Genomic DNA, 144,179 nt, shown 5'->3' with positions numbered 1-144,179 from the left:
TTTAAATTTTATTCTTAGCACATTTCAATTATGCAATATAGTGTTATCAACTATAGTTATCATGTTGTACATTAGATCCTCAGAGAAAGACAAATACCTCATGGTATCACTGAAAAGTGGAATCTTAAAAAAATTTTTTCGTAACTCATGGAAACAGGAGAAAAGCAGTTACCAGGGACTAGGATGGGGATAATAGAGATGGGACTAGATCTGATAGACAGAGTGCCTGATGAACTATGGATGGAGGTTCATGACATTGTACAGGAGACAGGAATCAAGACCATCCTCAAGGAAAAAAAGTGCAAAAAAGACAGGAGTCAAGACCATCAGCAAGAAAACAAAAATGCAAAAATTTGTGAGGAGGCCTTGCAAATAGCTGTAAAAAGAAGAGAAGCAAAAAGCAAAGGAGAAAAGGAAAGATATCCCCATTTGAATGCAGAGTTCCAAAGAATAGCAAGGAGAGATAAGGCCTTCCTCAGTGATCAATGCAAAGAAATAGAGGAAAACAATAGAATGGGAAAGACTAGAGATCTCTTCAAGAAAATTAGAGACACCAACAGAACATATCATGCAAAGATGGGCTCAATAAAGGACAGAAATTGTATGGACCTAACAGAAGCAGAAGATGTTAAGAAGAGGTGGCAAGAATACACAGCAGAAGCATGCAAAAAAGATCTTCACAACCCAGATAATCACGATGGTGTGATCACTCACCTAGAGCCAGACATCCTGGAATGTGAAGTCAAGTGGGCCTTAGAAAGCATCACTACGAACAAAGCTAGTGGAGGTGATGGAATTCCAGTTGAGCTATTTCAAATCCTGAAAGATGATGCTGTGAAGGTGCTACACTCAATATGCTGACAAATTTGGAAAACTCAGCAGTGGCCACAGGACTGGAAAAGGTCAGTTTTCATTCCAATTCCTAAGAAAGGCAATGCCAAAGAATGCTCAAACTACCACACAATTGCACTCATCTCACATGCTAGTAAAGTAATGCTTAAAATTCTCCAAGCCAGGCTTCAACAATATATGAACCATGAACTTCCAGGTTTTCAAGCTGGTTTTAGAAAAGGCAGAGGAACCAGAGATCAAATTGCCAATATCATCTGGATCATCAAAAAAGCAAGAGAGTTCCAGAAAAACATCTATTTCTGCTTTATTGACTATGCCAAAGCCTTTGACTGTGTGGATCACAATAAACTGTGGAAAATTCTGAAAGAGATGGGAATACCAGACCACCTGACCTGCCTCTTGAGATATCTGTATGCAGGTGAGGAAGCAACAGATAGAACTGGATATGGAACAACAGACTGGTTCCAAATCAGGAAAGGAGTACGTCAAGGCTGTATATTATCACCCTGCTTATTTAACTTATATTCAGAGTACATCATGAGAAATGTTGGGCTGGGTGGAGCACAAGCTGGAATCATGATTGCTGGGAGAAATATGCAGATGACACCACCCTTATGGCAGAAAGTGAAGAAGAACTAAGGAGCCTCTTGATGAAAGTGAAAGAGGAGAAAGAAAAAGTTGGCTTAAAGCTCAACATTCAGAAAACTAAGATCATGGCATCCGGTCCAATCACTTCATGGCAAATAGATGGGGGGATAAGAGAGACAGTGTCAGACTTTATTTTGGGGGGCTCCAAAATCACTGCAGATGGTGATTGTAGCCATGAAATTAAAAGACGCTTACTCCTTGGAAGAAAAGTTGTGAGCAACCTAGACAGCACATTAAAAAGCAGAGACATTACTTTGTCAACAAAGGTCCATCTAATCAAGACTGTGGTTTTTCCAGTAGTCATGTAAGGATGTGAGAGTTGGACTATAAAGAAAGCTTGAGTGCAGAAGAATCGAAGCTTTTGACCTTTGATGTTGGAGAAGACTCTTGAGAGTCCCTTGGACTGCAGGGAGATCCAACAAGTCCATCATAAAGGAGATCATTGGGTGTTCATTGGAAGGACTGATGTTGAAGTTGAAACTCCAGTACTTTCGCCACCTATGCGAAGAACTGACTCATTGGAAAAGACCCTGAAGCTGGGAAAGATTAAGTGCAGGAGGAGAAGGGAATGACAGAGGATGAGATGGTTGGTTGGCATCACTGACTCAATGGACATGGGTTTGGGTGGACTCCAGGAGTTGGTGATGGACAGGGAGGCCTGGCGTGCTGCAGTTCATGGGGTCGCAAAGAGTTGGATACGACTGAGCGACTGAACTGAACTGTATAGACATGGGAACAAACCTTTAATTTTTAAAAATAATATTTATAAAAACACTTATTAGTTCCAAACATGGGCACCAATCTAAGGAATTTAGAGGAAATATTCCATCACCACTCCCACCCAGTAAATAAATCTACTAGAAAATTAACAGTGAAATGTTTTTTAAAATATATTTAATTGTTTTCTTAACTGATGCTAAACTGCATCAATTACATAAAGTATAACTTGACTTTAGATTTTTTAAATTCCCCAAATTAAAATACAGTAGAGTCAGTGAAGAGCAGATTCACTACATCAAGAAAATAAATTAGTGAAATTAGTAGTCAAGCACTCCAAAATTTTTGTACTTTAGGGGAGAAGTATGAGATAATTATGATGGAGACATATAAAAAACAAGGAGGAAATGCCTAGGAGTAAACCTATAGAAATTATATTATTCACAATTGTTGTGAAAAAAAATGCAAAAATTACTAAATCTTTGAAAACAAGTTGAAGAGTTGATTTTTGGTTATGACAGAGGAAAATATTAATGGAGGTAATTGGACATAAACATATTTGAGTGAAATATTTTAATTTCTGATAATGTAAAAATTCTTTAAGCATCCAGTAAGAAACAAAAGTTGCTAAACAAAAGGAAGAAAAATCCAGTTGGCATCAGACATTTCAGTAACAATAAATAGTAGATAGCAGGATTCATGTTTGCAGTTTTCCGTGAAAATATTCTTAACCTAGAATTCTATAGCCATTGAAACTATCATTCATTTATGAAAGCAACAGAAGCTCATTCTTAGTCATGAAAGTTTTACAGAGTAATTCATTTCATCTAAGTGATTACAAGTCAGATGCTCCAAAATAGCTAGCTTTCTTATATACTAGCAATAAGCAGTTTAAAGCTATAATAGAAAAAAGGTATTTTTATTAAGCAACAAAAGTATAATATAAAATGTCTGGCAGTACATTTAATGAGAGGCATGCAAAATATGGTAATATGATCCACTTAGCTAGTATTTGTTTAATATATACTGAGTTTCCAGTACTGAGAACATAGTGAGGGATACATAAGAAAAGTTGAATATGAACACCAGTCTCCTAAATTAAACAGGAAAAATCAACAATGAAAATATGTAAGTCATCCTCTAAATGTGTCTATCATCTATCTTTGTCTCTATCTACTAATTGAACTATTCTCCTGATTATTTTGGAATTGAGGAAGAGATTTAGAGAGATAATTATTGTAGATATACAAATGAGCATATGATAGGAAAGTTTTTTTTTTTTAATAAGATAGTTTTGGAGGGAGAGGCACAGAATGTAAAAAAAAAGAACTTTTTTTTCCCATTTATTTTTATTAGTTGGAGGCTAATTACTTTACAATATTGTAGTGAGTTTTGTCATACATTGACATGAATCAGCCATGGATTTACACGTATTCCCCATCCCGATCCCCCCTCCCACCTCCCTCTCCACCCGATTCCTCTGGGTCTTCCCAGTGCACCAGGCCCGAGCACTTGTCTCATGCATCCAACCTGGGCTGGTGATCTGTTTCACCCTAGATAGTATACATGTTTCGATGCTGTTCTCTCGAAACATCCCACCCTCGCCTTCTCCCACGAAGTCCAAATTTCTGTTCTGTACATCTGTGTCTCTTTTTCTGTTTTACCTATAGGGTTATTGTTACCATCTTTCTAACTTCCATATATATGCGTTAGTATACTGTATTGGTCTTTATCTTTCTGGCTTACTTCACTCTGTATAATGGGCTCCAGTTTCATCCTTCTCATTAGAACTGATTCAAATGAATTCTTTTTAATGGCTGAGTAATATTCCATTGTGTATATGTACCACAGCTTCCTTATCCATTCGTCTGCTGATGGGCATCTAGGTTGCTTCCATGTCCTGGCTATTATAAACAGTGCTGCGATGAACATTGGGGTGCACGTGTCTCTTTCAGATCTGGTTTCCTCGGTGTGTATGCCTAGAAGTGGTATTGCTGGGTCATATGGCAGTTCTATTTCCAGTTTTTTAAGAAATCTCCACACTGTTCTCCATAGCGACTGTACTAGTTTGCATTCCCACCCACAGTGTAAGAGGGTTCCCTTTTCTCCACACCCTCTCCAGCATTTATTGCTTGTAGACTTTTGGATAGAACTTTTTTTTTTACAGAGTTTTGTAGTTATAGTAGTGCTGGTATGAGCCCAAGACAAAAGAGAGTAGAATACAATCAAGTGCAAAGAGCACCAAATGTATGTGTTTATTAGTATTATATTAATATTTGATTAAAATGCCCTTTCAAATTAGTGGGGAGAATGGATGTTATTACGGTTGAGCTACCTGGTTTAAAAAGATGTTAAATGTTAGAAAAATATTGGTGAATGTTTCTCTAATTTTTTTAAGCAAGAGCTATTTTTTTAAGCAAGCCTCCAGTTAAAAACTATAAAGGAAAAGACTAACATGACAGTGACATAAAACTCTCTCCTAGTCTCAGCCTTCTATTTACATAGTAGAGAGAGATTTCTGGGAAGCAGCTGTCCAACCACCTGCATTTTCCACCATGTTTACTGAGGTGAGACCACATGAGTATTTTTCACCAATGCAGTATGTGTGTGTTCGGGGTTATTTCTGGACCAAGGTAACTGTGGGGCTCCACATTCTCTACATCTGCTTACCAGTTCAATGCATAGGGCTTCCCTGATAGCTCTGTTGGTAAAGAATCCACCTGCAACGCAGGAGACCTGGGTTCGATCCCTGGGTCGGGAAGATCCCCTGGAGAAGGGGAAGGCTACCCACTCCAGCATTCTAGCCTGGAGAATTTTCATGGACTGTGTAGTTTATGGGGTCACAAAAAGTCAGACACAGCTAGCATTTTGTGTCACCACACAATGAAAGGACCTGGGTTTAAAATAATTGCATGAAAAAAGCTGCCCATTGACCAGGATATTGTGGTATGTTGATATGGTAAAGTATAATGCAGCAATAAAATGAAATAAATATTTTCTGTGTTGTTATTTGTATTAGTAGATCACTACCGATGTGTATCAATGGTGAATGAAAAATAAATTATATATTCATTAGCTAAGTAATCATGAACCTTTTATGTAAGAAACTCCTAGGCTCGAAGTAGAGATTAAGACAGAACCAAAAACACTGCCACATCTCTTTACTTCAAATCATTTCTTTCCAAAATATGATCTTACTCTCTTATAGGTCAGTTGATTAGATCATAGAAAGGAAGGATTTCCCTGGTGACTCAGTGGTAAAGAATTCACTTGTCATTGCAGGAGACATGAGTTCGATTGCTGGGTCGGAAAGAGCCCCTGGAGAAGGAAATAGCAACACACTCTAGTATTTTTGCCTGGGAAATCCCATGAACAAGGAGCCTGGCTAGCTACAATTTATGGAATCTCAAAACAGTCAGACACAACTGAGCAATTAAACAACTCTTACTTAAGTACTTGGGTCACCTGGAGATGCTGCTTCCCCTTAGCCTCTGAGTCTTTTAATATGTTATTCCCTCTGCCTGGAACACAGTTTTTGAAGGCCAATGAAATGCCAGTGGTTGGTATTTGAAACATTGTGATGATTAATTTTATGTGTCATCTTGATTGGGCTAAGGGGTGCCCAGGTAACCTGTGAAACATTTCTGGATATGTCTGCAAGGATGTTTCTGAAAGAGACAGGCACTGAATTTGTAGATTGTGTAAAGAAAAACATGTTCCCCGGTGTCGGAGGACATCAGCCAGTTGGTTGAAGACATGAATAGAACAAAAGACTGAGGAAGGGTGAAGCTGCTGTCTATGTTGGTACAGCCATCTTCTTCTTCCTTCAGACATAGGTATTCCTGGCTCTCAGACTTTTAGATTCAGACTGAATTATCCTTTCTTCCCCTAGCTTCCCTTGTTCTCTAGCTTGCAGATAGCAGACCATGGAACTTTTCAGCCTCCATAATTATAATAAATCTCCTCATACATATTTTATTCATTCTGTTTCTCTAGAGAACCCTGACTAATACAGATGTCAATACAGATATGTCTTAGGTTCCTTTACTTATATATAATACAAAAAAAAAAAAAAATCCCTCATATACACACATCCAAATCCAACTCATAAGCTTCCTTTATTGTCAGCTCCCTCACCCAGAAAGATTAAAATTCCCTGGTGCCTGCAGGCTTGGCCCAAAGAAGAGGTACCACGCTTCCTTTTCGTGCAGCCCTTTGGGTGTAGCTATGTTTCCGTTGGTCCCTGCTCTATGCGTGCCCAACTGGTTTACCTTTCTGATTCAGCCTCATCTGTTATTTCACACATTGAAACCGACACTTAACAATAATGATCATAACAATCCCTTAGGTTTTTCAGTCCTAGAAATGTCTACTAATTTAGCCAATTGTCTTCTAATCATCTAAAAGGAGCCTCAGCTCATAATTAATAAAAATTGAAAAAGCCTGGTCCTAAAGGAATTTCTCAGGATTTCTACTGATTCAGCATTCTTCACTCCCCCATTGCAGACCTGATCACATTTCACTTTCCTGGAAGATTTCCCTGACCCCCTCACTCTTGGTCTTGCTGGGTTCCCCCATCAAGGATTCCTAAATACCTTTTACTTCCCTGTGACCTTCTCTGTGCTAGACTATCTCTTGTCTGTGCTCTGAGCTTCCTCAAGGCAGAGTGTGTATTTGTCAAGGCTCTTGCTTTATCCATAGGACCTGGCATATGGTAGCTACATGATAAATAGAGCTGAACAAATAAATAAAACAAACTGTGGCGAGAATAGAGCTTGCATTAAAAGTTTATCTCCACTTTCCCCCTTTATCCCCAGGAGACCCCATCCTCCAGAATTTAAAGAAGAAAGTTGAACCCTTCTCACTTTAAGCCTATCTTAAAAGCTGCTTTTAGAAACTCCAGTGCACACTCACACACCATTATATGTTATTTTAGGCTGGTGTAATAATAAAACTGTCAATCCTATGAATAAGAACTGTTTCTTTACTTGGATTCTTGCTCATGTTCGTGTATATTTATGTATTACTAGAAAAGCAGCATTCTTAAGATTTCTTAGATTGTTTTGATAAGATGTGACTCTACTTTTCCCAGCCTTTCTTATTATAAGAATCTTTAACAAGCGCTTTAAACAGTTTTGCACATGCTACCTTACATTTTCATGTGATGTAAAGTGTAGCGAAATCCTTTTTTTTCACAGAATTTTTCTTAATAATATTTAAATAATGGAACTGTTTCTGCTTTTGTAATGCTCTCTGTGCAAATAGAATAGTTACCAATGTTCATCCATGTTAAGCATACCAATTCTTTGGTTTCTGGTGAGGGATAATTACAATGATTATTATTTATAGGGCAAAAATTTTATACTATATATCTTTAATTTAAAATGCTTCTTTATTTAGGGGTGTTAGCAGCAAGAGATTTTGCTGTTAGCAAAAAAAAAAAAAAGGTTCTGATGTTAGCTAATCTAGCAATTTGTTTAATGCCTAAATTCATGTGACCTTTACAAGAAAACAGTTTAAGTCATTCACTGAAGATGTGTGGCTCTACAGAGGGCAAAAGTCATGTGTGTAAGATCACAGAGAGCAGCCAACTCCTGGATGCCCATCCCCGTGACCATCACTGCCTTATTGATCTTAGGTAGAAAAGTGGGCCAAAGGTAGCAACTTCTCTTGACCGTTGCAGGCTGCCTCTGAACAGTGTGATTCAGGGAGGAAATAGAAAGAGAATTCTCTATCTCCACTGAAAAATGAAAAATGATAGAGAAAATAGATGGAGACACAGAAAAAAGAATGTGTGGAATTTCAGACAACAGGCTTAGACTTGGTCCACCCTTCCTCACCTTCCTCCTCTGTCCACGGTTGACTGTGGACTTCTGTTTTTTAAGTCAATCCAAGGGACCGATGGAAAATGATAGTGAGTTCCTTACAGCATTTGGATCCCTCGTGAATACAGACCCTCCCCCTCACCCCCCAGTGGACCCACTATATCTGGGAGTTTGATGAGGCTTATTGTATGGACAAAGTGAGTGTGTTATGTTTATGACTAAGGGGAGACATCGACATCCCTAGGAGTCCATGTTTTCTGTTCAAATCAGAAAGAAGGCAGTTGTGTTCTAAGACACAACCAACCAAGAAATCCTGGCATATTGTTTCTTTATTCCTGATATTCTCCTATACTGGCCAACCACTTACACTGAAAATGATGACGCTGAAGGAGATGGAAAAACACGGCAGACTATTGATCTTTTCCTTTCTGTTTTTCTTTACTCATCGATAAAACAAAGATATAAAGTGTTGGTAAAGTGTGCACATGTCAAGAAAAAAAAATAGTTATTTTCATTCGGTATTTCTACAGTGCTGATAAGAATGAAACACATATGCACATACAAGGTACAGAATATGAATTGTCTAACTTTGGTGATTTAAATTAGGAGTGAAAGGCTCTTATATTTACATCTAAAAGTCTCATTGCACACTGGTTCATGATAATATTTAAATATTTAAAATAAATGTTTATTTAAATATTTGAAATATTTAAAATACAATTAGAATATTAAATATTTAAATTAAATTAAAATAGAACATTTAAATTAAACATTTGATTAAATCATTAATATAAATTAAATATTGAATATTAATTAAATGAATAATTTTTATTTTAATTAAATATTTAAATTAAATTAAAATATTTACTTTATATATTTAATTTTAAATTAAACTATAATGAATATTTAATTTTTAAAATATTTAATTAAATATTTAATATTTAATTTTGTGTTTGTTTCATTAATGTCTATTTCTTCCACAAAAGTAGGAACCAGACTTGTTTATGTCTTAGTCAGCTATTAATTAAAATATTTAATTTTTTTCTTTACAGTAACAACATTAAGGGACCTCTTTGTTGGTCCAGTGGTTAAGAATCCACACTTCCATTGCAGTGGGCCCTGTTTTGATTCCTCATTGGGAAATTAAGATCCCACATGTCACTCAGTGTAACAAACCAAAATGAAACAAACAAAGAAATAAAACTTTCTTTAAAAAAAAGCCACAAAAGGCAAAAGTGTTAAATAGCAAATGAAAATAACCTAAGTTGAGAGAGCTACCATGAACAAAAGGAAAAGGCTTTGTATTTTAGTAGTTTAATGGAACTTTCCCTTGTTTGTTGAACAATTCAAAAAATTCTTATTTTTCGCTGAGCCCCACAAATCATGACCCTGCTTGAGAGAGAAGACAAAGAAAAGTCAGAGCTTCACTGTAGCCCAGAGGTGGGCTGTAACCCAGTGTTACACCTGTGTTCACTTCAGAGTTCTTTAAGCATCACTGTCCTACAGCTTTCACTTGTAGCCTTGGTTTCTCAGCAGCCCTTGAACTTGTCTCTTGGCTTAAAGAGGCCATGCGTCCTTTGTTATAGGAGCACTTCCCCCTGTTCTGGATTCCAGTTGTAATTTAGTAACTTCCAAAGTGACCTAGATACATCTGGACACTTTTATTCATTCATTCATTCATTAGGTAAATATTGAGACCTTATAATACGGCAAACACTGCCCTTTGTGAACTGCTATGGACTGAAGTATGCCTCTTAAGTTCATGTGTTGAATTCTGGTTTTTTTTTTCCCACCTGTTGAAGTCTTAATCCCCTATGTAATGGTATTTGAAGGTGAGGTATTTGAAGTCTTTGGGAGGTAATTAGGTTTAGATGAGGTTGTGAGGGTGGAATCCTCTTGATAGGATTAGTGCCCTTACAAGAAGAAACCAAAGAGCTTTCTTTCTTTCCCCTTCCCCCTCTCTCTCCCTTCATCATATGAGGACACAGCAAGACAACTCTCACCAGAACCCAACCATGATAATACCTTGATCTCAGATTTCCCAGTCTCCAGAACTGTGGAAAGTAAATGTCTCTTGTTTCAGCCACTCAGTCTATGGCATTTTGTTGTAATACTTGACAAAGACGTAAACAAGTCTGGTTCCTACTTTTGTGGGAGAAATAGACATTAATGAAATAAACACAAAATCAAATACAAACTAAAATGTAGAAAGTACTATAAAGAAAAATGGCAGGGCACCAGGGAAAAATGAATGGGTGACCTGATTTAGGTTGGGGTATCTTAACAAGAGATGATTTAGGGAACAGCACTCCAGGCAGAGGCAACAGCACGTGTGAAAGTGGGAAGTTTCATATGGAGAAAACTGACAAGAGGGTCTGTGTGCCTGTAAGTGTAAACACCAGGGGAAAGTTCTGGTGGGCTCCTGTTGGGCATTTCCCCCTTAAGTCCTGTTTTATTTTATACTTTTTATATTATTTTAACTGTATGTGATAAAGTAAGTCTTAGTAAATGAAATTCAGAGTAACAGTACTTTCTGAACTTGAAGCCAATGGACAAAATCAATGAAATGCACATGTGTATAATGTCTTTGGTACTTTGTGTGTGATTTGGGGCAAGTCACTTTTCTCTTTGTACATCAGATATTTCATCTTAATTTATGTATAGCAACAGCCACCTTTAAAATGAGAGACAGTGCAAATAAAGCCCCCAACATGGACCTCATAAAAAAAAAGCACTCAGTCAGTGAAAGTTAATATTATGAGGAGACCAGGACAGAATATTTGAGGTCTAAAATGTCTCCTGATAGCTTGGGATCCATAGGTATGTGCTTTGTAGTTGTAACATATAGCATGGTCTATATCATATATCTTTTATTACTGACTACCAGGTACTCCTGGCTTCCCAGGTGGCACAAGTGGTAAATACCCTATCTGCCAGTGCAGGAGACATAAAAGACGTGGATTCAATTCCTGGGTCAGAAAGCTTCTCTGGAGGAGGGCATGGCAACCCACTCCAGTATTCTTACCTAAAGAATCCCATGGACAGAGAAACCTGGTGGTCTACAGTCTATAGGGTTGCCCGGAGTCATACACAACTGAAGCTACTTAGCATGCATGCATGCACTAGGTACTGCATATTAGTATTGTGATAAGCTAAATATTCTCTCTTTTCCTTTTTTTAAGATTTTTTGATGTACACCATTTTTAAGGTCTTTATTGAATTTGTTACAATATTGCTTAAAACATGTTTTGGTTTTTTGGCCCTGAGGCATGTGGGAACTTAGCTCCCCAACCAGGGATCAAATCTGCATCCCTTGTGTTGGAAGGTGAAGTTTTAACCACTGGACACCAGGGAAGTCCCCAAATATTCTCTTAAAAAAGAAGCTGAGAAAGCATTGATATAGTCAGTTTGATTTTAAACATAAACACTAAGCAACTGAATTGACCCTGTGACTCTAAAACTTGGAAAATAACTACTCTGGGATGCACTGAAGACTGACACCATTCAGCAAGTTTTATCTCATAGGTCGAAACACTTAAGTTATTGAAAGGGGAAGAGTGCAAGGAGATGCTCATGTTTAACTCTTACTTGTAACTGATCATCTGTCCTACTAAGTCAAATGGTTACAGAGGTATCACTTCACAAAGCAGCCTGGTGAGCTCAGTGATCCACGTTAGAGACTATGACAACTGCCCACATATTTCTCAGAGGCATCATGTGTCAAAAACAAGACAAAACCCTCCAGTCCTCTTAACTGAACCTTGAATGATCCATTCATCTAGTTAGTCAACAAATATTGATTGAATGTGTACCATGGGCTAGGTACTGTTCTATGTCTTGGCATAGAACATATCATTGTCATTCCCAGAGCAGTTTCTGACCTCTGAAACTGTGCTATGCACTCAGTCTTGGAAACTACAACACCAGTTTCCATTAAGAACAAGGGTTATACATGAAGGCCAAGAGTTGAACCCATTTTTTTTGCACTAAGATATTGCTTTACAGAAATGTCTGTACATGTGAACCATTTTTCTCCCACTTGCCAGCTTGGCAAACTGGTAGAAAAAAACATCTCTTATCTAATCACACCAAATTATCCGGTCCTCCTTTATAGAACTTACCACATTATATTTTGTAGAATAGAAGTCACCTGTAAGCTATGTACTCACATAGACTATATTCTTTAAATATTTGATGAATTCAGATTTAATAGAAAAGTAACAGTTAAAGAATGAATTTTCTCAGTGTTGAGATGAGTGTACCTTATGCTCTTAAGTAAATTTAAAGATGCTCAAATATATATAATCAAGCAAGTTGTCTCTGAGCCTACTGTACTTCTATTCAACCAGCTATACCCCAAATTTCAGTGTGAAAAATCATTGGAGTCTAAAGAGGTCATATGGAGATTTGCAAAAATAGTCATGAATTTATGAAAGTTAGGTCTACTGAAATAAGAAAATTTTCAAAAGGAACCAGCATGTTTTTTTTTTTTTTTAATAAACAAAGCTTCAAAATGTCTAGTACTAAAATTTTAGATAAGCAATATATTTAATCATTTAGGCAAGGTGTGAAAATTAAAGCCTGTGATCAAATCCAGCCTGCAAAAGTTTTATTTTTCACATTAAAAAAAAAGTTGCATTTGAATCTCCTTAGGTGGGGCCTGCATTCCTTTGTTTAGCCACTAACTCTGCCTTTCCCTTATTGCCCTTAAACCAGCAGCCCCCAAACCCTGGACCACAGACTGGTACTGGTCCATGACCTTTTAGGAGGTGACTTAGGAGGTGAGTAGTGAGGGAGCAAAGCATCATCTGTATTTACAGCCTATCCCCGTTGCTCACGTTACTTCCTGATCTGCCTCCTGTCAGATTAAGGGCAGCATTGCTTCCCTGGTGGCTCAGAGGATAAAGCATCTGCCTGCAGTGCGGGAGACCTGGGTTCGATCCCTGGGTAGGGAAGATCTCCTGGAGAAGGAAATGGCAACCCACTCCAGTATTCTTGCCTGGAGAATCCCATGGATGGAGGAGCCTGGTAGGTTCACGAGGTCGCAAAGAGTCGGACACAACTGAGTGACTTCACTCACTCACTCAGATTCTCATAGGAACTTGAATAGTGCTGTGCTTGAATCATCCTGAAGCCTTCTACCCACCAAGTCCATGGAAAAATTGTCTTCCACAAAACCAGTCCCTGATGCCAAAAAAGTTGGGGACCACTGTCTTAAACCCTGCCCTTTATATAGGTGTATGGTCCCAAAATTCATTTGTGTTTGGATCTGGTTCCCCTTAACCTTAGGGCAAAAATCTGTGTCATTTTACAGAGAACTCAGCATTAACCTAAAACTGTTAAGATAAAACTATAGCTGAATAGAGGGAGAAAAGTTCTCTGGTTTGGTTTAGATCAGGATTTGGAAAGAGGGTATGGACACAAATCCTTTCCCTATAATAAAACATAAAGTAGAAAAAAAAATCTATTCTAAGCTACAATTCTTTGAGCCCTTAAAATGTTAATCAAACCATGATGCTTTTTCATATTGTATCTATAGGGCTCTCTGGCTGAAATGAAGTCATCTCTTAAATCAGAACCTTTTGATGGGATCCTGGTTTGCTAGTTAAAGAAGTGTAAACTAGGGGGAGTGAGAGGCCACATTCACCAACAGTGGATGGTGGGGCTTGTTCGGGGTTGGGTGCTACCTGTGCGTAGCACCGAATGACCAGCAGTAGCGCACCCGCCAGGGCAGTGAGTGGGTGTTCAGAATGGAGCCCCATGCGGAGCTGACGTTCCATTGGTGTTGCATGCTCCCCACCCCTTGCTCTTACCCACCCAGAGGGAGACCCTGCTGCCAGCTTGCCCTCCTGTGGGATAACAATGCCAAGGAACCTGCAAGCACTGAGCCACTCATGCTCAACAACCTTGAACCCTAGGTCCCTTCCCTCTCTCTCTTCTCCTCCTCTCATTTCAGACTTTCACACAGCTGACTCCTGACCTTGGCATATACTTCGTTTTCAGCCTAGTTCGTCTCAACCGGACACCTAGCTAACTGTCTCATGTTATCACTTTTATTCCTCTTTACTTCTGGTTTATCTTATAACTTTTGTTTTTATGCTTTGGAAAATAGGGTAGAACTAGTTACTCTATTCCTAGCTGTACTAAATCTTCATGCTGGAAGAGCTTCTTCTCTAGAAACCTGCATTAGAGCATTTGAGAAATGATGCTAGTCATTTACAAACCTCACAGGGTACCACTGGGATTATAAAACATTCAAAGAACAGAAACAGCACTATTTATACAACAGAGAACCTTCTTTTTTTTTTTCTTTAGAGGATTCTTTTATACATTTATTCAGGTATTAACTATTTGACACATAGAACCTGAAAGGCAGTGAGTTTGGGCTCCAAAATCACTGCAGTTGGTGACTGCAGTCATGAAATAAAAAGACACTTACTCCTGGGAAGAAAAGTTATGACCAACCTAGACAGCATGTTAAAAAGTAGAGACATTAATTTGCCAACAAAGGTCCATCTAGTCAAGGCTATGGTTTTTCCAGTAGTTATGTATGGATGTGAGAGTTGGACTATAAAGAAAGCTGAGTGCCAAAGAATTGATGCTTTTGAACTGTGGTGTTGGAGAAGACTCTTGAGAGTCCCTTGGACTGCAAGGAAATCCAACCAGTCCATCCTAAAGGAGATCAATTCTGGGTGTTCATTGGAAGGACTGATGTTGAAGCTGAAACTCTAATACTTTGGCCACCTGATGCGAAGAACTGACTCATTGGAAAAGACCCTGATGCTGGGTAAGATTGAGGGCAGGAGGAGAAGGGGACAACAGAGGATGAGATGGTTGGATGGCATCACCGACTCAATGGACATGAGTTTGAGTAAGCTCTGGGAGTTGGTGATGGACAGGGAGGCCTGGCTTGATGCAGTCCGCGGGGTTGCAAAGAGTCAGACATGACTGAGCAACTGAACTGAACTGAACCTGAAAGGCAGGGGCTATAACTATGCGTAGCTCAGTACACGTGTAGCATTCAGCTTTTATACATGTAGACATTCATAGAAATGAACTTTATGGATTTTAATAAAGACTTTATCACTGATTGGGATCAACTAGTAAGTCTTCTATTCCCTGACACAGTACAAAGGGCAATCAGTGCTTTTATGCAGGGGCAAGAGAAATTCAGATGGGGCAATGAGTGAAAAACAATAAAGTGATCACGAGTACCATATAATTGTATTTCCTTGGGCATGACCCTGGGTATTGTGCTTAAATGAACTGAGAAGAGCAACTTAGGAGAGCCTAAATTCAACATCATGTAAGAAAAGTTGGGCTTAATAATAATAGTAGCGCTTGTTTTTTTTTTTCTTTTTGTTTGTTTGTTTTTAATGAAGCACCCACTAAGGGTTAGGAGCTATAATTGACATATTTTCATATATTACATTTTTTGGATTTCACAAAAGCGCTATCATATTATAGAAAAGGAAGCTTCTACTAAATAGCTGAGCAGAGATTCACACCCAGGTCTCCCTGGCATCAGAGTCCATATGCCTTCTGCTTTGCCAGGCTGCCCCAATTACACTCATGATTTGAAAACTATGGCACTGGAAGTCAGGAAAGGAAACCGTCCATCTGATTGTGATCCAAATACCAGGAAGGCAGGAAAGATAAAAATAAAGGAGGAAGGTAGAATAGAGGGTAAGAAAGGCATCTGGGAACAGATTTCACAAAAATAGAAGAGCAATTAAATTGATGTCTTCCAAAATGGTCTGGACTCACACACCTACAGCCCTGGCTGCTCTGTTTTATCTCATTAAATGCCTGGTTATGGATGGGCAGGTTTGCCATCTGTTTAAATAATAGTTTTCTGTTCTTCATGAACTGAGCTGCAGTGTTGAGGACAATTAAAGCATCACTTCCACTACCATCTCTCTCGGCGGGAACTCTGGTATTGCTGGACCAACGTGCCACTGCCGCCCTGGCATCCGCTCCCAGCTACAATTTCACTGCTTTCCCACCTAACCTTCCCAGCAGAGGTAGGCCTTCCTGGCCAAGATGCAGGCTGTACAGGCATGAATGCCCACTCAGAAAAGAACAGAAGACAGATTAGGAAAAGTTCCAGCACCCTCCTTCTTGGCAATCCCAGACTGACGGATGTGACTTCCTGTGAAATCTAACGATAAGCTATTTTCAAAAATTCAGTTTAAAATGAGTGGGCAATGATGGGGTTTAATTTGAAAGTGACATGCTTAAAGCTAGAACTGGAAGAGAAGCCAAGTGGCTGCACTTGTGACAAAGGAAAGAGATCCAGGCTCTGCAACCATTAGGGACACTTTAAAAGAGAGACCCAGAGTAGTGGTAGCACATGGAGGGGAGGCGTAGAGGGTACATCCTCAAGACATGGCTTTGGAATGGAAGATGGGCTCCTGTGCTCCCGGATTTAAATCAGGAAAGCATCGCATAGTGATGATAAAAACAACTGTGCTAGTATTTATTGGACAATAGCTGTGAGCTAAACACAGTGCTAGGTTCTTTATTAATCAACGCATGCAATCACCATATCAACACTAGGCTGTAAAGACTGTCATTAATATTATGAGTATTTCTATTTTACAGATGAGGAAACTGAGGTTTAGAGTTTAATTGGCCTATTTGATGTGTAGATGAGGTGAAAGTTTAGACAAATCTGTGATACAAATCTAACAGTTTGTCTTCAGAGTTGGTATCTATTGGGTGACCAAAAGTTTATTGTCCAGACTGGGACACTTTAGAAGTAGAATGGGGTCCTGTTGATAATAATGTCAGGGGAACAAGCATAATAGACTGAGACTGCCCTGAGCCAACTTCCCGGAAAGCCCAGTCACCCTATTCACACTGCTTCCCTAGTAAGTTGAATCTAAGGTAAATATGTGACAGGATCTCAGAACAGTTCATATTTACTCTTTCTGGTGCATTGCAATCATCTTTATTATTTTTTAGTAAATAATTTTTCTAAAGAATCTGGATCCCTAATACTACTTGTCTCAACCCAGGATCCTTCTGGAAAAAAAAAATCAACCTCTATTCAATTCTAGAACAAGAAAATGATTTTTGACACTGAGAAAGAAAAGAATAGACCATAACCCCATATGCATGTTTTCTGAGAACTGGCACTCAAAATCCCATAGATGTATGTGTGTGTATAAAATATATGTGTATATAATATGTGTATGCATTTTTTTACTTATATATATATATATATACACAAATTCATACGTATACATATTTTTGAAGCATCCTTTTTACAGTTTATCATGTTGTTATTTCTAATTTCCACTGCATTTCAAACTGGTTTGGGTTGTTCAGAAATCTTTCAACAAATTGTCAAATAGTGATTCCTTTCACTTCTTTAGTGTTAAAGTTGAGTTTGGATTTAATGCGTATTTCTTTCCTTCTGTTATGACTGTGTACCTAATACATTCTACTAAAGAGCTCTGTGAGCTCTATGAGAAATCCCAATGTCTCCAAGTGAGCATCTGCTAATATTTATACCATAAGAAACTCATTGTGGTTGAGACCCAGTGGATAAAAAGAAATCAAAGAAGAGATGTGACAATATCGTAAGTACAAACATTGCTATAATTTGTATCAATTAGATGCTTTAAGTTTCTTTTTCACTGAAATTCATCTTTACAAATCTGAATTCACTTATATTCTGGGAACTCTGTCTTTGACCATGAGTCCTGATGTCCATGCAGTCTACTTTGAAACTCTGCTGTCTTGATGCAACTACTGGCTTGATTTTTTTTCTTTCTTTCTTTTCAAAATGCTATCACATAATTAGTGATTTCTGTTTATCATTAGAGCCATTGGCAGTAAAATGTAGCTGATGCAAAAGCCACACACAAAAAATGAAGAATTAGAAGTGAACTAGTAGTAATATTTGTTCTCTCATAAGAAAGTAACAAGCTGCTCTATGAATAGGATGGTCTCTCTTTCATTGGGTGGAGATGCCAGGAAGCATAGGAACTCAAGAGCAAGGATAGTCATGATACCCTGTCTGTGGCACTTCAGTATATCCTCACCACAGAGCCTCTCAAGTAAACAGTAGAGTCCTCACAAGTTTAAAAGTTCATTGGGAAAGCATCAAACTGCAACGGTTGTTTGAAGATGCTTGCAAAGATTATACCTATTACAGGCTAAAGTGTGTCCTCTTGAGAGATATGTTGAATCATAACTTTCAGTACCTTTGAATGTGACCTTTTTAGGAGATAAGGTCATTACAAATGCAGTTAGTTGAGAAGAGGTCATTATGGTGGATGCCAATCTAATATGGTGTCCATAAAAGAAGGGGAAATTCAAACACAGATATTCAGGGGGAGAAGGCAATGGCACCCCACTCCAGTACTCTTGCCTGGAAAATCCCATGGACTGAGGAGCCTGGTAGGCTACAGTCCATGGGGTCATGAAGAGTCGGAGATGACTGAGCGACTTCACTTTCACTTTTCACTTTCATGCATTGGAGAAGGAAATGGCAACCCACTCCAGTGTTCTTGCCTAGAGAATCCCAGGGATGGGGTCACACAGAGTCCGACACGACTAAACTGACTTAGCAGCAGCAGCAACAACCACAGCCATGGAATGCCTGGGGCTACCAGAAACTGGAGGAGGCAAGGAAGTATCCCCCATAGAAGGTTCATAGTGATCATGCCCTGCCCACACTTTGATTTCAGACTTCTAGACTCCAGAATTGTGAGATAATACATTTTTGATGTTTTAAGCCACTCAGTTTGTTATGGTAGTTCTAGGAAACTAATGTAAAAACCAACTAATATTTCAGTTTATAATTTTTTTTTGTACTATATGCTATTTTATCTTTTTGCCTTTTCATGCTGTTCATGGGGCTCCCCAGGCAAGAATACTGGAGCGAGTTGCCATTTGTGTCCCTTGGACTGCAAGGAGATCAAATCAGTCAATCCTAAAGGAAATCAGCCCTGAATATTCATTGGAAGGACTTGATACTGAAGCTGAAGCTCCAATACTTTGGCCACCTGGTGTGAAGAGCCAACTCATTGGAAAAGACCTGAGGCTGGGCGAGATTGAAGGCAAAAGGAGAAGTAGGCAGCAGAGGATGAGATGGTTAGATAGCTTGTCTGACTCAGTGGACATGAATTTGAGCAAATTCAGGGAGATAGTGGAAGACAGACGAGCTTGGCATGGTGTAACCTGTGGGGTCACCAAGAATCAGATGCAACTTAGCAACTGAATGAGAACAATGCTGTTTTATAATGGACAAGTTCAACTTCATGGCCAATTCTTCTGATCTCTACTGAATCATTAGTTACCATCTTGTCTCAAGTACTTTTACCTCAAGTAACCTGGGTGTGAATAACTGCCCATTGATTCTGTTATATATGAGGCCACTGTGTTCCATGTCAGCTCCTCCAAGACATTCTAGGAGATGGCATAAGATACTAGTCATGACAGTTCTGGATGGGGAGGGAAACTTTTAAGAAAAGTATCTGTTTTGCTTGTCTGATAAGTTATGTCAGAAAGTAGGTTCTAAAAATGCAAAATCTGAGGAGAAAAATACATTTTTCCACTTTTTAGCAACACTTAGGAGAAATTTTTTAAGAAACAAACAAGATGTGGGCCTTCATGAGCTATCTCATTATGGTATTAAAAAGCACGATTTACTCTGAGCCCTGAATGCAAAATTACTAAAAAGGAAAAAAAAAAAAAAAAAAAAAAGATTTTTTTTTTTTGCTTCTTTCCCATCTCAGTACACGTGTTCTTATCTACCATATTTTGTTGCACTGAAAATGTTTTAAATATTTTAAACAATCTTGCGCATGGCAGAATATTTAAGAAAAATGATTTCTCTCTTTATTATTGTCTTGCATGGTGAGTCCAAGCTCAACTGTGAAATTATGTGATCCTAACCCAGCAGATCACAAGCCATGTCAGCTTGAGTCAGCAAACCCTGGGAACCCTGGGTCACCTTGGCTGAGACTAGATAAAGGTTTGCCTTCAGGTAGTTTGTTCTGGAGAAAGTGAGGGACAGGGAAGATTAAAATAAGTGAGAAAGTAAAAGCAATGGACTGTTCTGAGATTGGTAACCACTGAGGTCAACAAGGGTTTGGCCCTGCCAGGACTTTCTGAGATGACTATTGACCTATGGCTTAGACCTGTCTGTCCAAGGAGAGGAAAGGGTGAGCATTTATCCACAGCCTTCTCTTCTCCACTTACTAAGGCTCGCCCCACATTGCATTAGCTCTCTCACAGTTCCGGTCTGTGTGTGGGTGAGTGCCAAAGAACTCCCTGAGCCGTCATGTCTCACGGCATCTGAATGGCTCCTGGTGGAAAGTTAGAAGTACGGGGTGCAGCTGAGGTGGGCTGCAGTCAGGTTATGTCTGCAGAGTTAGCGCAGTTGTGATGGTGAGTGTGAGAGATGGGCTTAAGGACCGGGGGACCTGGAACATAGGAGAGGCCTGGACTGGCCACACTTTGCACTGCTCAGGCCCACTTGTGCTCTCCATGAAACTGACACCATTATCGAATCTCCCAGGTGGCAGCCAGTCACATTCTATAAAATACATGGTGGCAAGAAACTTCATCCAAGCTGCTCCACCCAACCCTGAAACTTGGATCATCACTGTCTCTCTACATTGCAGCCCATACTAGGTTTCCTTTATTCTTGCACAAATCTGACCAAGAGTACTGTGATTGCCCACTTACAGTTCTTATTAGGCCTAGAAGAAGCTAGGGGCTTCATGCCTTCACTTTGTCATAACAGTTCTTACTTTTCATGGTAATAGGTATCAATTGTCCCTTCTAGTATGTTAGCCCCTTTCTTGCTGCTCTGTTGGCATGTTCATGTGTGTAATATCACTTCAGTCATGTCCAACTCTTTGCAACTCCATGGACTGGGGCCCACCACGCTCCTCTGTACATGGAATTCTCCAGGGAAGAATACTGTGGCTTTTTCAGTTTTGGTTTCTTCAGGGTATATGCCTAGAAGTGGTATTGCTGGGGTCATATGGTGCCATGGGAATTTGCTGTTTGCCTCAGGGAACTGAAATTGGGGCTCTGTAATAACCTAGAGGGGTGGGAAGGAATTCAAGAAGGAGAGAACATATGTACACCTGTGCTTAATTCTTGTTGATGTATGACATAAATGAAACCAATATTATAAAGCACTTATCAATCAATTAAAAATAAATATTAAAAAAAAAAAGAATATTGGAGTGGGTAGCTAATCCCTTATCCAGGGAGTCTTCCCAACCCAGGGTTTGAATCCAGGTCACCTGCTTTGCAGGCAGATTCTTTACCATCTGAGCTACCAGGGAAGCCCCTCTGTTAGTATGTTGGGCCAACATGCCAACAGAAATGCCCAGGTATCAGGTAAGTTCACAGCTGTAAGTAAGTGAACCTTGTCGGTGAGTATACCCAGGTGGAAGTATTCCTGCCTGACCCCAGAGAGCCTACAGTAGGAGATGGGAGCCCACGTTGCACATGTGGAACATAGAGAGGTCACATGGTCATGTGAAAGGGTCTGGTCCTACTTCTACCCCTTAAGTCCCAAGTTATTTATTCTAGGGACGCACATCCTTTGGGAAAGACTGGGGCTATAGTTATTGTATATACTTTTGATGTCATGGCAGGTCCTTTCTCAAGGGGACTCACTTTCCCTTAAGCTTAGGGCTTGCTTCTGTGAACTGCTTTAGTCTGGAAACTGGGCAGGGGGTTTCCATTTCCATTGTGGTGGATGAGATGCCCTGTGCCCTCAAACTCACAGAGGGTACAAAAGAATATGAATGTTCAATTTGTTCAGGCTCACTACCACACAATTGCACTCATCTCACATGCTAGCAAAGTAATGCTCAAAATTCTCCAAGCCAGGCTTCAGCAATATGTGAACCGAGAACTTCCAGATGTTCAAGCTAGTTTTAGAAAAGGCCAAGGAACCAGAGATCAAATTGCCAACACCCGCTGGATCATCAAAAAAGCAAGAATTCCAGAAAAACATCTATTTCTGCCTTATTGACTGTGCCAAAGCCTTTGACTGTGTGGATCATAATAAACTGTGGAAAATTCTGAAAGAGATGGGAATACCAGGCCACCTGACCTGCCTCTTGAGAAATCTGTATGCAGGTCAGGAAGCAACAGTTAGAACTGGACATGGAACAACAGATTGGTTCCAAATAGGAAAAGGAGTACATCAAGGCTGTATATTGTCACCCTGCTTATTTAACTTTTTTTTTCTAATTTAGCTTATATGTAGAGTACATCATGAGAAACGCTAGGCTGGAAGAAGCACAGGCTGGAATCAAGATTGTCAGGAGAAATATCAATAACCTCAGATATGCAGATGACACCACCCTTATGGCAGAAATCGAAGAACTAAAGAGCCTCTTGATGAAAGTGAAAGAGGAGAATGAAAAAGTTGGCTTAAAGCTCTACATTCAGAAAACTAAGATCATGGCATCTGATCCCATCATTTCATGGCAAAAAGATGGGGAAACAGTGGAAACAGTGTCAGACTTTATTTTTGGGGGCTCCACTGCAGATGGTGATTGCAGCCATGAAATTAAAAGACACTTACTCCTTGGAAGGAAAATTATGACCAACCTAGACAGCATATTAAAAAGCAGAAATATTACTTTGTCAACAAAGGTTCATCTAGTCAAGGATATGGTTTTTCCAGTGGTCATGTATGGATGTGAGATTTGTACTATAAAGAAAGCTGAGCACTGAAGAATTGATGCTTTTGAACTGTGGTGTTGGAGAAGACTCTTGAGAGTCCCTTGGATTACAAGGAGATCCAGCCAGTCCATCCTAATAGAGATCAGTCCTGGGTGTTCACTGGGAGAACTGGTATTGAAGCTGAAACTGTTACTTTGGCCACCGATGCCAAGAGCTGACTCATTGGAAAAGACGCTGATGCTGGGAAAGATTGAAGGCAGAAGGAGAAGGGGATGACAGAGGATGAGATGGTTGGATGGCATCACTGACTCAATGGACATGAATTTGGGTAAACTCAGGGAGTTGGAGATGGACAGGGATGCCTGGTGTGCTGCAGTTCATGGGGTCGCAAAGAGTCAGACACGACTGAGCGACTGAATTGAACTGAACTGAACTGAACATCCACCCTATTTTCCCCATCCTAGCTCTTAGGATTCCATTCTTTTTCTTCTGATCGTAGAATTCCAGTCTTTTCCTCCTTTTGCCTAGGTGGCCTATTGAGAAAGTATATGCAGTTTCTTTTTTGCTCTACTACCATTATAATTAAATCCTAAGTCTGATTATCATGAGTCTGCCTTGTAGATTAAAAATTAAGATCTCTTAAAATACTTCCATGGAACCTTCTTGATATGACCACATGTTTAGAGTTGGTTGTTGGCTATCTTGAGTCATGCTATTTATCTAGTTTAAGGTTTTAAAAGCAACTAATCAAAGCCAACCAGTCCTTTGATGATCTCTGCTCTAGTACCGTTCAAGAGCCATAGCCTATGGCTTCATCTATTAACTGTACCTTCTTCCCTTCAGCCACCCTGAGAATCTTAGGAAGTGTGGGGCTACTGCAGGCCCAGAGTATCCCCAGAAGGCTGTCTCAGCCATGCAGCTCTTATCACAATCTAGCCAGGAAGAGATCCTGAACCACACCTCATCCTGAATTTCTGTTTTCTAGGGACACTTGCAAAGTTGACTACCTTAGTCTGGGGTCCTCCAGAGAGCAGAGCTGAAGCCAAGGATTGTGTACAGGTAGTTTGTTTCAGGAAGTGATTCCAAGGAACAGGAATGGGGGCTGGAGAGAGCGAACCAGGGAAAGGTTTCAAGCCAGTGCAAAAAAAAAAAAAAAAAAGAAAAAGTACTCTCCTATTGGTCCTCCTGAGGGCAACTGGGACTCCCTTCCTCAAGAGTCTTAGGAAAGCTTTGGGGAATTTGCTTCAGAACTGCCCACCTGAGCAACAGATGAGAACAGCATTTATTCATAGGCGTTACATTTGTCAGGAGTGTTGACTCTCTCGTGTGCGCAGGCTGCTGACGTATGATTTCCATACATCAGGCATGTTTCCATAATGCCTGTGCTATGACTAAAGGAAAAAAAAAATGTCCCAGGGAAAAAAGTGAAAGATTTGAGGTGCTATGGGGCCAGATACACCTGTTAGACACCTGTTAGCAGCTGTTTTCCATAGCAAGGTTTGGAGAAAAGGTGGGCCAAATGGATATGAAACTGGACACAACAGATGTCTCATATAAATCGTGAACCTGCTTGTAAAAGCTATATAGGAATCTCTGGGCTGGGGGAAAAAGAAAGAAAAAAATGATGAAATTTCAACATATATTTCATAGAGTAGTTTTGGTTTTATATATACATCTATGACCCATGACTAAAACTAAATTCTGCTGTTTTTGCTAAAATAAAACTCACATATTATTCCTCAGTAAATGCTTTGCATAGACACGACTGAACCAGGATTTCAAAGTAATGAAATACCACTAATCCTCTGCAAACTGACTTCATCTATAATCAACTTAAAAGCAGCTCTACTTCTTGATAGCTCCAAGTTAGAAAAGAAGATGATAAAAATGCCAAGTTTACTTTGTTTGAAATGTTTTGAGTCAGGGAAATAGTATCAGCCTTTTTATTATATGAAATAATACTGATTTTTCTCTCCCTAGTCAGGGTCCATTTTCTCCTGTCTAGGCCTGAGGGTAGCCATCTGCTTCTTCCATGCTTCTGTCTAGCATTTCACACAATCTAGCATAAATTCTCTGGATTCCAGAACCGTGAAGGTGATAACTGTGCATAATGCCAAGGGGAATTACCTATTTGTAAACACAGAAAGAATTTTGTACTGTGAACTTTCGGGAGATTATGACATCATGTTATTAAATGAATTAATGCATGTAAAGCATTTAGAACAGTGTTGAGGACAAAACAAGAAATAATTAGCTTTAACATAACTATGATGGTCATCATCATCATTACCTAGAAGTATCCAAATGTAACAGAATAATCACTAGTCTAAGGGTTAGAAGACCTAGTTTGTAGTCCTGGTTGGATCATTTATCAGTCTTGTGACTTGGTAAACCATTTCACCTTTCCGAGACTCAGTGTACTTATCTCTAGAAGGATAATAAATTCCATTTCATAGCTTTGTTAGAAGGATGAAATAGCATCAGTTATTTGTGACTTGTGGATTTAAAAGTGCTGTGACAGGATAGATATTTCCAACTCATTTTTGGTTTTGATCAACTCTCATCTCTGGTGATGCTGGCAGCCGAGAGCAAGGCTTGGATTCTGCAGAACCCCAAATAACCCTATTGTTTGTAATGCCATTTATTCTCCTCACCACTCTGACTCTTGATTCCATGTGTAATAAATATTTCTTTGAATATCAGCTTCTTATTTGATTCTGCTACCTCAGATTTATCTATCTATCTACCTATCTATCTATCTATATATGTCTTTATTTATAAAATTCCACTTTTCCCAATGAAGCAATCTGAGATTTAATTTTAATTAATTCAACAAATCGAAAGAATTACAAATTCTTTATTTTCCTGCATTATTCTTTTTTGCACTTTCCATATTTTCCAGAATGAGAATGTACTTGTTTATGATCAGAAAAAATATTAAATGAAAAACCAAAGGCCTACATGTATTTCATCCACATATATAAATTTCTAACCAGAAATTTAAAGATTAATCTATAAATCTCTGCAGATGAGACAAACTGAGTATAGTTTTTGAATAACACAAGACTACAGAATGCCCAGCAGGAATGTATTTTAGGCAGATTTTTATTTCTGTAAAGAAAATAAATGTCTTTTAGAGTGAAATTACAAAGTGTATTTGTTTTATTTTTTCTATGCTATGTGTAGCTGTGACTAAATCAAGCAGCTTACTACCCTAGTAGTAGTCTTTCTCTCCCAAGTTTAGCTCAGGTTTTTACATTGAATTATTCAGGAATAACCCTTTTTATAAACTGCTGTGATGAATGAACAGTAAATATAAACTTGTAAAGGCCAACCCTTTAGGGTTTCAACTGTCAACACAGGAAGTATAACAAATGATATAGAAGATGAGAAGGCAACAGTAGACCCCAGTCTGAAATGCACTTCTTACTGGCTTTTGTATGATCTTCCTAAAAGACAGCAAAGCACTGCCCAATCAATTGAAATCATATTAAGCAGAAATCCAGGCTCAAAATGAGGGCCAGCAAAGACAAGATGAGATCCTGGAAAATCTGACAAAGACCAATGATTTAATTGAGCCTACAGCAATTATTAATAAAAAGTATTCAGTACAGAGGCTGGAAGGATTATTTCAATTCAAATCCTATGGAGTGAGCATTGAGACAAAACTTTTAAAGTGATGTTGTTTTCCATGTATTCTTTGCTGGATGTATATGGAATTTATTTAATTATTGTTTTGCTTCTTTTACAAGCTTTTAAAATGAGAACAGCAGATGCCTTCAGTTTCCAGTGACTATACAAAAATCTTTTGGAAAATGTAAATAATAAATTGTTTTTCAAAGATTTCATGGAAGCACCTTGAAAAAGTAATCTTAGTGATATAAGTGATTGTGGACTCTGGAGGTGACAGATCTCAGACAAGTAAACTATTATTTTAAATCTCAGTTTTCTTCTCTATAAAATAAGGATAATAAAAATATAGACATTTTACCACTTTAGTAGTGTTAAATGAAGGCAAGAGATTACAATCCTTAGTTACTGTTATTTTTCTTTACTTGGTATATTTTGACCACTCTTTACAGACCAGGAGCCATGATTGACACTGGGAACAAAAAGTCAAAGACACAATCTCTGTCTTTAAAATGCTTGCTGCCTAATATATCAGTGTGCTCAGTTGCTAAATTGTGTCCTATTCTGTGCAATCCCATGGACTGTAGCCCACCAGTCCATGGGATTTCCTAGGCAAGAATACTGGAGTGAGTTGCCATTTCCTTCAGTGGATCTTTCTGACCCAGGAATGGAAACCATGTCTCCTGCATTGGCAGGCATATTCTTTACCTCTGAGCCACCTGGAAAGCCCAAGATGAATTCATACAGGGAGTCCAAAGAGGGAGAAAAGTCTCTTGTATCAACAGTAGGGTTATTTTGTGGACATATTTGCTGTAGTTCTGAGTTACTGCCCTCTGTGCTTAAGTATATGTATTCACATCTTTATTTGGACATTTTTGTGATTATGTTGAAACAGCATAACTGGAACTCCCTAGGTAAATTCAGGTTAGCTCAGTTCAGTTGCTCAGTTGTGTCCAACTTTTTGCGACCCCATGGACTGCAGCACACCCGGCTTCCCTGTCCATCACCAGCTCTCAGACCTTACTCCAACTCATGTCCATTGAGTCAGTGATGCCATCCAATCATCTCATCCTCCGCTGTCCCCCTTCTCCTCCCGCCTTCAGTCATTTCCAGCATCAGGGTCTTTTCAAATGTGTCAATTCTCCTCAGCAGATGGCCAGAGTATTGGAGTTTCAGCTTCAGCATTGGTCCTTCCAATGAATATTCAGGACTAATTTTCTTTAGGATGGACTGGTTAGATTTCCTTGCTGTTCAAGGGACTCTCAAGAGTCTTCTCCAACACCACAGTTCAAAAGCATCTATTCTTCAGTGCTCAGCTTTCTTTATACTACTATTCTCACATCCATACATGGCTACTGGAAAAACCAAAGCTTTGACTAGATGGACCTTTGTTGGCAAGGTAATGCCTCTGCTCTATAATATACTGTCTAGGTTGGTCATAACTTTCCTTCCAAGGAGCAAGGGTCTTAATTTCATGGCTGCAGCCACCATCTGCTGTGATTTTGGAGGCCCCCCCCCCCCAATTAAGTCTTTCCAAATATCTTTTGTCACCTGCTAACGGAAAGTTAGGGTTTTCCAGTGGAGAAGCACTTCCACATCTCAGAACTTCTTTGCTGCATGGTCAGACATTATATATTTTCTGCTAGTCTTTTTTTTTTCCCCACCAAATCACCTTGTACCCTTTAAACAGTGATCCCTTCTAGATAATCCTTTCACACAGAATGAAATTTGAGGAATTCATCATACCTCAACAAAGTGAAGAATTATTTAACTGTCTAAGGATAAAGTGTTTGTTAAATACCTCCTGCTGCATTGAAGTGGGCTTGAACTTAAGCAACCTGGAAATTTGCTAGAAGAAAATAAGTACATTTGAAGGACCTAGACAGCATATTAAAAAACAGAGACATTACTTTGCCAACAAAGGTCCATCTAGTCAAGGCTTTAGTTTTTCCAGTAGTCATGTATGGAGGTGAGAGTTGGATTATAAAGAAAGCTGAGCACCAAAGAACTGATGCTTTTGAACTGTGGTGTTGGAAAAGACTCTTGAGAGTCCCTTGAACTGCAAGGAGATCCAACCAGTCCATCCTAAAGGAGATCAGTCCTGAATATTCATTGGAAGGACCAATGCTGAAGCTGAAACTCCAGTACTTTGGCCACTGATGCGAAGAGCTGACTCATTTGAGAAGACCCTGATGCCGGGAATGACTGAAGGTGGGAGGAGAAGGGGAAGACAGAGGATGAGATGGTTGGATGATATCACTGACTCAATGGACATGAGTTGGAGTAAACTCTGGGAGTTGGTGATGGACAGGGAGGCCTGGCATGCTGCAGTCCATGGGGTCGCAAAGAATTGGACACGACTGAGTGACTGAACTGAACTGAACAGAACTGAAGGATCTGTGAAAAGCAGTTACTGTGAATACTAATCAAGGTGCTACTATACTGATTCTAGTAGCTTGTGTCAAATAACTAAGATCATATGCAAGGGTATAGGTGGGTGGAGGGCGGGTGTGAAGAATTAATTGGGAATTTAGCAAATGGCAGTTACAGAGGAAGAAAGATACTATGCTTGAGTTAATTTGAACCCTTCAGGTATTTTTTCTCCTGAGGATAATTTGAAAGAAGAACCAAATCAAGAGCCTCTTTAAAGAATCAACCACACTGAGTTAATACCTGTAAGAAGAATTGCTACCATGTAGGTGAAATGCAAGGAGAAAGAAATATACCTGTATCTATTTTTAGAGCCTGTGATTCCACTTAATTCATTAACCATTGTTCACATATAATCTTGCAGGGAAAAACATGGCCTCTCAGTAGGAAGCAGAGCTCAGTTGGAAAGGTGTCTCTTGTGACTGTAATTAAAGAATCAGATACACACTTGTCTCATCATTGAATAAAATGGATGAATTATTGCCTTGAAATCAAAGGGCAAAATATCTAGCTACACAAGGCAACTAAAGCCACTATAAGAATTCTTCCATGTAAATGCAGAAGTATACAGCTTATTTCAATGCCATGTTCTATTCTTAGAGTTAAAGCTGTTACAGAGTTGGAAATTAAGGGAAGGATAGAAGAGGTGCTCAGAAACAGTTTCAAGTATCTCTTTAAAGAATGTCAATCAATTTAGCAGATATATGATTAAATTGTAATGTGGGACTTATAAGGGTCAAATCCAAGAAAAGAAGGTTTCTTACTGATTTCTTTGAATATCTCCCTCCTTTTACAGAAAAGAAGATTTTGAGGAAGAAAGATTAAATAACTCACTAGAAGTCACACAGCAAGTGAAGAGGTTCCGTGAGCCCTTTGGCTTGTTTACACAGCATGGAATGTCAGATACCCACATCAGATCCTGCATGGTATGATTCTTGGTGACTGACTCCTAAAATTGGATAGCTCTTGCTCCCAAGGTCTTGGTGTCCATGGCTCCCAAATAACTCGGAGTGTTCAATATGAAATATGTCAGGATTATCAATCATGTCATCTTTACTAGTGAATTTTACTCTCTTTATTACTTAATTCCCTTTTTCAAAGGCAACATAATTATATGCGAGCTCCTTTAAGGGAAATGAGATACCAGTTTTCAAATCTTTATTAGTAATACTCAACCAGAGCCTCCAAATCCTTTATAGAAAGAAGCAAGGCATAAATACTCATTGGAATATTTAATTAATAGTATCTGAGGAGCTTCATCCACTGATGCTTGCACTTCAGCCCACTCCAGCCAGACTCTGCATTAAGTCAAACATGCAGAGAGATCACGAACCCCCATCTCCAGGTTTAATGAGGTTAAACCATAAGGGAGTCCAGAGGAGGAGTAGGCTTCCTGGGATGGCAATACCATAACCAAGATGGAAAGGCGATGATGGTGTCTTTGCTCTGTGTCCCAGGTCAGCTCTGATGGGTGATGACAGCCTCGTGCTGTGCAGAGAGTGATTCCAAGAGTGGGAAAGAATTCTTGGTCAATCAGAGGTGGAGGAATGACTACATATACGTCAAGTGTGGCCTATGGGGGCAGGCAAAGACAGGTCCTTGAGGCCAGAGACAGAAGAGATGTCCCGAGAGTCAGAGTTTTATGGTTCAAAGAAATGCACTCCCTTTTTTCCAGGAGACCAGAGTGTTTAGATAAGAAAGCTAGAGAGTGGATGACCTTAAATAAAAAATAAGCGAAAGTTCTGCCCTGAGTAATTCCCCACACAACCCTTCCCTTTTCTTCTTCCCTTTCTCCCTTCCCCTCTCTCCCTCCTCGCCCTGCTTCCTTTTTTCTCTTTATTTATCCTGAAAATGTATTTCTAAAACCATCTTGCTCTCGAGGCTATGAGGTAACTTACAAGGATCTCATAAAAAGAAAAAAAAGAAGAAACTGAGAAAATCAGGCAGGAGGGATAAGGAAGAGGAGGTGAGGAGGGTGGAGGTAAAGAACCAATAAAAAAATAATAGAAATGAAGATAATAATGCGGTTACCCTCTGCAAAATGTTCACTAAGTCAAATGACATGAAGTAATTTGCATGTATCAACTCATTCAGTCTTCACAACAACCTTGTGAGGGAGATGCTTTTATTACTCCATTTTATAGATGGAGAAACTGAGACACAGGGGTATCTCACAGCTAATAAATGTCAAAACTAAGATTCAAGCCAACCGCAACCCTGGAGCTCCTTCCTACCAACCAGCCTTTGCTGTTCCTTTTAAAATAGGTGTGATTTGTAGCCATAATACATTATCAAGAGTTCCATACACAGTTGTACAGAGTTCTACTCTCATCAGTCAGGGCAAAGAGAAGCCAGAGCCTTGAAGGATTAGTCAGAAAGATTCCATCATTGTGTTTGCACAAGAGGTGGGGCTTCCTGGACCCTGGGCTGGATGCAGAAGACTAAGCAGGCACTTAAATGTTCTTCCCATTGGGGGCAAGGCCTTGCATTTCCACCCCGCTGGCTTATGCCAGCTGCTGCTGGGAGCAGCATGTGAGTCAGCACTTCTCAGATGCCCTTTACTCCATCCCACTGAAGGATCTGCATGGATCAACACCAAGTGTAGGCTGTTTGAAAAAGTTTTGTATGATTCAAGTGTATGACAAAGAATGTAAATGACATAATCTGTCCTTTCATCGCTAGGTTGACTTTTATGTCAAAATTCAAACTATATGCTAACATCATTTATTTCTCATTATTTTAAAAACTATAAGGAGTAGTGAGACAAGAACATTTATAAACTATTTGGCTCCATGTGAATTTAGAATGACGTGGATTTTTTTCAAAGGCACATTTGGATTCTAAGGAGGTTATGATCTAAAAGAGAAAGATGAGAAAACTACACATTATAAAGCAAACAAAATAATAAGAAACAGAGACCTTGGACAGAAGTGGTTTGGTTTAGTTGCTAAGTCGTTGCTAAGGGTTGCAACCCTTGCAACCCCATGGACTGTAGCCCGCCAGGCTCCTCTGTCCACGGGGTTTTCCAGGCAAGAGTACTGGAGTGGGTTGCCATTTCCATCTCCAGGGGATCTTCCCAACCCAGGAATCAAACCAGAGTCTCTTGCACTGCAGGCAGAGCTTCGAGGGAAGCGGTAGATACTGCAAATTTGAGCACTTTCATTTCTAAGAGGGCCAATAAGGCTCTCTTAAAATGCACTAATAAGGTGCAAGGGCTGCACAGATGTGTAGCTTGAATTTGGAGTTTAAGGACAGTTGTGAGTTGGGAGCTCAGAAAAAAACATTCTTTCTGGCCCCCATCAGACCTAAACCCTAAAATCCTAGAGCTTCTTTCCAAGTTCTCTGGGGAGTTCCTGTGAACCTGTTCAACATTTAGCACCTCTAAAACTCATCTATATACTGGGAGGCTTTTAACAAGCTTGATTTTTTAAAAAAGTTTCCCAAGTAGAAGAAAAATTATGTTGTATTGAATATGAGTAATACAGTTGGTTCAGTTCAGTTCAGTTCAGTCGCTCAGTCATGTCCGCCTCTTTGTGACCCCATGAACTGCAGCACGCCAGGCCTCCCTGTCCGTCACTAATTCCTGGAGTCCACCCAAATCCATATCCATTGAGTCAGTGATGCCATCCAACCATTTCATCCTCTGTTGTCTCCTTCTCCTCCTGCCCTTAATCTTTCCCAGTATCAGGGTCTTTTCCAATGAGTCAGCTCTTCCCATCAGGTGGCCAAAATATTGGAGTTTCAGCTTCAACAGCAGTCCTACCGGTGAACACCCAGGACTGATCTCCTTTAGGATGGACTGGTTGGATCTCCTTGAAGTTCCAGGGACTCTCAAGAGTCTTCTCCAACACCACAGTTCAAAAGCATCAATTCTTTGGCACTCAACTTTCTTTATAGTCCAACTCTCACATCCATACATGACTACTAGAAAAACCATAGCCTTGACTAGATGGACGTTTGTTGACCAAGTAATGTCTCTGCTTTTTAGTATGCTGTCTAGGTTGGTTTGTTTATTTAGGAGTCTGCAAACTTTCGGTAAAGAGTCAGATAGCAAATATTGTAGGCTTTGCATGCTATATATGGTCTCTGCTGAATATATTTCTGTGTGTGTGTTTCAGTTCAGTTCAGTCACTCAGTCATGTCTGACTCTGCGACCCCATGGACTGCAGCATGCCAAGGTTTCCTGTCCATCAGCTCCCGGAGCTTACTGAAACTCATGTCCATCGAGTAGGTGATGCCATCCAACCATCTCATCCTCTTTTGTCCCCTTTTCCCGCCTTCAATTTTTGCAGCATCAGGGTCTTTTCCAATGAATCAGCTGTTCACATCAAATGGCCAAAGTATTGGAGATTTAGCATCAGTATTTCTGATGAGTATTCAGAGTTGATTTCCTTTAGGATTGACTGGTTTGATCTCCTTGCTGTCCAAGGGACCCTCAAGAGTCTACTCCAGTGTTTAATGATCCTTAAAATAAATGTAAAGTGATAGTTAGCTCAAGGGCCATATAAGAACAGGTCATAATCAAAAGTCAGCAAACTTACTTATCTTGTATTTAAGCAATATTACATTTATATTGATTACATTACTGATTAATTTCCTGCAAACACTTTTTTTCTCAACACCACATGGAACATTTACAAAAATTGATGAAGGAATGGCAGAGGATGATATGGTTGGATAGCATCATTGACTCAATAGACATGAGTTTGAGCAAACTCTGGGAGATGACGAAGGACAGGGAAGCCTGGCATGCTGCAGTACATGGGGTCACAAAGAGTCAGACACAGCTGAGGGACTGTACAAAAACAAACAGCCAGAGAAGAAATATGATAGATTTTCTAGATCAAGTCCTAAAATTCCTGCAGTTCCCTAAGAATATTGGGGCCATACTCAAGGCCAAACCTATTTTCATTATAATAGATGATGTATTTTCTTAATTTGTGTTCAGCCACTCATGTGGATACAGTGAAGTTTTCTAAAAACTGCCTGACACATTACATCTCAACAGATTGAATGCAGGAGCAGACACGAGAATCTAGTTGTCTTCTACTGAGACAAAATTTAAAGAGATTTGTGAAATGTAAAACAGTGTTACTTTCTTCATTTTTGTTTGGAAAAAGAGTCATTTTCCATCAAAATGTGTTGTATGTGTTGAGATATAATTAGTATATTATTGCTATTGTTAAAATAATTTATTTGTAGATATTTAAAATTTCTCAGTTTCTAACTTGGTAAATATTGACAGATATAAACCACATAAACCAAAGCTTCCTGGGGGTCTTTTATAAATTTTAAGAGTGTTAAGAGGCTCTGAGACCAAAACATTTGAGAATTGCAGTTCCAGAGAATAATTGTATATAGAACAAATATATTTTTCATTTTTAATACAATTCCCTGGTGGCCCTGATGGTAAAGAATCTGCCTGCAGTGTGGGAGACTTGGGTTTGAAATCCCTGGGTCGGGAAGATCCTCTGGAGGAGGGAAGAGCTAGCCACTCCAGTATTCTTGCCTAAAGAATTCCATGGACAGAAGAGCCTGGTGGGCTACATTCCAGGGGTTCTGAAGAGTCAAACGTGACCGAGCGACTAACATTCACTTTTCACGATGCATTGTAGATATTGATTAGGAATATTTAGTCTTTGGTAAAGGACTAGTCTGAGGGGAGCATGGCAACCACTCCAGTATTCTTGCCTGGAGAATCCGCACGGACAGAGGAGCCTGGCAGGCTGTGGTCCCTGGGGTCGCAAAGAGTCTGACCCAACCGAGCAACTCAGCATGGCTCAGCACGGTGGACTAGTCCAGATCTGAAATTTCGTAAAAACTGTCTGTCCCTTCTCACCACTAGACCATCTGCCATGCACCTAAGAAAGAAATACAAATATACACAGAGCAAAGGTTATCACCTTCCAGCATCCTTTTTCAAGGATTTCAGACAAACTCATTGGAGTTTGGATGGACAGGATCAAAGCTTCAACTAAAGGAAAAAAAAAAAAAATTTCTAATACGCTGCAGAAACAGAATTGGGAGAATAGTGAATGGCTAACAAGGAATAAACCATGGCAATTATATTAATTCAAGATGGGAAAGTGAAACCAAATGAGAAGCTTTCATTTTTAATTGGATTAAGTGATTCTTTAAGAACTGTGGGCTTCCCTGGTGGGTCAGATGGTAAAGAATCTGCCTGCAATCCAGGAGACCTGGGTTTGATCCCCTGGAGAAGGGAATGACAATCTACTCCAGTATTCTTGCCCGGAGAATTCCATAGACAGAGGAACCTGGCGGGCTATAGTCCATGGGGTCACAGAGTCGGAGTCACACACTGAGCGACTAAACACACACACACAAGAACTGTGCAAATGATGTTCATTTTCAAATTTCAAAGAATATATTTGCTTTAAGACCGAAAGTAGTTGTAAAATAACACATAGAAGAAAAAAGAAAACCACAAGTCTATTTATGTCCAAGCAGTTTAATGACTTGGGAAAGTGTTAAGAAATGTATACCTATGGCTAATTCATGTTGAGGTTTGACAGAAAAGAACAAAATTCTGTAAAGCAATTATCCTTCAATTAAAAAATAAAATTTAAAAATTGCATTTTTTATGGATTTAATTTTTTATATTTTAAGTGAACATTTATCAAAGTACAAAATATATTCAGTAACATATATAGCTCATTTGTGTGCAGCTTGAGTTGTGTTCAACTCATTTGTATTTTCACAAAGGATGATCATAGAGTAAGCACCACCCAGAGGAAAAACTATACATCATCATCCTTGAAACACCCCAGTCACTGTATTCTCTTTTGCCTCAAATAATTTATATAAAAATAATCATCTTTACTTCTAATGTCATAGATCAGTGCTTCCTCTTTTAGACATTTATATAAATGGAATCATTCATCATGCAGCCTTTTGTATCCGACATTTCTGTTCAACAGTATGTTTGGGAAATTCATGCACATTGTTAGGTGTAGTGGGTGAGTTACTGGTTTTCATTATTGTCAAGAATTAGATTATATAAATTCCACAGTTTATTTATCCATTCTATTTTTTTCATGGACAGTACATTTTTTTTCTAGCTTTTGGTTGTTATAAATAATTCTGTCAAGAACATTCTTCTCCATTAACTTTTTGTGTATGTTTAAGACATTTCTGTTTGGTACATATCTATGGATAGAATTGCTGGGTCATGTGCATATTTAAGATTAGTAGGAACTTTGAATTTTCCAAGTGGTTGCAACAGTTTACACTCCACACAGCCAACATTTTGGATTTTTAAGTTTTACATTTTTAGCTGTTCTAGTGGAGATATAATGACATCATTGTTTTATTTTCCATTTCCTTTATGTTTGAGATTGAACACTTTTTCCTATATTTATTGGCAAAGTAGATATCCTTTTCTATGAAGAGACTATTCCTGTTCCTCCTTAAGTGGGTAAAAAAAACAAACAAACAACAACAATAGTGTTGGTCATTACTCAGTGCAGCTTTAATCCTGGGTTATCCATACTTTCTTATTGATATATATACTGATTCTTCAGTATATACTAGAAATGGCTGTTATTTTATATACACATTACAGATATTCTGTAGCCATATGTCATTTGCCTATTCATTGTGTCTTTTGATAAATAGTAGTTCTTATTAATAGTTTTTATAGTTCAACTTATTAATATTTTATGTGTTGATGTTTATGTTGTATTTAAAACACCTTGGTTTTCTTGAGGTTATAAAATAACCTTCTTCATTATTTTCTAGAAACTGTGTTGTTTCACCTTTCATATTTTGATAAGTGATCTAATTGCAATTGAATTTTTGTTTATGGTATGAGGTAGTGATCAAAAATATCTTTTTATTTGAAAATGTAATTGACCAAGTGTCATTTATTGAAGAGATTGTTCTTTTACTCTCTGATGCTCTTTGTCATAAATCAGGTATCTACATATGAGTAGGTGTCCTAGATTCTGTCTCATGTCCATCGGTCTATTTGTCTGTGTTAGTGTACACCATTGACTTTATTCTTCTTCTAGAATACCTGGTCTAGTATTTACCATTGTGCTTAATTTCCACATAGATATTGTAATTAATTTATCTATTTTAATTGAAATTAAAATCCCCTGAGATTTTGATTAGAATTGCATTGAATGTATAGATTAATTTGAGGCAGTTTGGTATTGGAAAACAGCTCTTCTGATTCATGTGGAGTACATTTATTTCATTTATTTAGATACTCTTTTTCTATCTCTCCATATTGTTTTACAATTTGCTCTATGGAGGTTTTTCACATCTTTTGTTACATTTATTCCTAATATTTGATGTTAGAGGTGCTAGGTAAGTATTAATATTCTCTTTAAATTGTATTTTCTAATGGTTTACTTAGGAATAGTTTATTTTAAAATATTATTAAATTTTGAATCTTGTGTCTGGCAAAGTTGCAGTATTTGCTTACTAAATAAAGCAGTTTATCTAGATTGTCTATATTTAAATTGTCTACAAATAATAATTTTACTTCTTTCCAATTGTTATACCTTTTATTTCTTTTTCTTGCTTTTTTGCACTAACTGGGATATTTAGAAAAGTGTTGAATAGAAGTGGTTGGGAGTATCCTTTTTCCATTCTTGAACCCCTGGATGGACATGGTGGGGAACTTTAAAGAGTTTACCATTAAGTTTAATATTTGTAGATTTTTTAAAAAATCAATTACATAAGTTCCCTTCTGTTTCTAATTTGCTGAAGATTTTTTTCAACTAAATCATGAATGTTTATTAAATTTGATACATTGGCTGAGATGATATGCTTCTTCTTTTTATTCTGAATGTGGTAAGTATTAACACATCAATTGAATATATGCTACATAAGCTTATATTTCTGGAATAAAACTTCTGAGTCATGATCTAGTTCTGTTTTTATGTATAGCAAGATTCACTTTACTACTATTTTCAGTGGTATTTGGCAACTGTATTCCTGATAGACATTGGCCTGCATTTTCTTTTCTCATAAATGTCCTTTCAGGTTTTTGCATCAAGGTTATGCTGGCCTTATAAAATGAATTGGAAGTGTTCTTTCTTTTCCTATTTCCTGTTTTTGTAAAATTTGGATAAATTCACTGGTGATGCCATCTGGACCTTCAGTTTCTTTGTAGGAAAGTTTTAAATTACAAATTCAATTTCTTTAATAGATATAGAATTATACAGATTTTCCATTTCTTTTTTGTGACAGTTTCACAGTTGTGTTTTTCTAGGAATTTGTCCATTTTTTTAACTTTTCAAATTTATTGGCAAAAAATAATATCTTCTTTTATCTTTGTAATGTCAGTAGGATCTAGTAATGTTCCTCGTTTTTTATCTCTGACATGGGTAATTTTTATTTTCTCTTTTATTCTCAATATTGCTAAAGCTTTATAAATTTTGTTAATTTACTAGCTTTTTGGTATTCTTCATTATTGAATGTTTATTTTCCAGTTTATTACTTTCTGCTTCTTTTGTTTTCCTTCCTATCTTCTTATTTCTTTATTTAGTTTTTTTAATTGACTAATATTAATACATGACAATAAATAAAATATATATTTCCTTCTATGTACAGTTTACCTGTATTTCACAAATTATATCATGGCTATATTATGAATCACTTCATTTCAAAACATTACTTAGCTCTTACTTGAATTGCTTTTTTGAATCAATTATTTATAGTTCTATTGTTTATTTTCTAAATATATTGGCTTCTCATTTAACTTTACTGTGTTCAGAGTACATTTCTTTGATGAGTTCAGTACTTTGAAGTATTTTGATCACTGCTGTGACCCTGAATTTGGTCAATTTTAGTGAATGTACCAAGTATTATTGAAAAGAATAAGTATAATGCAACCATTGGGGGCTTTTTTCTGTATCAACTTGTTCAAATTAATTTTGTTCTTCAAATTTTCCATATCTTTACTGATGTTTTTTGTAGTTTTTCATCAGTTACTGAGATATATAGATTGTTAATTTCTCTATAAGTCCTAAAAATTCTTTAAATCTTACTTTACTTGTTTGAGTTTATATTATTATATGCTTATACATTTGGAATTTTTGTAATCTTCTTGGTGACTCCTTTCATTATTATAAAATTTATCTTTATCTCTAATAATGCTGCTTGTTTTAAAGGCTAGTTTGTCTGATATTAGTATGACAATATTAACTTTCTTTTGATTAGTGTTTGTATAATATTTTCTTTATCCTTTTATCTAAAAAACTCTGTATTCTTATATTTTATGTAACTCCACTGACTGTAGTTCTGCTCTTAATGCAGTTGTTTCAGGTAATTTAACTCTACAAGTAATTGAAATTTTTCCCTAGTCTGAAAAATCTGTGTTTCAAATGGGAATGTTTAGCCAGTTTCATTAGTGTAACTACTGATATCTGGGGTTTAATCTCCTATCTTCCTACTTACTATTTATCCATTTGCTCAATATTTCTTTTAATCTCTTCTCTTTAGAAATATATTTTGCATTTTTAATATTTACTTTGCCCTCTTTGTTAGCTTGTTATATATTCTCATTTTCTTTTAGTGCTTGAAGTGGATTGCTAAGTGTTTCCCCAAAATTCATGTCCGTGCTTCAGAATTTGACCTTTATTTGAAAACAGCATCTTTGCTGTGGTAATTAGTTAACATGGGATCATGCTGAATTCATGGTGGGCCCTACATCCAATGGTTTTTGTCCTCATAAGAAGAGGCGAAGACGGATAGAGAGGCACAAGAAAAGAATACCATGTGACAATGGAGGCAGAGATTAGAGTAATGCTGCTGCAACCCTAGAGACATCAGGCATTGCTAGGAGCCACCAGAAGCTGGAGGAGATGAGGAAGGATTCTTCCCTGGAGACTTCAAAGGGAACGTGGCTCAGCCAGTACCTTATTTTGGTCCCCTAGCTCCCAGGACTCTGAGAGAATAAATTTCTGTTGTTTTAAGACACCCGGTTTGTGATAATTTGCTATGGCAATCCTTGGAAACTAATACAGTGTTTACCCTAGATGTTATGTAATGTATCTTTGACATAGTCCAATAATTGGTGTTGTTACGGTGATGGACAGGGAGGCCTGGCATGCTGCGATTCATGGGGTCGCAAAGAGTCGGACACGACTGAGTGACTGAACTGAACTGAACTGAATTGAACCAAATACATGAAAGAATCTTGGAACATTCTAACTCCACTGACTCCCAGTTTTGTCTTAGAATACTGTTGTTGCATATGTTTATTGCTACATATATTGTTTTCTCAGTCAATGATAGTTTAGGTTTATCCAAATATTGACCTTTTCTATTATACTTCTTTCCTTGAATTTGCATGCTTCCAACCTGGATCATTTTCCTTCTGTCTCAGAGGACAGATTTATTGATTTATTCGCTGATTTATTTAGTGAAGTCTGTTGGTAAATTCTCTCAGATATGTGTGTTTGTGTGTGTGTGAAAATGACTTTATTATGCCTTTACTTTTCCCAACATTTTATTATAATTGTTTTCAAATATCCAGCAAAGTTAAAAGAATTTTATAACGCAAACTTGTATGCAGGTACATACCATGTAGATTCTAGCATGAACATTTTACTACACTTGCTTTATTAAGATCACATATCTATCGATTTACATCCTCATCTAGTCCATGGGATTTTTTTGGATACATTTAAAAGCAAATTACACATCTTATATAATTTTCCCTAAATATTCAGATTTTTGTCATTAAATAAATTTGTGTTTTATTTACTTTTTCTTTTGACATAAGATTTACACAATGAAATGCTAAATATTAAGTGTAAATTCACTGAGTTTTGACAAACACATACACCTGTGTTATCCACAGAATGTTCCCTCAAGTGTCTTCTCAGTCAACCCCTGTCTCTACCCTCCTGGAGTCAACCACTGTTTTTGATTTTTCTGCCACTGATTTGTTTTGTCTGTTCTAGAATTTTATACCTTTTTCAGGTAAGGTTTCTTTCATTCAGTATACTGTTTTTTGAGGCACATCCATAGTTTTTTGTATATTATTTTCTTTTTTATTGCTTAGTAATGTTTCATTGTATGCTTATATTACAGTCTGTTTATGGACACTTGAGTTTTTATAGTTCTTGGTTATAATAAATATAACTGCTGTTAACACTTCATTGTTCTTGAGCAAAAAAACTAGAAGTGGAATTATGTGTATTTACTTTTATGGGAACCAGCTCCATAGAAAACCAGGTGTCACTAGTGGTAAAAATCCCGACTGCCAATGTTGGAAACATAAGAGACATTCAGCCTCTCAGTCTGGAAGATCCCCTGGGGGAGGGCATGGCAACCCACTCCAGTATTCTTGCCTGGAGAATCCCGTGGACAGAGAGGAGTCTGGTGGGCTACAGTCCAAAGTGTCACAAAGAGTCAGGCATGACTTAAGTGACTTAGCACACATACTTTTATAAAAATATGTCAGAATTTTTCAAAAATTGTTCACCACTGTACATTTCCACTAATAATGTTTAAAAAGCCACACTACAGACTCACCAATGTTTAGTGTTGTCATCTTTTATTATTATTATTAATGATATTTTTAGCCATTCTTGTGGCTATAATTTGCTTTTCCTTGATTAAAAGTATTATTAAACATTTCTTTTATTGACTGTGTTCTGTTTTTAAGATGTGTGTTTGAATCATTGTCCTTATTTTTGATTGGGATATTTGTCTTTTTATTATTGGGTTATCAGAATTCCTAAGACTAATCCTAGATGCCCAACCATTGTCTAGTATTTAAACTGCACATATTTTCTCTAGTCCATGGCTTGCATATTCATTTTTAATGGTATCTTTTGATAGCAGACTATTTTAATTTTGATGAAATCTGTTTTATCATATTTTTGTAGGTATTAATTTCTCTGACCCATCTAAGAAATATCTGCCCTTTATCTAGAGAAAACTATAATTCAAAAGGTTATGTGAACCCCAATATTTATTACAGCTCTATTTATAAAAGACAAGACATGTTGTGTGAACATCTTTTTTATCCATTCATTTGTTGGTAAATATTTAGGTTGCTTCCATGTCTTGTCTTTTATAAATAATATATATAATATATAATATGTGTATATATTTATATATACACACACATATTAATACAATAGAATATTACTTAGCCATAAAAAAGAATGAAAATGCCACTTGGAGCAACATGAATGGACTTAGAGATTATCATACTAAGTGAAGTAAACCTAAAGAGAAAGACAAATATCATATGATATTTCTTATATGTGGAATCTAAAGAGAAAAGATACAAATGAACTTATTTACAAAACAAAAATATATCTATAGACCTAGAAAACAAACTTATGATTACCAAAGGGGAAAGAGGTGGAGGGATAAACTAGGAGTTTGGGATTAATATGTACACACTACTGTATATAAAATAGATAACCAGCAATGACCTACTGTATAACACAAGGAACCATATCAAGATTTGATAATAACCTATAAGGGAAAAGAGTCTGCGCTGTACCTGAAAATAACACAATGTCATAAATTGACTATACTTCAATAAAAAAAGAAATATCTGCCTATCTCTAAGTGATCAAAATATTTGCTTATATTTTCTCTTAAAAGCATTCAGTTTTAGAATTTGTGTTTAGGTCTGTGATCCATCTTACATTATTTGTGTGTTTGGTATGAAGTAGGAATGCGTATCCCCTTATTCTCACACCATTTGGAGAAGAAACTTTTCTTAAGCCCATCACATTGCCTTGCTGGCATTGTCAAAAGTCAAGTGACTATTTAAGTAGGTATTTTTCCAGGCTATCTAGTCTGCTGCTAATGAATATGTCAAGCATTATTTCAGTGTAACTGAGTCTTGATTAGTTATAGTTTATAATAGATCTTGAAACCAAATCATATAAATCCTCCGCATTTGTTCTTTTCAAGATTGTTTTGTATATTCTGGTTCTATTTTCTCTTTCTTATCTTTATTGCTATCATTTCCTCTATTTCTTTTGACTTTCCTTTGATCTTTTTTTTCTAGCTTTTTAAAAGTGAAATTTTAGGTCACTGATTTTAGACTTTGCTTTTCTAGTATAAGCATGTAAAGCAATTAAAAGAAATAAAAAAGCAAAAAAAAAAACCCTCAGCACTGTTTTTTATATGCATTCCACATATATGCATAGGCATTCTACAAATGTTGATATGCTATATTTTCATTATCATTCAGTTAAAAATATTTCATAATTTATATTATTATTCTCATGGATTATTTAGAATTATTGTTTTATTTCCAGTATTTGAGTTTTCTTTAGTTATTTTGGGATTCCCTGGTGGCTCAGATGGTAAAGAGTCTGCCTGCAATGTGGGCAATCCGGGTTTGATCCCTGGGTCGGGATGATCCACTGGAGAAGGAAATGGCCACCCACCCCAGTATTCTTGCCTGGAGAATCACATGGATGAAGGAGCCTGGCATCAATGGGGGTGCAGAGTCGGACATGACTGAGCAGCTTCTCTTTAATAATTTTATTGTTATAGATTTTTAATTGTGGACAGAGTACAAACTCTGTATGATATCAGTTCTTTGAAATTCATTGAGCCTTGTTTTATGGTCTAGAATATGGTCTCCTTTGGTGAATGCACTGTGTATACTTTTCTTTAAGTTACTCCTTAACTACTGTGGTGTCCAAAACAAAAGCTTGGGAAAATCACCAGAAACTCTTCAGTGAGCCCTGAACTCTAGTTTTGACTTCCCATTGTAATCAGTCTGCAAATACTCCCACTGTACTTTTCTGTCTCCTAGCCTGTCACTGGTGAATCAGCAAATGCCTCCAGAGGGAAGCAACCTTGACTCTTGGCTCAACTTCCCAGGTGTCCCTTGCTTCTTCAAGTTATCTTGCCTTGAGAGCTCTGTGATTCTTTTCATATATTTTTCAACATTATATCCAATTATTCTAGTTGTTCTCAGCAGGAGGACTGGTGTCTAATGCAAACCAATCCACCATTGACAGGAATGGAATACTGAACTCTTCATTTTAAAAGATGAAAAATATCAGACTCTAGATATTTAAGTCCTGAGCTTTAAGTTGTAAGGCTTTTCTATAGAGTTAGGCAAGAAAAAATCTTGCTTATTCATTTACCTTTTGAGGGTTACTCTTAATAATTTGTGACAAAGCATTTCATTTTTTAAAGGAAATTATTATAAAGCATTAGACTCTAGTACCACATAACAAATAGTTATATTTTAATAGATTTCCCCTTAAAAAACAGAAAATTGTTTTGATTTTGCAGCACTTTAAATAGTGCCTGGTACATGGGAGTTTAATGTGTGTGCTCAGTCATGCCCGACCCTTTGCAAGCCCATGGACTGTAGCCTGTCAGGCTCTTCTGTCCATGGGATTTTCCATTCAAGAATACTGATGTGGGTAGCCATTTCCTTCTCCAGAGGTTCTCCCCAATCCGGGTATCAAAACCATGTCTCTTGTGTCTTCTGCATTGGCAGGCAGATTCTTTACTGCTGTACCACCCGGGAAACCTGAAATCAGAAAATTATTAAAGATTCTTTGAATGGCATATAAGATTGTGCAAAGAAAACTTTTACATTATTATTCTATATGTGGACTTCCCTGCTGGCTCAGCCAGTAAAGAAACTGCCTGCAATGCTGGACAGCATTTTCTCTATCAATATAGCCACAATCTGGACTTGATCATCAAAATTGCTAATTTTGGGGAAATAGTTTTTTTGAACATTCTCCATCCACTGTTTCTATTACAGTTTCCGCTTCTGGTCTTATTCTAGGTTTTCCCAAATGAGAAGGAAATAAAAATGATCAGTTCTTGGTTGTAACCATTTGATCAGTGTCAAAATCCTAGTAAATTGAAAGCTGAAGAACAAATATATGACTTCTATTTGGCTCAATTGACCTATTTTTGAATAACTTTGCTTTTTCAGTGATAGATAAAACAATCTATAAATTAACACTTTGCACAAATAATTTTCATAAACTGAGTGCTACCTAAAATATTAATCCCCTCAAAGTGGCATTTGTGAGAAAAGAAATCATAAGAGATGAAATGTAGTTATTTCACAATCTTCAAAGTCCCTTTCTAAAACTAATTCTGATACAAATCCACTTTAATTAAAGTTGGAATATGGATTTACATGAAAAACTGTAGAAATTAGAGAATTTTTATTTTTAAAGCAATATTTATTTATTTTGTTTTAAAATGAGATATAGTTGATCTACAATATTAGTTTCAAGTGTATTAATATTCAATATTTTTAATAAATTGTACTCCATTTAAAGTTACCAAAAATAGTGAGCACCTTTGTCTTGTTCCTGATTTTAGAGGAAAAGCTTTCAGCTTTTCACCATTGAGTATTATGTGTGATGTATTTTAAAATACCTTCTTTTGTAATGTATAACCCCCAAACCAGCTACATACAAAGCATTTTTGCTCATCTGTGGACAAACCTGTTTGTAATAGGATTTTAAATGAAAATATTCATGTAATGTAAACAATATCTTCAGTTATTACCCTTCATTTGTCCCTCTTCAATTTTTCCCTCTTCACTCACTCTCTGGTTCTTGAGTGAATATATTTTATTGAATTTCTAGTTCAAGTGTCAATAGACTTCTTGTTATGCATATTGCAATTTACATTTTCTTTAGATCTCTTCTCAAAAAGAACTCTAAGACGCAAACATTCACCAACAAAGCCAGGTTTTATTGGACTGTAACCTGTAGGTCATGTAGAAGTTTTCTCTTGTCATTAACTGACTGTTAACATTTTAGAATTATAGACAACAATGAAGTATTTGTTACTGGGCTGACTTAATTCTACAATATCAGGAAATCAGTAACTAATGAGCCATTTGTTCTTACAACTTGCTGATTACAGGAGAGATAGGACCTAAGTTTCTTGCAACTTGGCAAAGTCCATTGCTTTAGTTTAAATTATCTGTTCATTGGCATTGACCTGTAGACCACAGAAACCTTACATGAGGTTGACCCTCAAAAGTGTTCATGTGGAAAACTCTTAGTATCTTTAAATTTTCCAGGAAGGAGGAAGAGAGCTAAAGAAATCAATAGAGATGGGAGAAGTGGGAGGGTACAACGACCAAAACCTTCTGAACTCATTGCTTCTTTCTTCTGATATGAGTTCTACATGTGGACCTTAAGTGCTTTACTATGAAAAAAAAAAGAGATGAGAAGAACACAGTAAATAAAAATGGACCCTCAATATATCATGATGACATTGTGCACTTAAAATAGTGCAATGAGTGCACAGCATGGCAACTATAATTAATAGCATAGTATTACATATTTGATAGTTGCTTCCAGTGGTCATGTATGGATGTGAGAGTTGGACTGTGAGGAAAGCTGAGCACCCAAAAATTGATGCTTTTCAACTATGGTGTTGAGGAAGACTCTTGAGGGTCCTTGGACGGCAAGGAGATCCAACCAGTCCATCCTAAAGGAGATCAGTCCTGGGTGTTCATTGGAAGGACTGATGCTGAAGCTGAAACTCCAATACTTTGGCCACCTCATGCGAAGAGTTGACTCATTGGAAAAGACCCTGATGCTGGAAGGGATTGGAGGCAGGAGGAGAAGGGGATGATAGAGGATGAGATGGCTGGATGGTATCACCGACTCGATGGGCATGATTTTGAGTAAACTCCGGGAGTTGGTGATGGACAGGGAGGCCTGGCGTGCTGCGATTCATGGGGTTGCAAAGAGTCGGACACAACTGAGTGACTGAACTGAACTGAACTGAAGAGAGTAAATCTTAAAAATTCTCATCACAAGAAAAAAAATTCTGATTATATACAGTGATGGACTTAACTGGATTTATTGTGATCATCTGGAGAAGGAAATGGCAACCCACTCCAGTACTCTTGCCTGGAAAATCCCATGGACGGAGGAGCCTGGTAGGCTACAGTCCAGGGGGTCACGGAGAGTCGGCAGGACTGAGCAAATTCACTTTCACTTTTCACTTTCATGCTTTGGAGAAGGAAATGGCAACCCACTCCAGTATTCTTGCCTGGAGAATCCCAGGGACGGAGGAGCCTGGTGGGCTGCCGTCTATGGGGTCACACAGAGTCGGACACGACTGAAGTGACTTAGTAGCAGCAGCAGCAGTGTTGTGATGATCATATCTCAACATATATAAAAACTGAATTCTTGTGGTGTACACCTGAAACTAATGTGTTATATGCGATTTGTGTCTCAATAAAAAAATGATAAAATGAAATGAAATTAATTTAAAAGTTGAAATAGTGCCATAGGAAATCCCAATCAGAAGCCAGTGAAAATATAAATCCAGGAGAAAAGTAAACATTAAAGCCTGTAAGCTATACATTGTACTAATGAATTAACTCTTCTCCTGTGATGGAGAACAACATTAGTATGTACCATTCTTGACAGAATCGAGGTAATTGTCACTACATTCAGTTTCTGTATTCTGTGATTCAGAAGAGAAACCCTCATTGAGAAAGTGATCTAAGCTATTAAGCATTTTTCAAGCTTTTCAAAATTCAAAACGTATTAAAGGAAATTGAAAAGTTCAAAATGGTTGCTTTGTTTCATTAAATACTAAATAGCAAGTTCTCTATAAACTGTTTTTTTCATGCTTTAAAGAAAATAAAATCAATTAAAGACATATTAGATTTTCAAAGACTTCTTACTTTTTTCCCCATTATAATTCATTATATTGGTGCCTGACTGTTTTAAATTATTTTGAAAGAAAGACTTACAGTGTTTCAGAAAGTTCTAGACCAGTGCACTCTGAAAAAAACTGTCCTTTTGAAGCTAGTGAAGAAAAGTGGATTCCTAAGAATTCTGGAAAAAGTTAAAAGAGTCTCAGATCTGACTTTAAGTCCCTCTTTTGGAAAGACAAGTTATTTTATATTTAGTGTTGTTTTTTTTTTTTTCATTTGAAACCTAGCCATTTTCCCTGGAAAGTAAAATGCAATCTTGATTTTTTTTCCCCCTTTGAAGGTTCTTTCATTTTACCAGAACTTTAAGATATCTGGTAAAATTTAATCTTCTTGGATTGAGAAATTCAGGTTTACATTTCTCTCCTTACTGAACTCTATAAGGCTGGTGGCGATAGTTCTTTAGAAAAATTCTGGCCTCTTCTTGTCCAACCACCAGTCTCCCCTATTTTAGGCCAAAAAGATGTCTGTGAACATCTTTCAGAACTACCTGCTACTGCTATGGTTCACCTTCAAATGTGTTCATACACTTTAATTTGCTTGGAAAGGTTAAGATGAAGATGAAATACGAAAAAGATATTTAATCCTCTTAATGTCTTATAAATGCTAGTCTAGTAATGTCTTATAAATGCTCTGAAAATAATGGAACCTCAAATTTATTCTTTTGGAGCCCCAGCCAAATTGTGAAACACTTGGATGGGTGATGCATAATTTCCCATTAGTTACCTTCAGTAGCCTGTTGCTGAAATGTAGGAAATTTAGTGCAAACCACGGAAGACCACTTGGGTGGTCTTCTATTGCACTGATGAGTAGACAATTCTAATTTGGATTAGTGACCCCTCAGAAACCCATAGAAAGTGACTCTAATGTTAATTATAACACCCCTCCCCCACAAAGAACTGAATTCAATTTATGAAGTAGTCCCACAAACACAGACATATATACAAAAACTTGGAATTCTTAGGAAAATAAGCAACACAATTTCATTTAGCTGGACGGTCAGTAAGTTAGTGATTTTGCGGTTTGACCTGCATATGGTACATCAATCATGGCAAGTTTCTCTCTCTCCTCATTCCAAGTAAAACCACCACTTCCCACGCACCATGTCATTACCATCACAATAGGATCTGCGCAGTAATAGAGTTTGGATTGGATCCTTAGCTTTAAAGCCCTATTTGAAATCGCAGCTTCCTTCCTGTTGCAACTTAGCTTTAAAACAGACTTCTAGTGATCTTGGAAAATCACTCTCTCTTTCCCTTCAGTTTTTGATTCTATAAGCTTGAAAGCCAGTTTGGATTTTCTGTTTTCCCGCAAGAGATCAGATTTTCCTAAGTATACCATCATTTTTTTTCTTTCTTTCTTTCTTAAGATGAGGAAACACATACAGGAAGAATGGAAATAAAGTGTCCATGGTTCTATGGGACATGAATTTAAGTGCTTTACTTAGCAGAAGCATAATTTTTACTTACCCAGTTTGATGACAACCCAGTCCCCCGGTTAAAGTACTAAATCATACAAGTAAGCAATCAGCTATCAGACATACTTTACAATAACTTACTATCACATTGAAAATATAAATTTTAGTATTACAGCATAATAAAATATTTTCTATGTAACCTAATTTTTCAGACACCCAATTTTAAATTTGAAGTTAAATGAACTTGAATAATAACAATAACACAGCACAGCTACTTTTAAGGGTGCCAAGTATTTTCATACACATGTACAAACTTTCCCTCAAAATGTTGGCAGTTGGGCAAGGAGCAGGTACATTGCTCCAATTTTGCGCAAAGGGAAATTTAGTAACCACAGTGGTATACTTCCTGGCAGGATCTCAGTGGCTAAAAATACCTTCTCCTCTAACTTCTTCTTTTCACTTCAGTTAATTTTATTCCTAAAATTTCATTAAATAGATATTCTGGTTAAAAAATTTTTAAAAATCCAATCCATGCCTTGCAGCCTTTGGAGCTGGCTATTTAGAAATTCGCACATTTAGATAATTTCATTCAATCACATTTTTTCTTAATATAAAATTTGATAACAACAGTAACGACATTAAGTTTTGCACCCTACAATTTCCACCTTGCAACTCATTTTTACATTGTTTTTTTTCAATTAAGTTTTCACCCTAATCTGTGATGTTAAAATTATTCACTACTTTCTTTTTTAATGTGTAAGCAGAATCAGAGAACTTGAAATGGCACCCAAGTTCTAAATTTCATGTAACCAATAGATGAACATGTATTTTCTCATTTCAAATCACATTTGCTCTCAGCTGTCACAGTGCCTGAATGGGCCTCAGCTCTCTCTCTTGCTGGGGAGAAGGGAATGGAAAGGTACAGAGACAGGAGATATCTTAACATGTTGGAACAGGTAAGAAAAGCAGATCTTGGTGGGGACCACACAGTCTTGTGAGTGTTTGAGATAGTCCTATGGGCTATCCTGGTGGGTCAGATGAAGAAGCATCTGCTTGCAATGTGGGAGACCTGGGTTTGATCCCTGGGTCAGGAAGATCCCCTGGAGAAAGGAATGGCTACCCACTCCAGTATTCTTGCTGGAGAATTCCATGGACTGAGGATCCTGGCGGGCTACAGTCCATGGGGTCACAAAGAGTCACCATGATGAGAAACCAGCACTTTCACACTTTTCTGGGCTATAGCGAGTGGCCCTGGAAACTGAGATGGTCCACACTTTCCTATTTAAAAAAATTGCACCCAGGGAAGTAAAAAAAATTCTTCAATTTTTCCCTCTTTTTCTTCCTCTTCCTCATCTTCCCCAGAATCTCTTGCCTCTATGAACCTAACTTCAGTCTCACAGTAAGGATATCAGCAGTTATTAAAGGAGCTTTTTGTTGACTAGCCTGAAAATCTAACCACCATTATACCTTAAATGTTTTTTCCCTTGGGAAAGTGAGTCTTAAGTTCTAAATAACTGACTTAGAATTTATTTTCTTTTCCAGCACAGAATTTAATTTCCTATATACTGGTTACTTCCCCTTTTCACTTATAAATATCTCAGCAAGGATTAGGAAAAACCAAAATTTCAGAGTAACTTATCACTAAAATATTTGCTCTTTTCTCTTTTTATTTTTCTACTTGCTGGCTGACCTAGACTGTTTCCATGGCACCTGCTCCCATCTGCTCCATGCTGAAGTCTCAAATGTAGGTATAAATTACTTTTTCAACACATTCCTGCTACTCATTCTATTAAGTGCCCCAACCAAATATGAGTTTCTATTGGCCTAAAAATAGATCTCCTGCCATCTGGAGCCCCAAGTTTCTGCATTTTCTCTTTCACCTCGGAGCAACTCCAGCAGTCATAAAAGAACTTCACCTGATGTAATTGTATCTGCTTCCAACTGCTCCTAACGCATTCTGGAGCTTTCGTTCTGAGTGAATAATTCTCCTGTGTTATCATCAGGCTTCCTGAAGGGATCAGATGCTCATTCATTTGGACATTTTCAAATCATCAAGAAAAACTTAACAAATCCTGGAGTTTGATTTTAGCTTTAGTCTTAGCATTTTTAAAAGTATCTTATGCTGTCCATCTGTAAACTAGGTCTAAAACCTCTCAAATCATTCAAAATCCTTGTGTTCCCCACAAATTTTGAAAACCAAAATAGGTAAAAGAGATCGAGTCATTTTCTAAAGTTTTATTTTTCCATTCAAATACTTAAAACCAAAATATATACTTAAATTCATAGCTGATTTTGTCTGAGGTTTTCTTTTTTCTTCCATTTGATTTTATAACAGTGAATTCATAGATAACCTTGTAGTGTCTGAAATAATTCTCTGCACTGAGATTCAGAAAACAGATCACACATTTTACATTACTCTTTAGCTCTGTCACTCAGTCAACTAGACCTTTTCCTTCACTCAATGGAGGTACTGTTCACCTGATTTCTGAAATAAAAAACTAAGATGCTATTCTTAATGTCCAACTTTCTTCATGTCTCAAATCTCTGAAAGTGTTAGTCGCTCAGTTGCACCCAACTCTTTGCAATCCCATGAACTGTAGCCCACCAGGCTCCTCTATCCATGGAATTTTCCATGCAAGAATACTGGAGAAGGTTGCCATTTCCTTCTCCACGGGATCTTCCCAACCGAGGGATTAAATCTGGGTCTCCCGTATTGCAGGCAAATTCTTTACCATCTCAGCCACCAGGGGAAATTCTTTGCGAGGCCATGGACTGTAACCTGCCAGGCTCCTCTCTCCTTGGGATTCCCTAGGCAAGAATACTGAAGTATGTAGCCGTTCCCTTCTCCAGGGTGTCTTCCAGACCCAGGGATCAAACCTAGGTCTCCCAGGTTGCAGGCAGATTTTTTACCATCTGAGCCACCAGGAGCCCGTTTATCTCTAGAACTCCTTGAATTCATTCATCACTTCTCTACTTCCACAAGTGTACTCTAAGTCAGATATCTCCCTGTATCCAGTTGAAACTCCAAGATCCATTTTCCTCTCAAAGGGCCAAAAAAATCTTTGTAAACAAATGTTTTAAGATGCCATCCTCTGTTTAAAAACTATTAGTATCTTCTTACATCTTGACATAGCTTAACAAGCCTCCTAACCTGTGTGTGTGTGTGTGTGTGTGTGTGTGTGTGTGTGTGTGTGTATGTTCTCAGTCACTCAGTTGTGTCCAACTCTTTGTGACCCTTTGGATTATAGTGCAGCAGGCTCCTCTGTCCATGGGATTTTTCAGGCAAGAATAGTGGCGTGGGTTGCCATTTCCTTCTCCAGGGGATCTTCCTGACCCAAGGATTGAGCCCACATCTCCTGCATTTCAGGCAGATTCTTCACTGCTGAGCCATCAGGGAAGACTCAATCTCTAACTTCAGTTAAAAATTCTGTGTTTTTGAATAGAACACATTGTAGCAAGTCCACAAACACTCAGAATAGCATGTTTACATTCAGTGGGGTGATAGGCAAAATGTATACCAATGCCAGATTTCAGGAAAGTTCCCCAAATTTTATGGATAGCAAGCACGGGAAATTTTGTTTTGTTTCAAAATATTAAGTGCATCTTTTATCAACATTTGGAAAGTTTCAGGCTCTGCAACCTACCTTGGATTCTTCCCCATGCTTTATAGGTAGTCTTTAGATTTCTTTTCTTAACCTCCTCTCTTTCTTGTCACAGTATTTCCCTTGGAAATCTCACCCACTCTCCTGACTTTCTTTATTTCTGATCTGCATATCCATCAAAACTCCTTCTACCTCTTCTGAATCCTAGACACAAATTTCCAGATAACTCTTTAGCCCCTGTCCTTGAGTATACTATAGCACTTTAAAATCAGTCCTATCACATGCCAAGTCCCTTCCCCTTATCCTATACCCACACCTAGTCCAGAAATGCAACTGCTCCTAGGGCTCCTATATCAGCAAATGACCAACCTCAGGTAATCAATGTGAAGTGAAATGAAAGTCGCTCAGTCGTGTCCAATTCTTTGTGACCCCATCGACTATACAGTCCATGGAAGTCTCCAGGCCAGAATACTGGAGTGGGTAGCTCTTCCCTTCTCCAGGGGATCTTCCCAACCCAGGAATCGAACTGGTGTCTCTTGCATTGCAGGTGGATATGCAGGTAATTAATGCTGCCTCACAGAATCTACTGACTTCTATTTTTCCCAAGTCAAGAAGTTCCAAGGCCCTGCTAACTGTGTATTTTTGATGGTTGTCCCATCCAATCCCCTTTTATCAACTAGGCCATTTATTTCAATGGCCTACAGGCTTTTCTAACTCCAATCTATTGTAAAATAGTTTTACTCCTGCTTTTCCCAGTTAGCTAAAACAAACTAAAAATGCCTTAGCATGTATATTAAGTATCTTTATATTTTCGCTACAACCTTTAAAAAAAAATGGTCTTCTAAAATTCTCTGAACAGTATCAACTTTTATCAAATATAGTGGTTGTCCTGCCAAAACAGTCACCTCTGAATCACCAGGAAACTTGTTAGAAATGCAAATTCTCAACCGCCCCCCGCCCCGCCGCCACCTACTGCATCAGCTATCTGCGGCTCAACAAGCCTGTACACTGAAGTTTGAAAACTACTGCTCTAGACATAGCAATTTGTCATTTTTACAAACATATTGCATCCTTTATACCCTCTACTTTAGTTCTAGAAATTTCTTATATCTTGAGAGCTCTTCTCTACTTAACTGTTTCCAAAATGCTTATTCTTCCTTCAGAAAGCACTTTAAAAGGAATCACTTCTTGAGACTTTTCAATTTCTCCAGGGAGAACTACCACTTTTTCTTCCCTCCAAAGAACTGTATTATATACCTTTTCTCTGGTACCTTTGACTTATAGTTAGTTAAAAATAGATTTTTTTCTCTTGATAAATTAGCAACTCCATGAGTGCTCCAAAGTTGATTTTCTTTAGTAGATGCTAGTGAGTAAAGAGCTGTATCTTACTCAATAAGCATAAGTACTCAATAAAAAGAATTAAACTGAAAAGAATTATTGATACATTTACATTATTATTCTTATAATAAGCAATAAAACATTTACTAATTCAATTTCTTTTATATACAATTTTAATTTCAAAAATTCTCCTTTTAGGTTAGGTTATTTTAGTGGAAAAAATTGAAAATGTTACAAGCAAAGATTGTAACACTATGTATAAGCAAATGATTCATAGAAAGGTCAAAATAATAACTTATAAAACTTCTGAAGTAAAATTCATGGCCCATTAAATTTAAACTGCAAAGAAATTATAAAAGTATATCAATGACTCTCAGTATAACCATGTCATAAAATAATTACAATTTGCTAAACATAAGTATATTATTTCCAGAGTTTCAATTCTAACAGATTTAGATTTTCTTAAACTTGTGGAAAACTGATTTTTCCTAACAAAAGATAAAATTTCTTTTATAATCACTTATTAAAAATAGTAAATGTTAATGATTCACATGTGGGATTATTTCTACTATGATTTGTAGGGCACAACTTTCCAGATTAATACTCAATTAATATCCTATGAAAACATAAGTTGGCAAGTTCATTGTTGAATAATTCCGTGATTTAACTTTGCAACTCCTTGGCTTTGTGGCCTCAAAATTGAGACATTTGAAAAAACCATGCTATCGTTTTGAAACCATGATAATGTGAAAAAAATCTCTTACGAAGGCAAGCATAGCAATGCCATGTTTGCTCTGTATCCATAAAGCAACTGTGCTGCTCACAAAGCACTTTCACAAGGCTTAACTCATTTAATTAAACAATAACCTTTTTAGTATCAGAAAGTATGATTTTTTCACTTAAGTGAACACTGGTCTGAATTCAAAAGCCTGGGCAAAAGTCTCATACTAGTAAGTTCACTTGTTTGTTGATTTATTCATTCACTTCAAAATATATGTGGGATGTCTGCTATGAATGAGACATTGTTCTGAGTATGGGACATAGGCTTCATCAACCAGCTTAACTCCTAGTGAGGGATCAGATCATGAAGACACAATGATGAGTGCTTTCATGGGATGATGCAAGGTTTCCTAGGAACAACAATAGAAGAGGCAGGTAAACCAGAGGTGTGTTACTGAATAAAGCATCTTAGAAATAGGAGTTATGGAGAGGAAGGGAGGGTCGCAGGAAGAAGAGATTCCAGGGGCAGTAAGTAGCATGTGCAGACCTTGGGCTGCCTGTTAAAGTAAATTAGGACTGTTGGAGCACACTGTGGCATGGGGAACATGGGATCAAGAGATTCAGGCCAGAAATATAAATTTGGAAACCATCAGCATGAAAATGGTATTTGGAATTAAAGAGAGGTTAAATTACCCAGCCAAAGTGTGTTGAGTGGGAAAAGACACTACTCAGTAATGAAATCCAGGAAGGCACTTCACTGCCACTTCACTTTCCAGCAGCTGCCAGTTGCTGGAAAGGAAAGCTACATTTTGGGATGTACAGGAGCATCAGGGGTGGTAGGTATCATAACTAGAGAATGTTTACAGAAAAGAATCATCTCTGCCAGTGCTGTGAACCAGTCACCATGACACGGAGAAGAATGTCTGTCCTTCCACAAGGGTGCCCAGATGGAAAGGGAAGGAGGCTTATGGAGTTTCCAGTTGCAAGCTTCTGCTTTTTAGTCAAGTAGAAACCAAGACCATCATAGGGTAGGGAAAGGAGCAGTGGAACATGACCACTGTGAGCAATGGTCATGTGAGCTCACCACCCATCCTCAGAAGTGAGACAGTGCTGAGCACCCCATGTAAGGTGAAAGTGAAGTCCTCAGGCATGTCCGACTCTTTGCAACCCCACGGTCTATACAGTCCATGGAATTCTCCAGGCCAGATAACTGGAGTGGGTAGCCATTCCCTTCTCCAGGGGATTTCCCAACCCAGGGATCAAACCCAGGTCTCCTGCATTGCAGGTGGATTCTTTATCAGCTGAGTTACAAGGGAAGCCCAAGAATACTGACGTGTATAGCCTATCCCTTCACCAGATGATCTTTCCAACCCAGGAATCGAACTGGGGTCTCCTGCATGCAGACGGATTCTTGACCAACTGAGCTATCAGGGAAGCCCTACCCAATTTAGGGTAGAAATCTTGAATTTTTAGTGAATTCAATGCGTGCAGTTGAGTATTTTGTCTCCAGTAGGAGACAAAGAAGCAGAGAAGGCAGGCAGTTGGGTTGATTTTGAATAAGAGTTTTGCCTGGAAGTGAAACAGAAGGATAGTAGACTGAGAGTCCAGATGAAGTAGTATCATAGCTGGGACTAGTGAGATAAGTCAACTGTTTGTGACCCCATGGACTGCAGTATGCCAGGCTCCTCTGTCCTCCATTATCTCCTGGAGTTCAATCAAATTCATGTCCATTAAGTCAGTGATGCTATCAAACCATCTCATCTTCTGCCACCCCCTTCTCTTTTTGCCTTCAGTCTTTCACAGCATCAGGATCTTTTCCAGTGAGTCATCTCTTTGCATCAGGTAGCCAAAATATTGGAGCTTCAGTTTAAGCATCAGTCCTTCCAATGAATATTCAGGGTTGATTTCCTTTAGGATTGACTTGTTTGACCTCTTTGTTGTCCAACGGACTCTCAAGTCTTCTCCAGCACCACAGTTCAAAAGCATCAGTTCTTTGATGATCAGTCTTCTTCATGGTCCAGTTCTCATCTCCATTCACGACTACTAGAAAAACCATAGCTTTGACTATATGGACCTTTGTCAGCAAAGTGGTGTCTCTGCTTTTTAACATGCTGTCTAGGTTAGTTATAACTTTTCTTTCAAGGAGCAAGAGTTTTTCTAATTTCATGGCTGCAGTCACTATCTGCAGTGATTTCGGAGCCCAAGAAAATAAATCTGTCACTGCTTCCACTTTTCCCCCTTCTATTTGCCATGAAGTGAGGGGACCAATGATTATAGTTAGACAAAGAGATTTCCTGTGATGATGGGAGCTCTAGTCTTGCCAGAGATTAAAGGAGAAAATGTTTGAGGTTAAGAATATGAACTTGTGTGTGCTGATCTTTCAGTTCAGTTTAGTCACTCAGTTGTATACGACTCTTTGTGACCCCATGGACTGCAACACGCCAGGCCTCCCTGTCCATCACCAACTCCCAGAGCTTGCTCAAACTCATGTCCATTGAGTTGGTGATGCCATCCAGCCATCTCATCCTCTGTCGTCCCCTTCTCCTCCTGCTCTCAATCTTTCCCAGCATCAGGGTCTTTTCCAGTGAATCATTTCTTTGCATCAGGTAGGCAAAGTATTTGAGCTTCAGCTTTAGCATCAGTCCTTTCAGTGAATATGCAAGACTGATTTCCTTTAGGATTGATTGGTTTGATTTCCTTGCAGTCCAAGAGACTCTCGGGAGTCTTCTCCAACACCATAGTTCAAAAATATCAATTCTTTGGTGCTCAGCTTTGTTTATGGTCCAATTCTCAAATCCATATATGACGACTGGAAAAACCATAGCTTTGACTATACATAACTTTGTCAGTAAATAATGTCTCTGTGTTTTAATATGCTGCTGGTTTTGTCATAGCTTTTCTTCCAAGGAGCAAGTGTCTTTTAATTTCATGGCTGCAGTCACCATCTGCAGTGATTCTGGAGCCCAAGAAAATAAAAGTCTGTCACTGTTTCCTTTGTGTCCACATCTACTTTCCACGAAGTGATGGAACCGGAAGCCATATTAGTTTTTTGAATGTTGAGTATTAAGCCAGATTTTTCAATCTCCTCTTTCACTTTCATCAAGAGGCTCTTTAGTTCCTCTTCACTTTCTGCCATAAGTGTGGTGTCATCTGCATATCTGAGATTATTGATATTTCTCCCTGAAACCTTGATTCCAGCTTGTGCTCCATCTAGTCTGGCATTTTGCATGATGTACTCTGCATATAAGCTAAATAAGCAAGGTGACAATATACAACCTTGATGTACCCCTTTCCTAATTTTGAATCAATCCATTGTTCCATATCCAGTTCTAACTTTGCTTCTTGACCTGCATACAGATTTCTCAGGAGGTAGGTAAGGTGGTCTGGTATACCCATCTCTTAAGAATTTTCCACAGTTTGTTGTGATACACACAGTCAAAGGCATTAGCATGGTCAATGAAGCAGATGTTTTTCTGGAATTCTCTTGCTTTTTCTATGATCCAGCAGATGTTGGAAATTTAATCTCTGGTTCCTCTGCCTTTTCTAAATCAAGCTTTAACATCTGCAAGTTCTCAGTTCATGTACTGTTAAAGACTAGCTTGGAGAATTTTGAACATTACTGTGATATCATGTGAGATGAGTGAAATTTTTTGGTAGTTTAGACATTCTTTGGCATTCCCTTTTTTGGGGATTGGAATGAAATCTGGCCTTTTCCAGTCCTATGTCTATTGCCAAGTTTTCCAAATTTGCTGGCATATTGAGTGCAGCACTTTAACAGCATCATCTTTTAGGATTTGAAATAGATCAGCTGAAATTCCATCACCTCCACTAGTTTTATTCGTAGTGATGCTTCCTAAAGCCCACTTGATTTTGGACTCCAGAATGTCTAGCTCTAGGTGAGTGATCACACCAGCATCATGGTTATCTGGGTCATTGAGGTCTTTTTTGTACAGTTCTTCTGTGTATTCTTGCTACCTCTTCTTAATATCTCCTGCTTCTGTTAAGTTCATACCATTCTGTCCTTTATTTTGCCCATCTTTGCCTGAAATGTTCCCTTGGTATCTCTAATTTTCTTGAAGCGATCTCTAGTCTTTCCCATTCTTTTGTTTTCCTATTTCTTTGCACTGATCACTTAGGAAGGCTTTCTTATCTCTCCTTGCTATTCTTTGGAACTCTGCATTCAGATGGATATAGCTTTCCTTTTCTCCTCTGCCTTTCACTTCTCTTGTTTTATCAGGTATTTGTAAGGCCTACTCAGACAACCATTTTGCCTTTTTGTATCTCTTCTTCTTGGGGATGGTTTTGATCATTACCTCCTGTATGATGTTACGAACCTACCTCCATAGTTCTGCAGGCACTCCATCTATCAGATCTAATCCCTTGAATTTATTTGTCAACAAAAACAAGACCAGGAGCTGACTGTGGCTCAGGTCATGAATTCATTGCAATATTCAGACTTAAATTGAAGAAAGTAAGGAAACCCTCTAGACAATTGAGATATGACCTAAATCAAGTCTTTTACGATTATATAGTGCAAGTGACAAATAGATTCAAGGGGTTAGGTCTGATAGATAGAGTGCCTGCAGAACTATGGATGGAGGTTCATAACATTGTGCTGATTTTATAAAATCTAAAGTTAACTGAGTTTTAATGTTGGCCATGGGGAGGAGGAAGGCTATGAATCTCCAAGTCTGCAATGGATGCTGACCAGCCCTAAAAAGTGTGTCCTTGGAAGGTTAAGAGGTTTCTACTGGAAAACAGTCTCAAGAAAACAGGGACTTAGCCTGATGGGGGTGGTGGGTTGCAGCATACAAGAGGAATGGGGGTCTTTTCAATCCCATCCCTTAATTGAGAGAGATGTGGTTTTGGAAGATTTAGCTGTTATGAGGGATACAGTATCGCCAAGGGAAAGTCAACTCACTTAAATAAGGGAAGTAGATGGAGCAGAGATTAGCAGGTGAAAGAGAACTCTAGACAATGAAACTGTGGTTTCCAAAATGGTGGGGTAGATGGGGAACAGTGGGAAGATGGATTCGGGATGATGGAAGGCAGAGTGGTTACTATGAGACGATGGAAGAGGATTCATGACCAGAGAAACCCATACTATTTTAGTGACTAAAGTTAGCAAGCGAATAATTCAAGGTGGAAACACATGTTATAGTGGTGGGTGCATTTGTTATACCAAGGCTCAGATAAAGCCAGAAAAGGCACAATGATTGCTTCAAAATGATTTAAAAAAAAAAAAAAAAAGGCTATGTTAATAGGAGACTCTTGCTATTTAATGGATGTCCTATCCTCAAAAAATTCCAGCTTGAATGGTTACCTAGCCAAAACTGTAGAACCCACGGATCTCACTGAATGGAACCTGACCTAGGACTAGAGGATCAGCACTTACCTGTAGTTTGGCAAATAGGGCCCCTCCCTTCTTGAGAGACTGACACAGAGCAGGGAGAAAGTAGTCAAAAGCCAAACCCACGTGGCAGAAGACTCTCAGGACTGTGAGCTGCAGAGAGGGACCTGCTTCCCTGTCTTAAGTTAGCTAGGATGTTTATCTCTGCTCCTCTCACATTGAGTGCACTGCTGAGCTTGCCTAGTCTTTAGGAAAGAACCTTTCAGGTGAAATGGAGCCACATATTTTCTCTCACTTTACTCAGGAATGAAAATAAAATGGGTCTCTTTTTTCAGCTTTAACTCTTATCTCTCTTATGTGCCTGCCTAACCCCCTCACCCCACCCTGGTCATCAGTTAATTTAAAAAAAAAAAAGCAAGACATTTAGATTCCAACCCAAAGTCATCCAAAGCAATTAAATTAATCCATTGCAATTCCTTTAAACCATCTATTTAATAGAGATAAATGCACAGTTCTTTAAGTAAAATGCACAGTCTTTAAAATTTCCTGTCCTTACACCTGGGCTTACATCTAGCATCTGGGTTCACAGTGTGCTTCGTAATGACCCATAATGATAAGGATAAAATCTTCAGATCGACATTGGATATCCGTGGGCCCCTCTGGGTATCTGCATATGCCTGCTTCCAAAGGGAATTATTTGATTAATAATCAAGCTCTTTGGAAGAACTGATGGCCCCTGACTTTGAGCAAAAGTGTCCTGGCATCAACTCTTCAGATGCTGGCCCTGGCCATTTGCCTCTTTCTGGAGGACTACACCCAGTGTCTTCATCTTCACCCAAATTCCAATCTCTGTATACCCACTGGCACTTTCCACAAAAGTGTCCTCTCAATAGAACACGGAAAACCTCTGCATTCTTTGTATCCGTTGAAGACCTTGAAAGCCTACAGAACTACCTTGGCTCACCTATGTGCTTACTCTCTACAGATAGAGAAGGCTGAATGACTGCATTCAGGAATTCAGAGTTAAAACTGGCTAAGCCTTAGAAAATATGCCCCTCTGCCAGAAGTTCTACTCTTCTGAGGCTCAATTACTTCAAATAGCCAAGATTAATTTTGCCTGTTTTTATATTTTATATAAATAAAATATACATGTATGTGAACATTTGGCCTGACTTATTTTATTCAACATTATTTGTGAGATTTATCTGCCTTACTCTATCTGATTGTAGGTGGCTAATTCTCACTGCTATAAGCATTCAATTGTGTGGAATTTAGAGTCTTAAATCTGCGATTCAGGTATTGATCAATACATTTGAAAGTACACACCATCAACCAGGAACTATTTTTCTTTTTTTGCCACACCAGACTAGATGACAATTATTTTGGTCAAAGAGTTGGGAGAATATCAAAAAAGAGTTTGACTTCTAGCTTGGGTTTCTGAGAAGGGAGCTGAGTCCTAAGCTATGATATTGGAGGACTGGGTGGAAATATTAGAACTGCAGATAGATTTGGTAACAAATAGACCTGTGACCTTTGGTAACAAATAGACCTTTGCTTTGCATAGCACCAATCTCCACCACCTCAGAGGTTCTTCAGTACTTGGAGTTACAGTCTCTCATAAAGTGGAATATCTAACTGCAGAGCTTTTATTTCCACTCTGTATTCCTGTCTTTCACTGTAGCTCAATTATCTCTGCCTCTTTTTAGTCATTTGAAAATACTGGTTGTGAACCATTTTTATTCAGATGCTTAACTCTTTCATGAAAATCTTCCAAGCATCTTCTCTATCAACGACAAACCTAATTTCTGACAGAATCCTTATACTCATCCTTTCCTATATAAATCATCAACTCCTCTTACTCCTCTCCTGTGTCTTCTCTAAAACATCACTAAAGCTCCTTACAGTCACCTTCCTCATCTAGGTGGGACCCCACAGCTCTGAGAAGCCTGTCTCCCCAACTTCAGGTGGAGGACTTCTGATCTGTTGAAAGAAAGAGCATGGGCCCCCTTTTTGAAAACATTCTGTGCCCTGGACTCATAGTCTCTGAGCCTCTGCTGGAAATGGTAGCCCCTCAGATCTCTAAATTATCTTTCCAGAAGATATTAGAAGAACTATTCTTCTACTGTCTTGGAGAATCACTCCTAGTATCTGTCTATTGGCATGGCTCATCCATACTTATCATCTTATGAAATAGTAGCTTGGCCACACCTTTAGTGTTTTCTTCCTGACAGTTTCTCATTTTTTACAGTATGGATAGGTCAATAACTTTTCAAATCTTTCAGTGTCGCTTCCTTTTTTTTCTGAGTAATTTCATTTGTAAATCATATCTTCCTTCTCTCATTTTATTGTAAGCATCAGGAGTAATCAGGTCACTCTATCAAAATCTTGCTTAGACTTTATCATTCTCTCTTTAACACTTGTCATTATTCTACATGTAGTGGTTCAGACAGTTAAGAATCTGCTTGCAATGCAGGAGACCTGGGTTCAAGCTCCAGGTTGGGAAGATCCCCTGGAGGAAGGCATGGCAACCCACTCAGGTATTCTTGCCTGGAGAATCTCCATGGACAGACGAACCTGCAGGCTACAGTCCATGTGGTTGCAAAGAGTTGGACATGACTGAGTGATTAAGCACAGCACAGTTCATTCATTCCCTTACCTCTTTTGGTTGCATTATGGATAATCTATTCAAATTGATCTTACAGTTTTCTATTTCTAATATGAAAAGTCTTTTCAGCTATGTCTAATATGCTATTTAATTTATCAATTGACTTTTTAATGCAATTTATGTTTCAAATATAACATTTCTTTTTAAATTATTTTTTTAATTGAAGGATAATTGCTTTACAGAATTGTGTTGATAAATATAACATTTCTATATGGTTCTTTTTCCAAACCGATTTGGATTTTATTTTTTTTAATAGTCACTTGTTTCAGGTTCGCCCCTTACTCATTCATTATAATCAATGAATCAATCAATAATTATTCATCATGTCTTCATAATAATTTTATAAATTTTTGTTTTATAATTTTAACAATTGTCATGATTTCATATTTTGTTTTAGAATATTTTTGGAGACATAGATCCATTGCTTGTGATTTCTGCTGGCCCCAATCACAATTTCTTTTCCATTGTGTGTGTTGAATATAATTTAATCTGGGGGACTCTTGAGGCCTGATTATAGATATGATTTGTATTTGTTTCTGCCAGAAAGCAGACAATGCTATCATCCTGGAACAAGCTAAATCCTGTTCTTGGACTTTCTGAAAGGTCTCTGCCCAATGGGAAATGTTCAAGTATAGCTTTTCCATCTTGTGGCCAGAAGGTTTAATCTTGGAATCACAGTTCTGATAAAGAAATGTGCCTTCAGCAGTCTTCCCCTTCCTTGTTCCATATTGCTCACCATTCCCGACTTACAGCTCTCTGCTCTGGTTTCAGGTTTCTGTTCTTTTCGTTTGTGTTTTTGGCTATAGGAGATTTGTTTTATTTTCCAGGGAACACAGAAATACAGTTAAGTTTCCATTATATTACTTATTCATTAATTTTAAAAAAACAGGACATAGCATGTTTTAACTAGCTCAAAATTCTATATATTTTCTTTCCTCTTTATTCATCCAAAAATCAAAACACTGCAGTAATTTATGCAGAACATTTTGAGGGGAGTAGTCTTAGAATTAACTGAGGGTGCACCAGGAATCTGTGCTGGTTCCCAGTGTTCAATGTCTTCTTTACCTTTTACACATAAACCATGATTCTGGGTATAAAAACAAGCATGCAAGTTTGTTGTTTATGCATTCTTATATCATTTTCTTTTTTCATACAGAGGACCCTAAGAAAATAGTATGTTTTATGCACTGGAAAAATGACATAATTCGCATAGAAGCAGTATACCATACACTGATTAATTTACTTTTACAAGTTTGGCTTATTATCATAGTTCTTTTATTCACTAACCAAATATTATTGGATTTCACTTAAGTAATAGGCAGTGTGAAATATCTTTTGATCTCAGGCTGTGGTAACTTAATTAATTTTTAGGTATTCAACCAAAACCTTAATAAGTAAACAAAATACAATGTCAGAACATCTTTAAATTAGGCAACTGATGAAAAGTTTCTTCCTATCCACTCTCTAAATTTAAGTAAGCTTAAAAGATGATATAATTTGATTTGAAGAATCAGAAATCTTCTGGATTTTTGGATGAATAAAAGGAAAGAAAATATCCAGAAGTTTGAGCTAGTTAAAAAGAAATCTTGTTTTGTGTTTTGCAAATTAATGAATAAATATAAATTAAATTTAGTATTTATTAAAGAAGCCCACCACTCATGCCACAACCCATGCCCCCTCAAAGTAATCCCAGATTTAATACAATGAGAAGCAATAAAAATATTTTCCAATACAATGCTTGCTTAAGTTCTTAGGGCCTTGCCTAGTTCTCTTGCAGCTTAGAGAATTATGTACCTACTAATTGTCTTCAATAGATCCAATTATGTTTGTGACCCAGGTTGTTTAAGCAGCATGGACAAAGAAAGTGGCTAAATAGTTAAGGAGAATATAATCAAATGTTGGATTATTACTCGAGGGCACCAGGGTCCTGAGATACTTAATGTGTGAGCAGAAATCCAAAATAAAATTCTACTTTTGTTCTTAGAACTATGGACCAGTATTTTGGAAACAATGAGATTTAGTGCTCCAGGTAGAAAGTGGAGTAGGAGTATGACTAATTAAAGAGCTTGTAATTCTTTCTTAAGCAAACCTGTTCATTTGTAGTATAGAAAACTCAAGACTCACTTTATAATGCTCTGTTACAAAGGGTTACAGACATCAATACAGGAGATACACAGCTGTTATTTTTCTTGAGAATGTATTACCACATGAGCAGGACTGAATGGGCTTCACTGGAGCCAACCCAAATAAGATGATCTACACTTCGTTGTCATCCTATTGTGTGCAAAGTTTATATTGTGTAAGGTTTGTGGGGGCCCCAAAAAGAGAAGGCTGCGGTTTTCCTCTGCCCACAAGGGTATCTCTATATTATTTTACTAACCACTTATTTTTCCATATCTCAGCTTTCTTACCTGGTCTTGGAGATAATAAGGATATGTATAACCCTATACAAGAATACAAAGCTAAGCCATTCCTTACCCTGTTTTCTCACTAAATTTTATAGTAGAGCTGCTAAAGCTATTTAATCAAAGTCCTCTGCGATTTTTTGCAAGCACGGTCCTGGGACCATCTGCGTCAGAATCCACCTGGGGGTGTTTATTTAAACTACAGACTCTTTACCCTTTTCTCAGGACCACAATGTCAGGTCTCTACAGGTATTGGGGGATGGAAAGGAAACAGAAAATGGGTGAATCTACATTGATGAAAAGATCTTAGGTGACTTTTAAAAAACTGCAATTCAAGAATGATTGTTCTATAGTCTCTACATTTAATTGCTCATCTTTCGATCAACTCATAAATAATGAGTATGCAATAAGGGAAAGAAGGAATGAGCTATCTGCAGAATGAATAATTAGCCCTTCTATATATTTTATAATTAGCTTATATACATTTTTCTGGAAAGTCTTTTTGAAGTTAATGGTTCAATTCTTTACAAATGAATATAAATCATAGAATATGACTCCTAGGAAAATTCTAGCATCCTATGCGAGCATGTAATATGTGAGACAGGTTTGTAATAATTAGGGCTGTTTGATAAATAATCTCAATGTCCAAATAATGCAGTGAAACTTTCCAATACCTTCAGCAAAGCTTGACTCGTACTTTTTGTTTCCCCATTACATAGTCTATTCAATGCACTCCATTGGCATCGCCACATCTCCGTTTATTTAGACTTCTAGTGAGTTTATCTTTCTGGGTTCCCAGGAATCTCAAGACACAGTGAGATGAGCCTACCATACAGAGCATCAGTGTTTATTTGCTACCTGTTTGTGGGATTGCCTCATGTTATACTGTGGGGTGCAAAATATGGCCTCCCTGTAGTGACCCATGTAAACATCAATGGGCTCCCATGGACCAGATTGGCAGCAACTCAAGCTCATCCTCTCTTATTCTTTTCTTTCCACCCAGATTATTAGGAAATAATTGCCCTTGGTATTGAAAAAATACTGAGAAACCAGTCTGTTTCTTCTTGCCACTCATTTGAATGTGGAAGCCATTTACACTTGCTTCCATGTGAAGGAAAATTCCTCAGTCCTTATTTGTTACAACCATGTAAAGAACTGACCTCTTAGAAAAGATGCTGAGAAAGATTGAAGGCAGGAGGAGAAGGGGATGACAGAAGATGTGATGGTTGGATGGCATCACCGACTCGATGGACATGAGTCTGAGCAAGCTCCAGGAGTTGGTGATGGACAGGGAAGCCTGGCGTGCTGAAGTCCATGGGGTCACAAAGAATTGGACACAACTGAGCAACTGAATTGAACTGAACTGAATTGTCAGTGAACATCTCTGAGTCCACGCATTTGGAGCTGAGATTTAGGTGCCTGTTGCTGCCACAGTCAGAGCTGTCTCCCTGTTAAGGCCACAGTGGCACTTATGGGTATGAGAGTAGAGAAGCCCTCCTCCTTGCTCTACAGCAAATTGACCTGGGTCTCCTTGGGACCACTCTTTAGGTTCTTTCTCAAGAAGGCCCTTCCTGGAGGCCAACCCGACCTCCAGGAGCACAGCATCATGATTCGTTTCCAAATCCACTCTCTGAAAACCTGAAATTACTCTGCCTCAACCACAAGACTAAACCAGAGGCCAAGTGGTATCTAGATCTCTATCCTTTGTTATTTCATTGTAGGATCTTTACTTTTCCTTCCTAACAGGGAGGCTCAGGTGCAGGTGTCCTCTGCCTTATGCTACTTCACTTTTACAGAAGGACCTATATTACTACCTGTTTTTACCACGAGAAAGAAATTCGGAAAGAATTTTTACTTTTTTGAAAAAGAGGTGAAAATTGAAAATAATATCAGTGTCTGTCTTGTAGCAAGTGCATTAATGGAGATAGGCCACTCCAGTATTCTTGGACTTCCCTGGTGCCTCCGAAGGGAAAGAATCTGCCTGCAGTGAGGGAGACCTGGGTTCCATCTCTGGTTTGAGAAGATCCCCTGGAGGAGGGCATGGCAACCCACTCCAGTATTCTTGCCTAGAGAATCCCCGTGGACAGAGGAGCTTGGTGGGCTACAGTCCATGGGGTAGCAGAGTGGGACACGACTGAGCAACTAAGCACAGTACCCAGCACACAGGCTGAGCAGGGAGAGTGGCACCGCCAAGCTCCTGCCCCAGAAACTACACTCAGCATCAATTCGCCGCAGCTTTAAACTGCGTCTGTGAGCGTCTGTGCTTTATCTCCCTTTACTCTATGCATCTGTTAGCAAGATGTGGCTTAAGGTAATTGTTTCTTTGCTTTCTTTCACCCCAGCTTACGAAAGGCTTCATAAGAATGCTCTGCTTTCAGATCTCTGGGGAAACCTGTACTTAGAATCAGCAGGGTAGGGTTAGGAATTGTGTTCATTCTCAAACCAGAAAGCCCAGGGGTTTGTTTCTCTGGCCCCAAATTCCCAGCAGCCTTTATATTCTTCATATCAATAATAATTACTTCATATTACTCCCTCCACCACCAAGAAAAAATTAAAATAAAATCCAACCTAATCTGGTACCTTAAAACATACATAAATTAAAAAAAAATACATAAAATATATGAGCAAAGCTATAACAGTATAAAATAAAATATTTTAGCCACGTCAAACAAATAGAACAATTATAAATATTCCCACAATATATACTCTCTCAGAACAAGAAATACATTAAGGGAATTCTCTGCAGGTCTCTAAGACCTAAAAAGTAATAATAAGAGTCAACTTGCCTAAGAACTATTCAATTATCTTTATAGTATATTGTACCATGCCTAGCACACCTAGAATTTTATTAGGGGAAGCTATGTGCAATTTTTTAAGAGGCTCACCAATGTGAAGCTTAAATTTTAATTATTATATGCATTAAAATGTACAAGGAATATTTTGCTAATTGGTATGTGTTTAACTATATAATCTTCCTTTAGACAGACTTTTAAAATAAATTTTTGTTATGTAATAAAAGTGGCAAATCAGATTTTCTAAGAAATGGTGAAATAAATAATTGGACTGATAGCAAGAAGAGAAGAAGATAAACATAGGGGTAAGAAAATACAAAGTGGAATTTCAGGATAGCTCTCAGAGTAAAGTGCTAGAAAAATTATCAGCAGTCCTGCCACTGAGAACATAAAGAGATGACCTAGTCTTTAAGTCTTCTGGCTCAGGTCCCTTGAAATTCTTTTTCATTCATAAATCCTAGATGCTTGGCTTTTTCCTCATGGATGAGATTCCAGTATGAGAAAACTCTCTTTATGACAAGGGTTTACTTACTCTCTTTCTTGTCATCAAAAAACTCAAACAAGAGACCTTTCTGTGATCATCTCTTTTTAGAAGATGACTTTTGGACAATGATGAGGATTTTTCTGTGAAATTTATTTTGAAATAGCAACCCACATGTTGAGATGTTTGTAGTTAGCCTTTGAAAAGCATGTCTATGCTTAAAGAAATTTACAAGACTTGTATGGATGTGTCATGAATGTGTCACTTCCTCTTTGACTCAGAGGATTTGGTGGAGGACAGTCAGTCCCTAAATAGGCTGATAGCCCAGTAACTGCAACAACCTAACAGAAGGACCCTCTTAACATTGCAGGTTTCACTTCAGTAGGAATAACATCTTAAGTCTTTTAGGATGAGATCCTTTGATTCCTTATGACATTTGTGGGTTTTACTTAAACCTTGGGTTGTGGGAGGAACTGTTGAACTTGCTATTTTTTGGGGATTATAGAATATGTCCCAATGTTTTGCTTACATTACCAAAAACACCCCTCCAATTTCATGTGCCAACCTCATCAAGATTTTAATACATACAGATCTACCCTTTTCTCCTTTTTCTTCCTCCCTTCTTTCCTTTTCCACTTCCTTTCTCTTTCTTTTCTTTCCTCCTTTCCTTTTTTCTTTCCTTCATTTTACCTTTTTTCTTTTCTTTCCTGCTTCCTGTTTCAAAAAAGTGCTTACTGAAAACACGTGCAGTTTCGACTTTCTGCTGAAAGATAATTCCCTTAGATGAATTATTGCTATATTTTACAGTGAGATCACTGCTCACAAACCATAGGATTAATATGTGTTGCTTGGCCAAATTTGAGCTGGTTTTCATCTCTGGCATTTCCTCATTTCAGGGAAAGGGTTTTAAAGTTCTCTACCAAAGCAACATCAGAGTTTTCTTTGGTGGGTCCTAATAGGAACCCTCAAGATACCAGTGAAAATGTTTTTTTTTAATGGTATACAAGGTCAGGGTTTAAGTTCACCTCTGGCGTTAGCCACAGTCCAATCCTTCTGACTTATTCCTCCGGACACTTTAGTAGGTTATTTCAGAACTTCAGAATGACTTATGGGGTGTCAAAAACTAAACTGCTATGTTAGTCTAAAAGTTTGTACTCGACAGTAATGCACCAAGGCTGCTACTGCCATTCCCTTTCAGCAGGAGTACGTAGATATGATCCACAACCTTTGTGCTCGTGCCCAGCCCATCAGCTTGGTCCACAGGAGTCTTGATGAGCTGTCTCCATACACTCGTGATCATGTCTCACCTTTCACTCCTCTTGACCCTCTCCGGCTAGTTTCCAGCCATAATAATGTTTTGCATTTCATTCCTAATTCCTCCAGTGGCCCCGATCACCCCATCCCCAAGCCTTCACATATGATTGCTCCACTGTCCGGAATGCCCCTCCTGGCCTCTTACTCCTGGGGTCCGGTGTTCGTCCTTGAGACTCAGCATCTGCTACCCCGTCTGACTTTTCAGTGACAGGTGATTGTCCTGTGCACGAGTCGCCTTCCATCAATGAATACACATACCATATGAATTTTTGCACTGTATCTAACTGCCTAGATATTTTCTCACTCTTTCCTATAGCCATAATTTAGATATGTTCTTTAAGATCTTGTAACTCCACATTATTCTTAAGCTTTGAAGCTCCTTCAATGCTTTTCTCTAAGTGCCTTTATCTTTCTAGTACCCCCGTTCCTTCATAGTTTTTTTCTTGTTTTTCATGGGAACAATACCTAATAATAATAGTGGTAACAGTAATTAATATGAATCTAACCCTTTACTAGAGAGACATCCTCCAAGCACTTTATTTCATGATTTCTCTTATCTTCAAAAGGTAGGAACCATTACTGTTCTTCTCACTTTGCAGGTGATACTAAAATGAAAAAAAAAGGAAAAATACTGTACAAAGTCACATGGCTAGGGTTTCTCTCCAGTTCCAGAATGTTTCAGGAGACAAAGCCTAAACATAAAACAAAATCTGTGTACAGTGGTAGGAAGATCCTAAAATTGGCAGATTAAAGGGAAAACATATTTGGCAAGGGGACAGGGCTTTGGACAAAGCTTGGAAACGAGGAGGAGCTGCTAATTTTACCCTGTGTGTACAACACCGTGTCCTTTGTAATTTGCAGGTTGCTGCCATAGCAAGGGCAAGAGGCATCTGGAGACGATGTCATGGCTCGCAGTGCATCAGACCTGGCAATGACCCCATCTTCAAGCCCTTCATGGACCAGCTCCTGGGGATATCACCCCCCCTCCTCCTTTTCACTAGGTCCCTATAGGTTGCATGAAAGTTGAAGTCAGACAGATTTTAGTTTTAATCCTGATTCTTCCATTTATTCATTGTGTGATCTTGGCTAATTGAATCAACATACTTAATTTAAGTATGTTAAATTAAGTATGCAATTTCTCTTTAAGGCAATTTCCTTATCAGCAAGATAGGTATGATGATGTTCTTATTGTTATCAAGATTAAAGAGGTTTATTATAAGCAGCATTGTGTGAAGCTTGAAGTAAATACTCAAAATATGTTAATTCCTTTCCCCTTCTTCTCTCACTTTCCCCCATATCTCCGTCCCTGAACAAGCCAAGAATCATTTCATGATCCATTCTTCATATTAGAAGGCAAAAAAAGATGGTAGATAAGTGAGTCAGTTTGAAAGACCCATTTCTAACACACTATTTATCCCAGTGGGAAGCAGACTAAACTAAGAGTAGACCAAGGTGTGATCCTGGCTACAGATTAGACAAATCTGTAAGGCAGCAGAGAAAATCCAGCCAGGCCTGAGGACATATACTCGCTGAAAATATTATCATGGTGGGAGGTGTCCAAAGAAGCCAGGAAAATTTTTCATAGTGAATGATGCTATAGCAATTGGCTAGTTATTTGAGAACTAGTAAAGTTATAGCAGAAATGGCAGCCCACTCCAATGTTCTTGCCTGGAGAATCCCAGGGACGGGGGAGCCTGGTGGGCTGCCGTCTATGGGGTCGCACAGAGTCAGACACGACTGAAGTGACTTACCAGCAGCAGCAGCAGCAAAGTTATGGCAGTATGATAAAAATAAATTATAGAGTTAAATACTAAAAATAATAGAACCATAAAAATAACTAGAAATAAATCTAAGTATGTTATCTTGGGAGTCATTAATGGCTTGTCTCAGCAAAAAAAAAAAAAAAAAAATTGAAATTAGGAAACAATAATGAAGAAAGATTGTTGGATTTAACCACATAACATTTTTGCATAACAAAAATCTCATCAAATTAAAAGGAAAGTAGAATATTTATAGCATCATAGTGAAGCTCTTCTAATCACTGAGAAGAGACCAACATAATAGAAAAAAATATGCATGATAGAAAAAATACATATTTCACTATATATATTTATATTGGACTGATCAAACTAATGATCTCCTTAGTGATCAAGTAAATGTAAATTAAAACACTAAGTGGCAATTTTAAAAGTGATAACAAAGTTTGGGTAGAAATGTGAGGAAATGTGCATGTTTGTTCACCTGTGGTATAAATATTAACATATGTTAGTATAACCAATCTGGATTGGTTATACTATTGAATAGTATATGACCTTTTCTATTGGATGGTATGACCAATTTTATTGCCTTTGAACAATGATAATCATCTGATATTACCTTGTTGTTTGTGTGTGTTTTTCTGATGATCTGTGTCACTTCACTAAAGAATGAATTCCCACCAGAGGAGGACCTGGGTTATTTTCTTCTCATCTACTCTGTTAATGCTGTATTTATTCATCAGTACTACAACCTGAAACATTATTGATATCATCAGTTGAGATTTACTGAACAGTCTGTTCAGTTCAGTTCACTTCAGTCGCTCAGTGACCGACCGAGTCCGCTCAGTCCGACTCTTTGTGACCCCATGAACCGCAGCACGCCAGGCCTCCCTGTCCATCACCAACTCCCTGAGTTTACCCAAACTCATGTCCATTGAGTCAGTGGTGCCACCTAACCATCTCATCCTCTGTCATCCCCTTCTCCTGCCCTCACCCTCCTTTTCCTATTTGAAACCAGTCTGTTGTTCCATGTCCAGTTCTAACTGTTGCTTCCTGACCTGCATACAGATTTCTCAAGAGGCAGGTCAGGTGGTCTGGTATTCCCATCTCTTTCAGAATTTTCCACAGTTTATTGTGACCCACACAGTCAAAGGCTTTGGCATAGCCAATAAAGCAGAAATAAATGTTTTTCTGGAACTCTCTTGCTTTTTCAATGATCCAGCGGATATTGGCAATTTGATCTCTGGTTCCTCTGCCTTTTCTAAAACCAGCTTGAACATCTGGAAGTTCTCGGTTCACATATTGCTGAAGCCTGGCTTGGAGAATTTTGAACATTACTTTACTAGCGCGTGAGATGAGTGCAATTGTGCGGTAGTTTGAACAGTCTGTACTTAGGAAGAAAATTCTCAAAATGAGTTCCTACTGAATCCTGACCAGAATTAAACACCTGAAAATTGGTTTCAAGGAAATTGGTCAAATACATGTCAAGATTTCAACACAGTATAATTGGAAAATTTGAAAAAAAAAAAAAATCTAACTATTTAGCCATAAGCTTTTGGTTAAATAAGGGCTTCCCAAGTGGCGCAGTGGTGAAGAATCTGCCTGCCAACGCAAGAGATGCAAGAGACATTGGTTTGATCCCTGGCTAGGGAAGATTCCCTGCAGTAGGAAATGGCAACCAAATCTAGTATTCTTGCCTGGAGAATTACATGGACAGAAGAGCCTGGTGGGCTATAGTCCTTGGGGTCACAAAGAGTTGAACGTGACTGAGCGACTGAGTACACAGCATATTAATTAAATAAATGACAGGTGAAATTCCATAAAATCATTAATATAGATACATATTGAATTGCATGGAAGAAATAATCATATTAAATCCTTAAGTGATAAAGTAGTTACTGGAGAGTTTTGTGTATAGTGATTGCAATTCTGTAAAATAAATACAACAAAAAGCTACATTCTATAATGCATGCTGTGTATTAGCTATATTGTGAGAAAAATTATATATATTACTTAAAAAGAGATAACTCTCATGAGAGCCTCATCCATGCTCCACTCTTCCACTCTCTTTCTGTCTTTTATTAACACATCCTTTACATACTTGTGATACTGACTGCTGTGGTCTGATGTTGGAAAAAGTCATGACCATTTTCCCTTCCCATTTTCCATTTCCACTCCCAACACCTCCTTCCTGACTTTTCCAAATGACTGTTGTGCACCCTACCCTTTTTATTTCTGATAACTGTCCCAGCCAAGCTTCCAAATGGAGTCCATGTGATGAGCAGGTAACAGCCGCCAAAAGAGAGATTCTTCTGGAGAAACCAGTGTAAAGGAGTCAGGCTGATCAGGCAGTAGCTAAAAGCATTCCTGCATAGCAATCTGTCTCAAGAGAGTTTTCTACCAGATACTTAAAATGGACATTTCAAAATGTATTGTATCAAATCAACTTTATTCTGAAAATATGTCATTCTCTTTGCAGTTTCTCTAAGTGGTTCCTTTGCTATGAAGGTTATTATTTCCAACAATCCATACAAAAATCTTTCTCCAAATAAATTGGAATGTCTCAACTTACATATGTAACTTTTTCCTATTGCTAATATGGAAGCTAGATACTTGCCTTAAAGTAATTTCCATTATCCCTTTCATGCATTTAATATTTACATATTTCAACAAAGATTACCATGAAACACTATCTAGGGAAGCATGTGGCTGCATATGAATTTATCCTATAGAAGCAGCTCCAGACATGCTAAATTACTTAGTGATTGGGTAGCATTTGAAGATGGAATAGCCCAATCCAAGAAGTGGGGAATAACACTTTGTTTGGCATGTCTGTCAGGAATGTATAAAATAGATAACTAATAAGGACCTACTTGTGACTTGATGTGCTCTAACCCTATTTCAGATCCCTCAACTCAGCCCCTCTGGAACTTGACTTTTTGACCAGGAAGCTCTCCCCCCAGATAGCACCCTTGCTGCCTATTCTCTGCCTCTGAATTTGTGCTCAGAAAACACTAAGGTCTACCTAGTTACCTTACCTAAAGTAGCCCCTGCTTTTTCATTTCTCAACAATCTACCAACAAGTACACCCACTCCATCTCATTACCATTTATTCTGTCTTTAGGACAGTGATCACCGTGTTTGTTGACATATTTCCTTCTTGATTGTTTATATCATTTTACTCAGTTGTCACATTCAGAACAGGGACCTAGGGTACTTTCTTACCATGCTACCTCCACTACCTGCAACAGTATTTGGAACATTGTAGATACCTAAATAAATCAACAAACTGTCTCAGACCTAGAACTACTTCTGCATGAAATGGCAATGAGTTAATTATACCAACAATTAATTATATCCGTAAGTAACTTTTGAAAATCCTATATTATCATCTTAGGAACAGTTTGTTGCTATAGACTTTATCATCTTCTGTCATTAATGTGTATTTCCTAACAATTTCTCTTTTTACCTTTTTCTTAAGCTCCCTTTTCTCCTTTCAACAAATATTTATGGATTGTTAGTATCATGTTAGGCCTGAAGATGCAGAGATAAACAGGAATTAATTCCCACTTTCTGGTGTTAGGGCTTCCTGGTGGCTCAGACAGTAAAGAATCCTCCTACAATGCAGGAGACGGGTTCAGTCCCTGGGTAGAGAAGATCCCATGGAGGAGCGCATGGCAACTCATTCCAGTATTCTTGCCTGGGAAATCCCATGGACAGGGAGCCTTATGGGTTACAGTCCATGGGGTTGCAGAGAGTCAGACATGACTAAGCAACTGACACTTTCTGGTGTTAATAGTTCAGTGGTGAACTGATTTTAAAATTAAGTAGATACTTTTTTTTTTTTTTTAGTAAAATAAAACCATAGTGATGGAACATGGAAGCTTAGGTTGCACTGAAGCACACACACATACACACACACACACACCTGTAGCTCAGAACAGAAATTGCTACTCTAGGCTGCAACCACCTCTCCCTTCTCTTTTCCAGGTTAACATGGTATAAAGTTAGCAACCTGACAGGTAGTGGAATTCAAGTAGTTGTTTTTCCCTTCTGTACTAAATGAAGGGCTTCCTCTAGACACAAAGACAGCTTCATCCCAGGTGAGTCACATAACCTCTATGCTAGTTGCATTTTCAAAAGTGATGTCCAGAGAGTGGGAGAGAAAGGCTGCTAAGGCTAGTGGGACCTTAAGAGTAGATGTGATCTAAACAGTTGGTGGAAGACATGTTAAAGTAATGCTTTTACCATTTGGGGTCATTATGTAGAATTAAGAGATTACCTTGGCCAGCTCTGCCCTTTTGTCATCTTTCAGTCATTGCTATTTACCTGAAATTCTAATTGGAAGTAGTCAAAGAAGAGAGCAAAATTGAGTCACTAAACACCCTACATTTCTACAGTAATCCCCCATTCTGCTGAACAGATGCTTCCAGAAAGCACTATGGAGGTTTGTTTTTTTTTTTTTTAAAAAAAGGAAATATTTTGCATGGATTCCTTCCACAAAATGTCCAATTATCTTCCTCAACTCCTTTGTGGAGTAAGGTAGAATACAAAAATATAAAAGTGCATGACAGGTAATCTCAGCAGTAATCTTGGCAGGAGATAAGTAAAGACACAAGTGACGTAATTGCAAAGCCACGGGGATTTCTCTACAAGGTGGCAGACTTTGCCTTGTGTTCAGTTTCTCCATCTGTGAAGGAAGGATAACAAATACCTACCTCAAGGGCTATGCAAGAATTAAATGAAAGAGTGGTTATAAAAAGGACCATTTTTTGTTTAGAGAAGATGGAATATAATTTGAGATGTGGTCACAAGGGAACTCTGTCTCCTTCTCTCACATTTTTCTTTAAATGCTTCAACCATAGGGGATATTGTCTGTTCTCTGTGAGTGATGTTTATGGCTTGGAAAAAAAAAAAATTACCTTTGTGAAGACTGGATTTACCAAGAAAATATTTTCTTTTCCTTTTCTACAAAATTATTGGCATGCGGGCTGTACAATTTTTTCTTTTACTTGACCCACATTTGAGACAAATCATTTATAAAATGTACATTTTAAATGGTTTTTGAGAGTGTAAAAGTCATTTGTAGACAGAGACACTAACAGTCAATTGCACTTGCTTCCTCAAAATGACTGAAAATCGCCTCAAACTCCTCACTGGGGAATACAAGTGACTCAGTTTGGGGAAATGGATCTTACTGGGTGTTGATGCACCCTGGGGGTGGGATTCATAACTCTAGGATGTGTTAAATATAGACTGTGGTCCTGTTTTTGGTAGCTTGGAATTTTTGACAGACGTATAAGAAAATCAACTAACCCGTCTCCCTTCCAAATCCTTGTTTTTACAACTAGTTACCTGAATTCTTCTCCAGAGACACAGATGTGTTTTGTATTCATTTCAGTGTCTCACACCCAGCCATGTTAACAATGTGTGTGTGTTTGTTTTGCTTAAGGATGTGACTTACTCATTCTAGACACAGTGCACTTTTATTATGTTTTTCTATAACACACTCCTAGACAATGAAAACTTTGTTACATCCCAGCACACACATACACACTAATATTTATGCATCTCCGTTACTTTATCCTTGTTAATGTGACTCACAGGAGCCTGCTGAAGCAAAGATAAGGATAAAGCAGGTAAATCCTGATAATCCCAGAACAATGATGGGAAGGGAAATTGTTTTCTCAAGAAACTGTTAAACCCTTCGCCTTCAAATTTGCATATAGTGGAGACTCTATAAGCTTCCTGAACTTTTTCCTGCTGTACTTTTCACTCCATTTCTATTCTTGCTAGTCAAAAAAAAAAAAGCCTAAAGGTGAAACCCCATGTGGGTTTTTGAAGACACAGGCAAGTATTGGGAGGAATGACTAGTGAATCTGTCTTGTAGGAAATAAGATAAATTTTTACAAAATCCCATTTTCTTATGGAAGTAGTTGGTGACTTGCTTTCTAGAAAAGTCAAGGGTACTGGAAAGAATCTAGGAAAGAATGGATATATGTATAAATGTAACCGATTCACTTTGTTGTACAGTGGAAACTGCCACCACATTGTAAGTCAGCTATACTTCAATAAAATTTAATTAAAAAAATGTTGTATTCTAATGGAAGCACTTGGCGACGTGCTTTCTGGAAAATTCATGGGTACTGGAAAATAAAAGATAAGAACTCTGTGAGAAAACAAGATGGGCACCTTGGGAGCGCAGATTCCTGAGGAATAAAGTCAACATGGCCAACAGACGAGTTCTTTGAAGCTGAGTCGGCTTTTGGTCTTGTCCCTTTACACAGTCCAGAAATGGACTCGAACCAACCACTTGGAACACTGCAGTGGTCTAAGAAGATAAATGATACTTACTTCCTGTGTTTATCTTTTGTGTTAAGTGTTTAGGTACTAAAGCACATGTCTCTACATGCCAGCATCAGCATTAATGGTATAGTGTTTAGAACAGAGACAAGCAGTGATGAAGAACTACCTATTCACCATTGTGATGATTCACAAGCAGATTGAATGTTGAAATGGCACCTTTCATCTATATCTTTATGAATGTTGTGGTCTGAATGTTTGTGTCCCCCCAAAATTCTAATGTTGAACCCTAATTCCATTATAATGGTATTTGAAGGTGAGGCTTTGCGGAAGCGTGGCTTTCGGGAGGTACTTAGGTCTTGAGAGTGGGGTCTCATGAATGAAATTAGTGTTCTTATGAAAGAGATCCCATACAACCCCCTCGTCCATTCCACCACGTGAGGACAAGGTAAGAGGTGCCTGCTACCGAGGAAGAAGGGGGACTTCACCCAAACACAGCCATGTTGGCACCTTGATCCTGGCCTTTGCATCCCCTTGAGCTGTGAGAAATAAATTACTACTGTTTATAAATAATAACCTAGTCTGTGGTGTCTTGTTGTAGCAGTCCAAATGGACTAAGATACTGAGGGACTGTTAGTTTGCAGAAACTACATTCCTGGATCTGTGGTCTTCTGGGAATTCTGAGTCACCTCTTATTCTTTGGGAGCAATTTTCACAGATTAGGGATGTGTGGGGTGAAATAGTGAGAAAAAGCATTTCTGTAAGATGAGAGAGGAAGATAATTAGGACTATTCCCTATGTATGATTGTTGACAGTAATATATGTTGTGAAATACCTTTGGGGCCACTTCCAAAAACCTATAACTATACTTTTAAAGGGGAAGATACCATTTTCCCCCAAATAGCTTTACTCTCATTCTTGAAGTCTTCATGTCATTTAAAAATGATTGAGAATGTATCTCACTTAAAACAAGTTTGAGAAGAGGAGAAGAGTATTATAGTTAGCTCTGGTAAAGGTAAAGTATTGGCAGGATGATAGGAAAAGAGGGAAGATCATTCTTCATGAACAGAATGGAAGAACTGTGACCTTTTGGAAAATGTGTGTGTCTATGAATTTTCCCTCAGGTGGTCAGGGACTAAGGATGTGTCATATTTCAGGTAAAGATACCGCCCCACATCTACCCACCCAGTAAAGTCAAGGGCATAGTTGATAATGATGGAATATTGTATAATAACAATTGTAACTATTGTTTTCCTCTGGTTGTTATTTTTTAAAATGTTTTGGATTCTATACATCTTACAAAGCATTGTTGATGCCTGTTTTTCCATGCTCCTAAAGTATATGTGTTTTTTCTCCATATATTTTGCTTTTCTAAATTGAGGTGTAGCATAAAATGACTGTCAAAAGAAGCTGCCTGGCCCCCAAGGAAAGGAAGTGGTTGGCCTTGTCTGATCCTGTTCAAATTTTTCAGAGTAGAGACAAGTTCCTATCACCTGATTGTAAGCTTTGTTGTTGCTGTTCAGTTACTCAGTCATGTCTGACTCTTTGTAACCCCACGGACTGCAGCACACCAGGCTTCCCTGTCCTTCACTGTCTCCCAGAGATTGCTCCAACTCATGTCCATTGAGTTGGTCATGCCATCCAATCATCTCATCCCCTGTCATCCCCTTCTCCTCCTACCTTTAATCTTTCCCAGTATCAGGGCCTTTTCTAGTAAGTTGGCTCTTCACATCACGTGGCCAAAGTATGGCAGCTTCAGCTTGAGCATCAATCCTTCAGTGAATATTCAGGATTGACTTCCTTGGTGGGGTTAATTGCGCTATGAGAACAGCATGTTAGATTCTAATACGAGGCAGGGTGCTCTATCTGCTGGAGAGATGGAGATGGATTAGGTAAATAACATATTAGAAGTTCCCTTTTAGCATCCACAGAGAAACAAATTATGTTGGATATGATAAGTACCCTGAAGACAAATGGGGGTGGGAGGGAAATGATTGGAAGGAAGCTGCTCTCATGAGAGTGGTCAGAGAAGACTTCCCGGAGGAGGTGACATTGAGCTGAGACTTCAGTTGTGAGGAGCCAAACATAAACAGATGTAAAGGAGGAGGGCTTTCTAGGCACAGGACCTGCAGTTCACTGAGGATCACAGTGGAAAGTGAGGTCAGAGTCTTGAGTAGAGCCCAAGCATCTGATCAGGTGATGGAGTTGAGATTTTATTCTAAGGACAAGGTCAAGTCAACCAGAGTGATCTAACCAGGAGAGTTTTTTCTTCTGATTAAATTACCATTTTGAATGATGAGTGTGGAGTTGGAAAGCACACAGAGGGAGGTCTTTGAGGGTAGTGGGGTAACCCAAAGAGAATTGACAGTGGCTTGGGTCAGCATGGTAGCAATGCAAATGGAGAGAAACAGATGACAAGTGAAATCTTTGTGTGTTTGAGTAACTAAAAATAGTTCAGCATGACTGGGCCCATGGAAGGGGTAATTCGTAAATAGCAACAACCAGCCACTGTTGGAATTCCAGACTTTGTCTTGTTTACATCTAGGTACTGAGAATTCCCTATGGACAGAGGAACCTGGTGGGCTGCAGTCCATGGGGTCACAAAGAGTCAGACATGACTGAGCAACTAACCCCACATGCCTTTAAGGATGAAAGTTTGCTATGCTGGTCAAAGAACCAAAGCCAATAAGGAACATAAGAAACACTTGTTTATGTACATGTATTAGCAGAGGGAATTTAATGTGAGGAATTAGTTCCCTAAGAGGTAGCAGAGGCTGAGAGACCACTCTAGGAAGGGTGATCTATCCCAGAGATTGGCTATAGCAGGGAGGCAGCATCTCCTTTCAAAGGGAAGAAGCAGCTTTACTGGAGCCCAAGAGCTGGGGTTGCTGGGAGGAGCTTGAAATCAAAGACCTTTTCTATGGAAGCTTAAGCTAAGGAAGAGTGGCATCTTCTGCCAGATATGCCTTCCCAGGCAGAGACAGAAGGGCTGTTCCTGAGTCTTTCTATCTCCCAGAAATGATATTAAAGCTGAACCAAGCAGGAAACTCACCCAGAACCTACAGCCTGTGAGGGCCAAATGATTGGGAAAATCTACTGACATAGAGCAGAGCAGAGGAAGGGCAAAGAATGGATCTGAGGGCAAACAGAATGGGTGGTTAGGTAGGGAGCCTGGAGGCATTTGGGAGCTGGGGCATGGTGGCGGTTTGGAGATAGGCCCAGAAAAACAAGGTGGTCAAAGTTTAGTTTAGAAAGATAAATAAGGGTTAAATCACACAAGGCCTTATATGAATTTATGCAGTTTGAAATTTATCCCCGGATCATTCAACAGTTACTGAAAACCCAATCAGGTATGTGATTTAGGAGGAAAAAAATTAGCTCTAGCTATAGTGTGAATGTCTTAAAGAGCTACAATCCTGGAAGTAAGAATCTCAGAAGTTTTCTGCAGTGACCTAGATGATTTCACTGCCTGTAATTTACCTGGAATAGTAATACTTCAGCACTCACCTTGTCCTTGAGTCATATGTATCTGTCAGCCTAGGAGTGTGGTTAACTGACAGTTGCATGGCCCTGGAGTAGCGGCCGCACAGTGCTGGAGGCACTTTGAGGAGACAGGCCATATCTGAGGGCAGAGAAGCTCCAGCAAGATGGTAGGCACTGGAACAACAGCTGCATGGTGCTGGAGCAACTGTGAGGAGACACCTGCCGCATCCAAGGGCAAAGGAGAAGCCCCAGCAAGATGGTAGGGGGGTGAAATCATTTTAGAATCAAACTCCATACCCACCAGGATGCTCAGAGGGCTCAAACAAACCTTGTGCACAACAGAACCTGGAGACCCCAAAGAGACTGAGACAGAACTGTGTTTGAGTGTCTCCTGTGGAGGTATGGGTCAGCAGTGGACTGCTGCAGGGTCAGGGGCTCTGGGTGCTGTAGACCTGGGTATGGCATAAGCCCTCTTAGAGGAGGTTGCCATTAACCCCTATAGAACCTCCAGAACTTACACAGGACTGGGGAAAACAGACTCTCAGAGGGCACAAACAAAGCCTTGTGCACACCAGGACCCAGGAGAAAGGAGCAGTGACCCCACAAGAGACTGACCCAGACTTGCCTGTAAGTGTCCAGGAGTCTCTGGCAGAGGTATGGGTCAGAGGTGGCCTATTGCAGGGTTGGGGGCACTGAGTGTAGTGTCTATGCATGGGAGCTTTTGAAGGAGGTCGCCATTATCTTCATTACCTCCACCATACTTTGGCCTCAGGTCAAGTAATAGGGAGGGAACACAGCCCTGCCCATCAACATAAAATTGGATTAAAGATTTACTGAGCATGGCCCTGCCCATCAGAACAACAGTCTCTCCCATTAGGAAGCTTCCATAAGCTTTTTCTTTCTCCATTAGAGGGCAGACAGAATGAAAACCACAGTCACAGAAAACTAATCAATCTGATCACATGGACAATAGCCTTGTCTAACTCAATGAAACTATGAGCCATGCCATGTAGGGCCACCCAAGAAGGACAGGTCATGATGGAGAGTTCTGACAAAACTTGACAGACTGGAGAAGGGAATGCAAAACCACTTCAGTATTCTTGCCTTGAGAATCCCATGAACAGTGTGAAAAGGAAAAAAGATAGGACACTGAAAAGTGAACTCCCCAGGTTGGTAGGTGCCCAATATGGTACAGGAAATCAATAGAGAAATAGCTCCAGAAAGAAAGAAGAGATGCAGCCAAAGCAAAAGCAACACCAAGTTGTGGGTGTGACTGGTGATGGAAGTAAAGTCCAATGCAGTAAAGAGCAGTATTGCATAGGAACCTGGAATGTTAGGTCCATGAATCAAGGCAAATTGGAAGTGGTCAAACAGGAGATGGCAAGAGTGAACATCGACATTTTAGGAATCAGCAAACTAAAATGGACTGGAATGGGTGAATTTAACTCAGATAACCATTATATCTACTACTGTGGGCAGGAATCCCTTAGAAGAAATGGAATAGCCATCATAGTCAATAAAAGAGTCTGAAATGCAGTACTTGGATGCAATCTCAAAAGCGACAGAACAATCTCTGCTTGTTTCTAAGGCAAACCATTCAATGTCACAGTAATCCAAATCTATGCCCCAACCAGTAATGCTGAAGAAGCTGAAGTTGAACGGTTCTATGAAGACCTACAAGACTTTTTAGAACTAACACCCAAACATTATGTCCTTTTCATTATAGGGGACTGGAATGCAAAAGTAGGAAGTCAAGAAATACCTGAGTAACAGGCAAATTTGGCCTTGGAGTATAGAATGAAGCAGGCAAAGGCTAACAGAGTTTGCCAAGAGAGTGCACTGGTCATAGCAAACACCTTCCTCCAACAACACAAGAGAAGACTCTACACATGGACATCACCAGATGGTCAATACTGAAATCAGATTGATTATATTCTTTGCAGCCAAAGACCGAGAAACTCTATAAAGTCAGCAAAAACAAGACCAGGAGCTGACTGTGGCTAAGATCATGAACTCCTTATTGCCAAATTCAGACTTAAATTGAAGAAAGTAGGGAAAACCACTAGACAATTCAGGTATTCAGACCTAAATCAAATCCCTTATAATTAATTATACAGTGGAAGCGACAAATATATTCAAGGGATTAGATCTGATAGACAGAGTGCCTGAAGAACTATGGACAGAGGTTCATGACATTGTACAGGAGACAGGAATTAAGACCATGCCCAAGAAAAAGAAATGCAAAAAGGCAAAATGTTTGTCTGAAGAGGCCTTACAAATAGCTGTGAAAAGAAGAGAAGTGAAAAGCAAAGGAGAAAAGAAAAGATATACCCATTTGAATGCATAGTTCCAAAGAATAGCAAGAAGAGATAAGAAAGCCTTCCTCAGCAATCAGTGCAAAGAAATAGAGGAGAACAATAGAATGGGAAAGACTAAAGATCCCTTCAAGAAAATTAGAAATACCAAGTGAACATTTCATGCAAAGATGGGCTCATTAAAGGACAGAAATGGTATGGACCTAACAGAAGCAGAAGATATTAAGAAGAGGTGGCAAGAATACACAGAAGAACCATACAAAAAGATCTTCATGACCCAGATAATCACAATAATGTGATAATTCACCTAGAACCAGACATCCTGGAATGTGAAGTCAAGTGGGCCTTAGGAAGCATCATGATGAACAAAGCTTGTGGAGGTGATGGACTTCCAATTAAGCTATTTAAAACCTAATAGATGATGCTGTGAAAGTGCTGCACTCATTATGCCAGCCTATATGGAAAACTCAACAGTGGCCACAGGACTCGAAAAGGTCAGTTTTCATTCCAATCCCAAAGAAAGGCAAGGTCAAATAATGCTCAAACTACCACACAATTGCACTCATCTCACACACTAGTAAAGTAATGCTCAAAATTCTCCAAGTCAGGCTTCAACAGTATGTGAATCGTAAACTTCCAGATGTTCAAGCTGGTTTTAGAAAAAGCAGAGGAACCAGAGATCAAATTGCCAACATCCATTTGACCATTGAAAAAGCAAGAGAGTTCCAGAAAAACATCTATTTCTGCTTTATGGACTATGCCAAAGCCTTTGACTGTGTAGATCACAGCAAATTGGAAAATTCTTAAAGAAATGGAATACCAGACCACCTGACCTACCTCCTGAGAAATCTGTATGCAGGTCAGGAAGCAACAGTTAGAGCTGGACATGGAACAACAGACTGATTCCAAATCAGGAAAGGAGTATGTCAAGGCTGTATATTGTCACCCTGCTTATTTAACTTACATGCAGAGTACATCATGAGAAATGCTAGACTGGAGGAAACGCTAGCTGGAATCAAGATTGAAGGGAGAAATATCAATAACCTCAGACGTGCAGATGACACCACTTTTATGGCAGAAAACGAAGAACTAAAGAGCCTCTTGATGAAAGTGAAAGAGAAGAGTGCAAAAGTTGGCTTAAAGCTCAACATTCAGAAAACTAAGATCATAGCATTGGTCCCATCACTTCATGACAAATATATGGGGAAACAATGGAAACAGTGACAGACTCCATTTTTTTGCCTCCAAAATCACTGCAGATGATGACTGCAGCCATGATTTTAAAAGACACTTGCTCTTTTTGGAAGAAAAGCTATGACCAACCTAGATAACATATTAAAAAGCAGAGACATTACTTTACCAACAAAGGTCCATCTAGTCAAGCTATGGGTTTTCCAATAGTCATGTATGGATGTGAGAGTTGGATAAAGAAAGCTGAGTGCTGAAGAATTGATGCTTTTGAACTGTGATGTTGGAGAAGACTTGAAAGTCCCTTGAACAGCAAATAGATCTAACCAGTCCATCCTAAAGGAAATCAGTCCTGAATATTCATTGATAGGACTGATGTTGAAGCTGAAACTCCAATACTTCAGCCCCCTGATGCAAAGAACTGACTCATTGGAAAAGACTCTGACACTGGGAAAGTTTGAAGGTGGGAGGAGAAGGGAATGACAGAGGTTGATTTGGTTGGATGGCATCACCAACTCAATGAGCATGAGTTTAAGTAAGCTCTGGGAGTTGGTGATGCACAGGGAGGCCTGGTGTGCTGCACTCCATGGGATAGCAAAGAGTTGGACATGACCGAGTGATTAAACTGTGCTGAACTGAACTGAACTACCTTTACTAGGAATGAACACTCTAGGAGGGGAAGTAGTTAGCGTATGAAAGACAATAAGCAGCCTCTAGAGATTCTTCCATTTGAAACTCTTTGAACTGCCCTGGGGGATTTGGTAATTAGCATAGGGAACAGTCGAAATATATTTTCATTCTTAAAATGAGCAGTGTTAAAATACATGGATTGGCCTACTTGATGGGTGTAGGAGGCCAGAGAGCCCAGCCTTGAAATCCTTCTGAGGGGCCCTGGTTTGATGAACTCAGGATCCCGTGATTTCCTGAGGATTTTCTTACCTTACCAGGCTAAATGCTGCCACTACAGTACTGTAACATCTGTCTTTGGAGATCCTTTCACTAGGGCAAATTTGGGGGACCTGCGGACAGAGACCAGTGCTACACCAACCTCACAGGCAGATAGGATGGCAGTTCCATGTTCCTACATGCTGATAAATGCTTGTATGTGAGGCAGCATCTGAGATGAGACTAACTTCACATTTCTTTTCTCTCCATGAGATTGTGCTCTCCTCTGCAGGAAGGGGGGCCTCTTCCAGGGCCCAAGAGTGGACTTTTGTCCCACACTGGGAAATGAATTATCCAAGGAGACACATATGCAGACAAAGCAAAAGATTTCATTGGGAAGGGATGTGCTAGTGGAGAGCAGTAGGATAAGGGAACCCAGGAGAACTGCCATGTGGCTTGCAGTCTCAAGGTTTATGGTAATCAGTTAATTTCCAGCTGTCTCTGGCTAATCATCTTGCTTGGCCCATATTTGGCCTGACTCAGGGTCCTTCCTGGTGGTGCATACATCTCTCAGCCAGGATGGATTCCAGTAAGAAGGATTCTGTGAGGTTGGCAGGACATATTATGGGCTGGTGTCTCCTCCCTCCTTTTGGCCTCTCTCAGATTCTCCTAGTTAGTTTTCAGCAGCACCACCATGTTCCCTATCAGGACTTCTTGTTGCAAAAGAACAGCTTACACAAGTGGTTATTATCATGCCTGGCCAAGGTGGGTGGTTTTGGTCAGTGGTTCCTTACCACTTCTAAGTACTATGAAAGAAAAAAATCCCTAGAAAGTGGGGAGATTATTTGGGTATTGCAATAAGGAGAATTTTCATTAATGAGGAAATTTTCAAAGAAAAAGAAGATAGCCTGAGGTTTAATAAAGGTAAATGAACAGGCTATCATCCACTTTGGGATCCTTGAAGAAGGATGGAGACCAGACTTATCTTGGACTATGCAGGGTAGGGTGGTCCTTTGAGGTTTTGTGGAAGATGGAAGGGTAGGTAGATTTTAATAAATAAGAGTAAGGTGCTTTCATAACCACTTTCTTTTTCCCGGAGCACAGGACTCAAGTACGGTTCAACGTTGTAACCACTGAGGGCTGAACATGACATTGGCCTTGGTCATTTTGCAAAACAAGGAAAAAATGATCTTGGGTCACAAGGAGGGTGAGACAGCAGAGAAGGAGATGACTGGATGGAATTGAGGATTATTTAGGTGATAAAACCAAGGGACTTGATCACTGATGAGAAAAATGAGAGTCAAATACCCAAATCAATGGGAAATTCTGGCTTAGGTAATGGGTAACTGGTAATGCTATTTATGAAAACACCAAAAATGGGCAAGGAATAGATTTGGGAGGAAATAATGTTGAGTTCGATGTCTTTGTTGAGGTCTAGAATGTTCACCTACCATGTGGTATCTGAAACACAGATGCCTTCTAAATATTTGCAAAGGGCTCATAACACCGAAGCAGAGTGTGGAAATTAGACGAAGGATCATTGACCTTCCCAGTTTTACAACTTGAGTTACTCTCTACAAAATACATGGTTTAGATTACATCTTACCTTCCAAAATATGCTCACAAACCTGAAGGTGTCCATTAAGAGCTTAATGAAATTAACTGGTGATTTCCAGAAAGAAGAAGAAAAAGTCAACCCACAATATTTGTACGATTGAAAATCACATGGAAATGTAAAACATAAATCTCCCCTTTAGAAGAGAAAATAGAATCTCTTCAAGTCCTTCAATTTTGCCACCTGTGCTCCAACGGAGGAGCAATCTCTACCCTTTGCACTGTCTCTGCTCCACTTGGCAACATGCATCTGTTACTGGGATGCTGAGAGAGAAAAATCAGCCTACTTTCTCTTCATGAAAACAAAAACTCATTCCTCCTATGAAACATACAATTCCTGTAGAACAAGTCTGTGTGATAAAACTTGAAAACACAAACAGTTCAGCCCAGAATTACAGGCCCAGACTCATTAGTTAATTACAATAAGTCACATCAGCTGGTACTTAAAAAAAAAAATTGTATTGCCTGTTGAAAGAGATCCTTGAGAATATTAGCATCTCATTTTCTGAATGGTAATATAATGTTTGGCTCTGTCAGTAGGCAATGTGTGGTGAGGAGTTAAAGCAATTTTTGTTGCAGGAAAAAGGAATCTGGATTGAGGGTCAGGATCTGTACATTTGGTCCCAGCTGTAACTAACCAGGTTCATGATCTTGTGCATGAAACTTAACCTTGGGGATTTAGTTTCCTTGTCTCCAAAAGATAGACTCAACTTCATAGTCCAGAGAATTCAAATTATTCTTTTCTAGTCTTCACTAAAAACAAGTTAATTGGGGGAAGCTGAATAACTTTACATTGGTGAATTTATGTTTGGTATTTGAAAAGAATTAAGCAGGTTCATTGGTGATGGCTATATTAATGTGAGAACACATGTCCACATATATTTTGGCAGAAGTTAATTATAGAAGATATATGAGTATTCGGGGATGATGAGGGACAGGAATGACTGGATATTGCTCATCGATCTTTGTGCTTTGAGTTGTATTTTTTTAGTCTGTCATGACCGTCTCCATCAATTGGAGAATCCCCTAAGCCTCCTTAACTCTTGATTTCCTGGTGTTTCATCCCACACCTCTAGGTGGAGGATTCCAAACTTGGAATAATCCCTTCCTCCTTCTGTACACTTGGCTACATCAGGGCTGGAAAATGGAAACACACAGAGAAAAAAGAATTGTAAAGGCAATGGTACAGGATATCCAAGAACTGTGGGACAGGTATAGAAGCTATAACATATGTGTAATGTGAGCACAAGCAGGAGAAGAGAAAGTTGCAGAAGAAATATTTAAAGCAGTAATGACTGAGGATTAATGTCAGACACCAAACCGTAGTTCCAGGAACCTCAGAGGACACACAGAAAACCCACATCCAGGCATATCATATTCAAACTTCAGAAAATCAAATATGAAGAAATATAATCTTGAAAGAAGTCAGAGAAGAAAGCACCTTACCCATTGAGGAACAATGATAAGAATTACATCTGACTTCTCATCAAAAACCTTGCAAGCAAGAACAGATTGGAGTGAAATTAATAAAATATTGAGTCAAAAACAAAACCAAAGCAAAAAACAACCAACTAAATTTCCGTACTGCAAGAAATTATCATCAAAAGTGAAGAGCAAATGATCTTCCATATTTGTTGACAAACAAAAATTGAAGGAATTTGTTGCTAGTAGACCTGGTTTGCAAGAAATGCTACAAGAAGTTCTTCAGAGAGAAGGAAAATGACATAAAAAACTTGGATCTTCATGAATAAAGGAAAAGTGTCTGAGAAGGTGTAGGAAGAAAGTGAAGTTGCTCAGTCACATCTGACTCTTTGCGACCCCATGGACAGTAGCCTGCTGGACTCCTCCATCCATGGGATTCTCCAGGCAAGAATACTGGAGTGGGTTGCCATTTCCTTCTCCAGGGGATCTCCCTGACTCAGGGAGGGTTTCCTGCACTGCAGGCAAACTCTTCACTGTCTGAGCCACCCAGGAAGCCCTGAGAAGGCACAAGTGATGGTAAAATACAAGCTTTAACTTTCATATTGTAAGACAAGTTGAGCTGAAGCTTTCTTTGTGTATTTTGGAAAATTGTTCTTGCCCAGATATGTGTTCTGCAAATATTTTTTCCCAATCCGTAGCTTGTCTTCCCATTCCCTTCACAGTTATGCTTAGTAGAGCAGAAGTTTTCATTCTATGAAGTCTAGCTTACAGATTATTTCTCTCATGGATGGTGCCTTTGGTGTTGTATAGAAGAGTCATCACCACACCCCAAGTTATCTAGGTTTCCTCCTGTTATATTCTAGGGGTTTTACAGTTGTACGTTTTACACAAACTCCCGCTGGAGTTCACAACTCTCACAAATGTCCAGCCTGAGCCTCCAGCACCTCCTCAGTTACATCCCAGGATCTCCTCCTCCAGGACTGGTTCCTATGGTGGCTCCCACTCATGGGTTTCTGCTCTGATTAGTTTCGATTCTCTCTGTCCTCCTCTTTGTCTCTAATAGGAGGGGCGGTGGTTTTTCCCTGTGACCTGCCTTGTTTGATGAACCTAAAAGGAGTTGCTTTTATTTATTTTTTAAAAAATTTTGTTGGCAACTGACTTTTTTTTTTTTTTCCCACTGTGCTTTTGGTATTTGATCTAAGAAGAGGAACCAATTTATTTTTTATTTTTTTACTTTTTTGCCACGCTGCGTGGCATGTGGGGTCTTAGTTCTCTGACTAGGGATCAAACCTGCACCCCCTTCATTGGATATTTTAAACACTGTACCAGCCGGGAAGAGGGAAGTCTCTAAAAGGAGTTAATGATCTATCAGTTCTTTCAGCGTTTTGTTTTTTTTAACCTATAGTTAGGATGGAGTAGTGATTTCCTTTGCTTCTCTTATGTGCTGGACCAGAGACTGAAAGAGTTCATGCGGTAATTTTTCAGCTGCGATATTTAAAAATTATTTTACTTAACAATATGTAAATTCATCTGACACAGTGATGACCAGTGGGAAGAACACCTAGGTTATGATCCGAAGAGCTGAGTTTCTTCTTTGAAATACTCTGTTTGAGTCTGTGAGTTAGGACCAACCACTTCGCCATTCAGATCTACTAAGAAGACATGGAGCAAATCGAATTTCTTAACTTTTTTAGATATAAGGCATTTTGAACATTTGGTTCAGGCTCTGGATGGAGACTCTATCCAGTTAAAGATGCCCATTGGTTGTGAACTTGCGTGACCTGGAAATGGGTGCACACCTCATCTATAATTCCATCTAAGCCTTTATGACTAATTCCAGTTTTCTAGCTATGTGTGAACTCCATACTCATAGTTATTTCAAGATAGGTAAAATCCCACAATATGAGTACTACTAATATTTATTGAGCACTTATAATGTGCCACATGCTAGTCCTTTCTATGGAATATCATTTTGGTCCTCACCATGGTTTTGGGGGGGAGGCCAGTATGAGGGTCCCTATTTCACAGGATATGTAAAACACTAATTATGTGCCAGGACCCAGGCTGAGCAAATCCTCCTAATAGCCACGAAGGTTTGCATTAGAGTTGGCTACTAGTTTATCAAGCAGACTGGGACACTCTTCAGACTTGAAAGTAACACTACTAATAATTAGACTAGGAAAGTGAAAGTAGTGTTAGTTGCTCAGTCTTGTCCGACCCTTTGTAACCCCATGGACTGTGGCCTGCAAGGCTCCTCTGTCCATGGGACATAAGCAGAGCATAAACAGATTCTCAAGGGCAAACTGGGACGTATGGCACTTTTAATTATCATCCTTCTCTTACAGAGGAGAAAACTGACACAAGAGAAGCAAAATAGCTTTCCAGGGGCTATATTCTAGTATGTAGACTAGAGCTGATTCCAGGAATGTTGGACTCCAAAGACAACATTTGGTCACAATATCCTGGGATAGACCAGTGAGTGGCATCTGCACTAAATTTCCCAAGTGTCTATCTTCAAATATCCTTCTAGTTTGTATCATCAGTCTGCCCTTTTAGGCGAATTCCCCTGTACCTAACCATACACTGGCATCAGTGACTTTAGAGATAAACTAATGCAAGCTTCAAAATCTATAAAAACCAGAATTATGCTTCACTAGAAATGCTCACAATAGCAGATTTTTTTTTTTTCAAGAAGGAGAGCCTAATTACCTTTCGAAATTCCAAAAATGTCAAACTGATTACGGTGTGTGCTTTTTTTATAACATCACATGCACCGGAGTTATTTTGGGATAATGAGCAATTTTAATCTTGCTTAATAAAAGCTATTCACAGGGCACTTTAGGAGGGGCCCTGCCTATAAGTAGTTTTACTAAACCACTTTCCCCTTTCACTGGCATTTATTCAAGAGTATGCAAATTCTTCTAAAACCAGCAGCTAGATTTAGAAATCAGAAGGACAGAGCTCTGGACTTGAGCAAATTTTCTGTTTTTTTTTTTTTTTTAAAGAATGTAGTTGATAAAAAGAAAGTAAAACTGGATTTTGAACCTCACAAATTGTCTATATGCTAATAAAAAACTGAGATGTGCTGAGTTTTAAATTTGAATTTGAGCTTAACTTCAGGTTTACAAGTTAAAATTTAAGATTTATTCAAATCATTTCAGTTAATATGAAGAAATAAATATCAAAAGATATTTTAAGAGAAAAAATGCTTAAAGAATACTTTTTAAGAAGCATTTTGTTTAACTTTTTAAGCAAAATGGAATAGGAAAATTTTTATGATACTCTAATCATAAAAAGGGAGTTGAAAATATGCATCCTAAATTATAGAGGATTCCTCTTCCTGGCCAACCAATAAGAATTCATAGAATTCATAGATACAGGTAATACCTCATTCAAGAAACTGGTGCATTCATGACTTGGTCTTTGAGGTGAAGAGTGGTGGGCTCACTACAAAGTTTTTATGGCTCAATTGAGTCTTCTAAAAATATTCCTTGCCCACCCTAGCCCTTCAATTTCTGAAATCCTGCCAATTTCAGTGCTCAGACTCTTACCAATAGAAATAGGTTTGTGAAAGGAGACCAGGGAGGTTCAGATGTATTGGGTTTGATGGAGGCATCATGGAGCAAAATTTTCTCTTGGGACTTTGATTATCCTCTGTTCTGCCAAAAGTTTCTGCCTCTTCCAGACAATAAAGAGAGAAATATCCAATCAATCGATATAGGAGAACAAGGGGATTTATCTGTGACTTCTTGTTTTGTAGTCTTTCTAATCTTAGGGAACTTATCTTGGTTATCTTGTCTGATGATTGAAGATGTTAGAATTTTCTTCCTTACTACTCCCAATTTGTTTTTTCTGTTTCTATATATATCTTGATTGCAAGAGAGCATTTTGTAGTTTTTTAAGGAGTTATGCATGCATTCAGTGTCCTCTTGATCATCTTCATTCACTGGACTGATACTTATGTGTGCTGTGGTGCAGGCTCTTCGATCCTGGTGGACAAGAAGCGTTCCTGCTCTCAAGAAGCTCACAGTCTTGTACCTCCTTCCTTTCTGAAAGCTCTTCCCCTCCTTCCTTCTCTCCTATCTGCCCAGGCTACTCCACTATATAAAAATCCCTCTTTTATTCTGACCCTTTCCTCGGGTCAAAGTAAAGACTTTCTCTTTTCATTCTTCCTTAATGGCTGCCTCTATTTAAGGACTTGGAACACCTACCCCACCCCCCACCCCTCATGCCACTACATCCTTTCCTTCTATGACCAATGACTTCCTTCCTTACCAAACAGCACAGATTAATTTAGCTTGAAGTTAGTGGATTCCACTAACTCCTTCTGATCCCTTGAGATCATTAGATCCCAAAATGTTCTATCTGGGGAAAGTGAATTTATACCTTTTCCCATATAACTAATTCCCAATAACTAATATAACTACAAACATTTGAAAGCTCTCACAACTGGCACATGAGCTCTACCAACTGTGGCCCAGATTATTTGATGTTGATCCCCGTATAACACTGTTGGACAACAAGTTCCAGAAAGGCAAGCATCTGAAGACCATGAAGCGAACACTGAACTCTTAGTCTTGATGACTTAGTCTGCTCTGCAGATGAGGAAACTGAGGCCTGGATCAGCAGAGTGACTAGTTCAGGGTCCCAGCGGGCAGACCTAAACTGCGCTCCAGGTCTCCTGGTTCTGGGGCTTTCTCCCTCTTTACAGAAAAATTTGGAAAACTGAGGGAAAAAAAAAATAAATAAACCATCATATCATCTTCCAAAGGCAAAAGATTGCCGACTTCTGGTGTACTCATTTCAGATTCTTTCCCTCTATAGGTTATAAACAGGGTTGCTACTCAGTTGTGCGGGTTGCACGCTGTGTCACCCCAGGAAGCACCTTCCTCATAAAATCCTGCGTGATCCATGCTCTGGGGGGTCGTGCAACAAAGCTGCACCACATACCACAGGAATATATACATGAGCATGTTTTCTTTTCTCATAACTGAAAGCTGCCTGTATGATACTGGATTTACTTAATGTGATATTGTATTTTATGCATTGTAAGAACTGCTTCTAAAACATTTTTCAGGGAATTCCCTGGAAGTCCAGTGGGTAAGACTACATGCTTCCCATGCAGGAGGGTGCGGGTTTGATCCCTAGTCTGGGAACTAAGATCCCACATACCATGCAGCACGGCCAATATAAATAAATAAAATAAAACATTTTTCAGAGACCAAGTATTAATAATATTCCTTTAAGTGGCTGTGTGAAATCACATTTCACCATTACATAATTTTTCAAACTTTGGCATATTTCCAAATTTCTGCTATGAGTAATAATACCATTGTGATGAACATTTTTTGTGTATAAAGCTTTCCCTTTTATTTTAGGATTCCTTTAGTACACATTACTATGGTTAAAGGTAAAAATTTTGTGTGGCTTATAAGATATATTGCCAGATGACTCTTCAAAAGCACTGTATCTGTTTATATATATCCTTCCAAAGGGGTATTGAGGCTTCATTTCAGTAAATCCCACTGTTTTCTTAAAGTCAACACTTACTGTAGCTTTTACTTAATATTTTAAAGCAAATCTGGCTTGTCATCCCAGCACAAAGAGGGAAATCTGAGAAAAACAGCGCCAGGCACAGTGCATATGACTTGAAGTAAAAACCCAAAGGACTAAAAACCATGATAGAAAAGAATGTAGTTCACTCAGCCAACTTGCCTCCTATATTTGAAAGTCAAACATTTGTAGATAATGCTGAAGCTGAAGCTCCAATACTTTGGCCACCTGATGTGAAAAGTCAACTCGTTGAAAAAGACCTTGATGCTGGGAAAGGCTGAGGGCAGGAAAAGACAGGGACAACAGAGGATGAGACAGTTGAATGGCATCACCGACTCAATGGACATGAGTTTGAGCAAACTCTGGGAGATAGTGAAGGACAGGGAAGCCTGGCATGCTGCAGTCCATGGGGTCACAAAGTGTTGGACACGACAGCAACTGAACAACATCAACTACATTTGCAGATACAAGGAGAAAAATAAATGAATAGCATATTTTCCCCAATGTTAATATTACTAAGACATTTACACACACAAGCTTGCTTATATCTGACAAACTTTTCTATATTATTAAATGCTAAGCTCTATAAAAAGCTTTGGGGACTTTAACATCAGGCAAAAGTCAGCAGTGTAGTTTACAGTCCTTAGCAGGGGTCAGGAAAGCAGAAGCATCAGCATCACTTGGCAGCTAATAAGAAATGGTTAAATTGGGAGACCAGGATTGACATACACACATAATGTATTGAAAGTAGATGACCAACCAGGACTTACTGTAGAGCACAGGGGAGGCTGCTGGATATTCTATAATGACTAAGTGAAAAAAGAACTTGAGAAAGAATAGATATGTGTATGAAGTGAAGTGAAAGTCGCTCAGTCATGTCCGACTCTTTGAGACCCCATGGACTATACAATCCATGGAATTCTCCAGGCCAGAATACTGGAGTGGGTAGCCTTTCCCTTCTCCAGGGGATCTTCACAACCCACAGATTGAACCCAGGTCTGCAGCATTGCAGGCAGATTCTTTACCAACTGAGCCACAGGGGAAGCCCAGATACATGTGTGTATATATATATATATATATATATATATATATATATAACACTAAATCACTTTGCTAACTCCTGAGAGTAACACAACTTTGGTAACCAACTATACTCCAATATAAAATAAAAGAAATGCAAAACTTCAGGTCCCACCCAGACATATGGAATCAGAATTTGCATATTAACGAGATCCCCAGGTAATTCATATGCCCATTGGAATTTGAGAAACACTGGTTGTATGTCCTAGGGGAATGAATACCAAGTTCAAGAGTAACAAAAATATGTTTGGACAGAGGAAGAGAACAAATATGGATACCAAAGGGGGAAAAGAGGTGGGGTAAATTCAGAGATTGGGATTGACATATATACACTATTGATGCCATGCATAAAATTGATAACCAATATATAGCACAGGAAGCTCTACTTAGTGCTATGAAAGTGAAAAGTGAAAGTGAAATTCACTCAGTCGTGTCCGACTCTTTGCGACCCCGTGGACTATACAGACCATGGAATTCTCCAGGCCAGAATACTGGAGTGGGTAGCCTTTCCCTTCTCCAGCAAATCTTCCCAACCCAGGGATTTAACTCAGGTCTCCTGCATTGAGGGCGGATTCTTTACCAGCTGAGCCACAAGAGAAGCCCAAGAATGCTGGAGTGGGCTTTCCCTTCTCAAGCAGATCTTCCCAACCCAGGAATTGAACCTGGGTCTCCTGCATTGCAGGTGGATTCTTCACCAACTGAGCTATCAGGGAAGCCCATTACTCAGTGCTATGTGGGACCTAAGTGGAAAGAAAATTTAAAAAAAGAGAAGATGTGTGTATATGTATTGCTAATTCACTTTGCTGTATAGTAGAAACTAACACGTTGTAAAGCAACTCTACTCCAATTAAAGTTATTAATAATAAAAAATTGTGAGACAAAGCTGTGGTGGAAGACCAAGGAGGGGAAATACTAAATCATTCTAGTGTATGCTTTATCTCTCTCTCTCTCTCTCTCTCTTTTGCAGCTTATCAATAAAATTCTCAAAATTGGGTTAAAAAAAATTATGTTTGGAAATGACACCTGAAATATTCAAATTCTCACTGTGCTCAGGGTCAGATGTCCTTGGAGCTAATCCCACTAGAGCACAGATCCAATGATAGAAACCCTTATCCCATTCTGTTAAGATTGTTTTCTTGCTTTTATTTTTCTTGCACTCAATAATTTTTGAGGGGTGTTTCTAAGGAAGAATACTGTAAACTAAACAGTCTTTTTTTTTTTTTTTTTTTTTAAGGGAAATGAGCTCCGTTTTTTCTTTACTTTCAAGGGCCACTTTGGAGGAAGAAACAGTGAAAATTCCATTGGTAAATCTCTTTATAAGAGGAATACACATTTTTACAACTAAAGCAGATCTGCCTTCAGACTCCCCTTCCTTTCTTTTACAGCACAGCTAAATCTTATGCCTAATCACTAGTGAAATTGACTTTTGTTAATATTCTATTTCTTATTTTAATGTCTTATTTGACAGGTGTAGTTGAGTTACTGGCAAGCATCTAATTTATGTCAAAGCTAATATTATTTTCCCAGAGTGGAAGTTTTCCTTGTCTTGTCTCAGTCCTAAGGTAATTTTGTTTCTTCTCTTTTTCAGAAGAAGATGAATTGTGAAAGCAAAGTTGAATAACATATGTTAAAAGTTGTTGTGAGAAGTAAAATGTATCGGAGTTATTTTAAAATACTTGAAAATATATATGTATTTATTCCAGAGATGACTTAAAATGGCTGAGTGTCAACTAAACATTAAACGTTAAAGAAAAATTCCAAGTGTTATACATTAACCAAAGGCAACTTTTCTGAGTAACTTGAGATTGGATAAAAATGGAATGGAAGCTTTTGTAGGAGAATATTTTCACTCAGTCTCAGTTCAAATTTGTCACCTCATTTAATTCTATTACTGTTTCCATAACCCTGAAGCCTCAGGAGCATATGCAGTTCTTTTTTTTTTAGATCCCTCAGATGTGGTATCTATCTGGGATGGGGAGGGGGCAGTAACATTGTTAAAATAGAATAGGAAGTATCTAGGAAACCAAGGAGGGCAATGATGTTAGTTGAGCGTCTACTAATTGCCAACAATATTTGTTCATGTCACAGGCACTGCTGTATCAGAGCTCTCAATAACTGTGTATTATTGTTTCTGTTTCCACAGAACAAATAATTAATGATTAGAGAAATAGCCATAAGCATATATGCATTTGAAGGGATAAAATCTAGAATTAAAAGAATCAGATATGTTTCAGTTCATTTCACTTGCTCAGTCAAGTCCGACTCTTTGCAATCCCATGGACTGCAGCACGCTAGGCTTCCCTGTCCATCACCAACTCCCAGAGCTTGGTCAAACTTATGTTCATTGAGTCAGTGATGCCATCCAACCATCTTATCCCCATCATCCCCTTCTCCTCCTCCCTTCAATCTTTCCCAGCATCAGGGTCTTTTCCAATGAATCAGTTTTTTGTATCAGGTGGCCAAAGTATTGGAGTTTCAGCTTCAGCATCAGTCTTTCCAATGAATATTCAGAGCTGATTTCCTTTAGGATGGACTGGTTGGATCTCCTTGCATTCCAAGACACTGTTAAGAGTCTTCTCCAACACCACAGTTCAAAAGCTTCAAATCTTCAGTGCTTAACCTTTTTTTTGGTCCAATTCTCACATCCATACATGACTACTGGGAAAAGCATAGCCTTGACTATATGGACCTTCATTGGCAAAGTAATGTCTCTGTGTTTTAATATGCTTTCTAGGTTGGGCATAACTTTCCTTCCAAGGAGCAAGTGTCTTTTAATTTCATGGCTGCAATCACCATCTGCAGTGATTTTGGAGACCCCCAAAATAAAGTCTGTCACTGTTTCCATTGTTTCTCCATCTATTTGTCATGAAGTGATGGGACTGGATGCTATAATCTTAGTTTTTTGAATGTTGAGCTTTAAGCCAACTTTTTCACTGTCTTCTTTCACTTTCATCAAGAGGCTCTTTAGTTCTTCTTCACTTTCTGCCATAAGAGTGGTGTCATCTGCATATGTGAGATTAATATTTCTCCCGGCAATGTTGATTCCAGTTTGTGCTTCATCCCAGCCTGGCATTTTGTATGTTGTACTCTGCATATAAGTTAAATAAGCAGGGTGACAATATGCAGCCTTGACTTACTCCTTTTCCAATTTGGAACCAGTCTGTTGTTCCATGTCCAGTTCTAACTGTTGCTTCCTGACCTGCATACAGATTCCTCGGGAGGCAGATAAAGTGGTCTGATATTCCCATCTTTTTAAAAATATTCCACAATTTTTTGTGATCCACGCAATCAGCTTTGGCATAGTCAATAAAGCATAAGTAGATGTTTTTCTGAAGCAAAATATGATGTTTTTCTAGAGCAAAATCAAGCAAAACAGATATGTTTGCTTGATTTCAAAGTTCACGTTTCTCTACCACAATGCTGCAAAAATGATACCATCTATAACATTACATATTCTTGGGATTTCTGTTAGTAACCTGGGAATGAAAAGGTGTATTTTTTTTATTATTATTTTTAAACACAATAAATAGGAGTAAATACCATGGCAGGAGATTCATCCTTGGGCTTATCTCTTTTGAAAAATCCTCAGGCTCCCTGGTGTCAGTCAACATTTCCAGGCTTCTAGGGACTCCAGAAAGCCTTCTGCTATACCTTAGCTTAACCGAAGTAGTATTGTTTATGATTTTATCTTTTATTGAACTAGTTTTACCTTTTTAAAAGATTTGTCTATCCCACGGAAGCTTCTTATAAATTTTAGCTTCCATCTGCTCTCTGAAATGGACTATTACAAGTATTCATTGACTGTGTTCCAGCTGTCAAAATTCTACCATGAAAGATGGCATTCTTAGCCATTGTGGATGGATTAGAAGCCATTGGAATTCCTAAGGATACACCATACAAGTGTGGAGGGGTTGCTGTTCTATTTATCAGTGCTTGGAAATTGACCTATGGGAAATATTATAAGCATTTGGTATTATAATACCAAAGGCCTGGTGTTATTAAAGCATGATTTATTTACAGCTTTATAGATTTGGGGTTACATTAAGAAATCTTCTCATTGCCAAGACCACCCTCTCCAAGGACAATTCTCAGCTAGGAAACACTTGTTTTCAATCCTTTAAAACCCACTTATATCTAACAGGATTAAAATGTAGTTGGTCAACTAGGTACTGGTTCTGTTATCTTTTTTTAAAGTCATCAAAACATTTCCAGTGTGGTGATCTAACAAGTCCTCCCAACAAGATCAATGTTCTGCTTCCTTTGCTTTCATTTAAACTGAGGGTGTTCTCAGATGAAATTTACTGGACTTCAGACCAGGTTTTTGCATAAATGCTTTTCAAACACTATAAAGTATACCCTTTACACTTCTGAACTGTCTCAAGTAGGCAGGGCTATTCCAGAGCATGAGGTCATTCTGCATCCAGTTCATAAATGGAGAAATCCAAACTTAGGTTAGCTTCAATAACTAGAGCTCAAGAATGTGCCTCAAAAACTCAAACTAATGGAAGATACAGTCTCAATTTCATAAATACTTCACTAGTCCCTTTCAGATTTTATTTCTATTCCCTTGAATATTTTGAGTGTAATTAATGGTTAACCTTGGCCAAATTACTTAACTTCTCTAAGACCCAATTTCATCACTGATACAAGAGGGATAATAATTGTAGTACCTCATAAATTTATCATCACGATTACATGAGGTAATCTATATAAATGCTTACCTTAGTGCCTTGAATGAACTCAGCAGCTGAGAGATGTCAGCTCTTACCTTCCCCTTTGATGGTATGGGTCACGCTCAGTTGAAAAAAAACACTGTGTTTGTTGTTGTTTAATTTCAGCTAAGTTAAGATTTTTCTCGGCTTGCCCTCAGGCCTGTGGTTTAGTTAACAAATGTGACTCAGTGGCAGAATCACTAGGGTGCTCTTCAGAATACACATTCCTTGCCTTAGCAGCTAACTTGGCCCCTCTGAGCCTCTGCATGAGGGCCTGGGAATCTGGGGTTTTTGTGTTCCTGGCGGGGATTCTAATGACTGCTAGGACAGAGAACTACTTTCCTACAAAGTAGGAAGTGCTTACTTAAGACTCTTCTCTTAGTGCCTTTGGAAATTCAGGTAGGAACAGGGAAAGGGGAGTTTAAGTATCACCTTAAGACTGGTGATATTTCACCTCAGAGCACTCAAATGTGTGTGCATAACCTCACAGAAACACACAGGCTGGATGTGGCCCATAAGAAGCAGTGCCCCAATCTGCAGATTCTGAAGGTCACACTGTTTTCTGGGGCTTTGAATGAATGTCCAGTAAACTTCAAGTGCCAAAGAAAGACATTTTAGGAATTTTCTCTTCTTAATATTTGATGGCCTTCTCTGGCAAGAAAAAGTCTTACTTTGCATTTGGAAAATGGGAATGGGCAAGACTCCCTGCTCCTGGCAGTGGGTTGAAGATTGGAGGGCCATATACTCTGCGCTCAGTCCCTGGGGCCTCTCAGGCAGTCTTAGGTACTTTTAAAATGACAAATGTTTCTTAAAATGGTTGTGGCATGCATTTCGGGTAACTGATAGAAATGGTACATATTGTTTTTAATGTAAATACTTCTGTTTTATTTCATGCTCTGCATTCTCAGGAAGGCATGTAGCAAAGCATTTCACTTTCCTAGTCAGTTCCATTCTTCCCAAATGCTCTCTCTTCCGCTTTCTTCAGCCCTGTCTCTCGTTTGTCTTTTCAATCTTCCTTAAACCCTGGGACAGTCTCCTGCTGCCGTGGCCCCAGCCCTGCTGGCCCTCATTCCCTCTCACTATGGTCAAATGACAGTTTGGCTGGTCTTCAAGTCCTTTAAGAATCGCCTCTGGTCTCTTGACTAGAGAAACAGAGGAAGGGGTACAAGACTGCACTCCAAAGGGGCTTTTTTTGACAAAGTCAGCTGCGCCTTCAGGGTTAAAGGAACGATGTTTTTTCCAGGTGTTAAACTTTGACTTTTTCTCATAAGCACTGATAGTCTTTTTTCTTTTGCCATTGCCTTCAACATACTGCAATTCTTTCTCTCTGGCCTTGGAGTTGTCTTGGTTATTAATTCAAAAATTATAAATTTCTTGATCACCTGTTGTGGCAAGAACATAACTTATTTTGCATCTGTCTCCTTTCCTCCTTGGGGACACCATATGTCCATTTCTGGCTTCTACCCTCTTTTATAAACACAAAAGTGGAAAGGTTTGGCTTTATTCAGTGAGTATCTTTTATGTCAGTAAATTATATATGTCCCTCTGTTGCAATCTCAGCCGTCTCTCCTTCACTCATTTATCTTCCATACTTGAAATGTTTCATTTATTCTAGCCATTTACACAATAGTGCTTTTAATTAACACCTTGCACTCTTTAAAAATACATGTAGAGTTTATAATCTATCTTGGCCTCTTCAGTGTTGAACCTACAAACAGAAAACATTCTTTCCCTTTCTCCTGCTATCAATAGTTTATTTGTACATCATTGTAGAAAAGTTTATTGCATCATATTTATCTTGTATCCAAATAAAGCCATGACATTGCATATGTTTAAATTGTATATATTGCCACACTGAGAAAGGTAAATATTGCATGGTATTGCTTATATGTAGAATCTAAAAAGAAAAACTAAATTAATAGAAACAGGGATTTAAAAGTATCTGCCAGGTGCTGGGAGGTCAGGAAAAAAGGGAGAGGTTGGTGAAAGGATACACACTTTCAGTTATAAGATGAAGTTCTGAGGATGTAAGGGGTAACATGGTGACTCTAGTTGAAAACACTGTTATATAATTGAAATTTGCTAAGACAGTAGAACATAAATGTTCTTACCAAAATAAATAAATAAATGTTAGGTGATGGGGTGTAACTAGGTAATTAACTAGTGGGAATCCTTCCAGAATGGTTACACATGTCAAATCACCGTTCTGTACACTTTAATATCTTATGTTTATTTGTCAGTTATACCCTAGTACAGCTGAGAAAAGTGAGTATATGGTTCTCTTTTGTCACCCTCATTGTGTTTCACATGGCCTGCAGTCCTAGAGAAAACCAGTCCTTGGAGGTGGACTGGAGGAGGAGGGGCAGTCTGCAGTGTGGAGGGGAAGAAAGGAGAAGTTGCCACAGGAACTGAGGTGCATGCTGGTTGGCCTCTTCAAGGCACTCACCTGCACCAGCCTGATCCTGCCTGTCATCACTGGCTATCACCAGTGATAATCCATAGGGTGCTACCATTTTGAAGGGGAGGCCATTTGTTTCTGAACCGGGTGAGCCCAAAGGCTCACGACGGAAGGAACCTTCTGAGGGATGTCTTGAGGACTACCCAGGACGTTGCCAGGTGAGGTCGGTGGAAAGAGGACTTGGTAAGAACATGTTTTCCGATGGCAGCGGCCTCTGGGGATTGGTCCCTATATGAGAGGGTCATTCTGCCTTTGATGTATGAGCTGTGGCTGTAATTTCATAGATCAGGATCTCCTTTAGAAATTCCCTGTCTTTAGAGAACAATGGATAGATAGCATCATGTATGGCACAGAGGGGGGAAAAAATCACTGCAGGCACTGCACTTGGATTTCCTTTTGGTATTTCTCATACTAATTAACATAGATAAAATCAATTATCAGTTAAAATAGAAGCGTGTTAAAGTTTGAAAAGCCACCCTCTTACAGTTTCAGAAATAGAAAAGGGGGGTGGGTTGGGTGGGACACTAACATCTGTGTGCCCAGTCCTGTGCAAGGAGTTTCACATAGTTAATTTCATCCTTCCCCATGGTTCACTTGCAGCATCATCTTACAGGTGAGAAACACGGGGCCCAGGGAAGCATGAAGGCATCACCTAGACAAACACCTGGGTAGCTGGCAAAGCCAGACCCAGAACAGATGTGTCTTGTTTCTATTTCCAACCATCTTCCCACCATACTGTACGCGGATAGGTTCAGCTCTGTGCTAAGTTGATCACAAACTGGTGTTTTCAGATTTAAAACGAATGCATCAGTTGGTTAGTTCTAAGTGTAGGTGGACATTGCCTTAATCTTGAATACAGTGAAAAATGTCTAATTTATTTGGGGTGGGGAATGGGAAGGAGGAATTATTAGAATCTCTCAGAGTCGAAGAAAGACATCAGTAACTTCCGCTTTGTTGACACACCAGGTGTATTCAAATAGAAAGATATACCAACAGAGTATTGTAAAAACTGCAGTCCGTTTTCCACACTTACATTAGCAAATGAGTCATTTCAAAAAATGAAATGAAGCATGTTATGTATAACTTAGTCCAAGGCTTATGAAAATATTGACCTTGCATGTACTGGAAGAGCTCTATGTATGTATGTATATGTATACATAGAGAGAGAGAGTCTGTTAATAGGATGAGTTTTAGAAAACATCTTTCAACTTGGTCATTGTATCTCAGTGACTAGATAAAAGAGGTTCCTTTGGAGATAAAATCACACATCTGAAATCTAAATGGGAGGCTGAGACTAAATGACCCTCCCTGTTGCTCAGTGATAGGCCCCTTATCAGCATTCTTTCAAGGCCCTGTCCTGTTTAGGAAACCCCCAAATCCTAACCGCTGTACATGAGAGTGGGTGTCTGCTGGGACCATGTGGCTTGATGTTCACTGGAGCTGCTGGCATCTGCGGGGTTTGCTCAGGCTCTTATCTGCCCTGTTTGCAGCCTCCTTCCAGGTCATACTATCACACCTCTGCGTAATTCGTGGTGACCCTGATGTCCTTGCTTTGGTATCAGCATCCTGATTGCCCCTTCTCCACTGTCTCTTACTGCAAGACAGTACTGATAGGAGAGGGGCAGAGAGCTTAGCAGGTCTGGGGAACGCCCCCCAGCCGGCAGAGGGCCAGGCAGCTGGACTGCCTTTGGCAGACAGGCTTTCTCCCCACCCAAGCCTGGCTCAGGCTTGCGGCAGCCCTCCACCTCCCTCTATGACTGGGGACAGGCTCCAAGGCAGGCAGTAGATCTGGAACATCATTCCTTCCAGGGAGAGCTCTGCCCCTCCCCTTAACAGGTTGCTGTGTAAGACTTCCAGGACTGCTTCCCAGTACCTCCCTGGGGAATGCTGGAAGAGCACCAGACTCCTCACATCCCAGAGTTTGTGGATAAATCTGAGTGAGGTGAAAGCTGGAATCCCTTGGGCAGTGGCATGCCATCTGCCCTCTATTTGGGACCAGAGAGTCCATGCAAGTGGTACAGGGTATTAACTGTGTGTTAATAAATAGTCTTGGAGGATGAAAGCCTTCCACTTTGCCTCTAATAACTCCCACCCCTGGGCCACATGGGGATAGGCTGCCTGTGAGGGCCACCAGCAAGTCAGCTGCTGGTGATAGTAGGGAATTTCAAATAGTCAAACATAAAATTGTTTTTTATATCCCTCTTTTTCATGGCAACCTGATGTGTTCTGTATCTCTGTTTAAACACTTGCAGATTTAGATGGACTTGCATTTTCCTGGCTCCTATGAATAATCTCCATCACTCTGCCCCTTTCCCTGGGGTACACTTGTTTGCAGAGCCTCTGTCTCTAAGGCCAAGTGCCTGATCACCCTCGCACTGTCCTCCAAAAGAGGCAGGCCAGCTGCAGGGCCCCTGCAGAGGGACAGGAGGGTGTGAGGCCAGCCCGGACCAGACCAGACTGCCCAGCCCAGCCCCCAGCGAGCACAACCACACACCAGCCTGCAGGCCACCCTCCAAATGCCTTTGTTTTCCTCATGATTCTTGCACGCTCATCCCTGCAGGATGCACTAATGGGGTTGGAATGGGTCTTTGGCAGAAAGCAGTGGCATCTGTCAGCTTTCTTTCACCAAGACTCCAGCTCAGAACCAGGCCCTGGTCATGCATTTCCTCCTGTTGGCCAGCCAGGTTATTGATGGCTCTGTTCTGTAGAAATGGGGGCTGAAGTTTGGTAGCGCCCCAGGCTTTGTTTCTGCGTCTATCTCTAACGTCACGCTAAGTTTCTAGTGGTACAAAACAGACTGTAACATTTGCAGGAGAGAAAGAAAACCACGCTAACAGATACCCACCCAGACCACACAACGTGAAGGGCAGAGGGAGACAGATGCTATAGCAGTGTGCCATTGGGACTTCAAAGGGGGTTTCAGACTCTTCCCTGCATTGTCCATGAACAAGTAAGACCCCGAGAGAAGGGCTGTGGGTCTAGAGGATACTTCATCTGTCTTGGCATTGGATTCTGATCTGCACAAGTAGGCACAACATACTTGCTCTGAAGCATTCTGCATCATATCTACATCACCCCAGCTCTCCACTGCCTTTACTCTAGGGTTGGTCTTCTCGATTCCAGTGCATCCTAAATGCTGCAGATAGATACTTTCTGAAAATAAAGTTCTAACCCTGTCCAAGCAAATCTGACACTTCTACCTCCCTACCTGTTCCTTATCCACCACCACCACACACACACACACACACATGCATAGAGGCAATCATAGTGCTTAATGTCTCACCATCTGTAGGATGTGGTTCAAATACCTTCTTTTAACAAAGTCATCCTGACCTGGCCATTGCCTGCTTCGCTTGTCTCAGCTTTGCTCACTTTCTCTCACAATTGGGCCCAGCTGTTTTTGGTTTTGGAGATTTTTTTTTTTTTCCCCTTAGAGGTAGTGAACTCTTTCTGTTGTTCACACTTCTGTGCTTCTATTTGCTCTTCTGGATTTCTGGAAGGCTTCCTCTTTCTCTTCTTCTAATTAACTACTGTTTATCCTCTGGATTCTAAATGCCACATCCTATTTAAATCCCCTTCTTCTATGCTTTCATAATACCCAGGCATCCTTATCACAACATCTCACTTTGTTGTGACTGCATAGTTTATAGCCGTCTCGCCTGCTCCGAGAGCTGTGGACCGGAGTCAGCATCCACCTTGCTGCCACTGTCTTCCCAGTGCCTACCATCGTGCTTGCAAGCCCTGGGTACACAGTGACTGTTTGTTGCATAGATGGTGAGCTGAATGAGAGAATTAAGAACGGGTGAGTCTTTGTTTCTCACCTGGACAGGGAGCCAGTCAGCAAGGCTGTGTGGTTCCAAAGTTTCCTCTAAATGCGTTTACTTTTCTTCCTTTCTTTCTGCTTAAAGTTCCCATTGTTCATGACATCTTACACAGCTGCTCAGGTGTTTTTCCATTCATGTAGCTGAGTTATGCTCACACTTGCTCTTGCTGAAGGACTGGTTATCTGCCAACCTCATCACTGAAGAAGGATAAGGATTGGAGTAGATGGTACTGTCCATTCAGATGTGACCCACTGTAGAGATATGAAATAACTTCAGGATCATTGTGGGATGTGAGGCCACAAAATGCTGTTATAATCTCTCCTCTTAAAAATGATGGCCGTGGAGTAAATTTTTTTCTATTGAAGTTTGGTTGATTTACAATGTTGTATTACTTTAACACATGTGATTCAGTTACATACACACGTATATATTATATATATTTATACAAGATATATATTTATATTCTTTTTCTGATTCTTTTTATTATAGATTATTATGAGATGTTGAGTATATTTCCTTGTGCTTTACAGGTCCTTGTTGTTTATCTGTTTTAAAAATAGCTGAAACTCCAATACTTTGGCCACCTGATGTGAAGAACTGACTCATTGGAAAAGACCCTGATGCTGGGAAAGATTGAAGACAGGTGGAGAAGGGGATGACAGAGGATGAGATGGTTGGATGGCATCACCGACCTGATGGATATGAGTTTGAGCAAGCTCCGGGAGTTGGTGATGAACAGGGAAGCCTGGCATGCTGCAGTCCATGGGATCGCAAAGAGTCGGACGTGACTGAGCAACTGAACTGAAAAATAGTGTATGTCTGTTAATCCCAAACTCCTAATTTATCTCTCCCCCATCTTTTCCCCTTTGTTCTTTATGTCTGTTTGTCTTTTATGTCTGTGAGTCTATTTCTATTTTATAAATAAGTCCATTTGTATCATTTTGTTAAGATTCCACGTGTAAGTGATACATGGTATTGTCTTTCTCTGTTTGACTTACTTCACATAGTATAATAATCTCTAGGTTCATCCATGTTGCTGCAAATGGCATTATTTCGTTTTTTATGACTATTATTACATTGTATATATGCACCACATCTTTTTTTTATCTATTCATCTGTCAATGAAGATTTAAGTTGCTTCCATGTCTTGGTTATTGTAAGTAGTGCTGCTATGAACTGCGTGGTGCATGTATCTTTTCAAATTAGAGTTTTCATCTTTTCCACATACCTGCTCAGGAGTAGGATTCCTGGATCATATGGTAACTCTGAAAGTGAAAGGAGAAAGTGTTAGTCTCTCACTCGTGTTGGACTCTGTGTGACCCCATGGACTGTAGGCTGCCAGGCTCTGTCCATGAAATTCTCCAGACAAGAATGCTGGAGTGGGTAGATATTTCCTTTTCCAGGGGATCTTCCCAACCCAGGGATCAAACCTGGGTCTCCAGCATTGGCAGGCAGATTCTTTACCATCTGAGCCACCAGGGAAGCCCATAATAAATGATAACTCTATTTTTAGTTTTTTAAGGGGCCTCCTTCCTGTTCGCCATAGTGGCTGTACCAATTTATATTCTAACCATACAGTGTAGGAGGGTTTCCTTTCCTAATACCCTCCCCAGCATTTATTATTTGTAGATGTGTTGATATTGACCATTCTGTTGAGTTGATGACAGGGGTAACTTTTAAATCTTGCATCATTCTGTATCTGTTTGTTAGACTGATGAGAAGTCTATTTAAATGTTTAAGTGGTATATATCATCTGTGGATGCATAGGCCAGTTGAACTACCACCATATACTGGAGACACTGTCTCTTCAATTTTTGAAATAGTGGCAACCACTTCAAAACATGAAAGGAAAACATAAGTGTCAACTGTTGACTTATTCAATATAGGTTCACCAAAACCTCAAGTTCAACGAAACTGATGTTGTTGAAGAAAAATGTACTCATTTTCTGTCCACTTCACTTCTAGACCAAATAGAACAGAGCCACATTGGTCCTCCTCTTCCCTCTCAGAAATTGTCACATCTCTGCCTTCCCAAGGCCAATACAATACATCCCATCTCAGCATTGCCCCCCACTCCCCACCTTGTTGCCTCTGTGGGGTTTGCCAACCTCTCCCTTTCCATTCTCCTCTTTCCTCAGCTCATTTCTATTGTCTTAAAATGTAATTTTGAAATATTTACACTAAATAATATCTCTTTTTTTCATTTTTATTACCTTTATTTGCATAATCAGGATCTGTTACCTCAACTTTCTCACTCCTTGCTATGGACTGAATTGTGTCCTCCACCAGCCAAAATTTTACACAATGAAGCCCTAACCTCCAATGTGACTATATATGGAGATAGGACTTTTAAGAGGTAACGAAGGTTAAGTGAGGTCATAAGGGTGGGGCCCAAATCCTATAGGGTTGGTGGTCTTATAAAAAAGAGGAAAAAGAAGAGCAATCTCATCTTCCCCCTCACACCAAAGAAAGGCACTATGATGAGACAATGGTCTGAAAGTCAGGAAGAAGGGCTTCCACCAACAAAAGCCTACTGGGCTTTTGATCTTGAACTTTCCAACCTCCCAAAATGAGAAACTAAATTTTTATTGTTTGATCCCCCAGTCTGTGGTATTTGCTCCAGTCAAGTCAAATTTGCTACAAACTAAGACACTAATCAACCTACTTGTATCTAGTTTTTGGGTCAGTTACACCACAGAGGCAGCTTCCCATAATTGTTCAAGGCCAGGACCTGGTTTCACGCTTCTTCCTCTTTGACGCACACAGTGAGGAATGCTCTTAACCATCCCTTGCAGCGCTCTTCTGCTTCTCCTAACTCTGCTCTGAACATTCTTTTCTTCTTAAATAACTCCTCCTCCTATTTCTCCCCTCTTGCCAATACTGACGTTTTTCAGTTTCAGTTCAGTTGCTCAGTCGTGTCCCACTCTTTGTGACCCCATGAACCATAGCACACCAGGCCTCCCTGTTCATCACCAACTCCCAGAGTTTACCCAAACTCATGACCATTGAGTAGGTGATGCCATTCAACCATCTCATCCTCTGTCGTCCCCTTCTCCTCCTGCCCTCAATTTTTCCCAGCATCAGGGTCTTTTCAAATGAGTCAGCTCTTCGCCTGAGGTGGCCAAAGTATTGGAGTTTCAGCTTCAACATCAGTCCTTCCAATGAATATTCAGGACTGATCTCCTTTAGGATGGACTGGTTGGATCTCCTTGCAGTCCAAGGGACTCTCAAGAGTCTTCTCCAACACCACAGTTCAAAACCATCAATTCTTTGGTGCTCAGCTGGACTATTTCTTTATTGTCCAACTCTCACACCCATACATGACTACTGGCAAAACCATAGATAGCCTTGACTAGACGGACCTTTGTTGACAAAGCAATGTGTCTGCTTTTTCATATACTGACATTTTATCAGTATTCTAATCTTGGTTCTAATACTCTGCATGTCCCCCGGGGGTGACATTTTAGACTCTCATACTTTCTCATCCTAGTTTTCGATGGATCCTAACTCTGTATCTCCAAATTAAATATTTCTCTGAGAAGCACAGCCTGAATCCGTTTAGCCTAATAGGTATCTGTGCTTTAGCACATATACTTTAGAGACACCTGGAATTTTATCTCTCAAGAGACATCTCTCCTTGTACACTGATGGATTCTCTCATGGTCCTTAACCTAACTGATAACACCATCAGTCACCCATTCCCTCAATTCAGAAAACCTAGAATTGCAGTCTCCTCTTTCTTCTCTTTCCTTTCTACAGCTTGTCAAATCCAAAAGGCTATCAATTGAACCTTGATCTCCATATTTGGATCTGTATACTTTAATACATGCCATTTGGAGTGCCTAGTACAGGATTATATCATTCCTTGCTTGCATTCCAGTAGAAGCCTGCTAACCTGTAGTGGAAATCAGTTTGTTGTCTTCATATTTCCCAAAATGCCCTCCTTGAAATATTAATTATAATTTTTCTTTGGGATGTTAGTAGATCTTTTGTGAGCAAAATGGGAAGGGTTAAGTGTTGAAAAGTGAAACCTATCTGGGAAATGCTAGGTGAAAGAAATTTAATTTCCTGGCTGGAGAACTTTTTAGAAACTGTTAATGTTCATGTGACTCTCTAAAAGGACATTATACAGGTCCATAGTCTCTGATTCAAAGATTTCTGGGACTGGACATTTAGAAAGTTGATAAGGTACATATAGCAAATATTATATAAGATATCCCAGCAATCATATTGCTGTTTCTATTTCAAAATATATGGTGATCACATAAAATGTGATAAATTCAAGGTTATAATAATAAGCAATAAAATAATAATAAATAATGAATAATAAAATAATAAAAGTAGCCTCACAAGTTCATGTGAGGTTTTGCAACTTAATGAATTACAAAACATCTTTGGATCTTGGAATTGTGCGTAAAGGAATATGAACCAGTGTGACATGTTGAATTTCCCAAATACATTTGTCTGTGAGAAGATTTCCTCCCAAGAGCATCTCTCTCAGGGATTTTTGAAATGTGGACATAAAGGCAACTTCTGCCCCACCCCACTGAAATGTTATTCTTCTCCAAAAGATTTTAGTGTCTACCACTTGTTGTTTCCCTCATAGCTCAGTTGGTAAAGAATCTGCCTGCAATGCAGGAGACCCCAGTTCGATTCCTGGGTCGGGAAGATCCATTGGAGAAGGGATAGGCTACCCACTCCAGTATTCTTGGGCTTCCCCTGTGGCTCAGCTGGTAAAAGAATCCGCCTGCAATGCAGGAGACCTGGGTTCAATCCCTGGGTTGGGAAGATCCCCTGGAGAAGGGAAAGGCTACCCACTCCAATATTCTGGCCTGGAGAATTCCATGGACTGTACAGTCCAAGAGTTGGACACGACTGAGCGACTTTCACTTCACTTCACTTGTTGTTACTCGCTGTTCCACTTTGCTCCTCCTTCTCCACCTGGAAAATGTCTTTGTCTTTTTGCTTATCAGATTCAAGTTTAGATGTCTGTTCACACTCTTATTATGGCCATCAGCATATTGCATGTTAATTATCTGTTTACTTCTGTGTCAACTATTTGTCAAGAGGCTATTTCTTTTTTCACTACTTCAGAGTCCTTACTTCCAAAAATAGTGTCTGATCATTCATGGACATAAAAGAAATAATGAATGAATAAATGAAAATTAATTCAGTGTACTGAAAACACTGAAAAATCACCAGAGTGAAAACTTAAGAATGGCTAATAATTTAAAGCCAGAATCTGGGCTCACTTCCCTATCAATAAGGTAAAAGGAATTGCGTTGAGAAGAAAACTCTTCTGAAATACCAAAATGTTGTATGTGCTGCCCTTTGATTTAGCAAATTGATTTTTAGAAATCTCTCCAAAGGATCTACTCAGACAAGTACATAATATGTATTTATAAGGAGATGTCATCACATTATTATAATAATGAAAGGTGGACAAAATCTAGTTGCTTGTCAATAGGAAACTGGTCGAATACACCATGAAAAATCTCCCACAATAGATTACTACATGGTCTTAAACAGAACTCTGTGTGTGTGTGTATCTGTCTGTACCATATCTTAAAAAAAATCTCTTTGACATATTGTTGGAAAAAAACAGCTTGTAAAACAGCATGTATATGTTGATCCCATTTATGTGCAAATTATATACATATATGGTCATACATATATATCCATATATTATAGAGCAAGCTTTGGAAGGGTGTCCATCAAATCTTTGACAGTAGCTGACTCTTAGTGGTTAGAGCCTTGAGACTTTTTTTTTCTTTCCTGTATTTTTAAATTTTCTAAAAACTTCCATATTTTATCTTATAAGCAGTAAAACAGTGAAAAATTGCTTTAAAGGCAATGTATAGTTGTTTATGATTCTAAGTCAGTTTGAGAACTTGGAGGCAAGTGATTCCTTATAGTGATTTGTGTACATTACTATTAAGAGAAGATTTTTGGAAATTTCTTAACGAACTTCACAAAAACTCCCATGAGGTCATTCATCTTATCTCCACAGAGAACAGTGGTTGTGATTTTGATCTGGAGGACCTCAAAATTTGTCTTTTTTTTCACATTCTACATGTGGAAAAGATCTGCTCTAGGAAAACTGTTCACAGGACCATGATACTTTGGTTGGCAGATGGATGACCATCCACATTTTGACAGCTCTTTCCAATGAGTGTCATTTCTTTCAGGTTCTAGCTAGAAACCCCTTCCTAGTGATGCTTTTAGAAACGTCACTCATTCTTTTGATTAAGATCGGCCACATATGGATCAACCTGACCATGTCAGCACTTTCAAATTTGGCCTATTGACCACTTCGGACATTCAGGAGTAGGTGAACCTTCCACACAGACTATATAACTTGTCTGTTCATCACCCTCAATACACCCCTCAACACATGAGCATACCAGCGTATGCCTATCCTTCATCCAGTTTCACCAATCTCTCAACTTTCTGTTCCTGGTTTCCTAACTGCCACTCTTCTTTCTGCCTCTTCCTCTCTCCTTGTGACCACCACATGCAGGAAGAAGGAGAGGCTTGGTCTCTGTACATACCCACCTGCCTACCTGCCACACACACACACACACACACACACACACACACATACACACACACACATACACATATATATATATATATATACACCCCCAAAAGCCCAGCCAAGACTTCACTGGTTTGTGATTTTGCTGACATGCAATTTACCAAATTTCTGAAATAATTCAAGCCTCTTTGAGAACAGAGAGAACTATACAATTCTGCATGAGTGAGTGGGGTCTCTGACTACACTCCTTGTCCAAGTTGTTGATCTACAGCATTCAGAAAGTCAGTACTCTGTAACTATTTGGGGAAAATAGAGCTCATGTTCCTTGCAGCTACTAAGGGTTACTCTAACATTTCTAAAAATCTTTCTAAAAACTGAAGTAAAAAATCCACTTAGAACTACTGAAAAATCACTGCAAGGTATTACAATGTATTTCACATTCCCTTTGACTTGTTTTAGGGCAAGAGTCTGGCTTATTTGACTCCAGGTTGCAGTTAGCACTCATATATGATGAGCAAATTGCTAGAATACTAGGGTCACTCTGAGCAGTGTGTCAGACTTCTGGTTCTGTTGGACAGGATATAAACTGTTATTCTTCAAATGTCTTCCTACTTACCTTCTATAAATTTAAAATTTTGAAGTGATATACTAATTATTCCTCTTAGGAACACATGAAAACCCTTATGTTCATTGTTTTTAATAAGTTGCCTGGAATTGAAAAGAATGTTCTGTGGAGAGATTTTGCAGGTAACATTCTTAATGATTTTGTCACTCTTTAAATTGAAACTCAGATTATACCAATATCATGAGAAATAACATTATCAAAATATAACCAGATCATGTTACATTTATTTTGCATAGCATTTATGCAATTTTCATGTCAGGACCTGAGCGTAACTCTCACTGAGCTTTAAAACAGCTTCTGATTAGCAGCCCCTGATACAGTTCCTGTGGATAGCATGGAAGGTACTGAAAAATCACCAGCCTAAAAACTAAGAGTGACCAACAATGTTTTTTGGTTTTTTTTTTTTTTTTGGCTGTACTGTGTGGCATGTAGGATCCTATTTCCCCCACCAGAGATCAAACCCGTGCCCCCTGCATTGAGATTGCAGAGTCTTAACCAACAATTGGGTATTGAGTGACTAACTATTTAATGCCAGAGTCTAGGCATACTTACCCATCAATAAGGTAAAAGGTACTGGGCTGAGAAAGAAAATTAGTGTATTGCCTGTGTTTTTGTGTAATGAAACAGAACAGTGCTACCTTCCAGAATGATGTAAACAAGAAGTTTTATCCTTTACCCACTAACTCAGAAACCCAGGCTCATTAAGAGCCAAAAATGAGGACAACACCATGCAGGATCTTACAGAGATAGTGTTCTATCTCTAAATGTCTCATTTATCTACTATTATTTATTCACATGGGGAAAATAACTTGATAGGTATGGACTTTTCAGAAAATATTTGATAATATTAATTTTTTGGAAATATTGTTTTAACCAAAAAAATATGGAATGAAGGCTATTATTCTTCATTTCTGAGTGTAATTTAGAATTGTAATATAATGTGCCTTAAAATGTAGCAACAGATATTTAAAAGAACACATTCATCAGATTCATAATGGTTAACTATGCTCTAACAGATTTCTTGTCCTTTGAAAAATCAATTAAGAATATCTGACCACTATAATTAATAAATTTTTTCCTCTTTTTGGTCACCTGTGAAATATAAAAGTTCATCATATATTTAGCCACAAAAGAAAAAGCTGAGGAAGTTTCCAACACTAGAATATTTTGTAGATTCTTCTGAGTAATGAAACATGACTAACATCTATTAACACAAGTTTAAACAACAAGTAAATTTTCTAAAAATTTGTTGTTCTAAGAAAAATTTAAATGACATATTAGGTTTTTTCTTAAAGAAGACAATGCTTGGTACATGGTAGGTGCTGAGTGAAAAATCATTCAAAAAATGAATGATGATGATTTAGAAACAATGAAAATAAAAAAAACTTTGGCAAGTAACACAGTGGGCTTACATTGATGGCCTTAATTATGCTTACATAAATGTGAAAGAATGAAAATAAATGAACTAAGCTTTCAATCCCAGAAGTTGGAGAAATGACAAAAAATTAAACATATTAGGAGGAAAGTAATAATAAAAGCAAGAGAGTTCCAGAAAAACATCTATTTCTGCTTTATTGACTATGCCAAAGCCTTTGACTATGTGGATCACAATAAACTGTGGAAAATTCTGAAAGAGATGGGAATACCAGACCATCTGACCTGTCTCTTGAGAAACCTGTATGCAGATCAGGAAGCAACAGTTAGAACTGGACATGGAACAACAGACTGGTTCCAAATAGGAAAAGGAGTCTGTCAAGGCTGCATATTGTCACCCTGCTTATTTAACTTATATGCAGAGTACATCATGAGAAATGCTGGGCTGGAAGAAGCACCGGCTGGAATCAAGATTGCCGGGAGAAATATCAATAACTTGAGATTTGCAGCCGACGCCACCCTTATGGCAGAAAGTGAAGAGGAACTAAAAAGTCTCTTGATGAAAGTGAAGGAGGAGATTGAAAATGTTGGCTTAAAGCTCAACATTCAGAAAACTAAGATCATGGCATCTGGTCCCATCACCTCATGGCAAATAGAAGGGGAAACAGTGGAAAGAGTGTCAGACTTTAATTTTTTGGGCTCCAAAATCACAGCAGATGGTGATTGCAGCCATGAAATTAAAAGATGCTTACTCCTTGGAAAGAAAATTATGACCAACCTAGACAGCATATTGAAAAGCAGAGACATTACTTTGCCAACAAAAGTCCATCTAGTCAAGGTTATGGTTTTTCCAGTAGTCATATAGGGATGTGAGTTGGACTATAAAGAAAGCTGAGCACCAAAGAACTGATGCTTTTGAACTGTGGTGTTGGAGAAGACTCTTGAGAATCCCTTGGACTGTTAGGAGATCCAACCAATCCATCCTAAAGGAGATCAGTCCTGGGTGTTCATTGCAAGGACTGATGTTGAAGCTGAAACTCCAATACTTTGGTCACCTCATGCAAAGAGTTGACTCATCAGAAAAGACCCTAATGCTGGAATTGGGGGCAGGAGGAGAAGGGGATGACAGAGGATGAGATGGCTGGATGGCATCACCAACTTGATGGACATGGGTTTGGGTAAACTCCAGGAGTTGGTGATGGACAGGGAGGCTTGTCGTGCTGCGATTCATGGGGCCGCAAAGAGTCAGACATGACTGAGTGACTGAACTGAACTGAATAATAAAAGTAACCATCATTTATTTATATTAGTTGGAGGCTGATTACTTTACAATATTGTAGTGGTTTTTGCCATAGATTGATATGAATCAGCCATGGATTTACATATGTTCCCCATCCTGAACCCCCCTCCCACCTCCTTCCCCATCCCATCCCTCTGGGTCATCCTAGTGCACCAGCCCTGAGCACTTGTCTCATGCATCAAACCTGGACTGGCGATCTGTTTCACAATTGATAATATACTTGTTTAAATGCTATTCTCTCAGATCATCCCACCCTCGCCTTCTCCCACAGAGTCCAAAAGTCTGTTCTATACATCTGTGTCTCTTTTTCTGTCTTGCATATAGTGTTATTGTTACCATCTTTCTAAATTCCACATATATGCATTAGTATATAAATGATGGAATTGAAATATTAAAAAAAATAGAAATAAAAAAAAGTAGACCATCAATACCTCTATAGGATAGAGGGAAGGAAAAAAGGATAAGCTTTTAGTAATTTTAATTTTTACAAAATAGATATAAAATGTGGAAAATGCTGTAACTGATATAGGTCATATAAGCAAATGCAGATAATACTTTTAAAAATACAGAGTGATAAAACTGTTAATATAAGTATGCTTACAAATGTGAGAATTTTAGTAGACAGTCTCATTTACTGTTTAAAATCGTGAGGAAAACTTAAAAGTTAAAAACCAGAATATGTGGATCTAGAGAAAAACTGAAAAGAAAAAAAAAAAAACTTACCAAAGAATTTATTTCTACTAAAGACTCTGGGATTCGTCAATCAAGCTTTTAAAGAGTAAACGTAATAAATTGTTCCAGAACATAGAAAGAGTTTGAAAGCTATCCAGATCTTTTTTTTTTTTTTTTTTTAATGCCTGTTCTGGGCCTTCATTGCTGCGCTGGCTTTTCTCTAGTTGTGGCAAGCAGGGGGCTACTCTCTAGTTGTGGTCCGAAGTCTTCTCATTGCAGTGTCCTCTCCTGTTTAACAGCCTGGGCTCTAGAGCCCCAGGCTCAATAGTTGTGGCACATGGACTTAGTTGCTCTGCAACATATGGGATCTTCCAGGATCAAGGATCAAATCTGTGTCTCCTGCACTGGGAGGCAGATTCTTTACCGCTGGGCCACCAAGGAAGCCCTATCCAGATCATTTTATAAACTATGATAAAGCCCTGATAGAAATAGCATAAGAAAATTATAGACAATAAAATATTAGCAAATGAATTAAACTATATCTAGTTAAAGAAAAAATCTGTTTCTGCCAAGAATGTTAATACAGGAAAGGCTGGAAGCTAAACATTAGGACATTTCTTTATGTTGCATACAGCCCAACCAAGGTCCAATGAGAAAAGCCACGTATATAATCTCATAAGATTCTTTAATGGTGTTTAAAAAAAATTAAATACCCATCACAGCTTGGAAAAAAAGTAACTTTAGCAACTAGGATTAGAAAGATACTTGCCTAATGTGGTAGAGAACATTTATATTAAATAGCATTTTTTAAATAAAATACTGAAAACACTCCTTTTAAAATAAGGAGATAAGGATTCAGAATGTCTGCTATTCCCATTTATATGTAGCACTGTTCTGAATTCTGGCCATTGAAACATATAACAAAGTAGAAAAATAAAAGACAACATTTTAAATAATATGTCTAAAATTCCAAATTATTTTGCCACAAAATTCTTCATAATTCTAACAAGAAATGTGAAGTACACAAAGTTGTGTACTAGATACAAAATTGCAAAATATTTCTGAGGGACAGAGAGATACAGTGTTCATTTGATAAAAACTTAAATATTCTGAAACTATTTCAACATTATTTTATGTATTTAACTCAAGCCCAATCACAGTTCCACTATTTTTGTTTGGTTTGTAAATGAAATAGGCTAAGTGTTTTTTTCATAGACTGATACTGTCTGTGCTCATGATTAACACCTACAAAGCCTCAGAATTTTGGAAACACAAGGACAGAATCTGGTCCTCCACTCTACTGGGTAAATTTACTTTGAAAGAACCAGGGGGAGAAACACTTTCATATTTTGCCCATAAAACCCTAAAACTTGTTTAGTTACCTGTTGTCACAAGAACCTAGAACTAAGTATAGGGGAAATAAGAGAAAAAAAAAAAAGGCAGAAGATAAAAGAATTGCTGTTTCTTTATTCAACTACCTTATCTGTTTCTTTATTCAGCTACCTTGTTCCTAATGGCTCTCAAAAATACGTTTTCAATTAAGCGCTGCTTGCTGCATGGTATGTTACTCCTAACAAACGTGTTCTCTCCCTCTCTCTCTCTCTCTATATATATATGTGTATACAATACATATTTCATAAAGGCAGACATGTTTTTCAGAAAGATATGATTTCATAAAGACAGACATATATAAACATATAGACGTTATCTGTCTTTATGAAACTGAGTATACAGGTGTTTGTGTGCTCTTGTATACAAATACAAATCGACATCCCTGTGTGGGTCTGTGTGTTGCTTAGGTAAATCTATCCCCAACCTCTGTTAATTCAGTACGCATACAGCACCTGGCCAGTTGTCAATGTCAGTAGTTATACACCACGAACAGAAACATTCCATATTGAGTTACATGCATTAAAAACACTCGATCTCTGCCACAGTGTTGCACCACTTGTAATTATAAAGTGCCAACTGTACTTTTTCTGTGCGTTCTCGCGGCTGGGCTCCATGCAATGCCATGCTGCACATTCTATGGTTTGTGTTCCAAATTCCTCGTTCTGATTTGGAGTTCCAAGTCATGAATCCTGGATGTGCTGCATGCACAATAAATGCTGTACATTTTATTATCTTGCTTTTTTTTTTTTTAAGTGAGCCTCAGCTAAAAGAGCAGCTAATTTATAGGAAATCAGATTACCTAGCACAGTAAAATTAACTAAAGCTATTACATCAGAAGAGAGGGTTTTATTTCCCCCACTCTCTCTTGTGTTTGTTCATGGCCACTGGGATAAATTTCTTATGGGGCTCAACTAAATTTCTTCTTTTATTTCTTTCCCCACTTTGCAATTCTAACCTAGTGTCAATGTTTAGAATGGAATTTATTTCTTAGTTGAGGAGGAGTTTAGCTTCAGCACCAAGTGTAAGTTTTAATTTTCACTTTGTGCCATAACCAGGTTATACGTCACTTATTGAGGGTATATACAAAAATGGATTTAAATAATGGTTCTACCGGGGCTTAGTTCAGTTCATTCATTCAGTCGTGTCCAACTCTGCAACCCCATGGACTGCAGCATGTCAGCTTCCCTGTGTTTCACTGTCTCCCAGAGTTTGCTCATATTCATGTCTATCAAGTTGACTCACCCTTATATTAATATCTTCTCACTTACAACAATGCAGAGATGCTTATAAGTAAAAGTTACTTGCTGGAGATGCCAATAATTGGCCCTAAAAGTAGAGTTAAGGTTAAGGTACCCAAGCTAGGTCCTACAACATAAGGAAAACCCCCTCATTTGAGCTGACTCTTCCCTTGTTAGGGTTGGATTAGTTGTCTAGCTTCCCAGGTGGCATTAGTGATAAAGAACCTGCCAGCCAATGTAGAAGATGTAAGAGACGTGGGTTTGATCCCTGGGCTGGGAAGATCCACGGAGGAGGGCTTGACAATCCACTTCAGTACTCTTGCCTGGAGAATCCCATGGACAGAGGAACCTGGAGAGCTACAGTCCAGAGGGACAACTGAAGCCACTTAGCAGCAGCAGCAGTTGTCTAGTGCATGAAAGAACATAATGCAACTTCTCTCTTTCTCTCATCCCTCTTCCTTTCTCTCCCACCTGCTTTTCCCTTTCCCTCACTTCTTTTTTATCCCTTTCCCCTTGGAGAAAGGATACAGTTCTACTAGGGTTCCTGCTGATGCAAACTGCAATCAACTAGTGTAAGGAAGGAATTTTATCGATTAAAATATCAAGATCATTGATTCCTACCTTTCACACAATCACCGCGAACATGTTGTCATCTAAACCACTGCTGCTCAAAACTATCTTCAACTCCATCTCATCTGGGATGCTGATTAAAAACTCCCTTGGCTTATCTTACAGGGCTTGATGATGTTTCTAAGCCTCTCAGCAGTCCCCAATTTTCTTGGGACCAGGGACTGTTTTTGTGGAAGACAATTTCCCATGGACTGGGGAGCCATTGGTTTCTGGATGATTCAAGCACATTGCATTTATTGTGCATTTCATTTCTAACCTAATGCCACTGCTGATTTGACAGGAGGTATGAATCCTGTGACCTGGAGGTTGGGGACCTCTATTACATGGCAGAGTGTCTCCTGGGCTTATCTTCATTTGCCTGATATAGGTTTCATGGTTAAAAGTCTGGCATTCTACAATGAGGGCATGCTCCCAAGTGACTTGAATCCTCTAAGGTCATACTCAAGGGCAAGAAGGAAGGTGGTCCAGTGAAAGACCGCATCATCTGAGGCCTTGAGAGAACATTCACTGAGAATTGAACATTTGTTACTCATTTCTCTTTCATATAGAATCAGCTTATCATTGAAGAGGTAATTGATGAGGTTCATCTCATTATTTGCCCTCTTTGAAAGCAAGTTAGGCCTTGTCATAATGGTGTAATCCTTGGATACATGCTTAAAAAGGAAATCCTCTATCTTCCAATTTCTGTGTAAAATATAGTGAGCTTTGCAGCCAGGCCAGGCAATATTGTTTTCTTTAGCACTCACTAAGATAAAGTAAAAATGTAATTATTGTGACTTCCAGATCTTTCCATTCCTACTGCAATCTGCTTTTCTTACTGGCTTCCTTTCATTTTTTTTTCTTTTTCGTTTTTTTTTTTTTTTGGTACTGATGGTGTTTTTGTTGACTCTCTTTGGCTACATAAAGTCTTTGCAGAAGAAAGAGACATGGTCAATTAAAGATTGAATGGTGGAGGATCAGAGAAATATAATAACCTGAATTTACAAGTTCATCTTTATTCTATTACTTAGCCATGTGGCATTTGTGATAAATGCTTTGAAAAATCATATTCACTCTGTAGTTTTTACAATACAAACAAAAGTAAAATGCCTAAAGTATTTGAGAAACATTCAGTTCAGTTCAGTCACTCAGTCATGTCTGACTCTTTATGACCCCATGGACTGCAGCACACCAGGCCTCCCTGTCCATCACCAACTCCTGGAGTTTACTCAAACTCATGTCCATTGAGAGAAGGCAATGGCAACCCACTCCAGTACTCCTGCCTGAAAAATCGCATGGATGGAGCAACCTGGTAGGCTGCCGTCCATGGGACCGCTAAGAGTCGGACACGACTGAGCAACTTCAGTTTCAATTTTCACTTTCAGCATTGGAGAGGGAAATGGCAACCCACTCCAGGGCTCTTGCCTGGAAAATCCCTGGGACAGGGGAGCTTGGTGAGCTGCTGTCTATGGGGTCGCACAGAGTCAGACTCGGCTGAAGTGACTTAGCAGCAGCATGTCCCTGGGTCGGTGATGCCATCCAACCATCTCATCCTCTGTCATCCCCTTCTTCTCCCACCTTCAGTCTTTTCCCAGCATCAGGGTCTTTTCTAATGAGTCAACTCTTTGCATCAGGTGGCCAAAGTATTGGAGTTTCAGTTTCAGCATCAGTCCTTCTAAAGAATATTCAGGACTGATTTCCTTTAGGATTGACTGGTTGAATCTCCTTGTTTTCCAAGGGACTCTCAAGAGTCTTCTCCAACACCACAGCTCAAAAGCATCAATTCTTCTGCGCTCAGCTTTCTTAATGGTCCAACTCTCACATCCATACATGACTGCTGGAAAAACCATAGCTTTGAGAAACTTTGGCTTATAGTAAATTGACATTAATATTTTAAATACAATTACCTCCTTATAATGATAAGTGAATAAAATTATAGTTACTCAATATTCAAGCATGATATACTTATCTGTTTACCTGACTGGAATATTTGGTCATCAATTCCAGGATTCAAACATGTTAAGTTTCGTTATACTATGTGGGCAAACCAAAGGTTTAAAGTCGCTAAGTCAGGTCCGACTCTGCAATCCCATGGACTACAGCCCACCAGACTCCTCTGTACATGGGATTTCCCAGCAAGAATACTGGAGTGGTTTGCCATTTCTTTCTCCAGGAATTCTTCCTGACCCAGGGATCAAACCCAAGTCTCCCGTGTGGCAAGCAAATTCTTTGCCACTGAGCCACCAGGGAAGCCCAAAGTTATAGTTCCACAAGGTATTTGACTTTTATGAAGTTACTAAAGTCTAAGTGTTTTATTCCCTCCTCCTAAAACTTGTCTTCATATTAATTAACAGAATAGTTGTAACACTAAATTTCTGTAAAGAGTTAGAGATTAGCCTAGAGGCATCTGCTTGTTCATTTGTGGGCTCTTGTAAGTGCCCCCATGAGAAAAGGTCAGCAGGATAGAAGCATTATACCAGAACAAGATTTGGCCCGTTGATGCTCTTGGGTAGACAAGATGGAACCTTTGTCTGCACAACCAGTATTCTAGTTAATGATGGATGGTAAAATGTTTAATAACCTCCTCTCAAGGAGGGGGGCATAATCCCTGATTTGTACAGTTTATTTGCTTATTTCTATGTGTAAATACTCCTATGGTGGCCAGTCTCAAGCCCCCAGTGTCACATGGCTGAATGCAGAGTTGGGAAGAGATGCACACGAGTAGATTCTTACGAGCTTGTTCCAGGAAAGCACTTACTAGTTAACTTCATCTCTTTTTAGTTAGCTGAGAAATCTTAAATAAGTCTTACCCTCTTTCATGTTTGGGTTTCACACCTCTAAAATAAAGTTAATTATATATCTGCTGATTTTTAAGGTGGCAGAATGAAGCAATAGATATAAAAGTATTTGAAGGTTCTCAGGGAAGGGTTATAATATTATCATGCCAACTAACTGGAAGTCTTCTATGATTAATGATGGGGATTCAGTCCCAAATCTCAGCATTCAGAAAACTAAGATCATGGCATCTGGTCCCATCACTTCATGGCAAATAGATGGGGAAACAGTGTCAGACTTTATTTTTGGGGGCTCCAAAATCATTGCAGATGGTGACTGCAGTCATGAAATTAAAAGACTCTTACTCCTTGGAAGGAAAGTTATGACCAACTTAGACAGCATATTTAAAAGTAGAGACATTACTTTGCCAACAAAGGTCTGTCTAGTCAAGGCTATGGTTTTTCCAGTAGTCATGTATAGGTGTGAGAGTTGGACGGTGAAGAAAGTTGAGCGCTGAAGAATTGATGCTTTTGAACTGTGGAGTTGGAGAAGACTCTTGAGATTCCCTTGGACTGCAAGAAGACCCAAGCAGTCCATCATAAAGGAGATCAGTCCTGGGTGTTCATTGGAAGGACTGATGTTGAAACTGAAACTCCAATACTGTGGCCACCTCATGCAAAGAGTTGACTCACTGGAAAAGACCCTAATGCTGGGAAGGATTGGGGGCAGGAGGAGAAGGGGACGGCAGAGGATGAGATGGCTGGATGGCATCACCGACTTGATGGACATGAGTTTGAGTAAACTCCGGGAGTTGGTGATGGACAGGGAGGCCTGGGGTGCTATGATTCATGGGGTCACAAAGAGTTGGATACGACTGAGCGGCTGAACTGAACTGAAGACCCAAAAGTTAGTATATATATATATGTCTACTTATTTACCAATCTGGCCCAACTCTGTGAGCTTTGTCTTCTCATGCTGCTGCTGCTGCCAAGTCACTTCAGTCGTGTCCGACTCTGTGCGACCCCATAGACGGCAGCCCACCAGGCTCTGCCATCCCTGGGATTCTCCAGGCAAGAATATTGGAGTGGGTTGCCATTTCCTTCTCCAATGCATGAATGTCTCCCCATAAAAGGAGGTATATTTGAAAACGATAGCTCTAAGAAATGTTTTGTGAGCACCCATCTCTCCTTAAGCACTTTATATACCCTTAGAACACCCACAGCAGTTTCTCCCTAGAATATTTACTTCTATGCTCTGAAAAGTTTTAGGTATATTATGTATATATTTCATTGATTGTATAGCTTTTCATTTCACTGTCAATTCCTGCATGATTTTCTTTCTTTCCACAGAAACTTCCTACCATGTTTAATGAATAGGATTTCTTTACCGTTAAATATTAACAAAGAAACCAGATTCCATGTTAACACTTTTCTCCATAATGTTGAATCCATTATCTTGTCACATTTTTAACCCACCAGCCAAGTGGGTCTTCCTACTTCCTGTGAAATAGTCTTCCCTGATTGCTCAGGTCATAATAATCCTCCATATTCTAATTTGTTTGGCCCTTATTAACTATACAACTTATTTTCCAATAATTATATTGAAGAATCATAAATTTTCAAAATTAAGCATGCTTAAATGAACATTTCTTCGTGCCAGTAAAATTTTTTAAACAATTTTACTAGAGTATAGTTGCTTTACAATGTGGTGTTAGTTTCTACTCTACAGCAAAGTGAACCAGCTGTGTATAAATATATACCCTCTTTTTTGGATTTCCTTCCTATTTACCACAGAGCATTGAGTAGAGTTCCCTATATAGTATGTTCTCATTAGTTATCTATTTTATACAAAATATCAATAATCTATGTATGTCAACCCCAATTCATCCCAACCCCCCCACCCCCACCCCCCTTGGTATTCATATGTTTGCTCTATACATCTGTTTCTCTATTCCTGTTTTGCAAATAAGATCATCTATACCATTTTCCTAGATCCCACATATATGCATTTATAATATTTTTCTCTTTCTGACTTATTGCACCCTGTATGACAGACTCTAGGTCCATCCACATTTCTACAAATGATTCAGCTTTGTTCCTTTATATGGCTGAGTAATATTCCATTGTGTGTGTGTGTGTGTGTGTGTGTGTGTGTGTGTGTGTATACCATATCTTCTTTATCCATTCCTCTGTTGATATACATTTAGATTGCTTCCATGTCCTAGCTTTTGTAAATAGTGCTGTAATGAACATTGGGGTGCATGACTTTTTTGAATTATAGTTTTCTCTGGGTATATGCCCAGCTGTAATAGCATTTGAGATGGGGAAGGACCCTGCTGATGAGGTAATGATATCTCCAGAAGACATCAGTGACTACAAATAGGTTTGCCCTGTGGATTTTGCCTTAGTTTGGTGACTACTTTTCTGTCTGTTACACTTAACTTTGTCAGCACACAGAGAGCAGATGTGTTTTTCAAAGTCAGACTCTTACTAACCAAACTTGCAGACTGCTGTGTAACCAAAATGCTGACATATTAATATACACTGACCACATAACTGTTATTGTGTTTCTCAGACCTGAGGACTAGTTGACACAACTAGTTCATTTTCTCCCCATTGGCCATTGGTCATGGGAAGCTGCATCACACAGGGAGGATGAAAGATGTTTGCTGAGCCCTGTACTGGACTAGTGGTATCAGTTGTTGAATCCCTCTAGGTTATGATGTGCATTCATCCCAACAGGGATGTAGTTCCTATAGAAACTGGGGTGTGTGGGTTGGATCTCTCCCCTTGACTGTCCTGGGGTGAACTCCGCCAACACAGACTTCTCTGAATCTTTTCTTGAGGCTTTCAAACTTAACCCAGCTCCTTCCAATTGCCTTAGAGGATCAATTCTGTTTGTCAAGTATTAGTCTGATCTGAAAGTCATTCTTTCCATTAGGAGAATTTTGAATATTTTTGCTCTAATTCAAATGATATTGATTTTATAGTTGGAGCAGAGAACAACTCTATTCCCCATTATGTCAGTTTCCCCTTGTGGTGACTGCAAAGGTTATTGCTGTCAAATAGGCTACCTGAACTCAATGGTTTTACCCAACAACACTTATCCTCACTCATGTGAGGCTGCTTGACATCTCTGTTTCAAGTTGTGGGTCCAGCTGGGCTTGTCCCATTGCTCTTGGCTGGGCTCTAGTCTGCTTCATATGTGTGCATTCTGGGCCCCAGTCTCAAAAGACTCAAAAACCGGGGAAGGAAACTCTTCTGGTGGCAACCACATAGGCACAAGAAAGAAGGCCTACCCCATGAGTACATCAGTTGTCTGCCAGTAATGTGTCTGTTAAAGTTCCATTAGTCAACATGGCCAGTCCCAAAGTCAAGGTTCAGCAAAGTACTCTGCACCCATCAGAAGGCCAAAGCATGTCACGTGGCCAAACATCAGTGAGACAGGGATGTAAACTCCTGTTGTGGAGGCAGCAATTCACTGCTCAGAATTGTAATTTTATCCACCACAGTGGCTTATTTATACCACATGCTATTTGAACACTTACAGGTACAGTTGTAAACTGTCATCTTGTTTCACTTGCCTAACTGGAGTGTAACATCCCTGAAGGTTAAGGCTTTATAGAACAAAGCAAAACACATAAAACAAAACTTCATACACACAGGTTGTTGATCTACAAAAATTCAGATCCCAGAATCAAACTGAACCAGGTAAATGATATTTGACAAATTATTTAATATGTGTGAGTCAAGACCCATAGATTTATTATTCTGAATATGTACTTGACACAGTGTTAGTGCCTAGTAAATATTATTCTTTTCACATTGTACCATCTATAATCCTAAGATAAAGTGTTGTTCAGAGCAGCTTTTTAATAACTATTGACTCATTACCTTTACCATCTCTGTTACAGAATATCACTTCTTAGCATCTGGAACAGTTTCAGGGCCACAGGGCCCATTAGCTTTTAACTATAGAAACCAAATGCTTTTTCTAATTTTAAACACCACATCATTGTTCCATCCATTTTGAATTATACAGAGCAATTGTTCTCAGTTCTACTGTCTGCAGACAACTTTGGTCTTGCAAAATATCATGTGGATCACCTACTCTGTCTGCTTCCATTCACCATGGCAAGAAAAATCCAACCAGAATTAATGGGCAACCAGGCCCCATTCTCATTGGGAGCATCTGCTTCTTATTAAATATCATAAGTAATTTATTAATTCTTGCCAGAAACAAAAGTAAAGACATTGTCATACTAAAAGCATTACCAGCACAAAAGACCAGCCGGCAGAGCACCTGGAGGAATCTCACAGATACCCTCTGGGGTGTCATTAATCTGGGGACGGGAGATGTCAGCTTTCTTCTGTTTCCTTACTGAGGAAGACAAAGCTGGAATGTGTCTGAGCTGCAGCACCCACTCCTTTGAGTTGATGTGTGTGGCTGGCTATAACAATGAAGGATGGGTTAGTAGGTGGTAGGATGATCACATGAAGCCTGTGGCGCATCATAGCAGATTTAATAAAATGTGAGTGTTAGAGAGGACGAGAGAGAGGACTGAGGCCAACTCAACCATTTACAGGCATGGACTGAAGTCCAGAAAGGGGAGGTGACTACTTCAAAGTCACCCAGCCAACTGGTGACAAAACCAGGCCAACTATTCTGAACTCCTAACACCTGGGCAGAGTTCCTTGCACAATGTCACAGGAAAGTGAACCCTTCCCAGTGGGACTGAGCAATCAGTGATTTATATATGTTCTTTTAGAGTTTTAAGGTTCTGCAAACTGTATACCTTTCCAAATGCTTGGATGTTGGAAGGCTATCAGCATGTTTCTTCTATGACAATGAAGATAAAATCAATGGCTGATATCTTTTCAGTCCTTGCTATGTGTCAGGAGCTATTTTAAGTTGTGTTTCTCATGCTTTTACTCATTTAACCTAAACGACCATATTAAATAGTTACTTTTAAAATGCCATTTTATAGATGTTATGAAACCAATCCTCAAAAAACTTAGAATGTTTTCCCACGTTGTACAGCAGGTTAGTGCTGGAGCCAGGATGTAGATTAGGTACAGCAGATATCCCTGTCTGTAAATGGTTCTGTAGATTCTATTGTCTTTAACTACATTCTACTTTGGGTGTTTGTGGGGTTTAGGTCAGTTATTTTGTCAGTTTCTGCTCCATATTTTGCCTGTTTTGGAGAAGATGAAATATTTTCATATAAATCAATTTTTATGTATTAATTTGTTTCCTAACAGACCGTGCAGAAGCGTGCCGGCTGCAACAGACCGTGCAGAAGCGTGGCCGTGAGAAGCTACCCCTCACCCAAGGTCAGGGGTAGCGACCAAGAGCGCCAGGCTGTGACAGCGCAGGAGCAGCGGCTGAGAGGAGCTTCCCCACGCCCAAGGTCAGGGGCAGTGGCCGAGAGGAGCAACCCCACCTCCAAGGAGTGGCTGCTGCCGGGCGCAGGAGGGCTGAGAGGAGCTACTCCACTTTCAAGGTCAGGAGGGGAGGCCGTGAGGAGATACCTGTCATCCAAGGAAAGGAGCAGCGGCTGCGCTTTGCTGGAGTAGCCGTGAAGAGATACCCCACGTCCGAGGTAAGAGAAACCCAAGTAAGATGGTAGGTGTTGCGAGAGGGCATCAGAGGGCAGACACACTAAAACCATAATCCCAGAAAACTAGCCAATCTGATCACAGGACCACAGTCTTGTCTAACTCAGTGAAACTAAGCCATGCGTGTGGGGCCACCCAAGACAGTTGGGCTGTGGTGGAGAGGTCTGACAGAATGTGGTCCACTGGAGAAGGGAATGGCAAACCACTTCAGTATTCTTGCCTTGAGAACCCCATGAACAGTCTGAGAAGGCAAAATGATAGGATACTGAAAGAGGAACTCCCCAGGTCGGTAGGTGCCCAATATGCTACTGGAGGTCAGTGGAGAAATAACTCCAGAAAGAATGAAGAGATGGAGCCAAAGCAAAAACAATACCCAGTTGTGGATGGGACTGGTGATAGAAGCAAGGTCCGATGCTGTAAAGAGCAATATTACATAGGAACTTGGAATGTTAGGTCCAGGAGTCAAGGCAAATTGGAAGTGGTCAAACAGGAGATGGCAAGAGTGAATGTTGACATTCTAGGAATCAGCAAACTAAAATGGACTGGAATGGGTGAATTTAACTCAGACAAACATTATATCTACTACTGTGGGCAGGAATCCCTTAGAAGAAATGGAATAGCCATCATAGTCAAAAAAAGAGTCCGAAATGCAGTACTTGAATGCAATCTCAAAAATGACAGAATGATCTCTGTTCGTTTCCAAGGCAAACTATTCAATATCATGGTAATCCAGCCTATGCCCCAACTAGTAATGCTGAAGAAGCTGAAATTGAATGGCTCTATTGTGAAGCGAGCAGAAGTAACGCAACTTAGATTAGGAGTAGGCCTTCCTACTTGGTAAGATTATCAGGTAGCTTTCGCTTAACAATGACCACTGTTTGCCAATTAGGACCAATTAGCTTTCACTTGACACTGACCGATGTTTGCCAATTAGGAAATTAGGAACGGGGCGGAAACCCCCAGGAAAGTCCCACGCGCGCGAAAGTATTGACCAATGAAATTGCTTTGCAAATGTATAACCAATCCGCTTCTCACCCTATAAATTTGTGTAACAGCTTGGGCTCGGGGCTCTCTGACCTGCACCACTGTGTTGGTTGTGGTGGAGAGTCCTGACTCGAGTCAGTAATAAACTTCCCCTTTTTGCCAGTTGCATTGTCTTGGAAGCCTTCTGTCTTCCCGCTCGGGGATTCGGACATTGGGCATAACGTTTGGGGGCTCGTCTGGGATCCCTTAACCGGGGGAAGAGAACACTTCCAGGACAGAGGAGAAGGATAGATAATAGCACCGATGCTCAGGAAAACTCAGGGGACCCGAAAACCCAGCGCTGTGTTGTTAGCTGTCTGTGTGTTTGTCTTTGGCTCTCTGTGTTTGTGTGTGTGTCGGCATTGTCTCAGGCAGGACAGGAAGTCCAGAGTAATTCTGGGGCCCTGCTGTGAAGCAGGAAGGTATCTGGCGCAGGAAGTCCAGAGTAATTCCGGGGCCCTGGTGTGAAGCAGGAAGGTATCTAGCACAGGAGAAAGCTTTCTCCAGCCGGCGTAAGGCCGAGGCCAGCGAGCGCGCTGGAAGGCAGCCGGCTCTGTGGAAAGGAGAGTTCCTTTCCTGATCCCGAGTCTGGTCAGGGGGCCCGAAAACCCAACGCTGTGTTATCGGCCGACATTTGTCTGTCCATGTGGTCGTCTTCGGCTCTCCGTGTTTGTCCGTGTCTGTGTGTGTGTGCCGGCATTGTCTCTGGTCTCGTTCCTACTCTTTTCAGGAGTTTCAGTGAACAGGCGAATGGTTGTGGGGGCAATTGATGAGTCCCGGCCAGGGCTACACTCTGGCGGACTCTGAAGGCCCTACAATAAGTGAGCCTTAGTAACTAGAAGCCCGACCAGGTGAAACCCTCCTTTCACTACGATTGTCAGCAGCTGTTGCACCACAGAAGAACAGGAGCGAATTCTGGCAGAAGCGCGGAAACGGGTCCCAGAGGCCGATGGGAGACCAACCGCTCAGCCTCATCTCGTGGACGAGGGGTTTCCTCTGTTGCGGCCTAACTGGGATCTTGAGCGAGCGGAAGGTAGGGAGCGTCTCCGAGTGTACCGCCAGACTCTGATGGCTGGCCTGCGGGCCACAGCAAGAAAGCCGACAAATTTGGCAAAGGTAAATTTAGTAAGGCAAGAGCCCACTGAGAGCCCGGCAGCCTTCCTAGAGAGGCTGATGGAAGCTTTCAGGCAATATACACCTATGGACCCCCAGGCTGAGGAGTCACGTGCTGCAGTCCTGTTAGCGTTTGTAAATCAGGCAGCCCCAGATATTAGGAAATTACAAAAGATAGAGGGATTGGGAGAACAGACGATACAGGATTTATTGAAAGCAGCTGAAAAGGTATTTACTCCAGAAGAAAGGGAAGAATGAATTTGATGGGAGGAAAGGGAATTAGCTGAGAGGATCAGGAAGAAAGATAGAGAACATAGAGTGAGGGAAAACCGGAAGAAGCAGAGGGAGCTAGCCCAGATTCTTTTTGCGGGGATAAAGGCCAGAACAGAATTGAGGGAACCTCAAGACCCCTGGACGAGAGAAAAAGAGAAACCAAAAAGGCAGGCCCTAAAGAAAGATCAATGCGCCTACTGCAACGAACAGGGGCACTGGAAAAATGAGTGCCCTAAGAGGGACCCGAGGAGAGGAACAACCCAGAGAGAGAAAATCTCTCCTAGAACTCAAGTTCTATATGCGGGGGAAGACAGTGACTGGGGGGGTCAAGACTCGGCACCCCTCCCCGAGTCCTGGGTAACCATACATGTGGAGGGGAAACCCGTTGGCTTCATGGTAGATACTGGTGCCCAACACTCTGTTTTAATTAAAAAACTGGGACCAATGTCTAAGAAAACCAGCTTGGTGCAAGGAGCCACGGGGACAAAAAGATATTATTGGACCACAGAACAAAAAGTAGATCTGGGAACCCACCAGGAGTCCCATTCGTTTTTGGTGATACCAGAATGCCCAGCCCCTCTACTTGGAAGAGACTTGTTGAATACTCAGATTCATTTTGACCGATGGCATTCCCTGTGGATATGTTGGATAATTGCAGTCATGAGGAACTGGAAAATTCTGCTGAAGATTACATGTTAGATCTGAGGTATGGGGACCCTGAAAATCTAGAATGTTTTTGAATTAGTCTGTCAAATGTAGGCTTTGTACCTCTCTATGGTGGAGATCAGACCCAGAAAGTTCTTGCTCTTTTTGCACCTGAGGGCTCACTCACAGCTGTGGCACTTTACCTTGCTGATCAGTGGTGGGCTCTTAATGATATTGTGAAAACATCTGTCCCTTCTAGAGAGGGGCTTAAGCAGGTGAGAACTCTTGGGGAGAGAGTGGTTAAAGCAGGAAATGGAGAGAAATGAGATCCCATTCCTGTGTCATAGCAGTACTGATTATGCTAAGATTCTGTGGAAGAAAGGAGAGGCCATTGGGTTTATTCAGTTAAGACTACAGAGCTGGGAGAATGACAGTCATGGATGGACTTGGACAGCCAATACATGTCTTATCCCTAGCCTTCCTGGGCTGAAACGGCAGGGATGGGACTGGCCAAACAGACATCCAGTCGTCATCAAGCTAAAGGCCTAGGCAACTCCTGTGAGGGTGAGATAGTACCCTATGAGCCAGGAAGCTCTGTGGAGGATCACTCCCCCATTTGACATCTCATGGATGCCGGAATTCTTAAGTGGTGTCAATCCCCTTGGAACACCCCCTTAATGCCAGTGAAGAAGCCAGGGGGCACAGATTACCTGCGAGAAGTCAACAAATGGGTGAATGACATACACCCCACTGTCTCTAACCCATATACCCTCCTGAGCAGTTTGCTGCCTGAGTACACTTGGTACACTGTGTTGGACTTGAAAGATGCCTTTTTCAGCCTACCTCTGGCGGTCCAGAGCCAGGAGATATTTACCTTTGAGTGGACCGAGGGGGAAGGCCAACCGGTACCCGCCTCCCACAGGGGTTCAAGAACTCCCCTACCTTGTTTAATGAGGCTCTGAGTGAGAACCTCTACGAATATCGGACTTGCCACCCAGAGGTCCATCTGCTATACAAATAGCCTGGGAAGAGGTCACCTATTTGGGGTATAAGATCAGGCAGGGGCAAAGGTGGCTAACCCAGGCCATGACACTCAGACAGGCCCTACTAGAAGCCCCAGCCCTTGCCCTGCCTAACCCAAATAAGCCATTCCAGCTGTTTGTAGCTCCATGATTGCAGCGAGAATAAAGAGAAGGGTAGTAGTACCTCTCAGGTCCTCAAGAGACTTGGATTTAGAGGTGCATGGAAGTGACTCTTTGCCCACATCATCATGATTGGCACTCTGACTGCACTACAGTGGTTTATCTATGATTCTGTGAAGGTCTACTTCAGGCTCCCTCGCCCTCCTCCCCCTGAGATGCCAGAGTCTCTGAAGAAGAATCTGCATGTTGATCAGTGTTTGAGGAAAATGCAACTGGACAAGAGATAATCCAGGCTTGCAAAGAGTGCCAGCTGATGAGGACAGGGAAAAAGCAGCACATGGGAATGAGGTACTGAGGGGAAGAGCCAGGGCAACACTGGGAGATAGATTTCTGAAGAAGAGATAAATGAAAGCACTGAGGTATGACCAGGATCTGTTGGTTCTGGTAGATACCTTCTCAGGGTGGGTGGAAGCCTTCCCCGCTAAGGGAGAGACAGCAATAGTGGTTGCTAAAAAGATCTTAGAGGAGATAGTGCTTAGGTACGGGCTGCCGGTGACTATGGGCTCTGATAACGGACCTGCCTTTGTGAGTCAGATTGTACAAGGGCTGGCCCAAGCTCTGGGGATGAAATGGAAATTATATTGTGAATATAATCCCCAGAGCTCAGGACAGGTTGAGAGAATGAATCAGACCCTAAAAGAACAAAGTTGGCAATAGAGACTGGTGGGGACTGGGTGACCCTCCTTCCCTTCGCGCTCTTTCGGGCGTGTAACACCCCTTATAAGAGATTCTGTATGGAAGACCCCCTCCTGTGTGTATTAGAACCTAGATGGAAAGGCCCTTATGTTGTTCTCCTTACCACTCCTACTGCTGTCAAGGTCGACGGGATTGGACCCTGGGTTCACTGCAATCACGTGTGGCAAGCCACACCGGAAGAACAGGAAAAAGCGCGAGAAGAATGGAAGGCTAGTCCTCCCCCGTCAAATCCTTTGAAACTGAAACTCCTAGGTCTCCTAATTCTCCTGCTGATTATTGCAGGAGCTGAAGCTGCGTAACCTCTTGTGATGGGCCCCAGGAATGGGACGTAGGAAACAGAGATTTGGTAGCCTCGAGTGTGGCGCAACCCGCAGGGCCAAGTACCTCAGATATGGGTGAACCAAGCTTTACTATCTCTGCAAGGCCAAGGGCTTTCCTCCCTACGAGCTGCTGTAGATGACTTGATTTTTCTCCAATAGGGTAGGGTCTGTGAGGTTTCTATGCAGACCATACAAGAGTGGTAAGAGAATCAATCAGTCATTTAGAGAAGTCTTTGACTTCCTTGTCTGAGGTGGTCTTGATTAGAAAGAGAGAACGGGAAGTCCAGCAGAGATGGTTTGAGTCTTGTTTTCAACACTCCCCCTGGCTGACTATCTTAATTTCCACCCTCTCGGGTCCACTTATAGTGTCAGCGGCCCAAGATGGAAAAGAGGAAGATTCCTCTACTTGAACAACAGACAGGGAGGAATGTGAGGCGAGCAGAAGTAACGCAACTTAGATTAGGAGTAGGCCTTCCTACTTGGTAAGATTATCAGGTAGCTTTCGCTTAACAATGACCACTGTTTGCCAATTAGGACCAATTAGCTTTCACTTGACACTGACCGATGTTTGCCAATTAGGAAATTAGGAACGGGGCGGAAACCCCCAGGAAAGTCCCACGCGCGCGAAAGTATTGACCAATGAAATTGCTTTGCAAATGTATAACCAATCCGCTTCTCACCCTATAAATTTGTGTAACAGCTTGGGCTCGGGGCTCTCTGACCTGCACCACTGCGTTGGTTGCGGCAGAGAGTCCTGACTCGAGTCAGTAATAAACTTCCCCTTTTTGCCAGTTGCATTGTCTTGGAAGCCTTCTGTCTTCCCGCTCGGGGATTCGGACATCGGGCATAACACTATGAAGACCTACAGGACCTTTTAGAACTAACACCCAAAAAAGATGTCCTTTTCATTATAGGGGACTGGTATGCAAAAGTAGGAAGTCAAGAAACACCTGGAGTAACAGGTAAATTTGGCCTTGGAGCACGGAATGAAGCAGGGCAAAGGCTAATAGAGTTTTGCCAAGAGAACACACTGGTCATAGCAAACACACTCTTCCAACAACACAAGAGAAGACTCTACACATGGACATCACCAGATGGTCAACACCGAAATCAGATTGATTATATTCTTCGCAGTCAAAGATGGAGAAGCTCTATACAGTCAGCAAAAACAAGACCAGGAGCTGACTGTGGCTCAGATCATGAACTCCTTATTGCTAAATTCAGACTTAAACTGAAGAAAGTAGGGGAAACCACTAGACCATTCAGTTGTGACCTAAACAAATTGTTTATGACTATACAGTGGAAGTGAGAAATAGTTTTAAGGGACTAGATCTGATAGGCAGAGAACCTAATGAACTATGGACGGAGGTTAGTGACATGGTACAGGAGACAGGAATCAAGACCATCCCCATGAAAGAGAAATGCAAAAAGGCAAAATGGTTGTCTGAGGAGGCCTTACAAACAGTTGTGAAAAGAAGAGAAGCGAAAAGCAAAGGAGAAAAGGAAAGATATTCCCATTTGAATGCAGAGTTCCAAAGAATAGCCAGGAGAGATAAGAAAGCCTTCCTCAGTGATCAATGCAAAGAAATAGAGGAAAACAACAGAATGGAAAAGACTAGAGATCTCTTCAAGAAAATTAGAGATATCAAGGGAATATTTCAGGAAAAGATGGGCTCAATAAAGGGCAGAAATGGTATGTACCTTAACAGAAACAGAAGATATTAAGAAGAGGTGGCAAGAATACACAGAAGAACTGTACAAAAAAGATCTACATGACCCAGATAATTATGATGGTGCGATCACTCACCTAGAGCCAGACATCCTGGAATGTGAAGTCAAGTGGGCCTTAGAAAGCATCACTATGAACAAAGCTAGTGGATGTGATGGAATTCCAGTTAAGCTATTTCAAATCCTGAGAGATGATGCTGTGAAAGTGCTGCACGCCATATGCCAGCAAATTTGGAGAACTCAGCAGTGGTCACAGGACTGGAAAAGGTCAGTTTTCATTCCAATCCCTAAGAAAGGCAATCCCAAAGAATGTTCAAACATCTCACTCATCTCACACACCTCACACTCATCTCACTCATCTCACACACTAGTAAAGTAATGCTCAAAATTCTCCAAGCCAGGCTTCAGCAATATGTGAACTGTGAACTTCCAGATGTTCAAGCTGGTTTTAGAAAAGGCAGAGGAACCAGAGATCAAATTACCAATATCCGCTGGATCATCAAAAAAGCAAGAGAGTTCCAGAAAAACATCTATTTCTGCTTTATTGACTATGCCAAAGCCTTCGACTGTGTGGATCACAATAAACTGTGGAAAATTCTGAAAGAGATAGGAATACCAGACCACCTAACCTGCCTCTTGAGAAACCTGTATGCAGGTCAGGAAGCAACAGTTAGAACTGGACATGGAACAACAGACTGGTTCCAAATAGGAAAAGGTGTACATCAAGGCTGTATATTGTCACCCTGCTTATTTAACTTATATGCAGAGTACATCATGAGAAATGCTGGGCTGGAAGAAGCACAAGCTGGAATCAAGATTGCTTGGAGAAACATCCATAACCTCAGATATACAGATGACACCACCCTTATGGCAGAGAGTGAAGAGGAACTGAAAGGCCTCTTGATGAAAGTGAAAGAGGAGAGTGAAAAAAATGGCTTAAAGCCTAACATTCAGAAAACTTAAGATCATGGCATCTGGTCCCATCACCTCATGGGAAATAGATGGGGAGACAGTGGAAACAGTGCCAGACTTTATTTTTTGGGGCTCCAAATTCACTGCGGATCCTGACTGCAGCCATGAAATTAAAAGACACTTACTCCTTGGAAGGAAAGTTATGACCAACCTAGATAGCATGTTAAAAAGCAGAGACATTACTTTGCCAACAAAGGTCCCTCTGGTCAAGGCTATGGTTTCTCCAGTGGTCACGTGTGGATGTGAGAGTTGAACTGTGAAGAAAGCTGAGCACCAAAACATTGATGCTTTTGAACTGTGGTGTTGGAGAAGACTCTTGAGAGTCCCTTGGACTGCAAGGAGATCCAACCATTCCCTCCTAAAGGAGATCAGTCCTGGGTTTTCATTGAACGGACTGATGCTTAAGCTGAAACTCCAATACTTTGGCCACCTGATGCGAAGAGTTGACTCATTGGAAAAGACGCTGATGCTGGGAGGGATTGGGGGCAGGAGGAGGAGGGGACGATAGAGGATGAGATGGCTGAATGGCATCACTGACTCGATGGGCATGAGTTTGAGTAAATTCCGGGAGTTGGTGATGGACAGGGAGGCATGGCGTGCTGAGATTCATGGGGGTCGCAGAGTCGGACACGATTGAGCGACTGAACTGAACTGAACTGAAGTCATACTCCAAACTACTGTAGTGCTTCTTGTGTGTGTTTAACATTTCTTGTTTATCTTCAGACTTGGGTGTGATTAAATCTAGGAAGGCTCATGTTTAGTTCTTCTTTATGGATGAATGCCTTGATAATGGTCCCTGGGACAGTTGTCACAATGATCTGCCTTTCTCTACAGTCCCTCCCTAAGTACATTGCTTTTGAAACATTACATTCAACTATGAAAATGGTTGAAACACATTGGTTTTATTTATGAAGGCGACAGTTACAACCTAATTATAATGCACCAGCCTGAATTCAGATACCCATGCCTTGACTAAAATACAGAATGTGGCAAACCTGTGCTTTAAGTATTTAGGTGGATTACCTTTTTGTGCATAATTCCTAAATTCCTACTCACCTTCTATAACCATCAGTACTGCATTCAGCTGGGTCTCAAGGGGGAAGACTAAATGGCTCTTTTTTTTTTTTTTTTTTTCTGGTAAGTATTCAATGAGATTGCATGCATGCTCAGTTGTTTCAGTCATGTCCAGCTCTTTGTGACCCCATGGACTGTAGCCCGCCAGGCTCCTCTGTCCATGGGATTCTCCAGGCAAGATTACAGGCGTGTGTTACTATACCCTCCTCCAAGTGATCTTCCCGACAGAGGGATCAAACCCACATCTTTTATGTCTCTTGCATTGGCAGATGGGTTCTTTACCATTAGCTTCATCAGAGAGCCATCCAATGAGGTTAGTCAAAGTCAAATTCCATTTTTTTAGGGTGCTGAGGTTGTCAAATGACTCCACATTTATCTACCATCAGTCCAACTCCTTGCTTTTAAAATTGTTTACCTGCTAGTAGATGTTAGTACCTCATCACAGTTTTAATTTGAATTCTCCTAATGGCTTATGATGCTGAGCATTTTTTCATGTACTTATTTGCTGCCAATGTTGGTAAAATGTTCCATCTTTTAATTGGAAGTTTTTTCTTAGTATGAGTTTTGAGGTTTTTAAAAAAGTATATTAGAAAAAAATCATTTACGAAATATTTGGGATGCAGATGTTTTCTCCCAGCTTTTAACTTGTTTGTTTATTTTTTTTTTCCTTTCAGAGAGCAAAAGTATCTTTTATAAGGCTCAATTTATGTTTTTGTTTGTTTTTTTTTTCCTTTATGGAACCTTCTTTGGTATAATGTGTAAGAACTCCCTGCCTAATGCAAGCCCCCAAATATTTTATCCCTTGTTTTCATCTAAAAGTGTTATAGCTGTGTGTGTTACCTGTAGATCTATAATCTGTTTCAAATTATGTATACACCTTACACCTCGTATAAAAACTAAGTTCATCGTATGTATATGGTTATAAGAATATAGAGTTATAGGCTTATTTATGTTATCTATTTTTATCCTGGGCTAGTTTTGGTAGTATTTGTTTTCCAAGAAATTGATTCATTTGGTCTCAGATTGAATTTGTATGCATAGAGTCACTCAAAATATCCCTTTATTGCCCTTTCAATATTTGTGGAGTCTGAAATTATTATTTTCTCTTTAATTCTTAATATTGGTAATTTTTTCCTTCTTACTTTTCCTCTTCTTGTTCTTGCTGGTGGTTTGTCAATTCTTTTAATCTTTTTAAAGAAATAACTGTCTATTTTATTAATTTTTCTCTTTTTTACTCCTATTTTCTATTTTATTGATCTCTGCTCTTACCTCTTCTGTTTTCTTCATTCTGTTGTCTTTAGGTATATTTTGCTGCTTTTTCTAATTTCTTAAACTGGAAGATTAGATAACTGCTTTGAGAATTCTAAAAATATATAAACATTTGCAGCCATAAAAATTTTCTCTAGACATTCTTTTAACTATACTCCTAAATATTTCCCTTTGGGATTTCTATTATTGAGAGAAGAGTGTTAAAGTGTCTAGCAGTAATTGTGAATTTCTCTATTTCTTTTCAATTCTGTCAGTTTTTGCTTCATTTTTTAAAGCTCTATTGTTAAGCTCATAAAGATTTATGATTGTTATTTTTCACTTGGTGAATTTTAAAATATTTTTATGTAACATTCTTCTTTTTGCTTTGCAATTTTCTTTTCTCTGAATTCTACTCTATCTGATATAATTAATATAGCCATTCCAGTTTTATTTAACTAGTGTTTGGTATGCATGCATGCTTAATCATTCAGTCGTGTCTGATTCTTTGCAACCTCATGGATTATAGCCCGCCAGACTCCTCTGTCCATGGAGTTTTCCAGGAAAGAATACTAGAGTGGGTTGCCATTTCCTCTTCTAGGGGATCTTTCTGACTCAAGGATCAAACTCACGTGTCTCGTGTCTCCTGAGTTGGCAGGCGGAGTCCATATCACTGAGGCACCTGGGAAGCCCCATTGTTTGGTATAGTGCAGGGTATTTTTCATCCATTAGCTTTTAACCTACCTATAGTGCTATATTTGAAATTAGTTTCTTATAAACAGTTTCTTTTTTAAAAAACATTTCATTTGCCAACCTCTTTTAATTGATACATTTAAGCCATTTGCATTTAATGCAATTAATGGTACATTTGGATTTAGTTCTAGTATTGTATTTGTTTTCTGTTTATTCCCTCCATTTTTTTTTCTATTTTATTTTTATTGTTTTCTGTTTATTCTGTTTTATTTCTATTTCTTCCCTCTTTCTATAATTTATGTTTGCCTAATTAGAGAGTCTTCAGCCATTGTGTCTTCAAATTTTTTGGTAGCTGAATTATTTTCCTTCCCTTATGGGTAACACAAATATTAAATCTTTAGTTACTGACTCACAGGTCCCTAAGGCTCTGTACAATTTTATTTCAATCTTTTTCTCTCTGTTTTACAGACTGGTCACTTATATTCACCTATATTCAAGTTTACCAATTTTTTCCTCTTACTCTGCTTCTCTATGGTTGAGCCCACCAGTCATTTTCTTTCCTGGTTCTTTTTCTTTTCTTTTCTTTTTTTTTTTTTCCAGCTTGTTCTTGTATCTTTATTTGCTGAAATTTTAATTTTTCAATTCATTTTGAGAATGGAAAAATTAGAGTTTTCAGTTGCTTTCTGGATCATTTGCATAAGAGCTTCTTTAAAGGCTTCAATAGATATTTCCACTAATTTTGCCATTGTGTCATTGGCATCTGTTGACTGTCTTTTCCCATGCAAGTTGAGAGTTTTCTGGTTCTTTGTCTGCTGAGAAATTTTGAATTGTGCCATCGTCACTTGGAATATTTTGAAACTCTGGGACTTGTTTATATCTTATAAAAAACGTTGTAGGGTCAGGTTGCAAGTTCCAATATACATGCTGTTGGTTGTGAATCCAGTGTAGTTCAATTGTCTGAGCCTTTGCAGTATCAGATCTGTCTCACGAGTGAGCCTTCCCAGCAGACAGTCTGCAATGCAGTCTGTGGTTTTATCTGTTAGTTCAGTTCTCAAAATATTTGCTGAATCAGATCAAATTCATGTGTGTATGGCTCAGATGGTGAGCCCTGGAGTTCATAAACACCTTTATGATTTTGCTTTCTCTGGTTTCCCTCCCTCTGCAAAATCCCTACTACTTTTGGTTCTCTGGAGCCTCCTCTTTTTGGCCCTCCAACCAGAAAGGTAAGGCATTAGTTACCCTGCGCCACTGTGCACTTCTCCACTCTGCCCATATCTAGGGCCAAGTGGCCGGAGGACAGAGAGTAAAAGCCATGGGAGTTGGCTCTACACTCTTGGAACCACAGCTACACTGAAAGGAGAGGAAGGCCCCCTTCCGGGAGAGTTTCAGATCCTACACATTCACATTGTTGCAGACTGCTACTGCCAACACAGGATTGCTTGGTGTCTGTGGCATGGCAAAACAAAAGAGAGGGGAGATCAAAGGGTAGATTTCTACATGATAGAGTATTAGAATTTCCCTTTCCCTCTCCTTGAGCCAGATCTGGAGAGTTTCTCCTGGAGCTCTCTCTGCACCTTGGTACTCACTTCTGGTATACTGGATTTAAGCCAGTGGATACTGGGGGCGGGGGGTGGGGGGGGTTTTAAATTTTAACTTCAACTCATCATTGATTTGATGGTATTTTGAACTCTGGTCTTCTTCTCAGTCTGCCTAGTGCTATTTACATTTGAGAGTCCACAAATAGCTGCTTTATGCATTCTTTTCAAGGAGTAGACAGGATGGAATATATTTACTTCATCTTACTTGATCAGAAATCCCTCAGTTCTATTTTAATGCATTTGTCAGTCATGCAGGCATATAAACTGCTGTATCATTGTCTGCTTTTAAAGAAATGGTTCCTTAAAGCTTAATTCAGACTTTAAAATATGGACCATATGCCAAGCCCTCTCCTGGACTCTAGGGATATGAAAATGAAGAACAATCTCTGTCCTGAAGATGCTGACAGTACTCGACTCCCCTTCCCTAATTCCTCCTCAGGAACTACCTTCTCCCATCATGAGCCTTTTATCTAAGATAAAAAAATAGATGTTCCGTCCACCTTCTACCAGGGAAGTATGCACATAAAGCAAATTGAAAGAACTGAACCCCCACCTTCTCTGAATCCTGAGGTTAGTGATAAAAGAATGGAAGAGTCACTCATTTTCCCTTGGAAATGACTGAATGCCTAGGATTGTCCAGGTTCAATTCTATATCCTTCCACCTATTCTAGCGTACCTAAAATACCCTCAGTGAATTCCCTATTTCATTTTGCTTTGTAAGAGGTGGCTTGTTTGCCACCAAAAATCCTAATAAACACCTAGTCCAAAAAGGAAGACAAATTCATATATAAATCCCTGCAACTGAATGTTGAACCAGTGTTACAATGGAGGCTGATACCAAAATATAGAGGTCCTTCTGATTCATTGGAAGCAACTTTCCCAAAAGTGTGCAGAAAAGATTCCTTTAGTTGAAAACAACATTGTTTCAAGGAAGGCTGTTTTGTTTTTTGTGTGTTTCTTCAGTGACTGGTTAGAGTCCTCCTTGACAAGTCATTCATTCTCATGTAGCAGCAAGAGAAAATGTTTGGGAAAATAAAAAGACCCTTGAGTTTAGTGGGTCCTTTTTTAAAAATCGAGATTAAGTCTCCAGTGGTTGAGGTTCTGTGCACTGCTGGCAAAAAGCAACTTTATGGTTTGAATAAAAAGAAAAACTTATACAAAATGCTCATACGACATCTCAGACATCAAATAACTCTCAAAAAACAGCATTTTGATGAGTTAAGTGTAAATGAATCAGAAACATACGGATTAAATTTCCCTTGAAATACACAGGGGCTTAAAAATTAAGGGAAAAAGCGCCTGGCAAAACGTGTTTTGAATTTTGCCAAGTCCTAAAGGTTTAAGAAGCAATTCAAGATGTTTTGTCAGGCCACTCAAAGCGTCACTGGGTTCTCCCATCCCTTAAAGAGCAGTTCTAGATATTTTACTCCTTCTGGCTGTCTGTCTTCCAGTCCTTGGGGGATGGAGCAAGGGTAGAGACTTGCAGCACATGCTCACTACAGGCTGCCTTTATTTTCTACTGCTGACATCTTTGCATGGCCTCAGATATGTGTCCCTTTCACACCATCCCTGTTCCTTTCTCCATACCATCTCTTCTGAAATTAGGGAAAATCATTTGGTCTTTAAAGGTATCCCTTCCATTGTTATTAACATTATTAGTCTATCAAAAACTTCTACAAAAAAAAAGTGAATGAAGCCTGATGATGTTAAATAAGTTATTTGAGTTATATTTCACCCAGAAATTTAATAGGGAAATCTGAGTTGGAGTGGTAGAGAATTAGAAATCTTCAGCATAAACTGGATATTTTAAAAAATAAAACAAAATATAACATATTGAAAGGACATTTTACTATTGTATCCTTCTAATTTGTTCACCTTTGTGTTATGCAAATTTTCAAATATACACAAAAATTGAAAGAAGCCCTCGTGTTCATCACAGCTTCAGTTGTCACCATTCTACCATAAAAGAAAGATTTTTAAATCTTGAAGTTTGCAATATGATTTTATTAACTGAGTCAGTGAACAACTGACAAGACTGGAGCCCATTGTGTACAAGGAATGAATTAGTCACTGGGACTTAAACAAATGTAAGATAATGCCCATATCCTCAATATTTATATTCTAGGTAAGGAGGATACAAAAAAGGTAAGTGTTAGAGGAAGGCAGAATCTTTTAAGTGTGTGGCACTTAATTATTGGACCCACATTTACTGAACCGGAGGCACAGGTGACTATAAAAGGAAAAAAAAAAAAAAAGATAAAAGTTCTTACTCTTCAGAAACTATGTAATAAGGAAGGCAGAGAGGAAACTCATTTTGATAGTATTAGTAGTGTCCGAATAGAGACGTTTTAACAATGACATTTCAAAGATTGATTTAGAGGTACCCAAAACTCCTTTTGTTGGGACTGTTTTATACATTTCGGTTAAACATTTCCTCTCTTGAACAGAATTTAATTGCTATCTCACCACCATGAAATGTTCCCAAAGGGCCTGAGAGACTGATTGTGAACACTTGGATTTAGTGAGAGCCAGTGTGACTACTTGGAGGAGGCAATGGCACCCCACTCCAGTACTCTTGCTTGGAAAATCCCATGGATGGAGGAGCCTGGTGGGCTGCAGTTCATGGGGCCGCTAAGAGTCAGACACAACTGAGCGACTTCACTTTCACTTTTCACTTTCATGCACTGGAGAAGGAAATGGCAACCCACTCCAGTATTCTTGCCTGGAGAATCCCAGGGAAGTGGGAGCCTGGTGGGCTGCCGTCTATGGGGTCGCAGAGTCGGACACGACTGAAGTGACTTAGCAGCAGTAGCAGTGTGACTACTTGATTTTTAGCTCCTACTTAGTTGAGGTACTTGGACCAAAGTAACTAGTAATCTGGTTATTTGGAGAATGTGCAGACATTTTGATTAAAAACTCTTCTCTGTGGAAAGGGGCACCTGAACATATATTATTATGAGCTTAATTGTACCCCCCTTAAAATTCAAACGTCTAAGTTCTAACCCCTGGTATCTCAGAGCCAGAGCATTACTATATTTGGAGATTGGATCTTTAAAGGTAATTCAGTTAAAACAAAGTCATTAGGGTGGGCCCTAATCCACTATGACTCTATCCTTATAAGAAGAAGAAATTTGGAGACCTACATGTAACGCGGGAAGACTGTGTGGAGAAATAGAAGATAGCCATCTGTGAGCCAAGGAAAGAGATCTCAGGAAAAACCAACCTGCCAACACCTTGATCTTGGCCTTCTAGGCTCTAGAACAGTGAGAAAATTAATTTTTGCTGTTTAAATCACCCAGGCTGTGGTGGTTTGTT

The sequence above is a fragment of the Muntiacus reevesi genome, chromosome 6 (assembly GCF_963930625.1).
Source record: "Muntiacus reevesi chromosome 6, mMunRee1.1, whole genome shotgun sequence".
In the NCBI taxonomy this organism is placed as follows: Eukaryota; Metazoa; Chordata; class Mammalia; order Artiodactyla; family Cervidae; genus Muntiacus; species Muntiacus reevesi.
The sequence above is the reverse complement of the archived record's forward strand: the minus strand, read 5'-3'. Positions refer to the sequence as shown.